The sequence below is a fragment of the Lepus europaeus genome, chromosome 7 (genome assembly GCF_033115175.1).
Source record: "Lepus europaeus isolate LE1 chromosome 7, mLepTim1.pri, whole genome shotgun sequence".
NCBI lineage: Eukaryota > Metazoa > Chordata > Mammalia > Lagomorpha > Leporidae > Lepus > Lepus europaeus.
The window spans coordinates 25,145,305-25,289,483 of record NC_084833.1 but is presented as its reverse complement, the minus strand read 5'-3'; positions in this window follow the sequence as shown (position 1 = coordinate 25,289,483).

Sequence of the window (144,179 nt, the reverse complement as noted above, 5' to 3'; positions counted from 1 at the left end):
TTTCCTTGGTACTTTGTCCTTTGCTTATAGCAAAGGGTAGGATAGTGATTACAGGAAATGAAGACTCCATTAGCTTGAGTGGTGCCCTTTGGCTGATTGGCATAATATTCTTAATCCAGAGTGCTTCACACTGCCAATCTCTACTAATGGAGAATCACTACTTGCATATCTATAGCTGTCCTAAAATATTTTTCTCTATATAAAGAATTGGACAGCAGCAGGTAGAATGAAAAATCATTCATTAAGTTCAGTGAGAAAATCATTAAGATCACAATTCTGAAGCATTAAGAAAGAAATAATGAATCTTGAAGAAGGGTAATCTTACCCGTGTACATATGTCATCAGCTTACACTTACTAGCAAAAAGAGAGAGATTAAAATGCTGCTAGTTGATACATAAAAAATGTATTCTCTGAGAAACAGTACCTTCATAAATATCTAAATAAAGTGCTTGCTGAAGTCTCTCAAACTATCTAACAACATAAAATTTCAAGACATTTCCTTTTGCCTCTCATACAAATGTATTTATCAGTTCTAGAGTTCAGAGACTGAAGGTTCAATTTTAAAAGCCAACATAATAGAAGCTGAGAGGAAAGTGAATAGAACTAGAAAAAGGATAGATAAAATATAAAAGCTATATCTGGTCTTCTCTGTTCAAATTATTCAAATTTTTCCACATTTACAAGATCAGTGAAATTTAAAGGTCCACGTGTGCTAATTGTTACATTAGCAGCAGGTCTCTACTTAAAAAAAAAAAAATCATTCTTACCTTCTTAAAGTATCAAGGAATGGATGAAGAGTTTTATAGCTAGACAGTAGTGATTCTTCGTCAATGTTTAAAATCAAGGAATCAGAAACAGAATAACAAACTATGAACCTGCTAAATGAATACTATTTTGCATCCAACTTACATCTACTAAGTTAGGTTTCAGCCAAATGATGTCTGAGTCCACATCATATTCTCTATGCCCAGCATTTTCTACATCAGGAAGACTTGAATTGATTTCTCTCAGTACCAGAAACAGCCATTGAATTTCATACTCCTTGCTCTTAGTGGACTCCACTATTGCAATTATTATTTATGGATTCAATCTCAATGATTACAGAAAATACATTTCAGTATAATATTGTGATGTGTTGTAAGAAAAACTCAGATCTGCAGACAGAATAAATCCCAAGATTCAGAAGTTTAAAATAATTTATGAGAAACCAGTAGTATTACTATGGCTGTATTTTTATTACTTTTCAAGAAAAAAGGCAAGAGAGATGACATGGAGATTCAATGTCTTGAATCTATTCTCACTCTGGATATAAAACAAAATTCTCAATGATTGACCACTTACTGCATTTTATAACAGTAACTACTACTCGTTCTCATCATTCCTTTATGATATATAGCCAGTTATATAAGATTATTTATCTTAAATTTTTAACTCAAATGGGCACATTTTTAATGACCATATTCCTATTATAGAAATTAACACTCAGAAAGTCAAAATTATTATTTTGATTTCATATAGATGATAAGTAACGTATCTAAGGGACTCAAGCTAAGGACTTAAAATGCAAACCTTTCATTTTCCATTATTCCAAAATGTAAAAATATTAATTTTGCATTTTCTTAAATCCTATAAAATTCACTGTGTTTTAATCAACTGCATTTACTCTGTGGGAAACATGGAAAAGGACAAAATGTTAGGTTTATCTTGTTGTAATAGAACATTTATGTGTTTTTAGCATATAGTTTAGGCTTAATATGCCTCCTGATAAAACAAGTTTATTCAAGTATTAGCACCAGAAAACATTCATTGGTTAGTAAGAAACTATATTAGACATTAAACATTGCTACCATTCTAAAATAAATGTATTATTAAGCAATTGAATTTTAAGGTTGGAGAATTTATTAACCTTTTAGTGCAAAAATCTGAAGAAAAAATCAGTCCCAAAGGTATAAAATGAATTTCCTAATATACAAAGTGAATTTTTGTCAGCTGGTACAATGGGTTAGAAAGATTTAAGATAATAAAAATGGATATATGGCCTGTGACATGAATATTAATATATTTACTTAAAAATAATCAGAATAATTAACATTTAATAGGGGTCATTCAAGTGACAGGATCTGTTATGTCTTCACTGTCCTGAGGGCATCATAAAATGTAATATCTAACTTAGAGATAATATGAAAGACTTAAAATAATTAATGACTTGCCCATGATAAAAAAAATTAGGGATTCTGACATTCTTACAGTCTGCTGTAGTGAAACAGTCTTTTTCTCCAACATCCATCCAAAACCCCTTCATCAAGTACTTAACCACTCCAAATAAAGACCACATTTCCTAGCTTCCCAGGAACTTGTATTTAGTCATGAGACTAAGATTTGGCCAGTGAAATGATTGGAAAAGCTATATGCAATCTATGCTTAAGACCCTGAAAAAGGAAAGGCATGCTCTTTCCATCACCTTTTCCCTCTTCAGCAGGCAGAAATGCAGACATGTTGAAAGCAATGTTGGACCATGAGGATAAGACAACAATTTACTGATGGCTCAGTCATAAAACAGAGGATTTTAGTTTTCCCTTATAGAATGCCCCAACTTGTATCTGGAATTCTTACCTTAAGCATGTGTCTTGAAAATAATATATCTCATCCCTGATTACACCATTATTGTTTGGAGTCTCTGTTAGAGCAATTACACTAAGTTATAAACAACAAAATTCCTGTTTGGCATTCAATGAAACAACATGTAGTTCTTTGAAATAAGTTTATTAAGTGAACTAAGGTAAGCATACAACTACAGTCAACACATTATAGCACCACAAATCTGATACTTTGGGTCATACTTTTTTGGTACTAAAGAACATAACTCAGACACATTATGTGACCCATTCTACTTTAACACCTACATATTTCCTTATTTCTTTTAAAAAAAATCTGGATAATTAATTAGCAGTATTTTTATTAAAAAAAAAATAGTCATCCATGTCTTTTTTCCTTGATTGTGATTTTCAGCCCAATGCCTGTTTAGATAAATCCTCTGTGGGAGTAGAGTCTTTTGTTACACCAAAAACAAAAACTTTTTTTTTATTTTTTTTTTGTTTTTAGTTTATTTTTATGTATTGTTGTCCCCTTGCCTCTGTAAGCTCCTTGAGGGAAAAATTATCTTATACTCATTTTTTGATTCTGACTTCATTGTAACGTGGACAATTTGTAAGTGTTGGAAGTACTTAATTCATGTATGGAATAGCTTTTAATATTTATGCAGAGAACTATCACCACACAAAGAAATGTAATGGGTATTGTAGATGAGATTAAGCTAAACAATTATCTAGAAACATTGACTCAAATTATGCTATTCAGCTTGAAAATATTATTTTCATCAGCAGTACAGGAATTAAAAGGGTTAGAATATTCTTTTCCTGTTGTGGATTGCTTTTCAATGTTATATTTTATCAGGAAACCAGGGAAACTGGTGTAAGAAAAGTATCCGCCTAGAAGGATACTGGAAATACAGAAGCTTTGATCAGAAGCCAGATGGTACATCAAGGCTTATAAGGTCCTGTAGGATCCAGAAACACCTCATTCTAATGTCACCTCATTCATGTGTTCTCTGGCCACACTGACCTGCTTTCTGCTCTTTGAACACACCAATCTCCTTGGCACATCAGGACCTTTGCTCTTGCTATGGTCTCTTCCAGTGATTTTCTTTTCTCAATATTTTTGTAGCCAACTGCTTTTCATTTTTCAGGTTTTAGCTCATTCATTAGAAATGTCTTTCTGGCCAACTATTTAAAGTTTTACCTTCTATCTTGCTAACCAAAGTTATATTAATGGAATACCATTTATTTATTTAACTGTACATCTGTGTGTGCATGTGTGTTTGTGTGCAGTATATTTACAATTCAAACAAGTCTGTTTCTTTCTTCATTACTTTATTTCATTTTTTAAAAGATTTATTTATTTATTTGAAAGGCAGGGCGAGAGAAGGAAAGAAAAAGTCTACCATCTACTGGTTCACTCCCCAAATGGCTACCACCATGGCCATCCAAATCCAAAGCCAGGAGCCAGGAGCCTCTAAGGGGTCTCCCACACAGGTACAGGTGCCCAAGGACTTTTGCTACCTTTTACTACTTTCCCAGGCCATAGCAATGAGCTGGATCAGAAGTAGAGGAGTCAGGACCTGAACCATTGCCCATATAGGAAGCTGGCACTGCAGGTGATGGCTTTATCTACTACACCACAGTGCTGGCCCTCATTCCTTTAGTTTTGGCCTCCTCCTCTAATAACTAGAAATTCTTACCAATAGGAACATTATTTGACTTGCTTATTATTGTATTCTCATTATCTAGAACATAATTTCACAGATAAAATGTACTGAATGAATTACTGAGATATGTTAAAACCAAACTGTGGGGCTTAATGTGGCTTTATAATTGCCCCCGTACTAGTGAGTAGTATTTAAAGAATGAGGAAAGCAGTGCACCCAGGAGCTACTGAAACTTAATTTGAAGAAAAAAAGACTGTAGTTAATGCTGAAAATCAAGAGAAGTAATATTGAAATATTTGAATACTGTTGCTGTTATGGGCTGATTTGTGTCAGTCCAAAATTCATGTTGATGTTCTAACCTCCAGTATGTCAGAATATGACTATCTGTGGATAGAATCAAAGAAATAATTAAATTTAAATTAGGCCATTAAGCTGAACTATAAAACAATATGTCTGGTGTCCCTATATGAAGAAGAACTAGTCTCCTGTCATGCTTGAAGGGGGTCCATGCAAGTTCACAGGGAAGAGACTATGCATTGGCCAATGAGGAGGGCCTCAGGGTGAATTTAAAACCCAAGGAGAAAGGCCTCTGAGAAAACCAATCCTGCTGACAATTTGATCTCAAATTTCCAGCTTCCAAAACTGTGAGACAATTAGTATATCTTCTTTAAAACAAGAGTCTGAGGCTCTTTGTTATGTCAGCTCTAGCAAAAGAACACATTTTCTGACTTGGGTAATCATCAAAGACAATATTCAAGGAGCCACCATAAATATAAAAACACAACATAAGCTATTTGAAACCAAGAACCATATCTGAAACCTTGTTATTTCTTATTGACATAGTGGTAGTGACTTAGAGGGAGAAGCCAGGAGGTGATTGCAAAAATCAAAGGGTTCAAAGGCAAGGGAACGTGGTAGAGGTTATATAGTAAGGTGATTCAAGCTGAAGGAAAAGTTGGGTTGCAAGTCAGATGACACAATGAGAACCAGTGCTTCCACACTGGATTTTCAGTATCAACTGTACTACCATTTCCATTAAGTATAAAATGAATGGTAGTAGTGTATTAGAATTATTTTTGTAGTTCTTAATGATATCAGACACTTCCAAGCAACTGAAAAGCAGGAGAGACATTTGAAATATTTATTTTTAATCAAATGTTGCTTACATACTTGGGTTGCAAATTTTCTAGAGTCTAAATCACAATAAATAGCAAACACTGAACACCATGGAATTTTAACTATCTCATCTAACAATGTAAACACAATACTTGCAGGGCTTTGTGAAAGGCGGAAGTATTTTCTTTTGAAATCTTTAACCAGATGTGAGATTACTGTTCTTTGTTTCAACGACAATGATGATGGAAAAGAAGAAATTAATTGCAATTTTGATGAATGGAATGGCTGACAAAATAATAGTTTTTAGCAGATCATTGTTTTCACTCTTTAATTTCTATCCAGCAAAGTTTTATTTCAATGCTACATCATCATAATTACCATTTTTATAAACATCAAACTGTGCAGGTGCTTTTGAAAATTCACCCTCTGCAGCAAAAACAAAGAAATAAAGAAATTTCGAACAGATTATAAAATTACAGAATTTCTTTGAACATATGGTGATATGCAGAATATCTGCCCTAAAAAAAGTCTGGCTGTTTCAATCTGGTAAGAAACCATATGCAAAAGACTACTAAGGTTTCAATATTTAAAGATTTAATAGTTCATTTCTAATGCCTTTCCCCAGATTTTGACTTCTTGTGCCATATGTGTTTTACTTTAATATTAGGTTTAGTGTGTTCATATCTTATAAATACACATCATCATTAATTTCTCAGGAGCAACATGTGAAATATGAGTTCAAGTTGGGTTGGTACCTTTAAACATGTTTTGGGATGCTGTGGCAACACTGGTAGTACAAACGTCCATACCGTGAAATGTGATTAAACATTAAAATAAGTTTCATGTTCTCTATGAGTGTATCTGAGTTCATTTACTCCAGGTACTGGCTATGAACCTGGACGTATCCTCAATGTAGAAATATTATCTTTATTAAAAATTTGTAAGGAAGTATCCTTTTCAGACCAGTTGCAGCCTAAGTGGAAGGAACCCTACCAAGTGCTACTGAGCACGTCTACCTCAGTGAAATTACAGGCCATCCAAAACTGGGTACATTTGTCAAGGATTAAACTTCCACCTCTTGAGTCTTCGTAGGTGAACTTGAAAGATAAGTGCCTACTCCTGTGAGCCAATCGAAGATCTTAAATACATCTTCAAAAAGATAAGTAAAGCTTTTATTTTGTCACATCAAAACTGCTACACTTTAAGGCATACATGTTGTAGCTACATCTTCTTTGGATTCTTTCTGGAAGCTATTATTGGTGGAAAAACTCCTTAGCGGGTTCTCCTATTATAATACAAGAAGATCCTAGTGTGCCACAAGAAGCAGATTTTTAAAAACCTGACCATTGCTTTAGGAAGTCTGGCTTACACTTCAGGTCAACTTTTACAGCAAATACTTACTTCTGTGGATACCCTGTCTAAGGTAGTTATGGACAATACACAGGTCTTAGAATATATAGTGATTGAACAAGGAGGAACACTTGCAGTGATTACTGGGATCTTCCACCTCTACTCGAACAGTAGTACGTTTACTGAAAGAGACATTAAAAATCTCTACACTCAGGCTAAATAGTTTATAATCTCACAAGGATAGCCTATCAACACCCTCTATCTGGGAATCTGTAAAATATATTCTTTCCAGTTTAAAAGGCACTCCACTTACAATGTGTTTTGTTTCAGTTTTGCTCATACAGAATGATAAACCTGTGTGTTTCAGAATTCAATAACTTCTGAGAGTAATGATGACCACACAGGGAACCGAGCTATTGGAGGTGCCTGAGAATACTTCAGCTTATGAAACAGATTCAGTAAGTGATATAGGTAGAGATTTCCAACCCAAGACAGGCAGGGCCTGTATCCATGATCAGCAGGAAGTAGCTACAGAAGTTGTGAGGAGTCTACATCCTTCAGAATCCCCTTAAGATTAAGGATCAGGAATCTGAGTGGGGGAATGAGGTGAGAAAAGTCAAGGAGATGGTTGGTTTATGAGCTGGAGACCACACCTCTCCCACCCTCATGTAATCCCACCTGTATCAATCTATGTATCATTCAGACCATATAACCACTCCCCTTTAGGAAGTGAATAGGAAGCCTGGGTAAACGGAGAGGGCTCTCTCTTTCTCTTGCTCACTCTTGCTCTCCCCTTGTGGACCCAGGGGGACACTGATAAGGAAACCCCGCTTTACACTTCCTGGAAACTTCCTTACTAAAGCCCTTATGTTCCTGTGTATTCTTCTCATTTTCTAAATGAACCATATCACGCTGCAAAAAAATGTTATCTTTAGGCATTAGGACTCAATTTTTAAAGATGTATTTATTTATTTTGAAAGGCAAAGCAACACAGGGAAAAATTATAAGAGCAGAGAGAGAAAGAGAGAAGCAGAGGGAGAGAGAGAGAGAGTTTCCATCTGCTGACTCGCTCCCCAAATGGCCACAGCAGTCAAGTCTGAGGCTGAATCCAAGAGAAAGTCCATCCTACTATATCTTTATACAAAAGAAAAAAAAAAAAAAAACAAACTATGACCCGAATGAATAAACAACACACAAAGCACAAAAATCACTTTTTCTGTACTCATATCTTAGCCAATCACCACAACAATACTGTTTGGTCATATTCCAATTGACATTTTATAATTATAATGCATTGTAATCTTAATAGTCTATTTATATGTTCAGATCTATGATGTATTTATCATCCCAATTATTTCTCTCCACAGTAGGTATGTTATACCTTCTACATAGCATCCTTTTCACCTGTCACTTTTCTTTGGGACATCCCTTACTCTATATTTCATGAAGTTCTACTTAATTTCCAACCAGAGTTTTCAAATCCTCTGAAACAAGAGTGGACATTTGTATCAGAAAAAGAAAATTAAGTTTACTATTGGGCATTGCCTAAAATCTCCATTACAATATGGCACCTGGCAGATGTTCGAGGGGTGTGTCTGCAGCTGCTGTGGTTAAGCTACATAAGGTCAGACCACCAGCAGGGATAGGTCTGCTTTGGTTTTGGACATGTGGACAGTGCATGATCCCTATGCTTTGCTTAAGATGCCCCTGTGCGTGGTCTACCCATGCCTGCATGACCTTTTCGCTGATTGGCTCCCCTACTGTGCATGTCTTTTGTAAGCTTTATAAGTGTGTACTTCCTCAATAAAGTAGTTCCTGTTTCTACAGAACTCATGGATGCTTGCTGTGTGTTTGACTCCTCGACCTTACCTCTCCCATTCGCCTTGTTGGGGAGTGCCTGTACTGTCCCCTGGTGGTCAAGGGCAAGCTTCAGGCTTAAGACCCCTAGCCCACATTCAATGTTAAAGATTTTATGGGTAAACAGATGGAGAGATCATTCGTTTTCCTCTAGTCTTTCTAAATGGGAAATACGCATGTTTCAACTCTCTGGGTTTATGACTTATGACTTCACCAACACTTCTAGATCCCCAAAAAGTTGAGGATACTCAAAATATCATAGTACTGCCAAAGTATGTAATGGTAAGGAACAGATCATACACATTGCAATAAACTCTAAGGACTTCCGTTTGTATTCTATTTTCTTATTTTTCTTGTTGTAGATATACGGGGTACTTCCAAGGAGTATAATAAAAATATTAATTTGTTATAGATTCAATATATAATGTTAAATACAACACTTCTGTTTAATTTAACCAACTCTATTCCTCATAAGAAATGCAAAGATAAATTTGACAGCAGCTAAAATACCATCTACCTGTGCAGAACACATTACTTCTTTCCTCAGGGTTCTGTATTTCAAGAGATCACAAGAACAAATAGCAAGAAAAAAAAAGTAAAGGATATCCAGAAATACAAGTGGAGAGACACAGAACTATAACTTAATATACTTGTGTTTTTCTTCAAGATAGTGCCATTCCTGATTGCATAGTCTGTTTAAAACTCCCTTAACTAAATCTAGTTGAATTGAGTTCCTGTTATGTAAAACTTAAAACTCACAACTAAAAAACACAATTGGACACAGCAAATCCCTTCAAGCAGTTTCAATACATCATCTGAAATGCTAACATGTATCCAATGAATTGAAAATGCAGGTAATCTGTCCTGTGTAGTGGGGTAGCATGTTGAGCCACCATCTGTGACTCCTGCATCCCATATGGGTACCAGTGCAAGCCCCAGCTGTTCCACTTCCAATCCCTGCTACCATACTGGGAAAGCAGTAAAAGATCACCCATGTCTTTGGAACTGTGTGTTCACGTGGGAGACCTGGATGAGGCTCCTAGCTCCTGGCTTCGCCTGGCCCAGCCCTGGCTGTTGCAACCAGCAGATGAAAGATCTTTCTCAATATCTCCCCTTCTGTCTGTAAATCTGACTTCCAAATTAATAAATAATACTTTTAAAAATAAAATGATAAGTAATAACATAATCTTATTAGTTTAGAATCCATTAAAGAAGAATTTTTCTTCATTCTTTACAGAAGTTGACAAACACTATCAATTAAGAGAGAGTCCAAACATAGACAAAACAAATCCATGGTTTGATCCTGACTTACATTGTATAATCCATATTTAAATTTCATGGGGTTAACATTACAAGGATTTCTTTGTAGTAGGTGTTTTATTTTTCTCTTTGCACTTGTTTAGTCATGAAATATAGAGCTCTAGGAAAAGAAAAAATTTGGTCTATATGCCTGGTTGATACTTCAGCTGCTTCAAATTTATCTTTGCATTTCTTATGAGGAACAAAAGTATAAGATACCAAGTAAATTAAGTATCATATATTGAGTTTATATCAAAGTAAAGTTTATGCTTCTTAGAAGTAGCATCCATATCTACACTAAGAAAATAGAATATAAACAGAAATCTGCACAGTCTAAAGTGCTTCTTGTATTGTTGACAGGTCATTCTAATCTGCTCCTTACAAATGAAGGATTTTCAAAAACCTCATGGGAAATGTGTACTATGAAAAAAAATGAAGAATGGATTTCACAAACTGTACCAAAATATATTATCTTCCATTTTGCATGAACTTTTTTGAAATACCTTGTGTGTATCCATATGGTGATGTTAGGCTTTTGGCAACTTCACGTTAATTTAAAACACTTGATAATTTCTTATTAAAGTCAACCAACACTTTGTTAATGCATGTAGTGACCTGTTTAAACGTTGTTGATTGGAAAATGGAAAAAAAACCAAGTTTTTCAAAATATACCAGCAGTATAAACTGCTAAGTTTAAGTAAATATAAAAGGGAGAAATGTAAATAAGAAATATGTCATATAGAAAACGAGGGAAATAAAACATTAAAATTCTTTATGATTTTGCTCCTCACTGATATTGAATTTTTTTTGTCTTTAGTTTGAAGGTGAAAATAAAGTGATATATGAGCACCTGGAAGCAATTTATAGATAAATTCAATCATTTGGGGATACATTCTTGCATCATTTGCCTTTTTCAAAGGACAAAGAAAGACAAAAAAAAATAAAATAAAAATTGAAGGAAGGATGCCAGAAGAGAGTTTCTGAGATACCTAGATGTTAAAATCATATCTACTGGAAACACACTGTGTGTGGAAGTCCTCTTGAATTCTTGTGATATCAGCATGCAATTTTGGAAATTTGATCATTACAGATATAATGAATTAAGAGGAGAAGATACTGAAGTAAGGACAACCTTAATGCAATATGACTGGTATTCCTTATAATAAGAAAAAATACAAAAAGACACAGGCATGGGAGACCAACATGTGACAATACAGTCAAAGATAGGCAGCTGCAAGGCCTGGATTGCTGGCAAATCACCAAAGAAGCAGGGCAGGATTTTCTGTTACAGATTTTAGAGGGAGCTACAACCTTGATTTTTTTATTTCTAGAAACCAGAAGTGTGAGACAATATTTTTCAAGCCACCGAGTTTGTAAAATTGTTGTTAGCTTCAAGAAACTAACGCAAGTGTGTGTTTGCATATGTGTGTGTGTTTGCATATGTGTGTTTGTATATGTGTGTGTGTTTGCATATGTGTGTTTGTATATGTGTGTATGTGTGTGTGTGTGTGTTTGTATTCTATGCCATCCTTTACGTATTTATGCAACAAAGAGAACCTGAAACTACTAGTGGAATACACTTCTGAAATGTGTCAAATATATACTCCAAAGCTATGTTTTGATGCTATCATCAAATACAGGTGTGATCTGTTACAACACTTCAAAGAGTGACCCAGGAACTTTCTTCTGGGAAACTGCCAGACTCAGAAACTGAGTCCTTTGCTTTCATGAAACAGGGGGGCTGCTCAAAGGTCTGGCTGTGAAGTGAATTTTAGCTTATAGCGCACCTTCATTTTGGAGACACAGAACAAACTTCTCCAAGTAGTTTACAGAATACGCTCAGGCCTTTGTTCAGAGTCTGATAATAATCCCATGACACATTTTCTTCCAATCCTGTGTTTTCAAATGTAGGCAAAACAGATAGTGAAAATGTAGTTTTTGGGTGGTTTGCAAATTTATAAGCCTCTATATAGAATTCTGGAAAAAAATCAATTGAGAATTATGGGTTAAATCAGGAAGGATAAGCAGAAAGTTTTGGACTGTGACTTCATCAAGATGGTAGAATATGAGGTTTATTGGAACTCCTCTTCAGAAACAATTATTTTTCAGCCATCTATGGACAAAATTGCCTTTATTGGAGTTTTTGTATCCAGGTAGAAGGTTATGCAATGCTGGTGGATCCCATGATCTGGGAGGACAGTTTTGAGAGAGCAGACTTGGACCCTTGAGCCCTTGAGCCCTTGATCCCGGGTGGTTTGACCATTGATTCTGGTTTTGGCTCCAGACCCAAAAATCCACTCCTGGATACTGGGAAACACTAGTTTATCTCGATCCAATAAAAGATCCTGAAACTTCACCATTACTCAGTTCCTCCAGTTGTATGCTTAAAGTAGTTGACATGCCACACATACCACTGCAATAGACTGGAACACTTCAGTCCCATATCAGATCCTTAAACAGTCAGGAAACCCAATGTTAAGTTCAGTCAGCTAGGATCTGAGAGATTTGAGATTTCTAAAATAAAGAGAGAGAGAGAAAGGATTTGGAATCCTTACTCAAAGAATTACTGGTTGAAAACTTCTAAATCACGGGAGGGATTGAGGAAATTCAAAAGACTCAGACATGGCCGGCGCCACGGCTCACTAGGCTAATCCTCCACCTTGCGGCGCGGGTACACCAGGTTCTAGTCCCAGTCGGGGCGCCGGATTCTATCCCGGTTGCCCCTCTTCCAGGCCAGCTCTCTGCTGTGGCCAGGGAGTACAGTGGAGGATGGCCTAAGTCCTTGGGCCCTGCACCCCATGGGAGACCAGGAGAAGCACCTGGCTCCTGCCATCGGATCAGCGCGGTGCGCCGGTCGCAGCGCGCCAGCCACGGCGGCCATTGGAGAGTGAACCAACGGCAAAGGAATACTTTTCTCTCTGTCTCTCTCTCTCTCACTGTCCACTCTGCCTGTTAAAAAAAAAGACTCAGACATGACCAATTGAGGAAAAATAATAAAACATACATAATGGAACTGTCAGAAATCATTGTGTGCACTGTGGTGCATCTCACTCTTGGGATGTATAAATCTCATACCAGAATAACAAGATTCAGGCTGCAGCATTGCTTCTGGCCTAGCTCCCTGCTAATGTGCATGTGATGGCTTAAGTATGTGGGTCCCTGCCACACATGCAGGAGACTCAGATGGAGTTCCTGGCTCAAGGTGTCAGCCTGGTCCATCCTCAAATATTGTGGGCATTGAAAAGATAATCAATCCATGGGAAATATTTCTCCCTCCTTTACTCTGCCTTTCAAATAAGAAAAAAGAAAAAAAAACTTTGAAAAATTCTCTACAGTTAAAGACAAAGAGAAAATCTTCCAATCAATAAGGAAAAAGGAAACTAATCATTTATAACGGAACATCCATGACCCTATTATGAGATTTTTCAACAGAAATCTTTCGAGCCAGGGTAGAATGAGATGATGTGTTTCAAGTGCTAAATGGAAAAACATGAATCACCACCCCCCAACAAAGCAGGTAAAGCTGTTCTGTTCTCCATACGTGTAGGAAAGATAAAGATTCTCCTAAAAATACAAAAACTGAAAGAGTTCACCACCAAAAGATATTCTTTATAAAAATGTTAAAAGGAATTCTTTGAGTTGAAGTGAAAAGATACAAAGAAACAACATGTAGACATGCAAAAGTCTCTACTAACAGTAAATAAATAGACAAATGTAGAATACTACAATAGTATAAGAATTGTATATTAATCATGTTTAACACTAAATGAAAGTTAACAGAGTATCAAAAATTTTGTTAATGAATGCATAATTAAAATTAAATTTGTAATGTCCAGAGCATAAGATGTCTGTGAGAGGCAGAAATAAAAACATAGAATTTTTTATGTAATTTAAGTAAATTGTTATCACCTTAAAACAAAAAGTCATAACTATAATTAATTTAAGTCTCACAGTAATTTCTATTAAATACACAAAAGATAGACAAAACGAATCAAAGTATACCCCTACTGAAAAATCAAGAGATCACAAAGAAAGATGGCAAAAGAGGAACTACAAAACAGAAAATCACAGGCTATAGTGAATCTTTGCATACTAATAATTACTTTAACTGTAAATTGATTAAATTTCAAATGAAAAGTGGCCCAAAAGTTTAGTGTACTTTGGGCATCTGCATCCTGCATCAGAATTCATAGTATCAGGTCCCTGCTGTTCTAATTCTGACCCAACTTCCTGCCAATGTGCCTGGTAAGCAGCAGATGATAGTTCAAGTACGTAAGTCCATGCTAACTATGTGGTAGTTGTGGAATCCTAGATTCAGCCTGGCGTAGCCCTGGTTATTGCAGGTACTGACGAGTGAACCAGCAGATGGACACCCTCTCTGTATCTCCCTCTTTTCTCCTCTCTCTCTCTCTTTTTCAAAGAAATAAATATCTCTTTTTTTGAAAGACACTTAATGTCTGAATGGGTTAAAAAAATACAAAGGCCAACACTTAATGCCTAAGACTCATTGTACTAGAAAGGACATATATAGACTGAAAATGAAGGGATGAAAACAATTATTCTACACAGATTCCTACTTAAACATTTTGTTATTATTCAGATTGCCTTAAAATTACCTAGTTGAATCAATTACTTATACACATCCACTGCCAAGAATATTCCACTTATCATAAAAATATTTTAACTTTTTTTTTCATTTTCATTAAATGTTTTGGATTTATTTTTAAAAATTTTTGACTTCAATATAACACTTTCAAAAGTTCTTCCAGACAGAAAACCAACAAAAAAGAGCATATATCATAACCACTGTAGACCAAATGAACTAGAAATACTCCATCCAATGGTAGTAGAATTCATATTATTCTCAAATATGAACAGGGCATTCCCCAAGATAATCAAATTCTATGCCATTAAGAAGTAAAAAATTAAAGAATAAAATCATGTTAAGAATTGCTTCTGAGAACAGTACACAATTAGAAAAGAAGGACCTTTGAAAAATTTATAAATATGTCGAAATTAACACACTCTTGAAGACTCAATAGATCAAATAAGGAATCAGAAAGAAACTTAAAAAGTGTATTAGGAACAGCATAAATGAAAACACAACATATCAAAATCTAAAATATAGCTAAAGCAACTCTAAAAGAGAAAATGGTAGTGACAAAAGATTATATTAAGAAAAAAATATTTCAAATGAAAGCCTAAATTCATCTCTGGGACTAGAAAAAGCAAAGCAAAGCAAGTTCAGATTAGGAAAAAGGAAGGAAAAAAAGGACTAGAAGAATATAAATGAAATACCAACTAGAAAGATAATGCAAAAGAGCAATAAAACTAATAATTTTTCAAAAAGATAAACAAAATTGACAAACCTTTAGCTAGACTAGTAAAAAAACACTCAAAATTGCAAATGAAAAAGCAGGTACACATATACAACAACAAATTTCATAAACTAGAATAAATAGATGACTTTCTAGAAACATTCAGTCTGCCAAGACAAAATCACAAAGGAATAGAAGATATGAGCAGACCAATAATAATAAAGGAGATTAAATCAGTAGTTAAAAACCTTGCAATACATAAATAAATAAAGCAAGCAAGCCAAAGACCAGCTGTCTTCACAAGTAATTTATAACATGCATACAAAGGACCTTTCATGCCAGCCTTCTAAATCTTTCCCAAGAATTTGAAAATGAAACAGTTCTATACTCATTTTGTATGGCCAACATTACTCTCAGACCAAAGCTAATTATGAACACAGAAGAAAAATAAATATAGTCCAATATCCCTGATCAACACAGTTGTTAAACTCTTTTAAAAAATAGTACAAAATTAAATTTAACAGTACATTCAAAGGTTCATTCAGCATGATTTGGAGAGATTTATCCCAAGGAAGAAAGAATGAATCAACATCCACAAATCAATAAATGCTATATGCCATGTTAACAGATTATCATAGTAAGTGTAGAGAAAGTATTTGATAAAATACAACAACATCCTTCCATGATAAAACCTCAACAGGTATAGAAGGAAAATATTTCAACATAATAAAATCCATAAATGACAAGCACACAGTTAACATCATAGCTGAAGATGGAAGTAGGAAACATCTCGTCAATGATCAGGAACAAGACAAATGTCCCCACTCACTCCTTTGTATTGAACATTACTGAAAGTCCTAACTTGAAAAAAAAATCAGAAAAAAAATATAAATCATCTGAGTTGGAAATAAAGAACTAATCCGTGTTTGTAGATGGCATGATCTTACATATAAAACATCACAAATATGCCATCAAAAAGCAAAACTGAACCGATAAATTGAATCAGTAAAGTTGTAAGTTATATAAACAATATATAAAAATTAATTATATTTTATATCCTAACAATGAATTATCTGAGAACTTATGAAAGAATTCTATTTATAATGACATGCAAATGTAAAAACACTTAGAAATAAATTTATACCAGGAGGTTAAATATCTGTACACTGAAACATAAAATAAAAATAAATAGAAGGAATTGTTCATAGAGGTAAGAAATACTATTTTCAACTTGTCCACATTTTCTAAAACAAACTATAAAGGCAATCCCTATCAAAAGTCTAAAAGCATTTTATTTAGTTATTTAGTTATTTAGTTTATTTTCCTAAGTATCTCCTGAAATTCACATAGAACTGCAAAAAAAAAAAAAATAGCCACAACAACCATGAAGAATAAAGCTAGAAGCATCACACTCAAAATATACTACAACATTATTATACCAAAAACAGCATAGTATTGGCATTCACTGGGGTGAATACTTTGTGCAGCAATTAATCTGCCAATGTGATTCACATAACCAATGTAGGAGTGCATAGGTTCAAGTCCTGGCTCCAACTCTGATTCCAGTTTCTTGATATTGTATACCCTGGGAGGCAGCAGGTGAGGGTTCATATACTTGTGTCCCTGCCACCTGCCTGGGAGATGGATTGAGTTCCAGACTACTGGCTTTGCTTGGGCCCAACTCTGATTGTTTCAGGCATTTGGAAAATGAATCAGTAAATGGAAGATCATTCTCTGTTAGTCTGTCTCTGACTATTTGCCGACTGAATAAAATTGAAAAAGCAAAAATTTTTAAAAATATGCATAGACCAATGAAACAGAATGTGGAGCCCAGAAATAAAACCAAGCATATATAATCAATTGATCCTTAGCAATAGTGCCAAGAATATATAGTGGCAAATTTGTAATATTTTCAACAAATGCTGGGAAAGTTGAATACCAATATACACACAGGAAAATAAGTTATATCCTTGTCATTCTACATATAAAAGTTAACTCAAGGGCCGGCGCCGCGGCTCAATAGGCTAATCCTCCGCCTAGCGGCACCGGCACACCGGGTTCTAGTCCCGGTCGGGGCACCAATCCTGTCCCGGTTGCCCCTCTTCCAGGCCAGCTCTCTGCTGTAGCCAGGGAGTGCAGTGGAGGATGGCCCAAGCCCTTGGGCCCTGCACCCCATGGGAGACCAGGATAAACACCTGGTTCCTGCCATCGGATCAGCGCGGTGCGCCGGCCGCAGCGCGCTACCGCGGCGGCCATTGGAGGGTGAACCAACGGCAAAAGGAAGACCTTTCTCTCTGTCTCTCTCTATCACTGTCCACTCTGCCTGTCAAAAAAAAAAAAAAAAGTTAACTCAAAATGTATTAATGATTTAAATGTAAGGTCTGAAATTGTTAAAATGATAGAAGAAAATATGGAGGAAAACTTCACACTGGTCTTGGCAATTAATCTTTGGCTATGAAAATGTGTAGGCAATAAAAGCAAAAATAATCAAATGAGACTACCTAACATTAAAGAAAATATTTCCAATGCATGTATCATGGTAAAAATTTGGTATCCAAAATGTCTAAGCATTTCACACAACTCAATAGCACCAAATAAATATCCAAAATACAAATCAACACTGCAGTTAGGTATCACATCACACCAGTTGTTAAGCTGATTATTTTTGAAATCATAGCAGATATCAAAGTATTGTCAGGGTGAGGAGAAAAGACAATCCTCCAAACTGTTCATGGAAATGTAAATTTGCATGGTTATTACACAAAACAGTATGGAACTCCCTCAAAAAATTAAAAATAGAGCTACTATAACCATACAACTTTCCTAATTCTGAATATCTATCCAAAGAAAATGAAATTATGTGTTTAAGAAATATACAAAACCGGGGCCGGCACGGTGGCTCACTTGGTTAATCCTCTGCCTGCGGCACCGGCATCCCATATGGGTGCCGGGTTCTAGTCCTGGTCGCTCCTCTTCCAGTCCAACTCTCTGCTGTGGCCCAGGAAGGCAGTGGAGGATGGTCCAAGTGCTTAGGCACCTGCACCCACGTGGGAGACCAGGAATAAGCACCTGGCTCCTGGCTTCAGATCGGCATAGTTCCGGCCATAGCGGACATTTGGGGGTGAACCAGTGGAAGGAAGACCTTTCTCTCTGTTTCTCTCTCTTTCTTTCACTGTCTAACTATATCTGTGAAATAAAAAAAAAATAAATAAATATATACAACCCTGCAGATATTGCTGCAGCATTTATCACAATACCCAAAATAATGTTAAAATCCATTTCTATTGGATGAATGGATAAGAAAAATGTGATACACGCACACATAAAATTTTGTAAATAATGCAATCCTGCCTTATAAGACAACATGGGATGAATCTTGAAGACAATGTGCTAAGTGAAATAAGTCATATAAGTATTTCATGATATTCCTTGAATGGATATTCTGAAGAAGTTGAACTCAAAGAAATAAGAGTAGAATTGTGGCTACCTTGATTGTGGATGAGGAAAATAAGGAGCTATTGGTCAAAGTTTATAGGCTGTTGTAGGATTAACTAGTTCTGTGTATCATGTTGACTGTAGTTAAAAATACTGTAGTATTTATTTACAATATTACCATAATGAATATTGTTAATAATATTCTATTATTTACTTATAGTTTGATAAGAAAGAGATTATAAGAGTTTACACTTCCCTGCTAAACACACATAGAGAGACACACAAAATGCTAAAATATGGATAAAGAATGCATGTGTTAATTAATTTGTGGCCAAGCTTCAGGATTCCAATGTGGTAGAACAGGGAAAAGGCTGCTTTAGGTTAGGGAAAAACATTAAAAAAATTTGGAGGAAGTACTTCCTCAGGGGAGAGTTGGAGAGAAAACTGCAATGGAAATTCTACGGAAGGAAGAGGGACACCATGGAATAGTATGGAAGGTGTACACATGCAGCAATGAGCATGGACACAACACACGAACCCAGCTGCTGAGAGCTGGAGGAAGTGCCAGTATTGGGGAACGAGGTGATATCAAAACACAGCAGCCCATGCCACTGCTAATAAAGCCAGAGGCAGAGCCTGGCTGATTACACTGACATTGAGACCAACCTGGAGCCCCAAGGAGAACAGGGCACCTGCTAATCAAATGGTCAAAAGGAGCACATTTCTCTCTACCTATCCACCTAACAATGGTGCCCAGCAAATGGTTGAGAAAGGGTGGGCACCATTTTGGAAAGAAGTAACAACTGCAGAAGTCTTGTGCATGCACCCAGCAACTGGAGTGGACAAGAAGTAGCAGTGACAGTGGTTGAGTATGCAAACCCAGAAATGGGCAGGGAGAAGGAGTCATTTAGAAATCAGGACCAGCTGCAGAGGCTCTTGTGTGTCACACACCTGGCAGGGAGAAGGTGCCATTGTGAAATGAGTAGGGTCTGTGCTAGAGAGCTCTTGAACGTGTGTGTGATCCAGGGATTTTACCAAAGGGAAAAATCCTAGTTTCCCTTTGACTTTGAGTCTGGCTGAGAGAATAAGCAGGGGACTGGCACCCACATAGGACCATGAGGTGTCCCCAGCCTCTCAACCTATCACAGGCTTCTTGGCTCAAACCACCTAGGCAGAGCACCCACAGGCAGTTGGATCTGGGAAAATCTTTGCATCTCCAAGGAGAGGAAAGGCTAGAAGGGTGGAGTAGATCCTCTGCACTCTGTGACTGTGGGAGACTTGCGTGCTGAGGCTGTGGGAACACTGTGACTGCACAAGAAGTTGTAGCGTGTAGCTGGATCACACACACTCAGAGCTCCCTGATTGCCTGAGGTAGGCCATTAAAGTGGTATCTGTGCTCCTACCAAAGACTGAACAGGTTGTGCAGTTCATGTGGCAGAGCAGATGAGTACTGCACCCATGTGGGCTAAAAACTTGGCAATGATCACCTTGGAACAGAGGAGGTGAGGATGTCATTATGCCAACACAAGTGAGCTTACCCTCCTTCCTGTTAACAAGAGAACTCCAACACCCAACTTTAGTGTCACCCTGGATACTCACCTCACCCAGGAGCACTGACCAGCATTGTTGAAAATGTTTAATTTGGTCCGGCACTGTGGCTCATTTGGTTAATCCTCTGCCTGTGGCGCCGGCATCCCATATGGGCGCCGGGTTCTAGTCCCGGTTGTTCCTCTTCCAGTCCAGCTCTCTGCTGTGGCCCTCGGGGGAGGGGGGGGGAGGATGGCCCAAGTGCTTAGGCCTCTGCACCCGCATGGGAGACCAGGAAGAAACACCTGGCTCCTGGCTTCGGATCAGCGCAGTGCCGGCCATAGCGGCCATTTGGGGAGTGAACCAGCGGAAGGAAGATCTTTCTCTCTGTCTCTCTCTCTCTCTCTTACTGTCTATAACTCTACCTGTCAAATAAGAAAAAAAGAAACATATGTAATTTTTATTTCTCAAATATTTTAAAATTTGAAAGAGAAAAAATTGACCATTAGTTTCCCAATTTTCATAATTCTTGGGACTTCTCAAGACTCTAATATCATCAGATACACATTCTAATCTAAAGTGCACATCCATGCCTGGTTGAAGACTGCAGTTATATTTTCCAGGCTTCCATCCTGGATGTGCATCCATTAAGAGTTTCAAGGAGGAGTATTACACCTGGACATTAATCGTAACACCATGGAGCTCTTAGCCAATAGCAAATTGTCACCCATTAATAGCCTGGAAATGTGCCAATAAAATATGAACACTATAAGGCAAATGCAGGACAGTCTAGAAGAGAAATTATTAGTTCTTTACTGAAGAACTGACTGTCAATTCTCAGGTTCTTGATGTTAACAAGGAAGGATTCAGCTGCAAAATAGTTTCAAATTAGGTGATAAAATAGAGTATGAAAAATGTCTCTGTGTTGTTTCTGTGTGTGTATGCTACGTTATTTCTTTTATTAAATTCAAATAGGTACATTAGGAAAAGCATCTATATTAATTTATTTTATACAAACAAGGTTGTAAATAGTAGAGCCGTTTTTAAAACTCCAATATTTTATTGACTTTTCAAGTGGAATGTGTGGTTTCTATTTGCCATTTTTTCAAGCTGAAAAATTTGATAAATGTAGGAAGGTTTCTCTACCTAATTGCCACCATTCCACAATGGAGCTAATTTGTCACATGATGACTGCTATTATAGGTATTAATCTGAATAACCTGTTCTATGCAAATCTTAGTTTTGAAGTCATCCGTGATTCTTTTGTGGAATAGATTCTTTCCATTTTGCTTTAAGATTTTATTGTTAAACTGAGATGTTCATAGAGATATAGGTCTAACATGAAAGAAATTTTTTGTCTCAGAAACTCTCTTAGAATTTTAGAATATCCTCCTGCATTTCAAACCTTCAGGCCTTACAGATAAAGCCCCTGACTCTAGCCAAGAACTTTGGCAGTTAGAAGGAAAATGCATAGATTGTCTATAAGTGACATATTTTGGCATTCAATCAATATTTTGTTGGCCTCTCAGTAATTGATTACTTATTATTATTATTATTATTATTATTGGCTGTACCATTTTCCTGTTTCATATCTTCCTCCACATCCTAATCACTTGAAAACTGTAATTCTGCCCTTACCCTCATTCCCTATGCCTGCTTCTCTATTTTTTTGAGGTTAATTTGGCAAATCCCATATTTTATCTCACACCAATTGCCCTGAAGCAGCTCATTTGGTACTATTGTCCAGTACTAGCCCTCATTGCTTCCATCTGAATAGATTTCTTTGAAAAATCTTTAACTGATAATTACTCAATCACCTCTCTGACCCCAAAAGTTTTGCTTAAATTCTGAAACTGTTCTAGTTATACATTCTGTCCTGTAACTTGGTGGTATAAAACAGCAACCATTTTTCTTAATTTCATATCTTGCAGGTCAGGAATTTGAACAAGACACAATCCATATGTCTTGACTCTGTTAGACATTGTCAAGATAAACTTCTTTGGAGGATTACACATTCACTCATCTGGCACATGGGCTTCAAAAGCTTCAAGGCTGAGCTTATCTGAACTGTAAGTGCTCATTCTTACAGCACAGCTGCCTTGTAGTAGTTGAAATTCTACAGTAGCACAGGGCTCCATGAGATAGAACAGAAGCTGTGTGACTTTGAGTCTGTGGGCACAGAAGTCACACAGAGCCCATTTTGATGCATTGTGTTGGTTGAAGCAGTAATAAGTTTACACACCTTAAAAAGGAAAGGACAGGGGCCGGCGCTGTTGCGCAGCGAGTTAAAGCCCTGGCCTGATGGACCTGGCCCATATGGGCACCGGTCCTTGTCCCCACCACTCCTCTTCCAATCCAGCTCTCTGATATACCCTAGGAAAGCAGTAGAAGATGGTCCAAGTTCTTGGGCCCCTGCACCCACATCGGAGACCTGGAAGAAGCTCTTGGCTCCTGGTTTCAGATTGGCGCAGCTCCAGCTGTTGACACCATTTAGGGAGTGAACCAGTGGAAGGAAGACCTTTCTCTCTGTCTCTTCCTCTCATTGTCTGTAACTCTACCTCTCAAATAAAATCTTAAAAAAAAGAAAGGACGAAAACTGTATATGTCTATGAGAAAATTAACAAAATTTTCAACTATGTTTTAAAATCATCTCAGGGTTCAAAAGCTTAATAAACGTATAATTAATTAATTCTTTCTGCTCATTCTTTAAACTCAAAAGGGGCACTTTTTATAATACATGAAGAAGGGACATACTCCTGATTTGGTAAAAGTTGTGAGTCCTTTTTTTATATGCCAAAGGACAACTGCTATCACAAGGCATACTATATATTCATATTACTCAAAAACAATAGGTAGACTTGGAAACCATACTAATACTTAACCTACTCTATTTTTTATCTAACCTTCACAATTATTTTATGAGGTTAGTGTGATATTCCTATCACAAGGACAAAAACAAAATCAACAAGGTTATATAAATTGCTCACACAGCTAAATTTTTATAGCAAATGTCTTTATTTAAATTTGACTGACACCTAAGAATTCTGACTCCAGAAACTTGGTTTTGGTATGAACTGATAAATTCACTTGCCCTAAAAGAAGTAAGAGGAAGGTTTACCCTAAAGCGAATAGAGTTAAAAGTAAGATTGAAAAAATAGCACTCTGTGTAGTTTACATGTTGTGCTATGTGGACAGACATTGCTAGATCTTAAAACTGCTGTTTTAGAAACTTTTTATTAAAAATAATCAGCATATTAAAATTGTACATATATATCTAATGTTTCATTACATATATATAGTGTAATAAATAAATAGTAAGTATTTTATACTTTGAAGCATTTAATAATTCTTCCAAATTGAAATATCCTATCTTCTAGTTTTTGAAAAGAGAAATATATAATAATTTAAATAAATTAAGGTTAAATAAATTAATCTTATCTATCTTCATCTTACTGTTCAATGGAACAATTAATTCTCTTTATCTTTAACTTAGCACTTGTCAACCAACCTTTCCTGAAACCCCTTCTCCATTTTCTTCCCTAGTTTCTGGTAGCCACATTTATATTTTCAATTTCTATGAGATCAACTCTTTGTAAGACTCCACATACGAGTGAAATAATGTAATATTTGTCTTCCTGTGCTTGGTTTATTTTACCTAACATAGCGATCTCCACCTCTATCCATCTGGTTGTAAATGACATTTTTTTCCTTTTATGGTTGCAAGATATTCCATTATGTATATTTACTACATTTTCTTTAGCCATTTATAAGTTGATAAACAGTTAGATTGTTTCCATTTTCTGGCTATTATGAACAGTGCTTCAATAAACGTGATACTGCAGATGTCTCTTCAACAGATGCATTCGATTTTTCGTAGATGTATATCTAGATATAGAGTTACTGTATTATATAGCAGTGCTATTTTTTTGTTATTTTAGGAGACTCCATACTGTTTTCCACAACAGCTTACCAGTTTGCATTTCCATCAACAATGTGAAAAGAAGTTTTCCTGTTCTCCAGATCCTCACCAACATTTGCTTTTTTGTTGTTGTTCTTTTGATAATAGCCAATCTTAGTGGATTGAAATGTTGACTCACTGCGGTTTTCACTTGCATTTCTCTGATGATCAGGGGTGTTGAGCATTTTTTCATGCATCTTTGGCCATTAATATGCTTTCTTTCAAGATATGTCTATTTAGAGCAAATGCCTATGCTTTAATTGGATTGTGTGACTCATGCTGTTGGGTTGATTGAATTCTTTATACGTTCTAGATATTAACTCCTTGGTAGACCTATGGTTTTCTTTTTTTTTTTTTTTTTGACAGGCAGAGTGGATAGTGAGAGAGAGAGACAGAGAGAAAGGTCTTCCTTTGCCGTTGGTTCACCCTCCAATGGCCGCCGCAGCTGGCGCGCTGCGGCAGGTGCACCGCGCTGATCTGATGGCAGGAGCCAGGTGCTTCTCCTGGTCTCCCATGGGGTGCAGGGCCCAAGCACTTGGACCATCCTCCACTGCACTCCCAGTCCACAGCAGAGAGCTGGCCTGGAAGAGGGGCAACCGGGACAGAATCCAGTGCCCCGACCGGGACTAGAACCCGGTGTGCCGGCGCTGCAAGGCGGAGGATTAGCCTAGTGAGCCGCGGCGCCGGCTAGACCTATGGTTTTCAATCATGTTCCCCTATTCTGTAGGTTGTCTTTTCACTCTGTTGATTGTTTTGTTTGCTGTGCAAAAGCTTTTTAGTTTGCTAAAATCCCATTTTTTTTTTTTTACTTTTGCTTTATTTCCTTTTCAATTTTGGTCCAGAAAATTGCTTCCTATTCTAATGCCATATTTTCATCTAGTGGTCTCAAAGTTTCAGGTCTTACATTCAGGTTTTTAATCCATTTTGAGTTAATTTTTGCAAATTCTGAGAGATTTTTTTTTTTAAGATTTATTTATTTGAAAGTCACAGTTACACAGAGAGAAGGAGAGGCAGAGAAAGAAAGAGAGAGGTCTTCCATCCACTGGTTCACTCCCCAGATGGCCGCAATGGCTGGAGCTACGCAGCTCCGAAGCCAGGAGTGAGGAGCTTCTTCCCGGTCTCCCATGTGGGTGCCAGGGCCCAAGGACTTGGGCCATCTTCTACTGCTTTCCCAGGCCACAGCAGAGAGCTGGATCAGAAGAGGAGCAGCCAGAAACTCGAACTGGCACCCAAATGGGATGCCAGTGCTGCAAGCTGTGAGTTTAACCCGCTGTGCCACACCACTGTTTATTAAAAAGATGATCCTTTTTCCAATATATATTATCTCTCTAAAGTCTTTTGACTGTTAAGTGGGTGTTTATTTCTAGGATCTCTATTCTATTCCATTTTCTATGGATCTGTTTTTATGCCAATCCATGTTATTTTAATTACTGCAACTTTGTAATATATTTTAAAGTCAAGTAACATGATGCTTTCTGCTTTATCTTTTTGCTTCAGTTCCCTTTAGCTTTTCAGGGTCTTTTGTAGCTACATACAAATTTTAGCGGTATTTTCTTTTTTAGTTCTATGAAAGCTGTCACAGAATTTTCATGGGGATTGTCTTGTATCTATAAGTCACTGGAAGTAGTATGCATATTTTAAGAATACTATTTCTCCCAATACATATGTTTTCATTTATCCAATCTGATTTAAGTTAAAGGCTCTAAACAAATATGCTTTTAAAATTCTGTAACATTTTGGATTAATTTCTAATTTCTTAGAGTTTTCTAAACAAGTGCCATTGAAAAACTCCCAAGTCATGCAACTAAGGAAACAGGGAATTTTGAGATTGCCAAATGTATACCAGGAAATGTGGGGAGCTCACACGCCAAACATCAGCAGGTTGGAAGGCGAAAGCAGTAGTCACATCAGATCAAGAGCAAGAAGCCTGACAGCTTATACAGAGACAGGACAGTAATAATGTGAGAGCAGAAGAGTCACAATTGCTGTGATTGTAATTATTCCTGCCTAACACATTCTTTACACTCACACTGAGCTACAGCTCTGACATTTATGTTTTGCCCATTCCATCTCTGAGAAACTAGGACTAACCCTACTTAATTAACAAAGAAACCTAAGAAAGCACAGGATTTTATTTATCCTAAATGGAAAGGGGATGCCATAGCTAACTGTTTTGTCATCAAGACAAGATCAAATTGCTGACCCTCTAATTATATTGGGCAAAATAACAACGGATATTCCTGATGGCCTTCCTAATTCTGGTGCTCAGAAATCAAATTAAAATGGGAGATATTATGCGTACGGACTAATTCACCCAGAGTTCATTATATTGGAGGCTTACAAGAGAGCTTTGTGACTAATTACTTTGCAACGTCTACTTCCTCTATATTAAAGCTGATATCATCTATCTAAATACAATCAAATCAGATCAATGTCAATTCAATGAACTGACAGAACCAAGAATGAATTTAATAGACAAGCCTGAATAAGTTTAAACATGTGTGTACTTCTAAAGTGTGTGTAGGATATGTAGCATTAAATCATCCGGCACCGCTGCTCACTAGGCTAATCCTCCGCTTGCGGCACCAGCACACTGGGTTCTAGTCCCGGTTGGGGCACTGGATTCTGTCCCGGTTGCCCCTCTTCCAGGCCAGCTCTCTGCTGTGGCCAGGGAGTGCAGTGGAGGATGGCCCAAGTGCTTGGGCCCTGCACCCCATTGGAGACCAGGAGAAGCACCTGGCTCCTGGCTTTGGATCGGTGCAGTGCGCCGGCCACAGCGCATCATCAGAGCGGCCATTGAGGGGTGAACCAACGGCAAAAAGGAAGACCTTTCTCTCTGTCTCTTTCTCTCGCTGTCCACTCTGCCTGTAAAAAAAACCAAAAAAACCAAAAACAAACAAACAAAAACACAAAATGAGATGTCTAGATGAATTGATTTTGTGGTTATGGACAGGACACTCAGGTTTGCTAATCTTATTTTTAATCATATAATCGTATATATATATATATATACATATATATATATATATATATATATATATATATATATATATGTATGTATCTCCTGCATCCCATGCCACCTCTGGGTAAGAAGAGTAGTTGACATAAATTATGAGAAGGTCAAATCTAGTTGTTTTGGCTTGATTTCATAATTTGAGCTATACTTTTAGATTCACTTCTATGAAGATCCAGTTTTTATTTTTTTAAGATTTATTTATGTATTTGAAAGTCAGAGTTACACAGACAGAGAAGGAGAGGCAGAGAGAGGGAGAGAGGTCTTCCATCCGCTAGTTCACTCCCCAGTTGGCCACATTGGCCTGAACTGTGCCGATCTGAAGGCAGGAGCCAGGAGCCAGGAGCTTCTTCCTGGTCTCCGATGCAAGTGCCAGGGCCCAAGGACTTTGGCCATCTTCCATTGCTTTCCCAGTCCATAGCAGAGAGCTGGATCAGAAGAGGAGCAACCAGGGCTCGAATCGTCTCCCATATGAAATGCCAGCACTACAGGTGGCGGTTTTACCCACTACACCACAGTGCCAGCCCCCTGATCCATTGTTATTTTACCAAATATAATTAGAGGGTCATCAATTTGGTCTTGCATTAATGACAAAACAATTATCTTTCTCATTTGGAGAAAATAAAAGCCTGTGCTTAGATAGGTTTCTTTTCCAAAAGACTTATTTCAGATTAGTGTCTTTGGGTTAAATATTCATTCTTGAAGATCCCCTCCTTTGCCTCTTCTCAACTTTCAAAGTCTGCTTGTGTAAAAGTGCTCACTACAGATGTGCACTCATTTGAAGAAGCATGAAAACTGCCTTAGCTGTGTTTTTCTTTGTGTGTACACATGATTCCTAAATTGTGACTGGCCTACCCCTGGGTACTCTTTAGTACACTATTGTCACTTGTGGTTTTGTTTCTATTACCTGGATAAGAGTAGGTCTCTGGCTGATTTAGTTCCACATATATTCTGACTGTTGCTTTTTCTTGGTCCTAGGAATGGCAGCAAAGGCATAGCTCTGATCCAGGCCTCCTACTGTTCAGACCTATGACCCTCTTGTGATCCCCTTGGGATTCCACTTTTGGTGCAAGTCTTAAAACAGACATTTACCTAACTTCCATGTCACCATTACTCATAGAAGAAAAAAGACAAATCCACATTATATGGGGATGGTAGAGAGAAACTAAACTCTCACTTTTGACTTAAGAATCTTGAGTTACTGAGTTTATATTAAGAAACAGACCTGGGGCCGGCGCTGTGGCTTAACAGGCTAATCCTCCGCCTTGCAGCGCCGGCACACTGGGTTCTAGTCCCGGTCGGGGCACCGGATTCTATCCCGGTTGCCCCTCTTCCAGGCCAGCTCTCTGCTATGGCCCCAGAAGGCAGTGGAGGATGGCCCAAGTCCTTGGGCCCTGCACCCGCATGGGAGACCAGGAGAAGCGCCTGGCTCCTGGCTTCAGATCAGCACGATGCGCTGGCCGCAGTGGCCATTGGAGGGTGAACCAACGGCAAAAAGGAAGACCTTTCTCTCTGTCTCCCTCTCTCACTATCCACTCTGCCTGTCAAAAAAAAAAAAAAAAAGAAAGAAAGAAAGAAAAAAAAAAAAAAGAAACAGCCTTGGGCTGGTACTGTGGCATCCCATATGGGCACCGGTTCAAGTCCTGGCTGCTCTACTTCTGATCCGGCTCTCTACTATGGCCTGGAAAGGCAATGTAGGATTGCCCGAGTCCTTGAGCTCCTGCACCTGCATGGGAAGACCTGGAGGAAGCTCCTGGCTCCTGGCTTCAGATCAGTGCAGCTCTGGCCATTGTGACCAGTTTGAGAATGAAAGAGTACATGAAAGACCTCTCTCTCTCTGCCTCTCCTTCTCTCGCTGTGTAACTGTGACTTTCAAATAGAAAAAAAAAAAATCTTGAAAGAAAAAAAAGAAGAAAGAAAGAAAGAAACAGCCCAAACCACTAGCCCCTTCAATGCAGCAACCTTAGAGTTTTTGATTAACAGATTAAATAAAGAGAAGAATCTGTCCTCAGTGTTCTTTGCACCAAGCCAGCACACATCACTTTGACTAGGTTCAGAAACTTTTACAGAGTGAGCTTCATGGCCTAGTCATAGGCAGAAGGAAGCTTTTCTCTGTATTTTGACCTGAGTCAGAATTGGTTAAATATGTTTATTAAAGTTAGAAAGGCGTCTAACTCTACTTAAGTCCTGAATTTCAAATGTTTCTTTCTTACTGCAAAATAATTTTTGTGAAATCCGACTCCTGAGTAGCAGCCCTCTATTACACTTTGCTTTTTACCAGCTACAATTCTGTACATTCCTTACTGCCTTCCTACCCAAGTCACTCCTGTTGGAAGATGGTTTGCACAATGTACAAAGAAGAAGCCATGGAATGTTTAAACTAAGAACACGTCAGGCAGAAGGAAAGGAAAGAGATATGAGAGCCCTGAGGCAAGAGTATCCTTCGCAGGCTCCGATAACAGTAATAAGACAGTGTTCCTACTGTAGAGTAGTCAAGGGACAAAATATCAGTGCATTTACAGTGAACACAGCAAAGCGCCTGCTTCTAACATCCATTCAATGTTAATGGAGAATACATTTAGTAAAATTTGATGATCTATGAACGGTTACATGAGAGAGAAGAGTACATTGTGATCACAAGGATTTCCTTGGAGTTGCTTACACGTCTTGCACATGTTCAAAGCCTCAAGAGCCAACCATGTTTTCCACACTTCCATTGCAAAAGGGACAAAAAGTTATAGTCTGCTACCACAGGAGTACATTGATCTCACAACAAACTAGAAAAACAACGGAATATAAATCTCTCTAAGATTCTCCAGTCTACGACATTTCCCAATGAAAATTTAGAAACTCAATAGTTCCAAAGCTAATTTCTAATCTCATCAAGGGTCTTGGAGCTTTCTGTGTTTTCAATCTGCCACCCTTAATATACCATCATTGAGGAACGTATTATATATATATACATGTATATATATATATCTTTACTTCTCCTTAATTCATAATTGTGAGCTTTGTGCAGTACGGTATTCTGGGTTGACAGCTTTTTTATTTTTTTCTTTTAAGACTTGGACTATATCTTGCCTTCCCTTCTATCGTGTAGGGTTTCTGATGAGACGTCAGCTGTAAGTCTAATTGGCATAACTCTGAAAGTGATTTGTCATTTCTCTCATGCCCGTTTTAGAATTTTTTTCTTATGTTTTACTGTAGAAAGTTTGACTACAGTGTGTTGTGGTGAGAGTCTTTTCTGGTCATGTCTTTTCTGGTCATGAGTTGCACGTGCTTCTTCTATTTGAACATCCCATTCTTTCTCTGAATTTGGGAAACTTTCTATAATTATTTCACTGAATGTGCTTTCTATTCCCTTCTATTTTTCCACTCCTTCAGGAACTCCTAAGAACCATAACTTGGCTCATTTGGTAGTATCCCATAGATCTCCAACACTGTTTTTTTAAGTTTTCTGTATTTTTTTGCTTGCTTTTTTGACTGTAAGATTTCCAAGGATTTGTCGTCTAGTTCAGATATTTTTTCTTCTGCCTCATCAAGTCTGCTGTTAAGACTTTCCACTGCATTTTTTATTTGATCCATTGAATTGTTCATTTCTAAAATTTCATTTTGATTTCTTCTTATATCCTCAATTTCTTGGGGAAATTTTTCATTCATGTCATGCATGGTTTTCTTTAGATTGTGTATTTGCTTATGCTATTTTTTTGAGTAATCCTATGATTAATTTCCTGAATTCTATTTCTGTTTTTTTTTTTTTTTTTTTTTTCATTTTCATGGCCACCTTCCCCCTGAACTCTGGGGCAGTGGGGAATGTGGGATGTTCCCTTGGTTGGTAGCTCTGCATCATGTGTGCACATTAAAGTGCACACATGGTTTAATGCCTGCCTGTCACTGCTGGCAGCACTACATTATTGTGGTCTGTCTCAGTGATCTACTATGTATGCGCTTGCAGGCTTCTGAGTTGTAGCACTGATTTAAAATTGTGCCTGCTGGGTCAAGGGTTTTGTTTTCAGGAGATTTGTTTGAATGATTGTCTACTTTCACTTTCATTAGGACCCCAGGCAACCTCTGGGCAACCACAGGCTGCAGTTTGTACTTTTTGGCTCTATCCCCATAAATTGGTGCAGACCAACCTCCTCCCACTGTCTCAATAATGCTGCCACCTTAGGCTGTCTCTGGCCATGGCTCTCTGTGTGCGCATTAGCACTCATCATGCAGTTTCCAGCCATATCCCGGTCTCCTGTGGGGCTTCCCAGGCGGTTTCCTCTGCTCTTCTCCACTGAGCCTATACCTCCTACTTTATTCTTTGCAATTTTTCTTTCCAGCCCTCATAATATGCTGCTCCCTAATTCTCCACTTCTCCTCCTCGATCTTATCATGCTTTTATCCTATCCTATAATAATAGTGTTTCTCATCTTTTTAAATTATTTCTTAAAGAAATTGGTTTATTTATTCTATACAATCACACATATTTTGTGTTTGTGTTTTCATTATATTTTTGGCATGTTCTTTCATCCCTTCAATTTCTGGCATATTGCAGTTAGATCAAGAAGACTAGTAACACTCAGGTTGTAAGTTTTAAACCAGGATAATTTGCATGTGGCCATATGTATCTCTTTTACGTAACTTCATGCAGCAACATGAGATATGTTGTTCATATCCATTTTAGATCCAGAGATTGAATTGGGTTCAGGAGGTGTCATCATGTCCTCACTCCACAGCCTTACATTTTATGTGAGGTCTCAATTCCATAATGCATAATCAGTATGGCCAACAAATCTTCTATGGTCTTAAATCCTGATTCTGACAATTTGCACGAATGATTTCAATATGCCCAGTTTGGAATACATATAGTGTCCTATCAACTTTCCTAGGATTTTTTTGGCACTATATAAAAAGCACTGATAAAGTGACAGGAACATGGGAAGTCTTCATGGATATTTACCTTTTTCATGTTAAGGAGTTTTTAAGAGGCCATCTTTTAATAATGAATGTCATAATCTTCTCCAACTCCATTTTAAGCCTAACTTTGTTTAAGTCTGTCAAAATATCTTCTGAGATCTTGGAAAACCAAGGAAATAGGAACTAGTTGAACACTCTGAAATGGGTGACTGCAGAAATGGATCACCATTCACAGGAAACAAGTACAGAATGCCTATCAGTAATTCTGTAGAAATAAGACAGGAGAGCTAGCAATAATTAGATGATATCTAAGATCTCATTAGTCTCTGAAAATGTTGGAAATGCTATACTCCTCCTCCCACAAAGGTCGATAATTTCAGTGATTATAATTAAATAATAAACCAGAAAAGGCAAGATGAGCCTAGCATTCTAGAGAAGCTTATAGAAAAATTAATATACATAAGATGAGAGATATAGGTCCTTCGATTTTTTCAGTTGGGCCCAAACTGGAAAAACCAAAGTCCAGAATTTACTGGAAATTTTAGAGTCCAGCTTGTTTGAAACTTTGATTTTTTGAATGCCTGTCAAGAATGCCAAGAAGGCTCAAAATCCAAAATATCTGGTTGAAATAAGATTCCTTAAAATCATGACATAACATAGACCAAATTTGATCATTGTTACAAGGTAATTATTCAAATCTTTGAAAATAAGCACATATTTAAATAACCCATAGCTCTTAATAAAAATTCAGCTGTTTTTGAACAATTAGAATTTAACAGACATCAAGAGAACATAATAGATTACTTTAACACATTGCTTTAACAGAGCATCAGAGTTTAATTCTATGTCAAAGAGAAATTGAGCTTCCTGTGATCTTTTGCTGTGAGGTTTCCTTCCTTTACCTTCTTTCATATTGGTGACCATGTTTCTGTGTTTCTGTGTGTAACACATCTTTAAGCATCTTTTGCAGGGCAGGATGAGTGGCAACAAATTCTTTCAGTTTCTGTTTGCTATGAAAAGTCTTAATGTCACCTTCATTCACAAATGAGAGCTTTGCAGGATATAATATCCTGGGCTGGCAGTTTTTCTCTCTTAGTACCTGGGCTATGTCTCGCCATTCCCTTCTAGCTTGTAGGGTTTCTGATGAGAAGTCTGCTGTGAGTCTAATTGGAGATCCTCTAAGAGTAATCTGACGTTTCTCTCTTGCACCTTTTAGAATATTTTCTTTATGTTTTACTGTGGTGAGTTTGATTACAACGTGTCGTGGTGATGATCTCTTTTGGTCATGTTTATTAGGGGTTCCATAAGCTTCCTGTACTAAGATGCTTCTAATCAGGCTATTTGGATTATATTAGAAGTACTGTCAAGATGTGGTGTGGTACCAAATTTTAAGTTTCTATAATGGAAAATGCTATTAATACAAATGTTTGAGAATTAAAAAGTCTAATGATCTTGTGTTACTAGACATGATAGTTATCTTAATGAGAAAGCCCCAGAGGCCTAAAGGGTTAAATACATGTAAAATCCTACAGGTGCTTTCAAAAATACTGTGAAGTAAGCAAGTGCCTCTTGTTGATTGATGAGTTTATAATTTTAAACATGGCGACTTAAAGTCTTTTGTCATCCACAGTTGTATATGATTTGCTGCTCATAAAACTAAAGCGTTGTTGGTTCTGTGTTTAGCTGTCCTCCTATAGGTTCCTATGGACTTTTTCCAGCCACTTCTATTGTATTCAGTGCTTTGGGATGGCTCTGTAAACAGGTGAAGCCAATAATGTATTAACAGTACCAACTGAGAGAAAGTATGGTTAACTGAGGTTACTCAAAACAAAAAGCAATTCAAATCAATTGGCAATCTACAAAAAGAGTTAAAGATTTTAAAAGCTATTATTAAAATTGCTATATTGGTCTATTATGCTATGTTATATGTGTGTACATATTGTATGTCCACATGGGGAAATTTTATTAAGAGTTTTATTTTAAATGGTTTATAGATAAGATTGTCCATAAATTTAAGCTGCTAAAATCAATCAAAGATACATTTTAATTTGTGTGACCTGAATCTGTGTATCATATGTTTTAAACTTGTTGGTAGAAAGAAACTAAAAACATTTTAGATGGTTGTGCTTAAGTTTACTGGTTAAACAAACTACACCATGTTAGATATTTAAGAGGTGTTTTCAAATACATGATTCTTAAAATTTATAGAAGGCATTGGACCTTCCGGTAAATGTTTTCTTAAGTTGTTATCTAATGGTTGAAACGGTTTGCTAAGTATTCATGTGATATTGCTATTGTCAGCAAGCGATCTAGGACTTGCTCCCTCATTTCTCTATTCTAAGCCCAACTTGTTCTTTCATTTCTCTATTATCTTCAAGGTAGGAAACTAATTCTATTATGAAGGAATCTGTAGGACGCACAATTTAATCTTTAGACCTTATAAAAGAGATGGCTAACATTTTTCTGTAATAGCATAGCCAAAATAAGAACTTAAATAATAATCTCATAGCTAGATTCACTTCGCCATCAGCGAAGTATACAGTAAGTAGAAAAAACCTCCCTTTCAGACCAAAGGGAAAGACAGTTTTAAAGTGAGAATATAATTTTCCTCATGGGCATTGTCTACCTTAGAAAAACTACTACAGAACATGCCTGTGACTATAGACTTGTAGTTCAGGCCACCAAAGATTAGAGATGGGACATGGGCACTCCCTTGACTTGCATCCTCTGGTCTGCTTTAACACAAACCATGAGGAAAAGAAAGCTAGGCATCAGAAGCAATGGGTGGCAGGCCTATTAATGGCTGATCTGCACAGTGATCTGCCCTCAAGGAGACCCAACAGGCCAGTCCACTGCAGTGGCTTTCAAAGTGGTAAACCTGGGCTTTAGCAGAAGTCAGCTTGTGAAGAGCCCTGGCAGCTCTGCCAAGAGTTGGATCACTGCAAATGGACCTGCCCTGGAGTTGAAGGATGCCCAGGTCAGAGCCACAGATCTTATTGGCTCTAAGCTGAAAAGCCCTTCACTCAGCCCAACTTCCAAAGTGACCACTGTAGCTGAGGGGACGGCCAAGTAGGGTCAGCAACATTGCAGGCAGAACTGTAAATTTCTTGTTAGAGATGCCCCCTGCCTTTACCTGGCCAGCTCTCCTCCCAGGCCAGCCAAGTAATGAAAGTCAACAGAGTGCCTTCCCCTAGGAGGTTCACACATCCCTTAGGATATACCCCATGTGAAGAGATAGATAGGTCTGGGCCTCTTAACTTACAAGGCCTAAATCCCACCAGATTATTATCAAGCCCCTTCTATCAGGTTCTATTTGCCTCTCAATCAGAAAACTTAATTGTAGCTTAGACAGCACCTTTCTTAGCTCCTCTAATAAAGACTCTGTCTTTTGTTCTAGACCCTGACTAGCGCACTTGGGCCTCATTCCTTTGTAATCATAACCTCTACTCTACCACCAATGGCTCTACTCCCAACCTGTGTGTACTGATGGTCCTCTTCCCCACTTAATGCTGTATAATTGTTCAAACCTGGTAAATGCCACTCTTAGGATCATTGGTTACTATCCTCACTCTGTCTTTTATGACCTTGTCTAAATATGATCAGAGTCAGCAAACTTGGAAGGCTTCCATAGCCTTGGCAACTCATGACGAGAGCCTAGGGTGGTTACTGGCGCCATAAACTAGAGTGTCAATTTGTTGGGTCAACAACAGGAGCCACTGTGCACTTGCTCCTCATGTGGGATCTCTGTCCTTAATGTACTGTACATTTTGATTTAATGCTATAACTAGTACTCAAACAGTATGTTTCACTTTGTGTTTCTATGTGGGTGCAAACTTGAAATCTTTACACTAAATTGATCTTCTGTATATAAAGAGAATTGAAAATGAATCTTGACGTGAATGGAAGGGGAGATGGAGCGGGTTAGGGGAGGGATGCAGGTGGGAGGGAAGTTATGGCAGGGGGAAGCCATTGTAATCCATAAGCTGTACAATGGAAATTTATATTCATTAAATAAAAGTTAAAAAAACAAACTAGAAAATCAAAAAAAAAGGAAAATTAATATACACCATTGCTATCCAGAAACCAGCTTGAATCCATGTAATTTTTTAGACTGACAAAGTTAATTTTTAAATTTAAAATTATTTAGTATTTTTAGTGAAAAAAGATTAGATTATTGAAAGCAAACAACAGTGCAAGTGAAAAATGCACAAAATGAAGTACTCATGATTCTAGGAGTTATCAGTTTTGCAAGAGGAAGAAAAAGCTGTAGCATATGTTCAGGGTTTCTTCTTCAGTAATGATTCTCAGAAAGATAAATATGTTACTGATCTCTTTAAACATCAAAAGATTTTACAGAAGTAAACACTGGTAAGAGTTTGTTACAATACTGAAGAGTAAGTGTGGTTTATCAATGAAAATATTCAAGTTCCTACAAAGTTTCAAGTACATTTACATTCATCACTTCACTAACTCTTCAGGAAAATACTTTGGTGCTAACAGAAGAAGTAATTGTACTCAATGAAAGTAAAAGCTAGCCACAGTCTTACTACACGGTCTTGTTACCACAGAGTTGATTTCAAGCAAAAATTCCTAATTTCATTTCTAGTAATTCACTTTCATTTCCAGAGCATCACTTTCATTGAACTTGAAAATAATGACAGATGGCCGGCGCCGTGGCTTAACAGGCTAATCCTCCGCCTTGCAGCGCCGGCACACCGGGTTCTAGTCCCGGTTGGGGCGCCGGATTCTATCCCGGTTGCCCCTCTTCCAGGCCAGCTCTCTGCTATGGCCCGGGAAGGCAGTGGAGGATGGCCCAAGTGCTTGGGCCCTGAACCCGCATGGGAGACCAGAGAAGCACCTGGCTCCTGGCTTCAGATCAGCACGATGCACTGGCCGCAGGGGCCATTGGAGGGTGAACCAATGGCAAAAAGGAAGACCTTTCTCTGTCTCTCTCTCTCACTATCCACTCTACCTGTCAAAAGAAAAAAAAAAGAAAAGAATGACAGATGAATTATCAGAAGAAGCAGAAAGTGTACATAATATAAAATAGGAAAGAAGAGATTAAGGCATGAACAATTAAAAGGTGTATCAAAACAATTACTTTAAAAATGTTTCTCACAAGAAGCAAACTAGTATTCATAACCTTTATATATATTAAATAAACAAGTCTGACATCATCAACTTACTTCAATATTTTTAATGAAATTTTTAAAACAGTTACAATTATGTACCATATATTTATAATGCATAAAATGTAATAAGATATTTGTATCTGTTTACATTGTTATATATTTAACTTTTTAATATTTCTAGTAATCTTGTATGACAGAACAATGTTCTCCATTATATTTGTGGCTTTCAGTATTTCCAGAAATGTTCACTTTTCTTTGTGTAACTCTTTCATGCTCTGAAGGAGTATCTGTCAATTGAAATCTTACTTAAAGAAGTTGGAGTGCATGCTTTCTCATTGATTTGACATATTACAAGAAGGCAGACTGAGTTGCACTTAAGCAATAATTTGAAACTAGGCCATAAGCAAAAACTTTTTTTGGTGTTAGGTTATGATTTTTCAAAAAATCATATAAAACAGTCTAACAGGGTCGAGTAATAAAATCAATTTTCTGGCTTCTGAATTTCAGAGAATTAGTAGGAACTCTTTAGCAATTTATCAGTAATTTTTCTTTTTTTTTCTTTTTTTCTTTTTTAATTTATTTATTTATTTTTTTTATCAGTAATTTTTCTACATGTCCCATTGTGTCTTTGGGTCTGTGGGAAGTTTTAAAACCATAATACAGAATTCCTACATTAAAACTTTATAAGGGAAAACACAGGTGTTTAAGCATAGACTTTTATATACTTAGTAAATACAATGTGAATTAAATAACAGCTCTCATAATGCACATCATCACAATTTGCTCAGTGAATGAAAATAATAAATTATATGAGCAGAGAAATTCCTAAGTATATAAAGCATCTTTTATGAAGTCTTACATTTCTTCTGCCCCTGAAAGAAAAATTATTTATCTGCATAAAATTTAAAAATCATTTTCTCATGCCTATTATGGTGACTTTCACTTAGAAAGCTTTTTGACATTTGGTAAATACCTTAATACTCAAATAGATAACTATAGAACAATGTGCAACCTGTGCATGAAGGAATTAAGCTGTTCCTGCCTGAAAGCTCGAGGCTGGGCTATGTGCAGGGCTTCCATGACAGCACCAAGTCTTAATAGCCTTTCTGAAATGTGTGTTATTAACTCTAGTTCTTGGATGGAGTATTAAGAAGTGCAAAAGCTTTGTTGTTCCTTCAAGTTCACTCAGACAACAAGCCAGAACAAGAAATTCTGATAAATCAGACTTGAATGTTTATGCTTTTATTAACTGTCAGTGTTGTTGTTACTGAGTCTTTTGACTTAAATATTTAAAAAATTAATTAAAATATTTCAATAAGTTTTCAGAAGCTTTGATAACACCCATAACAAATGTCTCTTTCAGACTTAGCCACGTAGCCCTTGATAGGCACCCTATAAAGAGAAAGAGGCCCAGATTAACAGCCTACTTGTTTGTAAAATGATAATGGATAGAGTCAACACTCTGGCTTAGTAGGCTAAGACTATCTGTGGCACCAGCATCCGATATGGGCAATGGTTTGAGTCCCGACTGCTCCTCTCCCGATCCAGCTCTCTGATATAGCATGGGAAAGCAATAGAAGATGTCTTAAATGCTTGGGTCCCTGTACCCAAGTGGGAGACCCAGAAGAAGCTCCTAGGTCTTGGCTTTGGATCAGCCCAGCTATGGCTATAAAAGGCCAGTTAGGGTGTGAACCACCAGATGGAAGATTTTCCTCTCTGTCTCTCTTTCTGTCTGTATAACTCTCATTCTCAAATAAATAAATAAAAGAAATCTTTAAAAAATAATAAAAAAGATAATGGGTAAACTGTCAAACTTACAGAGCTTTTTTTCTTTGGGACCAATCTGTGTTTCTATGCCATATTAGAGAAAATGCAGAAAATGAGATGCAACTGCAATTTTAATGTTTTCTCTTAATAACATCATTAAGAGAAGCATAGGAAAATCTAGTGCTGTCATCCATTAACTTAATTAGAGAGATGGCTTACTGTGGTCAAAATCTTTGCCCATTGCCTATGTCCTACATTATGAAGTAACCTAAGGTTCTGAATGTCAACACAGATTGCATTTTCTTTCCTTTCTTCTGCATGCCTGCATGCCTATAATTTTACCTTTTCTCTCTTCCTTCTTTCCATCTAATGTGCATTTTATTTCCCTCAGAGTTAGAGAGAGAGAGATAAAACAGAGGGAGAGAGATCTTCTATCTGCCAGTTCACCCCCAAAATGGGCTGATCTGAAGTCAGGAGCCAGGAGCTTCCTCCAAGTCTCCCATGTGGGTGCAGGGGGCCCCTTCTGTTGCTTTCCCAGGTGCATTATCAAGGACCTGGGTCAAAAGTGGAGCAGTCAAGAAGGACTCAAATAGGTGCCCATATGTGACACCGGTACCACAGGCAGTGGCTTTACCCATTATAACACAGTGCCAGTCCCACTTCTCTCCTTTTCTATCTCCTTTACCCCTTTCCCATTTCTTTGTCTTCTTCTTTATTCCCCCTTTGAAGTGAAAGCATCTCTCTTTCTAAAATTCTATGCAGTGAACACATTATTTTTCACAATATTTTGCTTCTTTGCTATTCTTATTTCTAGCTTGTGTCACCTTAAATGTGCCAGAGTGGTTAATGGACACACTTGTATTCAATAGTAAAACTTCTGACAAGACAGTTATGAAAAAATAAATCTGATTTACATCAATAATTTTCTCAACTCTGGTTAACCCAAAATTTGTTTTGTGTTGCTAATTATTTTGTGGTAAAACTGCTATTGATGAACAACACTTTCCATTCTTAGCATATTCAGAAACTACACAAATAAAATGAGGAGACAAGAATATTTCAGTGTGCTTGAGTATATCTCTATGCAATGGCCGCAGTACTCCTATTTGTCTCTTCAGACTGTCAGTATCTGAGGCTTCCAGTGGAGATACCAGATTAAAAAGGCAAATGAATCATAAATAAGGACACTCATTCTCTCTGCAGATGACTCCCTAGCTTTTTACATTAGCTTTATTTGAAGTATACATGTCAGGTAGAAGTTAATACAGGACTTGGAAGAGATAATGAATAGGGAAAGCATCACAATGGTAAGAGAGACTAAATATTGAGGCTTTTTAAATTGAATTTGAGATCTAAGATATAGAATTCTATATTTGGAGTTAGAGCTGTCAAAATACCCATGAAAACGGCATGTAGAAATATGCAGACTTGAAATATGAATGTATTCTTCAAGTCAAGGAGTAAATATTTCTTGTGTTGGCACCAAATTTTATATGTTGTAAATAAATGTATATTTTTGATACTAGCTTAATCTTGCCAAACATACATCATTAAATAGATACTTAAACAAATATGGTGAAGACCTATTGCCTGGCACACAATGTAGATTGCTGACCCAGCTACCATACTTCTCTAATATGTTTTTTCTTTTTAAAGTATGTGCACATATTTCCCAAGATTCTGCAGCTTTCTTGCAATCATATATATATATATATATATATATATATATATATGGGATCCAAAAGATCCTACTAAGAGACTCATTCAAGAGTTTGGTAAAGCCGGCGCCGTGGCTCAACAGGCTAATCCTCCGCCTTGCGGCGCCGGCACACCGGGTTCTAGTCCCGGTCGGGGCACCGATCCTGTCCCGGTTGCCCCTCTTCCAGGCCAGCTCTCTGCTGTGGCCAGGGAGTGCAGTGGAGGATGGCCCAAGTGTTTGGGCTCTGCACCCCATGGGAGACCAGGATAAGCACCTGGCTCCTGCCATCGGAACAGCGCGGTGTGCCGGCCACAGCGCGCTACCGCGGCGGCCATTGGAGGGTGAACCAACGGCAAAAGGAAGACCTTTCTCTCTGTCTCTCTCTCTCTCACTGTCCACTCTGCCTGTCAAAAATAAAAAAAAAAAAAAAGAGTTTGGTAAAGTAGAAGCATATAAAATTAACAGCTTTGTATACATAATGCCACAGCTGAGAAAGATCTAAGATCAATCTGATTCACAATAGCTACAAAAATTAAAATACTTTATAACAAATTTAACCAAGGATGTCAAAGATATCTATGATGTGAATTATAAACCATTAAAGAAAGAAGATGCAAAAAAATAAAAAATATCCCTTGCTCATGGATTGGTAGAATCAATACAATCAAAATGTCCAGACTTCCAAAAGCAATTTACACATTCAATTTGATAACAATCAAAATATCATGGACATTCTTCTCTGATATAGAAAAAATAATACTAAAAATTAATATGGAAACACGAGAGACCACAAATAGCTAAAGCAATCTTATACAACAAAAACAAAGTTGGAGGCATCACAATATCAGATTTCCCGAAAACATACTGCAGGGCAGATGTAATGAAAGCAGTTTGATGCTAGTACAAAAACAGATGGATAGACAAATGTAACAGAATAAAAATTTCAGAAGTCAACCCAAGCATCTACAAAAGAGCTAAATCAATCCCTGGAGCAAGGACAGTCTCTTCAACAAATGATGCTGGGAAAACTGGATCACCACATGCAAGAGTATGAAGCAAGACCCCTACCTTACACCTTACACAAAAATCCTCTCAGAATGTATTAAATACCTAAATCTATGACCAGATACAATCAAATTATTAGAGAACGTTGAGAAACCCTGCAAGACTTTGGCATAGGAAAAGAGTTATTGGAAAGGACCTTGCAGGCACAGGCAATCAAGGCCAAAATAGACAAATGGGATTACATCAAATTGAGAAGCATCTGTACTGCAAGAAAATACAGGAAAGTGAAGAGGCAAGTGACAGAATGGGAGAAATTATTTGCAAAGTGTGCAACTGATAAAGGATTAATAACCAGAATGTATAAAGAGATCACGAAACTCAACAGCAATGAAACAAACAACCCAGTTAAGAAATGGGCAAAGGACTTAGACATTTTTCAAATGTGGAAATCCAAATTGCCAGCAGACACTAGCCATCAGGGAAATGCAAATCAAAACCACAATGAGGTTTCACCTCATCCCTGTTAGAATGGCTTTCATACAGAAATCAACAAGCAAGAAATGCTGGTGAGGATGTGGGGAAAAGGGTACCCTAATCCACTATTGGTGGGAATGTAAACTGGTAAAGCCACTATAGAAGACAGTGTGGAGTTACCTCAGAAATCTGAATATAGGGGCTGGCACTGTGGAATAGAAGGTAAGCCATCATCTGCAGTGCAGTCATCCCATATGTGCACCAGTTCAAGTCCTGGCTGCTCCACTTCCAATCCAACCCTCTGCTATGGGCTGGGAAAGCAGTAGAAGATGGCCCACGTCATTGGGCCCCTGAGCCCACATAGGAGACCCAGAAGAAGCTCCTGGCTCCTGGATTCTGATCAGCCCATCTTTGATCATTGTTGCTACCATTTGGGGAGTGAACCAGTGAATGGAAGACCTCTCTCTGTGTCTCTGCCTCTGCTTCTGTCTCTCTGAAACTCTGACTTTCAAGTAAACAAATAAGAAATAGTTTTTGGAAAGGAGGGACGCATGAAAAAGATCTGCAAGTAGATGATATTTGTTGAAGATAAAGTACAGAGTGTTTCATTATTATTTCTGCTTTTTTCTCTTTTGGATAATTTCATTCATAACAAGTTTTTTATAAATGTCCTTAAAGAGATCACACACAAAACTGCTAATAGTATAAATTTATGTAACCTATGGTAAAAATTGTTACTCCGCCAATATTTTATATGAGTTAGCTGTCTCAATCTAATATCAAACTAAATCATGTAATTTACATATCAGCAGTCCTTTGTACTTAACCATAATATTTATAGAAACTGCCTAAGCAAGTAAATAGAAAATCACTCTTGTGGTGCTGCTCTGAAAATTCATGTATATTGAACCTTGGGTTAATTTATAATATGTACTGTAATTATAAGTGGCACCAAATTATATAGTTAGAAAAAGTATAGATGTTGATAAAAATTTGAACATATGTAATGTACATGTTACCAATGTTTAATTATATGCAAATCTATTGAAAATTTATTTTTAGAGAGTCATGATATGTATTAAATACTGTAAATAATTTTTCAACAAAAAATTTAACTCTGTACATCATCTCAAACTTTTATATTTATTAGATATGGGACACATATTTTCATAGCAAATCCTACATTCAAATATATTTCAAGAGGTTCATGGAAATATATTAAAGATAAGTTTATTTTTATGTGAAATTGTTTTAAATCTATGTATAGTTATTTTATAATATACATTTTCATGAACTTTTTGAATTTTTGATTTTGCATACATATATACACACATGCACACAAATGCACTATGTATACAGAGAGAGATTAACATATGTTGAACACATGTATTCTTTGGAATTTTAACTCAACACATCACCTCATTTAAGGCAGCAAATTAGTCTTAACTACAGATTCTATTTAGCTTATGTTGAGGTTATTTCCTTATTAACACATTTTTCAACTGAAGATATCGAAAGTCAAAAATGCATTTAATACACCTAATCTATCAAACACCATACCTTAGCAACACAGAATATTGTAGAGTGTTGGCCATGTACCCAGTTGATTGTTTGGGTCACTAGCAGCTACCCAACATGGTGAAAGAATATTTTATGATAACCGGGGAAATTATCAAATTCAATGTCCAGGTTTCTACTAAATAATAAATTCAAAATGTCCTAAGTCCAACTAACAGAACTGCACAGTATAAGTAGGTATGTCAATTTAAGTACCTTGTCAAATTACTAATGCATTCCTAAAAATAAAATATAAAAATATGACAAGAAAGTACATACTGTCTCATAATAAGGTTTTGTATTGTATCATATTTGTAATGATAAGATTCATTGATTTTGACAATTACCTCTTATTCCCACTTGATGGGCAAAGAATTTAAATAAATCTGCAATTTCAACATGGTACATTTAGAAATGAGTAATAAATACATATAAGCAGAATAACAATATGAATAAAGTAGTTAAATGGTGTCTAGTCAATAAAGATGACATAAATCAGGCAAGCAAAAATTGAGTACAGATAAAAGAAAGGAGAGATCACTGGAAAGTCTGTGAATAAAAGTAATTCCAGGCCCTAGTAATAAGATGAAAGTGGATACAAAACATAATAAAAATTGAATTAGTGACACTGTGTAGAAATGTTACTTAGAGAAAAATATGCTCCAAAGATTCCTGTGATATTTGAATTGAAATGAAAATAAATAGTGAAATTCTCAGAGATCTGATAAATTTTCACAAAATTTATTAAGCATCAGGGCTCTGAAACATGCTAACTTTTTTTCTTAGGCAAAATATTTATACTTTCTAAAACTGAACATCTTATGTTTAAAACCATCATCTATCACAGAGTATAGTCAAGGCTGAGTGGAATGAAGTATGTTCCTTGAGTGCCCTGAACATACAAACACTGTAATGTCATTGGATGTTATTGTCCTAAATACTATTATTTACCATCTATGTGTTTTTTTCACTAAAAACACACAGATAACCATAGCCTTTAAGTCCTGTTGAATACCCAGTAGAATAAGGACTGCATTAATGTGAAACACTTAGAGAAACCTACTGAAGTTTTTCCTGATTTCTCACACAGGTATGCAGTTTTCAACAAAACTGAGAGTCTCTCTTCCCATTTTCCTGTCTGTAATCTCAAAGCACAATCCTTTGGAAATGCGGACAGAGTAAATGAAAACTTCTCAAGCTATATGTGTTTATGATAGATATTAGTGTAAGGGAAGCTCCTGGACAATGACATGAATAGCTGGGGCCCCAGTTTTCAATTATTTGAATCATCCTCCCCAGCAAAGTCACTGGTCTACACTGGGTGTAAAAGTTTATGGAGCAAAATGATGAAAAATAAATCCCATTGTTATTGCAAACTAATTGGAGACAAAGTGCTGTCATTAAAACTGACTTTTTTTTAACTCATAATTTTTCAGTGTTATTCAGGTTAGAACCAAAATTTCATTTGAATTGTTTCCTACTCATTTAATTGAAGGTCCCTTGTCAGTCTCCATTCTAAGGTGCTGTGAAAATGTGTGACAGGATATGCTAGCTTAGCTTCAATCATTAATTTATTTTTATTGAAGTAGGCCACTCAGACAAATAATTCTTCCTCCTTTTTTATGACAGTATTTTACCTAAGAACATATCAAGATTAAATCATGTTTATACACACATATATGTACCCACTTAAACATAAATATGCTAGCCCAAACTGAAGCTGGAAACCAGGAATTAAATTAGGGTCTTTCAAAAGAATGACAGCAAACAAACAACTTGAGGCATCAATGCTACAGCCCACAGGGTCCACATTAGTAACAAACTGGAATCAAACCTTGGGCCAGGAATCAAACCCAGGTGTTCTGATAAGGGACATTGGCATCCTAGATGGCAAGTCAAATCGATCATATTGTTCCTCTCTTTAAAATCCTTCTACACACACACACACACACACTGCTATGGAATATTCATCTACCAAAGTTTTCAAGAATAACAAGGAGTCTAACGCAGACCTTCATATCTGTAAACAGCCATTGTTTATAGTAAATTACTTATATATTTTACCATACTCATTCAAAAGTGCTCCACTCCAACTTTTCCAAATTCAAATTCGGGTGTCTTAACTATGCTGTATCTTTAGTGTCAGGCATGTGATAACTTTCTATAAACACATTTACAAAAGCAGTTAAAATATAATAGAGAGTTGAATTTGAGCAATTTTATTTTCAAAATAAATTTGCATTCTAATAGGAAAGTAAAGAAAACCATCTGGATCATTCACTCACCACCTATTCATTTCAGGGACCGTATACATTCTCCTTTCTTTCTTTTTTTTTTTTTCTTTTTTTTTTCATTTATTAAACTTTTATTTAATGAATACAAATTTCCAAGCTACAGCTTATAGGTTACAATGGCTTCCCCGCTCCCATAACTTCCCTCCCAGCCGCAACCCTCCCCTTTCCCGCTCCCTCTCACCTTCCATTCACATCAAGATTCATTTTCAGTTCTCTTTATATACAGAAGATCAGTTTAGTATATATTAGGTAAAGATTTCAACAGTTTGCCCCCACATAGCAACACAAAATGAAAAAAAAATACTGTTGGAGTACTAGTTATAGCATTAAATAAGAGTGTACAGCACATTAAAGACAGAGATCCTACATAATATTTTTTTTAAAAATTAATTAATTTTCTATGCCATTTCCAATTTAACACCAGTTTTTTTTTTCATTTCCAATTATCTTTATATACAGAAGATCGATTCAGTATATAATTAGTAAAGATCTCATCAGTTTGTACCCACACAGAGACCCAAAGTGTAAAAATATTGTTTCAACACTAGTTATAACATCACTGCACATTAGCCAACACATTAAGGACAGATCCCACATGGGGTGTAAGTACACAGTGACTCCTGTTGCTGACTTAACAATTTGACACTCCTGTTCATGGCGTCAGTAATCTCCCTAGGCTCTAGTCATGAGTTTCCAGGGCTATTGGAAGCCTTTAGAGTTCGCTGACTTTGGTCTTATTCTGATAGGGTCATAGTCAAAGTGGAAGTTCTCTCCTCCCTTCAGAGAAAGGTACCTCCTTCTTTGATGGCCCCATTCTTTCCACTGGGATCTCACTCACAGAGATCTTTCATTTAGGTCTTCTTCTTTTTTTTTTCTTTTCCATGGTATCTTGGCTTTCCATGCCTACAATACTCTCATGGGCTCTTCACCAGATCCGAATGCCTTACGGGCTGATTCTGAGGCCAGAGTGTTGTTTAGGACATCTGCCATTCTATGAGTCTGCTGTGTATCCCGCTTCCCATGCTGGATCCTTCTCTCCCTTTTTGATTCTATCAGTTAGTATTAGCAGACACTTCTCTTGTTTGTGTGATCCCTTTGACTCTCAGACCTATCAGAGTGATCAATTGTGAACTGAAATTGATCACTTGGACTAGTGGGATGGCATTGGTATATGCCACCTTGATGGGATTGTACTGGAATCCCCTGGCACATTTCTAACTCCACCATTTGGGGCAAGTCCGATTGAGCATGTCAAAAATTGTACATCTCCTCCCTCTCTTTTTCCACTCTTAAATTTAACAGGGATCGCTTCTCAGTTAAAATTTAAACATCTAAGAATAATTGTGTGTTAATTACAGAGTTCAATGTTGTTGTTGTTGTAGTTGTTGTTCTATTACTAGTGGTTGAACTCTGTAATTAACACACAATTATTCTTAGTTGTTGTTCTCCTTTCTTTCTTATCACTGATCACTATGCATTTTTACTCCTGAGAATCAATACTGCCTGTCCTTTTGCATCCTTGATTATATTGAGTATTTAGAGCTACAAATTTAATTCAAATGTTTGTTAAACTCTTTCTGGAGGAAGAAGATCAAATTATTTTAGTAAAACTGGACCTTTATTAGTATACCAGTATCCATGTAATGCTTATTACAGCTCGGAAATTTCTACAAATACCTTTTAAGTGAACTTATTTTGTAGCTGCTCCCCAGCAATTTTGTTAAATTCAATGATAATTAACAAGAAGGTACCTAGATGAACTTTGATGAGCATTAGTGAATGATGGGTGCACTCACTGTGTAGAAATACTGACAATGAGGTAAGAAAATGTGTGAGTTGTCTTAGAACAATGTCGCTGACTTTCAGCAGTCTCATAGATTTAAATCTGTACATGTGCCAATAACTTCCACATTTACATTACACTAAGATTGATCCTTTGTGTTTCAAACTACTTGCAGTATCCTTGTAATTTCTTTTTGAAAGAAGAATCCTTTATTTATTCAAACTGTGGAGTCACAGAGGCAGAGGCAGAGAGAAAGAGAGTTTTCCATCTGCTATTTCACTCCCCATATAGCCACAACAGCCAGAGCTGGACACATCCAAAGTCAGGAAGCAGGAGCTTTTTCCTGGTCTCCCACGTAGGTGCAGGGACCCAAGGACTTGTGCCATCTTCTACCACTTTCCCAGGTCATAGCAGAGACCTAGATTGGAAGTGGAGCAGCCAGGACTCAAATCAGCATATATATGGGATGCAGACACAGCAGGTGCTTGCTTTACCCACTACGCCACAGTGCCAGCTCCCTTCTGTAATGTCTTATAAGTACACCAAGCTTTATGAACAAGAAATAATTCTTAAATATTTCCTTAGAAGCATTCTTACTCCCGGTCTCTCATTGCTACATAAATAACTAAATAAGTAAACAAGAAGGCAAATACCCATCAAACTAATTGATTAAGTGGATATTTTTTAATCTGGGAGTCCTCAGAAAGGATCACTCTCATAAGAAATATACACACAAATGCTATTGACTTAACCTTGAAAGGACACCTTGAAAATAGTAGACTAAGGCGGTTCATTTTTGCACTTACTACCTTACAAATTAATTCTAAAATATAATGCAGAATAATCTTTGTAAGAAACGTTGGAGGACATTAACTCTTAGTATATTGTGTAATCTTATCAGACTTGGAATCAAACTCAAATTCTCATCTTGAGCCTATAAGACTTTTTAAGAGTTGGGTCCAAGCAAACTTTTGCTCTATCCATTAAGCTGCTAATTAAGACACTGCATACCACATTGGAATACTGAGGTTGAACTCCTTGCCTTACTCTTGAGTCCAGCTTTCTGCTAATGTACACACTGGGAGGCACCAAGTGATGACTGGTGTCATTGGGTCCCTGCCAACCATTTGGGAGACCAGCTTCCAACTTTAACCAAGATCAACCATGGCCTTGTGGGTAGGGAGCCAGCTGATCCAAGCTCACTTGCTTGCTCACGGTCTCACTTAGTTCCTTTCAAAAAATAAAAAAAGAAATGAATAAATAATTATAAGACGCTGGATCATATGATACATACCACTATCCATACAATTGTTCCTCAGACTCTAGCTCCCTGTCCTTGCTTCTGAGCCTCATACACAAGCCTTTTTTTATGTTGTGGCTGTTGTACTGGCTTTTTCCTCTTCTGGAATATTCTTTATCCAGATTATTTCATGGATGACACTTCATGTTTTTCAGATGTTAACTATACCTTGTGAAATATTTACTCAATACTCTATAAAAAGTACCTTCTAAGCCATTCTCTTTCACATCTTCCTCTGACTAATCATCTTTACTCTATGGGTAATTGCTTTTTCCTTTGTTCTTTCATTTATTACCATGTTTCTCTCATCCTATTAAATGAAAACAGGTTCTGCTTTTTTCATATCAGCAAGCACTTTTCAAACTTGCTGCCTTACCTCCTTAGCATCTTCATTATCTATAATAAAGACAATTAATACTTTTAAATTTATTAAGTATTATTTCAAAATTTCCTTCAGTTCCATGACTCATAAGTTGAACTTGAAAAGTGGTCATCCTTTCTCAGGCTATGATAAGTAATTGAATGTACATTCCTCTTCATGTAAGTTTTCATTTTATGTGAAGATACATTTCACGTTGTGTAATCATCTCTTCATCCTACAGGAATGCACCCTACCTTCTTTATATTACTTTTATTCTATTCAACCTCAGTTATTCCATTTCCTCCCAGATGTGCTCCTCTGCTATTTGACCTTCAGGCAGTTTTCGGCACAGCCCTCTTTCCTGGAGGATCCTTCTTCTCATGCCCACATATTGATATTTTCAACTTTCAAAAATAATTCCAATGCCTTCTAAATAGACTTTTTGATCCGGATAAACTCACATAAATTATTTCAGTTGCCTCATCTTTGAATTAAGAGATTGAATACTATTGGCATTTAATCATTTCTGTATATGGTGTGTGAACTATTACAAACTAGGGTCTAGGTGTTATAAAAGGCTGCAGTACACAGGTCATTGTACAATAATTTTTGAAGGCAACTGTTATTGAACACCACAATTGTATGGAACATATAATTAGAAATTTACATTTAAATCTTTTTTATGCGAAATTTCCTCCAAACTAAAAAATAAACATTGGAAAGTTTAATAAACTAACATTAGACCTAACATTAGACATTAAAGAAGACTTTTATCAAAGTACATTAACTCTAGTTTGAATATATTTATAAATTACCCTAGAGAGAGGAAACATTTTTTTTAATTGTTAAAAATTTTTTGAAAATTTTATTTATTTATTTGTCAGGTAGAATTACAGACAGTGAGAGAGAGAGAGAGAGAGAGAAACAGAGAGAAAGGTCTTCCATCCAATGGTTCATCCCCCAAATGGCAGCAATGGCCAAAGCTACACTGATCCGAAGCCAGGAGCCAGGTGCTTCTTCCTGGTCTCCTATGCAGGCGCAGGGGCCCAAGCACTTGGGCCATAGCAAAGCACTGACATGTTATTTTTTTGAAATTCTTTCAGCTTTGTTGTATATAAAATAATTATCCCTAAGCCACATATTTTCTAAGGCATATCACTATTTTCCTAAAATATAACATTATTTAAGAATAATTATTGAATGTTACTATTTCCACAAAAGGAACTTTCAGTGATCTTAGGCATTACTTGAGGAAATCATTGTGCTAGCTCTTATAGTATAGTTCTATCTAGTAAAATACAGGAGCTAAACTATTCCACATATTTATTTTTTGTTTGGGTGGTTATAACATGAAACAAACCTCAGAAAAGAAATGATTTCACACTGTATACTAAAAACAAATACAAAGCAAAATATAAAAATGTGTACCATTTGCAGTAGCACAAAATGTCATAAACCTGGAAATAAATTTAACAAATGATTTGAAAGGTTTCCATGTAGAAATATATAAAACTGTCAGCAGTATAAATTGGGAGATTTATCAGATTTATTGGTTGGAAGACAATATTTTGAAGGCTGTACTTTTCTCCAAATTTAGTTCAATTTGATTCAAAATCCAATAGGAATTTTGGGGAAGTTGAAAAAATGAACCTAAGATTTATTTTTGAATGAAAATGGCCAAGAGGTGAACTATTTCAAAGAAGAAGGATAGAATAGGAATACTTTCTTTACTAAATGTTGACAGTGATCACAAAGTTACAATACATATGACAATGCAGCATTTTATAAATATAGCATTGGTATAAGCTGCAAAAATTGTACAAAATAAAGAGTGGGAATATGAGGCTACATGTATTTGCAGGGAAATCATGATAGGCAACCAATGGCCTTCTCAATAAAGATGCCAGGAAAATTGCTCATATAGGAAGAAATAAAACTGATATTACATAAGATCAATTTGGATTTCCATTTATGTACAAAATAACAATAAAAGAAAATTAGACATATTTTGTGCAATTATTTAGTAAAATATATGATTTACCTCAGGATATTCAAAGGCATTATTTTCAACAAGATACAAAGAAAATCTAACTCTACAGGGAAAAGATAATGCACTGGACTACATCAAAATTAGGAATATGAATTAATCAAAAAATCCATTTCCACAAAAATAAATGTGCAAACTACAGAGTGGGAGAAATTATTTACAGCAAATATAGACTTTAAAATATAGATAAATTTTAAGCTGATCTTTCATAAAAATGTACAATGGTGTTTATATCTTTCAAAACAATAACAATTAGGAATGCCCCAACTAGAAATAACAAATTGTTGATTAGCAACAGAATGAGTTACAGTAATATACACATGTAGATACAATATATCAGCATAAAAGAGTGCACTATACTAGATCAAATATATAGAGAACTCTAAGAAGCATAATATGAGTAAAAACTCAACCAATTTTGAAGTTAAAAATAGGCAAAACCAAGAAATAAGTTATTTGGTTATAGACATAAACTGGTATGCTGGTAAATTGACTCTTCAAAGGATAAAACAGCATGATTTTTGCTTTCTGCCAATTCCTATAACATAAATATGCCCGCCAAAGCTGCTTTCTAGCTACTGAAATGTCAGATCTGAATATGAAATGGGGACAAGATACAGGTAATCAAGTTTTCAAAGTCATTATTGCTGAATTAATTTTTACAAGGCAAGGGTAAATTCACATTTTAGAAAAGTGCTCAGTCTATTCCAGAAAGTTTAAAATGTGATATTTTTAAGTAGAATGAAAACACAACAAAGATTTTATTCAGTTCATTACTCAGAAGATAACTGGTTCAGATGAGAATTACAGAAAGAATGATTATTAGTGCATTATGGAAGAGATTCTAAAATAGCTTACATAGTTAGAAACAAAACCAAGTGGTTGCATTCAGGACAATATATAACGTATGGATTTATTTTTCTCCTAAACAAATATTACATGCATTATCTATTATAATATATGTATATATATTCTATTGGATAATATCTACACATTAGTGTGTGATTGATAGTTAAGAGTTTTTACTTAACAGCAACATTAAACAGATTCAATTCTCTAGATCATTAGGAATGTTTCAATATATATTTGAAGACTATAGAGCCTAAATTGTATTTATTTTCCAAGAGAGCTGTAAATAATTTTTCTTATTGATCCCACCAACTTGATAATCAATCATCTCCAGGGATTGTCCTTAACCAAAAATAATGACAAATTCAATATATTTTGGTTTATTTATCTATATAGCTTCTACAAGGAGAGTTAATTAATCATACAAACTTCCTTGAGAATGATGTATTGAGTATATTCTAAAGCAAAAATGTTAGCTTTTATCTCAAACTTTCATTAAGGAATCTGATTTGATAGTGTAAAACCTTCTATTATATACGCCATCCTGAGGCAAAACAAGTAATGAAAGTCACCCCACTAGATTTCTCCTTTCCGTGCTTTTCAACTTTGGTGAATTCCTCTCTTCTGTTCTCAGCTACAGTTGTTGTGATCTGATTTGGTCAAGGATTCTCTTTTGTAATGTAAGCTGGGAATATTGTAAGAAAGGGCTCCTGAGCAAGTAGTTTATGAGATTTTCTCTCCCTCCTTCTCTTTCTCACTCTGAAAAACCGACCACAGCAGTTCTCTGACTTCAGTACCAACAACTTTTTACATTCCTAAAATCTGAGAAAAATTTGCTTTCATGGCAGAAGAAGGTTATCTCTCAGCATTTAATTAATTAGACACTTCAAATAAACCTTTAAAATATTCATACATTCTCTTTTTAAAAAAAATTCATACATTCACTTAAAAATAAAAAATCAATAACATAAAAGTATATAAAATGTTATAAAAATGAACTGTACTTTCCCAAATAAAATACTGAGAAAACCATATCTTTCTATATTTTTGTAAGTCTGCCTCTGCATTCAGATTATGGATTGAAGCTTATGTAGAACATCTGGCCTGAACAGATATGTAATTAGAAAAACAAAGTGTATTTGAATAACCTTTTCATATCATTGTAGATCTTTTTCTTTGATACAACAACAGAAACATGACAAGTGTTATTTCTTAAAGGTTATTTGCATTGTGGCATTTTAAACTGTATTAGTAAACTTTACATATTCTGTGTCTTGAAAATCCATTTATGTATCTTATACTTTGAATAACATATTTTATTCATGCATGCTTCTCTATGATATTTCATTGATTGCTTGGAAAATATTGCTTCATTGAAACATAGTTCTTCCAAATATAAAAAATTAATGATAAAATATTTAAAAATATATTAGCATTATTCTGAAATTCCAATTAGCTTTAAATGGGACCCTAGTGAATTCATTTTTGGAAGAATAGACTCCATTTTCTTATTCTTCATTGTTCTTTCAATAAAGTACATTCTTTGAAGCTGTGAATTTATAGTCCCTCATGATGAGTTGGACTAAAGTGCTTCAAAGGAGGAAGAATTTCATGAATTCTCCAAAAGAATCTCTAGCCTAGAAAATGTAAAAATTCACACACCACAGTTTGTCCTTTGAGGAATTTTTACAAATAACTGTTTACATAGAAAGCATTTAATGTATAAGTCCTACTGAAGATATTGCATTTTAAATGGTACAATGCTAGATCACATAGGAATCTTTGATATCAAAACTAAACATGAAAACTAGGGACCAACACTGTGGTGTAGTGGGTTAAAGCCCTGGCCTGCAGAACCAGCATCCCATCGAATCCTGACTGCTCTACTTCCTAGCCTGCTCCCTGCTGATGTGCTTAGGAAAGCAGTGCAGGAGGGCCCAAACCCTTGAGCCACTACACCCATGTGGGAGACTCAGAAGAAGCTCCTGGCTCCAGATCGGCTCAGTTCCAGCTGTTGCAGCCATTTGGGGAGTGAACCAGCAGATGGAAGATCTCTCTCTGTCCCTACCTCTCTCTGTAACTATGTCTTTCAAGTAAATAAAAAATAAATGTTAAATATATATATATATATATATATATATATATTAGTTAACACAACCAGCAGTCATCAGAAATTACTTTTTACAGTTGGAAATTTCTTAAGATCATGCTGAAGGACACTTACTTTTTTTTTTTAAATTTTTGACAGGCAGAGTGGACAGTGAGAGAGAGAGACAGAGAGAAAGGTCTTCCTTTTGCCGTTGGTTCACCCTCCAATGGCCACCGCAGTAGGCGCACTGCGGCCGGCGCACCGCGCTGATCCGATGGCAGGAGCCAGGCGCTTCTCCTGGTCTCCCATGGGGTGCAGGGCCCAGGCACTTGGGCCATCCTCCACTGCACTCCCTGGCCACAGCAGAGAGCTGGCCTGGAAGAGGGGCAACTGGGACTGAATCCGGCTCCCCGACCGGGACTAGAACCTGGTGTGCCGGCACCGCAAGGTGGAGGATTAGCCTAGTGAGCTGCAGCGCTGGCACTTACTTTTTTAAAGTTGCTTTTCATTTATTTGTTTGAAAGGCAGAGTTACAGAGAGGCAGAGGCAGAGAGAGGGAGGGAGAGATTGGTCTTCCATCCACTGATTCACTCCCTAAATGGCCACAATGGCCGGTGGAGCTGTGCTGATCTTGAGATCGGAGCAAGGAGCTTCTCCCAGGTCTCCCACATCGGTGCAGGGGCCCAAGGACTTGGGCCCTCTTCTACTGCTTTCCCAGGTCATAGCAGAGAGCTGCATCAGAAGTGGAGCAGCAGAAATCAAACTAGCGCCCATATGGGATGCAGGCACTGCAGGTGGTAGCTTTACCCCCAAGCCATAGTACCGGCTCTGAAGCTTAAATTTTGTTAATGGCAACAAATTGTCAGTCTTTCCTTGATTTATCCAGACTCAATTATTCACTTTAAAGAAAATTTTTGCTGGGGCCATGGCTGTGGCATAGTGGGTAAAGCCACCGCCTGCATTGCCAGCATCCTATATGGGCAATGGTTCAAGTCTTAGATGCTCCACTTCGATCCAGCTCTCTGCTATGGCCTGGGAAAACAGTAGAAGATGGCCCAAGTGCTTGGGCCCCTGCACCACATGGGAGACCAGGAAGAAGCTCTTAGCTCCTAGCTTTGGATCAGTGCAGCGCCAACTGTTGCAACCATCTAGGGAGTGAACCAGCAGATGGAAGATGTCTCTGTCTCTTTCTCTCTCTGCCTCTGCCTCTCTGTAATTCTGGCTTTCATGTAAATAAATAAAATATTTTTAAAAAGTATTTTTGCTCTATATTCAAGCTTGAACAACCATGGTTTGCCCACTTGTCATCCTATCAAGTAAAAATGGACAATAATACTTATTACATATATGGTAGCAGGATATCTAGTAAGAGCATAAAGGTACTACTAAGAGCACACTGATTTAAGTTCTGAAAATATACATATTTACTCACAAAATCTATAATCTTAAAAGTCTTACAAACTATCAGAAAATGTACTGTTAGTTCTCTAAAAAGTATAGTCACCTTATAAGTCCCTTCTAAACAAATCCACCAAATTGTCTTAGTCTGTGTTCTGTTGCTATAACAGAATACTACAGACTGGGTTATGTACAAAGAACTTTATCTCTTAAGGATTGGAGCCTGGAAAGTCCAAGATGAAGCACTGCATCTGCTGAAAGGACTTCCTAACCATGAGCTTCTCTGCAGTCCCGAGGTGCTGCAGGGCAGCACCTGGTGAGATGCTATAGAAGAAAGCTCACTTTTATAACACAGCCACTCCTACAGCAGCCCATTAATCCATCAATCCATGAATCAGTCAGTCTACTCATGAGGACACGGATTTCATGAGCCTAAACTCCTCTTAAGTCCTACATCTTAATTCCTAACCACAGGAATTAAATTTCAACATCAGTTTGGCGAGAATTTTCAGAGCACAGCAATATTCCTAAAAGAATGAGAATGAAAAAACCCTATCAGTTCTTACCATTATTGTGTAAGTGCTTGGGCCCTTATACCCACATGGGAGACCTGGATGAGGCTCCTGGCTCCTGACTTCAGATCTGCACAGTTCCAGTCGGTGCAGCCATCTGGGGAGTGAACCAGGAGATGGAAGATCTCTTTCTCTCTCTCTGACTCTGCCTCTCTGTAACTCTGCCTTTCAAATAAATAAATGACTCTTTAAAAAAAAAAAGCATATAAAGGCCAAATGTCACAAGTCCAAATCTCAAAGAGCTATTCATACCATGTAGAACTAAGTATGAGAACTACCATCAGTACTGTAGGCAGGTGAATAAAACAGACAGAAGTACAATAGACTAATGTCTTTTATCATGTATTTAAAATCATATGAAAGCTCAAAAAGTCATCTGAACTAGTGGTACTGATGCTTCGTACAGCAGTTAAGACACACTTGGGATGCCTATATTCCATGTTACAGTGCCTGGATTTGACTGCTGGCTTTCAATCAACTCCACTTTTCTGCTAGTGTGCACACTGGGAGGCTGCAGGTGATGACTCAAGTAATTGCATCCCTGCCACCCATGGGGGAGACCTAGATTGTGTTGAGACTCAAGGCTTCTTGTTGATTCAGCCATCACTGTTGCAAGCATTTGGGAAGTGGCCCAGTGTATGGAGATATCTCTCTGTGTCTGTTTCTCTTTCTGTTTCCTTCAGTCTTTCAAATGTAAAATTAATCATTGGAACTATAGATTTAAGAATTTACAACTCACGATACAACTGAATGAATAAGTAAAACAGTACAGTAAAAGATACATTCAACTATATTTTTGGAGTGGAAAATGATTTATTATGAATGGTGAGTGTCCTTGTTTTCTTTTATGATTGGTTTAAATCCAGGCAATAAAAATGTTAGTTATTGACATAAGAAGAAAATGAAGTGATTCCATTCCAGTACTATAAATGCAATTAGTGTTGGCTTTAGTCTGCTTTGAAGCTAAAATAAAAGCACATCAGAGAGCTCCATCTATTATCTTGATACTCAATTTTCCACAATCAAACTTTTAGTGTTTTGCTACTAATCGTAATCAATAAAACGTTTGACCAGTAATTTCTAACATAAAATCTAAAGTGTGAACAGCCGACTTGGAGGCTGGTCCCTTTTCTCAAATTCCTTATCTCAACTTATTCTAAGTTTTAAGACAAAAAAAATTCACTTTATAGCTCCTTTATAGCTGTTAACTTTTATTCTTAAAATGAAGCATCAGGGAAGCAATCATTCCACAGTTGTTAATTACCCTTAAGTCAAATTAAATAAAGCAATTGTATTTTCCAAACTATATAGATTATTAGGAGATAAACTAAAGAAAATTCTTTCTAGAATTAGTACGCAAATGCTAGCACTCCCATGTGGACACAGATTTGTGTCCTAGCTGCTCCACTTCTAATCCAGCTCCCTGATAGTGGCCTGGGATAAGCAGTGAGAGACCCAGATGTAGCTGCTGGATCCTGACTTTGGCCTGGCCCAGCCCTAGCCATTGCAGCCATCTGGAGACTAGACAAGCAGATGGAAGATCTCACTGTCACTGACTCTCCCTCTATCTGTGTAATTCTTTCAAAATAAATAAATAATTCTTTAAAAAATTTTTCATCAACTGAGCAGTGTCTACTTCAAGTGCTATAAATGGTGAGTGTTCTAATATACATTTCCCCTTTGATCAATAGTATCCAATATTGAACCCTTATTGCTTATGTCTTTCTAAATTTCTTAATCTGGGGCCGGTGCTGTGGCACTGCAGGTTAAAGCCCGGGCCTGAAGCACCAGCATCCCATATGGGCGCCGGTTCTAGTAATGGCTGCTCCTCTGCTATGGCCTGGGAAAACAGTGGAGGATGGCCAAAGTCCTTGGGCCTCTATACCCGCATGGGAGACCTGGAAGAATCACTTGACTCCCGGCTTTGGATCAGCACAGCTCCAGCCATTGTGGCCATCTAAGGAGTGAACCAGCAGATAGAAGACCTTTCTCTCTGTCTCTACCTCTCTCTGTAACTCTGTCTTTCAAATAAATAAAATAAATCTTTAAAAAAATAGATAGTTAAATTTCTTAATCTACATTTAAAAGAACATTTAAGTTTATGTTCATGGATTGAAAGACTCAAAATTCTAAAACTGAAATCAATTTTTGTTTATTAGCTCCATGGCTTTAAATCAGCCACTGTCAACATTAAAGTACGTATTGTGTGTAAGTAAATTGAAAGGTTGATTCTAAATGCTATCTAAAATTCTTATAGAAATCATCATGGGTAACAATAGCAAAATTAATGTTAAAGAACAAAGCTAAGTACTGCTAAGGGGCAACCTCTATTATGGAGCTGTAATTATCACGATGGTATGGGAATATAATTAGAACACACAAGCTGACCATGGAACTACATAAACACGCAGGCGTGACAAAAGTACACTGCAGCAAAATAGGGAAATGACAAATTATGTTTGTAAATTGGATGTATAAAAAGAAAATGGGGAATCTATCTTTTTTCACATTGAAACCAAGCCCTCTATAATGTAAAGGCATGGCCCAGTCTCACATCTATCTCCCTCAGCCTAAGGTGTCCTTGCCTGTCGTTTACAAAAAGAAATTCACTAAGTGGAGGGCTGGACACAACTGCCCCTGCAAGGCTCTAGTCACAGGACTCAAGGAATCATTTGCTTCTCCCATACATAAGAAGTTTTTTTTTTTTTTTTTTTTTTGTCAGGCAGAGTGGACAGTGAGAGAGAGAGAGGCAGAGAGAAAGGTCTTCCTTTTCCGTTGGTTCACCCCTCAATGGCTGCTGCAGCTGTAGCGTTGCGGCCAGCACACCAAGCTGATCCGAAGCCAGGAGCCAGGTGCTTCTCCTGGTCTCCCATGCGGGTGCAGGGCCCTAGCACTTGGGCCATCCTCCACTGCAGAGAGCTGGACAGGAAGAGGAACAACCAGGACAGAATCCCAGAATCCGGCACTCCAACCGGGACTAGAACGCAGGGTGCCAGCGCTGCAGGCGGAGGATTAGCCTATTGAGCCCCGGCGCTGGCCCATACATAAGAACTTTGATGACCAGTGTTATATAGGGAGTTCATCTAGGGGAATTCCAGGTCTGTAACCCCCAGACCAAGTGGAGTCTACCTGGCCATCATAAATCCCCCAAAGAGCACAACATCACTAACCAATCAAAGGAAGTTCATAAGCACCCATAACCAACCAGGAAGTTGGATGTGCATTGATCAGGTACCTCTCAGACCCAATTTCCATCTATAAGAAACTTTACACCAAACTCCTGATATTGTGAAAGGTAATGAATACATACTTGTAAGGAAATAAGAACAGGGCAAACAGGAGGCAAGAGACAAATTCACATCCAGAGCAAGTTTACACACAAGGGAATAAATCTGAGAGGGGCTAACTGCTCGCATGGACATAGGGCGAACACATGGCAGAGAGCAAAAATTCAGTGGCAAGCTGGATTTATGTAGCATAAACCACCGAGGGCCACGAGGGGGACAGCGCTGCTGAGCTGGTTTGTGAGGCTGTTTCTCTTTAGGGTCAATGGTGGGGCGTGGGTTGAGCTGGGTGGGAGTAAAGGTGGGAGTGGGGTGAGTTGAAGGTTTAGAATAAGAGGCAGAAGGATATCTCGGTGAGTGGGGGCTGAGGAATGCTTCTTCAGTCACATAAGCTGGAGTCTGAGGAAATAGCAGAAGAGCCTCTCCATGAGGGCAGAGATCTAGAGGTCAAAACAGATCTAAGGCTTTTGTCCCTGGCTCCAACACATACTTTGTTTTTATTTGAGAAGCAGAGAAGCACAAAGTGAGCGAGAAGACAGAAATCTCTTCTGGTGGTTCATGCCACAAATGCCCATAGCAGTCCCAGCACAGGCCAAAGACTGCAGCCAGGAATCCATCCAGATCTCTCACATATTCTGAGATGAGTGTTTCAAAATGCGTTTTCTATAAATAGCACTTTAAAAATTAAGAAACAGAAAAAAGCTATATCCAGAATCTGCTTAGATCTTCAACTGAAGGGTCACCTGATTGCCATGATTTGTGTACTTTCAGAGAGCTTTCCAAACAAGTAAATTTCGTGTTGCACATGAACTCAGAAAGACCTGCACAAACTCTGTGGATACACTGAGCTGGACTGACAACCCTGAACTGTCATATTCTACCTATATGACCTTAAGCCTAAGTTTCATAATGGTCCCTTTGTCAGGAAAGACCTTTGTCCAACTTTCTTCTTAGTGAACATCTCATTTTTTATGAAACACTTCTCACATGAGCCACCTTTGGTTCAGATATAAATACTTCTTCCTCTGAGCTAAACAAAGATTTTCTTTATTGTGTTTCTTAGTATATTTCAATTATTCTTCTCCAATGTTTTCTATTTCGTTTCTTCTCATTACTTTACATTGAATTTCTGCTTCTTTCTAGTCTTTCTTTTTTTAAGATTTATTCGTTTATTTGAAAGGTAGAGTTTCAGAGAAGCAGAAGGAGAAAGAGAGTGAGAATCTTTCATCTGCTGGTTCACTCCCCTAATGGCCGCAATAACCAGAGCTGGGCAGATCTGAAACCAGGAGCCAGGAGCTTCTTCCAGGTCTCCCATGTGGGTACAGGGGCCCAAGCTCCTGGGTCATCCTCCACTGCTTTCCCTGGCCATAGTAGAGATCTGGATCAAAAGCAGAGCATCCAGGACTTGAACCAGCTTCCATGCAGGATGCTGGCACTGCAGGTCGGATTTACCCACTATGCCATAGCACCAGGCCCTTTTTCTACAGTGTTAAGATGGGAAATAAGGTTATTGTTTGAGGTCTTCTGCTGTTATTATTATTATAGGTATTCCCACCTATAAATATCTCTTTCCTTGTGGTACTTCCTGAAAGGCACTGTGCTTTGACGGAGCACCAAATAAAGGTATTGAAAAGCAAAACAAAACAGAAACTTCAGAAATTTATCGTCTCCTAGAAAATTATGGAGCAAAATCTTTTTTTTTCACAAAATTAGAAATAACTGTGAACAAAAATGGTAAACAGATCCTTGTGGGTGTGAAGTTGATAGAATACTTTAGTTCAGTTTGTAGATCTAAGTAAGTTGCTATATAAATGGAATAGATAGTTTAAAAATAATTTTGAAACTATATAAAAAACTTTGCATTTTATTTTTACATACAGAAATTTAAAAAATCAAAGAATGTAAATTCCACAGTAATTTTAAAGTAAATTTTCATTTGAAATGGTAAACACACAACAGATTACCAGAAAAAAAAAAAAAGCACCAGATGAGTGGAAACTTGTAATAAAATAAAAGAAAAAATGAGAGGATAAGAGGAACTATGTGAAGGTAAATTAATCATGGTGCAGCCAGCCTGAGAAAGACCAAGTTAGAATGCAGGCTTTTGTTTGACAGGGGCCCTTTGTCTTGCTGAAGAGTGGCCTGTAGAAGCCCATGGAGGTTTAAGAGATCATCTGAAGATGAGAAGCACATTTTATCCCTTATTACTTATTTTACCTTCACTCCTCGCCTCACTTGCACATGTATTAGCAGGAGTGTGATGACACTTTGCAAGGTTTGTAGCACCATGTACCTTTGGTAGGCAGACACAGAAGGATTATTGAAGGCCAATCACTAAATTCATATCATTTTCTGTATTAGAAGAGCCTAAACTGGAAAAGGTTCATTAAAATTTACTAAGATTTTTGTTATGGTCACATCTAAAAAAATACATGTGCACACAGTGTTTGAAACCCTGCATTACTAAAAATGAGCCTGGTAATCACAGAGAACTTGAATTTACCCTGTACTGTGGATTGAATGCTTGTGTGACTCTAAAATTCACGTGCTGAATCTAATTCTCAAGGTGCTGGAATTTAGAGTGGGATGATGCCTTCAGATATGGGGTAAGGGCACTAATAAGAAGAGACACAACAGAGATGAATTTTAAAAAATCTTTTAAAAATGAGAGATGAATTGTCTACCAAAAATGTGAAAATATGGCAACAAAGTTGATATCTGCAAACCAGGTATAGTCCTCACCAGAATCAAATCAACCAGCGCCTTTGTTTTGGATCTCAGATCTAGCCTTTAGCACTGTGAAAAGTAAATTTCTGTTGTGTAAGTCACCCTACCAGTGGTATTTGTACAGCTGTCCAAGGTGACAAGGGTATATGATGTCACAACATGGTAAGGAGGTAATTACAGACTGTTATTCACTGGGCTGGTTACATGTGTATAGCATGTGAGTAGATCCAAATATATGGATTTCCTCATTTAAAATAACCTCATTTGGTGATAAACTGGAGAGTAGAACACGTTGGTTAAAAACCCATATATTCAAGACAGAAAACAAAATTGAGTATTCTGGGACGAGGACCAATTCTTATTCATTTAGCAGGAAGTAAATAACCAGAAAAAATATGGACACTGAGGAATTCAGTTTTAATACTTATTCATATAACAAATATCACATTTCCACTATGGAAAACTTTCTAAGTATGGGAGAGAAGAGAAGAGATATTAATATAAGGAAATAATATTCTGTTGATGAGGATAATTTTTGTTCAATGAATAAATGTATAAATCTGGGTAAATTCAAAGAAAGAAGAAGAAAATCAGTGTTGACTAAAAGATTTGGAAATATCTGATTGTTCATTGTCAACAACATTCATAACATCAGCAGTTTTGGTGAACAAAAAATTTCTATTATTATTTTAGATATGGACTAGTATATCACAACCAAACTCCTGGAAGATCTTTTTTTAAAGCTTTTATTTAATGAATGCATATTTCATAGGTACAACTTTAGGAATATTGTGGTTCTTTCCCCCATACCAGCTCTCCCACCCCTACTCCTGTTCTACCCCTCTTCCCTTTTCCATCCCATTACTCATTATGTTTCATTTTTAGTTTAACTATTGTGGTTCTTTCCCCCATACCAGCTCTCCCACCCCTGCTCCTGTCCTACCTCTCTTCCCTTTTCCATCCCATTACTCATTATGTTTCATTTTTAGTTTAACTTAGCATACTGAGGACCAACTCTATGCTAAGTAAAGATTTCAATAGTTTGCACACACACACACAACATATAAAGTACAGTTTGAGAACAAGTTTTGCAGTTAATTCTCATAATACAACTCACCAAAGACAGAAGTCCTACATGGGGAGTAAGTGCACAGTGACTCCTGTTGTTCATTTAACAATTAACACTGTTATGTATACATCAGTCATGAGCTGCCAAGGGTATGGAAGCCTTTTGTGACCATAGCCTCCATCAGTATTTGGACAAGGCCATAAACAGAGTGTAAGGTCTCTCCTTCCTTCAGAGAAAAGTACCTCCTTCTTTGATGGCCTCTTCTTTCCACTGGGGTCTCACTAACAGAGATCCTCAGTAAGGTCTTAAAATATCCATTTTGGGAGTGGGAGAGGGAGCAGGAGATGGGAGGCTTGCAGATGGGAGGGAAGTTATGGGGGGGGGGAGCCATTGTAATCCATAAACTGCACTTTGGAAATTTCTGTTTATTAAATAAAAGTTAAAAAAAGAGAATAGAAAACAAAACAAAACAAAATATCCATTTCTGGGCTGGTATTGTTGCATAGCAGATAAAGTCACTACTAACAAGCTGACATCCCAAACAGGTGCCTGTTTCTGTCCCAGCTGCTCCACTTCCAATTCAGCTCCCTGCTGGAGACCTAGGAAAGGCATCAGAGGATTGACTAGGTGTTCGGGCCCCTGTCACTCATGTGGGAGACCCACATGAATCTACCCTCTGCAACCTAGCTCCTGGCCATCTGGGGAGTGAACCAGCAGGTGGAAGCGCTCTGTGTGTGTGTGTGTCCGTCCGTCCCTCTCTCTATTTAACTATTTCAAATAAATAAATATTTAAACACATATCCATTTTATACATGAGTACAGGATCAATGTAGATAATTGCTGGCCCATAAGGCCAGTGGAATCTGGAAACCGGGTTTTGGTATTTTTCCTTTTGGTTCTTCACTGTGAAAAACATTCTGTCTTCTCTACTACTTAGGTGGGACCTGACTGGGCTTCATCTCTATTGTGTCCAAGGAAACCAAACCAATGAAAAGAACACTGTACTTGGATCTGAAAGATCTTGGACTTTATTTGCACATGCTACTGTCTAGCACCATGCCTGTGGTCTCGCATGTTAATATTCAATTTTCTAATTTCTGAAAAAGTTCCTTCATCTTCCAAACCACTCTGTCCAGGGTCAATCTTCTAGCACAACAAAATCAAAAATAGATTTCACTTTCATTTCTTCGTGAATTATCTATTTTTCAGTGCTGATTGAGCTGTCCTGCTTATTACCTACTGTTTCCAAAGTCTTTAATTGGGTCATCTTTCTGGAACATCTGGTCACTACTTCCTGGATAGGGATTCAGAACTCTTCTACACAAGGCTATTAAAGAGCTTATGATAAACGAGAGAATATTTAACTTTACTGTCATAGATCTTTGTTTTCCATAGCACTATTACATAAAATATATAGGTATGTAAGAATTAAAGGCTTAAATAAATGAAAAGTAATTCTAGTGTAGGTGGAAAACACTTAGAGATGCATGCCACATATTTTTTTTTTTTTGGCAGATTATAATGGAATGTACTCAAGAGGTTAACCTTTAAGATGCAAATGGGAGAAAAGATCATTTATAGAGAAAGGTTGTTGAAAACTTAACTGCTTTCAATCCGATTTTTCCTATATTCAAACACTTACTCTAACCTACTATTTTACTAACTCTCTATGCTCTCCAAATTTTGCCCCATGTCAAGGTCCACATTTCTCCCTACTACTGGAGTATTTCAAATGAGGTAAGCCCACTATGAGTGTGTAAGGAGATGTAGCTCTGTGGACTTGTGATTTCCCATCTCACCTGATCTGCTGGGGGCTGGTGCCAGCCTCCCTGGTCTTCATCTCTGTTGTGCCTCTACTGCTTCTCTTTCTTATTTTCTCTTTCAACGTGAACCTGCCCAGTCTCTGTTGGTCTCCTGAGCTTCTCATAGCAAATTTCCACGGCTCTATCTCTGGCATATATCTTCAATCCTTTTTTATATCTATTTTGATCCATGTGATTCGGATCATCCTGTTACTATACTGCCATCTTGGGATTTTCTCAATTCATATCTTTCAAACATGACAAGTCTCCTCATTTTGATTTTCTGCAGAGATTCTCCAAGATATTTCTATCGAGGGTCTTGTTTCACTGCCACCCTAATCCTCTATCAAAAGTTTTCTGCTCAGGTGCCAGCACTGTGGCGCAGTGGGTTAACACCCTGGCCTGAAGCGCTGGCATTCCCTATGGCCACTGGTTCTATTCCCTACTGCTCCACTTCCCATCCAGCTCTCTGCTATGGCCTGAGAAAGCAATAGTAGATGGCCCAAGTCCTTGGGCCCCTACACCCACTTGGGAGACCCGGAAGAAGTTCCTGGCATTGGATCGGCACAGCTCCACCCATTGCGGCTATTTGCGGAGTGAACCATCAGATGGAGGACCTCTCTCTCTCTGCCTCTCCTCTCTCTGTGTAACTCTGACTTTCAAATAAATAAATAAATAAATAAATAAATATTTAAAAGCAAGTTTTCTGCTCATCGGCCTTTGAGATGCAGCAAATTCATAACCATAACACTTGATGTAGGTCACATTGTCACTACTGCTTGAATTTCCACACTTAACCCTTGAGGACAAGAACTCTACCACATTTATTTGGATTCTGCTCATCTTTTATCATCCCAATCTCTCTCTTAAGCTTGAGAAGCAGGGACTGAGTCACACTGTCTGATAGCTTCATTTTGTACAATGATCAGTGGTCCTTTGTTATCTGATTTAAAAAAATGTATCCAAAAATATGTAAATAAGTCACAAAGATTAAAAATTCTGCTCTCCACTGATGGATCTCTATTTCAGGATTTTCTGGTTCATGGTTATGTGAATTTATTAATTCTGTCATTCTGACCTCTAATAGTATCACTTCCATAGATAATTCTGCTTTTAGAGAACCTTACAAATACACATTCACTCCACCTAGGCATTCAAGATATCCTAATATAATTCCAAGATTTCTGTCACACTAATACTGGATTTCAGCAAATTATAGAAGTACAAAAAGAATAGCAATTTAAAACTTCATAGATATATAAAAAATAATTTTGAATTTTGTGAAGCTCATATGATGTGTTCTTAAATTTTAAGTCTAATCACACCTAGCAAACACAGAGTAAGTTGTGTCCAGCTCAATGCATTTTCATTGAAGAGTTCCTTGAGATAGACAGTTTGCTAAAAGTTCCCGACATCAATGGAATTTGTAGTTTTCTGGAATTGTTACTTTTGGAGCCCAGAGCCATTAGGAACAGTGTTTAGCCAGATTTGCACTATAGGTACAGCACATTTAAAGGTTTATTTTATGATCTAAGATTACATACTTATTGGTTGTTATGCAAATAAGCATTCAGTTCAAGATTTTATATCAAGAAAAGCAAAAATAAGTACACACCAGAAACTAATTTCTTTTGATTGCTACATCTGGAGTTCTAAGTCCTTTCTCCAGTAACATATGGATCATGGTTACTGTGATTTTTCTCATGTTTAAATAAGAAAAAATTATATAATATGCTGAGTCTCTGCAATAGTGTCAAGAATCTCTGATGTCTGAAAGTGAAAAAGTGACTGATTTGTTAACATCAGTGAAGCCCAATGTGACCTTTCTGAGATTCTTGCTAAAGACCATTATCCTGCACCCATGAACTGCCTTACTTCCCAGTCCTATGTTGGAGAGATCCCCTTCCTGCCCCTCAGAACAAGATGGAAACAGTTGATGGAGGCTGCATGGACTCACATCTTTTAATAAATATTTCTTGCCTTTTTTTTCCAATTTCACAAATTACACTAAACTTATATTTATAATAATAATATAATTTTTAAAAATAAATTTTAATGAAAAACAGTAAATAGAAGGTTAGGTTATGCATTGCTAACACAAAGGTTGAAATTCAAATGTATTTACAAAGTAATCTTTTGGCTTTATGAAAATCAAAGATTGAAAATCTACAAAAGGGGTAACTCTATTTTAGTACTTTAAGGTACTCCTCCAGTTGAGCTCCTAGAGCATTCAGTAAATAATCTAGTGAGAGGAGACTATACTCTAGCTCTGGGATTAAACCTATCATGGGTCAAATGCCTTTCTTTCTTTCTTACTTTCTTTCTTTCTTTCTTTCTTTCTTTCTTTCTTTCTTTCTTTCTTTCTTTCTATATTCCTTTTAACTATTTTGAAAGTCAGAGTTAACACAGAGAGCAGGAGAGACAGAGAGAGATAAATCTTCCATCTGCTTGTTCACTCCCCAGATGGCCACAATGGCAGTGCTGGGCCAAGTAAAGCCAGGATCCAGGAACTTCTTCTTTTTTTTTTTTTATTTTTGACAGGCAGAGTGGACAGTGAGAGAGAGACAGAGAGAAAGGTCTTCCTTTTGCCGTTGGTTCACCCTCCAATGGCCGCCGCGGTAGTGCGCTGCGGCCGGCGCACCGCGCTGTTCCAATGGCAGGAGCCAGGTGCTTATCCTGGTCTCCCCTGGGGTGCAGAGCCCAAACACTTGGGCCATCCTCCACTGCACTCCCTGGCCACAGCAGAGAGCTGGCCTGGAAGAGGGGCAACCGGGACAGGATCGGTGCTCCGACCGGGACTAGAACCCGGTGTGCCGGCGCCGCAAGGCGGAGGATTAGCCTGTTGAGCCACGGCGCCGGCCCAGGAACTTCTTCTGGGTCTTCCACATGGGTGGCATGGGCCCAAATGCTTGGACCATCTTCTGCTGCTATCTGAGGCACATTATCAGAGAGCTGGATGAGAAGTAGAGCAGCCAGGTTGCAAATCAGTGCCCATATGGAATACAGGCATTGAAGGCAGAGACTTTACCCACTATGCCACAACACTAGCCCCTAAATACAATCTTTCTTTAAGGAGACCTTGACCTCAGGGTCTTCATTTGTAAAATAGAAATATTTTACAAATATAATATATACATAATATTATAGTATAATACAAATATAATATATACATAACATTATAATCTAATATAAATATAATATAAAACCTAATAATCTCATTAGGTTATTTATGAATTAAATGGAATTGTGCATATAAATTGAAAAGCACACAGGTGCTGTTTATTCATTATCCTTGACACCCCGTAGAATAAGGATAACAGCTGTTTCTATTTTTGTAACGACCTATAAACTAGAAGTAGGTCGTAAATGTTTACATCCCAATTATGTTTTGTAAATTTCTAGCAAAATAAGGAAATGTCAGATACTAAATCTCTATATTACTGTGACTCAGAAAAATAAAACTGTATCAATAGCAAACAAAAAAAAAGTGAAAATCATCAACTGAGATACCATTGAGCACACATATTGGAGCCAGTAAACTGCCATGGCAGAGAGTGGAACCCCACATAGTGTCTAAGGCATGTATTCTTGGTTCTAATAGTGAAATCCCAGGGTCAATAGAAATTAAACATTTCTGGATTTTACCTTTTCCTTCTGATTTTACAATTTTGTTTTCATTTCTAGTTTGTGCACAGAGGAGATGTAATTCCATTTTGGTAGTAATAAAAATTGGATATTTGATTCTATGGTCTAAATATTTGAGTCTTTGTCAGATAGACTACAAACATCTTTTCTTTGGTGATCGAAAGAGTGAAAGACAGATGCTTTGTTTAGTTGTTCGTGTTTTTTTTTTTTTTTAACTTGTTCATTTGTCAGTTAAGAATCGCACACTCTGATGTTTTGGGTTGTACATTTTGTTAAAAAAAATTAAAGAATTTATAAGTTGGCTTGGAAAAGTTTAACTTTATTTTTAATGTGTTAATTATTTGGAATAAATGCATTAATCTCAAAAAAAAAAAGAATGGCACACTCATTTAGATGGAAAATAGCTCTTTAGAATCAGACCAAATGATTTTTTTTTCTCAATTTTATGTTTATTTCTTACTGATGGATTAAGACATAAGCTGTCTATATGTTTATAGTTGAGTAAGATTTTGATTTTTCATTTTAAGTGTAAAATATTTCCCTATTTCTAGAGTGTATAGATTATCATAATATTTTATCATAATATTTCTTAAATTACTCATTCTCTGATTATTTTATAGACATAAATATGTCTGAAAATTTGAACAACTACAAATTTCACAAAAAATGAATAAAAATGAATCCATAACATTCTAAAAGTACTAAGATAAATCTTTATGAATTACTCTGCTATCTTAGAAGTATGGTGAGAATACAAGGTTATATATTTAAGGTGAATTTTTTTTTTTTTGACAGGCAGAGTGGACAGTGAGAGAGAGAGACAGAGAGAAAGGTCTTCCTTTTGCCGTTGGTTCACCCTCCAATGGCCGCCGCGGTAGGTGCGCTGCGGCTGGCGCACCGCGCTGATCTGATGGCAGGAGCCAGGTGCTTACCCTGGTCTCCCATGGGGTGCAGGGCCCAAGGACTTGGGCCATCCTCCACTGCACTCCCTGGCCACAGCAGAGAGCTGGCCTGGAAGAGGGGCAACCGGGACAGGATCGGTGCCCCGACCGGGACTAGAACCTGGTGTGCCGGCGCTGCAAGGCGGAGGATTAGCCAAGTGAGCCACGGTGCAGGCAATTTTAAGGTGAATTTTGCTAATTATATTGTTAATCATTTTCTATTCTATAAACAAATGATAGCTGTATGTTGCTACTTGAATTTCAAAGCAGGAAAATACTCACCTTTCCCTACTGAGGTAAAAGAAAAAAGAAACAAGTAAGACAGATATTTCAAAAATTATATACTTAATTGGAGGATCCTAGGGATTTTCCAATTCCTTTACTATCTTTAATTATTATTACATATAGAAGAAATACTGACCAAACTCATGAAATAGCTAGATACTGTACCCCAGTGGAGAACTTATGTTCCTCCTTTCTGATATTCTAGGTCACCCTAATCATGTAACAGGTTTTTGCTTGCTCCTGATGCTTGACAGAAAATCTTTCTATAAACTATAGGTTAGAATTTAAATCTTGACCTCAAAAAAGGCAGTCACAATATCCATGGAATGAACTGCACCTGATACTCTAAATTATTGGTATTTCAATGAAAAGATGCTTAAAAGACAGCTTCCAGGATGACAATGCTTACGGAATACTCTTACACAGTCAGCTGACTCAATCTTTTCCATACGCTTTCTGTCTGGAAGCAGAACTATTTTTTTTTTTTTCTGACAGGCAGAGTGGATAGTGAGAGAGAGAGACAGAGAGAAAGGTCTTCCTTTTTGCCGTTGGTTCACCCTCCAATGGCCGCTGCGGCCAGCACATCTCACTGATCTGAAGCCAGGAGCCTGGTGCTTCTCCTGGTCTCCCATGCAGGTGCAGGGCCCAAGGACTTGGGCCATCCTCCACTGCCTTCCCGGGCCATAGCAGAGAGCTGGCCTGGAAGAGGGGCAACCGGGATAGAATCCAGCGCCCCAACCGGGACTAGAACCTGGTGTGCTGGCACTGCAAGGCGGAGGATTAGCCTGTTAAGCCACGGTGCCGGCCTGGAAGCAGAACTATTTTATAAAGGCAGACTGTTTATACAAGATCCATAGTTGCAAAAATTTCTTATGACTGAATGAAATGGTGAGGAAAATTTAATTGTGGTGCTTTGCTTGAAATCTTGTTGGCAGCATTTTATTATTCTATTTTTTCATATATACAAGAAAATAATTTTAACCCTTAAACTTGTAAGCTATGATTTTCCAAACTAAAATTAACCATTTTTCATGAATTCTGCTTTTGTTAGAGTTGGGTTAAAGTTATTTTACTGAATCTCCTGGGATTTTCATGGCAATATAGTTATTTATATAATTCCATGTAAAATTATCCTGCTTTTTACAAAAAAAAAGTATAATTAGACAAACTGTGTGAGAATTTGACCAGCTGATGTGTAACCAACATCATAAGTTGTAGTGTTATATTTGAGAATAATTCTCATTTAACAACTTATCACAATCTTTTAAGTCAACCAAATGCAGAAATACACACAAAATTTACTCTTTGGTCTAAAGAAAACAAGAAAATTCCCAAAAGCTGTATGAAGAAATTGTTGACAAAACACTGGACATCAGGAAATCATGTTGTAAATTTATATTCAATACAAGATTATCTATTGCTAATTTTTTATCCTCTGCTCATTTTCTAGCTTCTAATTGCTTGTGATACTACTATGTCTTAGTATAGAACTTATTTTTTAATCTTTTTGCTTATTAAAATTATTATTAATAATTGTATATATGTGTTGGATACATTGTGACATTTCAATGAGTGTGCAAAATATGTAATTAACATTACTCCTGTTTTGTCAGTACTTTATGATTGAAGCCTTGGAGTTCTCTCTTTGACCAGAAATTATAAAACAGGGTGTTTTGCACAATAGTCATTCCACTACACTGTGTAACGCTAGGAACACACACTTCCTGGCCAACTCTGATTTGCTATCTGCTATCCACTTGCTCTCTAATCTACCCACAATCTGTCCCAGCTCCCAGTAATTAGTGTTCTATGTTCAAATTGAGTTCTTTTAGCTACCATATATGAGGTAGAACGTGAGATGTTTATCTTTTTATGTCTAGTTTATTTCACCCAGCATAATTTTCTCCAGTTCCATTCACTTGGCTGCAAATTACAGCATTTCATTTTTATGTCTGAATAATATTCCTTTGTATATATTATCATATTTTACACATCCAGGCATGGGTGGAAACCCTGGTTGATTCCATGTCTTGGTTATTGTGACTAGTACTACAATAAATATGATGGTGCAGTTATCTCTTTGATGTAATGATTTCACTTTTGATTCCTGGATCATAACGCAGGTCTATGTCTAGCTTTTTGAGAAATATCAACACTGCTTTCCATAGTGGCTATAGAGTTCCCCTTTCTCCACAACCTCACTAGCATTTGCTATTAAAAAGAATTTTTATAAGAGCTATTATTACTCAGTGAGCTAATATTCTCATTGCAGCTTTTATTTGTGTTTTCCTGATGACTAGTTATATTGTATTCTTTTCATAGATTTGTTGCCCATTTGTGTTTCTTCTTTTGAGAAATATATATCCAGGACATTTGTCCATTTCTTAATTTGCTTGGCTATTTTTTGTTGTTGAATATTTTTATGCATTGATATATTTTAGATATTAATCATTTGCTGGATATAAATACTTGCAAGTAGTTCCTCCCATTCTACCAATTTTCTTTGCTGTACAAGAGTTTTTTAATTTTATATAATCCCATTTATCTAGTTTTGCTTTTGTTGCCTGAACTATTCAGGACTTACATAAAAAGTTATTGTGTATACTGATGTTTTAAAGATTTCCTATATGTTTTCTTTCAGTAATTTCATAAGTATAGTTCTTATATTTAGTAGACCTTATTTCTAGCTATTAAATCAAACATCTGAATATTCAACCTACACCTTAAATACTTATACTTAGTAAAGTAACAGTGGTCAAACTTGGTTATAACCCAGTGAATTATATTCAAATACTGTACCATTGGGACTGGCGCTGTGGTGCAGTGGGTTAAAGCCCTGGCCTGAAGCTCTGGCATCCCTTATGGGCACTGGTTCTAGTCCTGGCTGCTCCTCTTCCCATCCAGCTCTCTACTATGGCCAAGGATAGTAGTAGAATATGGCCCAAGTCCTTAAGCCCCTGCACCTACATGGGAGACCTGGAAGAAGCTCCTGGCTCCTGGCTTTGGATCAGCACAGCTCTGGTCCTTGCAGCCATCTGGGGAGTGAACCAGTGGATGGAAGACCTCTCTCTCTGTCTCTACCTCTCTCTGTAACTCTATCTTTCAAATAAATAAAATCAATCTTTAAAAAAAGAAAACAAACATTCAGTGGGGTACACAATCACAAAAATAATTGGAATCCCACACTGGAGTGCTTGTTGGACTCCTGACTCCATCACTTCTGTTCCACCTCCCTACAAATGTGCCTAGAAAAATAGCAGAAGGCAGCCCAAGTACTTTGTCTACCACCACTCAAGTTAGAGACAAGGATTCCAAGCTCCTGACTTCCACCTTGATCTCCCCTGGCCATTTCTGCCATTTGGGAAGTGAATCAGTGGATGGAAGATCTCTCTCTCCTTATCTTTGTCTCTCTGTGACTCAGCCTTTCAAATAAATGAAATAAATCTTTGAAAAATAATCAAAAAATAAAACAAAATTATTATATGGTGTTAGATAAATTAAAAATAAAAACTTATAGGGAAATTTTGTGTTATATAGTTTTCCAAGGCAGAGATATGCAGCAGAACAAGGGTCTCCACTCACTTCCAGTTCTTCCTATTGTGTTTATTATCTATATTGATAGTTAAAATGTAATGTATATATCAAATAGCAACTTTAGCGTGTCTGAATTATTTTTTGAATTATATACTAAGCTCTTGAAGAGCCAGTTTCTTTAGTATGTTTTATAAGATTTTATTGTGTTCCCATACCAAAGTAACTTTGGACAAGGAGGGTGCATAATGAATAGTTGTTGACTGACTATAGCCAAAAAGAGCCCATTTATTCAAGAAGCCAAAAAAATGATATCTGAAAAGTGTCATAGCTTGACATGAATTAGCATCTTTTCTGATATTTCTGATGAGAAGGGCAAAGTGTGAATGAGTCAGAGGGTAATGGCTATCTTTCATTTACAGCAAATGCTAATTTGGAGTTGGATCTTAGATGCTGATTATAAGAGAGTACACAGTCATATTTAAGAATTGTGTTCTCTTAGGCAAACAAATGTCTATTTCAGATTATTTTCCTCTTCTCGCCAATAAAATATTGCCCTAATACAAGCTTTTTAGTTTAATTTAGTACTAGTTAATGGATAAAGATTAAAAGATTTTTTCAATCTACAATTGATTAAAAAACTGTATCAGAAGTTAAAATTCTTATATAAAATTTATTATTCAGTAATCTGAAAATTCTAATAATGATAAAGGAGGAGCAAATACTGTAGAGATAAAGACAATAAAATTGAGTATATGTAGCAATGTATTTTTTATCACTACCTCATCCTCATATCTCCATACAATTTGCATTAAAGTTCCAAAAATGTATGACTTAGATCCCAGATAAAATGCATATCTTTGAATGAATTTTAATAGAAAGGTGACAGTGTTTCATCACTAATCATTTCAGACACTGTTACAATTATTGACAGTGTAAAGGCATATAATCTAGATCTGTGATGTGGTTATTATTTTTTAATTGTCCTGTTTTTACTGGTAGAACTCTGGAAGATTTGAGATACTCTACTCCTTTGTTCTTTGCACCGTTGTCTTAAAATTAAAATTTTATATAAAATATGCAAATGCTTGTGTTACCTGAGCTTTCGTCAGAGTGAGGTTCAGATCTTGCTTTATTAAATGTCTAGCTTACTCTCTAAATCAAACAGCATGAAGAATTTAGTCCTTTTGGAAGTAGTTCTAGGCAAAATGCTGCTGCTTCAAAACTTGGTACTTCTCAATTGAGTATACACTTTCATTTAAGAAAATCATTGTTGATAACTAAAAGAAAATTAAACTGAATTATATATTTCCTCAAATGCTGTATATCTATTTACCTAGATATATGTTACATGACAAAGTGTTGATATACCAGAAAACGATTATTTTGATAGCATTCTAGAAATCAAAGATGGGTAAAATAAACAATCTAAAAGAGAAGTGAAACTATCTCTATTTTGGCCACTACTAGTTGCTGGTTAAAGTGCATATTTCCTGATCTAGTTAATCCCCATAACATTCCAAGGTGGTAGCTATCATGAAAAATGAGAATAGTGAATTAAACTATGATTTTGGCTAAGATCACAAAACCAAGCAGAAAATTAATAAGATGTGTTTGCTACATTTATAGTCATTATACTGAAGCCCATTACCTGTTGTCCTGTGTTTGTAAGGTTAGAAAAGACCAATTCCAAAGGCTGGTGCCCATTTCTGGACAGAGGCATTTAACAGCTGCCCTTGCTCTTGTGCTTGCACTCAGCAATTATTGGGGTTGCCCTCCACCCAGTCAGCAGGTGCAATCAGCAGTTCAAGAGCAACAGAGGGAGACAGTCTCCACCCTGCCAGATGTACCCTGCCAGCAATGGGAGGAGAAAGGGAGCCATCCATATAGAAGGGAAATACCTCCAGCGGGACTCCCCTACATGTCCAGCACAATTGTGAAACGAATGGGGCTGGGGCTGGTGATATTTTACACTCCTGTGAACCCCAGATGTTACCAGAGAGAAAAACCTGTGTTCGCCACTGACATCGAATCTAGTTGGGGGTCCAGACTCCAATCAGCAGGCTGAAACACACAAGGCCAGCAACTCTGGGAACACCTTAGTTTCCTTGCAGACAGGATGAGCTGGAAGGGTGGAGTGGTCCCACTGGCACATCTTGACCCTAAGAGGCCTAGGATTTGAGACTGAGAAAACACTGTGACTGCATGAAAGAAGTCAGGGTGTATCTGGATTCTGAGCAATCACAGATGCTTCTTCAAAATCTCAGAGCTCCTTGGTTTCCTAGAGCAACTCATAGCAAGGGACAAGAAGGACTCTGCAGATCATATGTGCAGTTCATATGGTGGTACAATGAGTTTTGAACACAATGGAGACTAACACCTGGGGACTCCTCAGCTGAGAGGAGAAGGGATAGTCATACCAATGGAGGTAACCATTCCTCTCCATCCAGTTGACCAGAGGCAAGCTACCACTCCCTACCTGAGTGTTACTTGGATACTCACCCCTCCTAGAGCACTGAACAGAGCTTCCTGGCAACATCCAGTACACACTTTTTGGTATTCACTGAAGGTGTAGATATTCCACTAAGCCACAGAGGCATATCAAAGATAAAAAACATCAGATGAAGAAAAATTCTACAATTGCCTAAAAATAAATGCAGAAATTTAAGAAACATGACTAAGGAAGACACTTTGAGTCACCCAAAGGAAAATTACAATATCTCGATATTAAAATGTGAAGATGAAGAGATTAAGGAAATGATAGAAATGGAATTCAAAAAATTAATCATAGGGTTATTCACAAGTGAACAGAAACAAATCAATGAAATAAAGTAAACAATATATAATATAAATGAAAAATGTTCCATGAAATTGAGATCTTTAGGAGAAATCAAAAAGAAATGCAAGAAATGAAGAATCCAATAGATCAAATAAAAAATGCAGTGGAAAGATTTAACAAGAGTTGGTAAGGCAGAAGGAAGAATATGTGAGCTAGAAGATAAACCTCTGGAAATTATATTGTGAGACCAAAAATAAGTAGAAATTAGAAAACTTGAAGGCCGGCGCCATGGCTCACTAGGCTAATCCTCAGCCTGCGGTCAGGACCCCGGGTTCTAGTCCCGGTCAGGGCGGTGGATTCTGTCCTGGTTGCTCCTCTTCCAGTTCAGTTCTCTGCTGTGGCCTGGGAAAGCAGTGGAGGGTGGCCCAGGTCCTTGGGCCCTGCACCCACATGGGAGACCAGGAGGAAGCACCTGGCTCCTGGCTTCGGATCAGCCCAATGCGCCAGCCACAATGGCCACTTGGGCAGTGAACCAACAGAAAAGGAAGAACTTTCTCTCTGTCTCTCTCTCTCTCACTGTGTAACTCTGCCTGTCAAAAAAAAAAAAAATAGTGTTGAAGATGTATGGGTTGCTACCAAATGACCCAACATATGGGTCTCAGGAGTGCCTGAAGATGTGGAAAGAGAGAAGGGACTAAAATGCTTACTTAGTGAAATTACAGAAAACTTCCCTAATTTGGAGAAAGAAAGAAATGTCCAAGAACAAAAAGTGCATAGAAACCCTAACAGATATGACCAGAAAAGATTTTCACCATGACACATTGTAATCAAACTTTCCACAGTAAAGCAAGAAGAAATGATTCTAAAATGTGTACGACACAAATGCCAGAATACTTTCAGAGGATCTCCAACTTGACTCAAAACTGACTTCTCATCAGAAACCCTACAGGCAAGTAGGTAACCCAGTGGCAAGATACAGTCCAAATCTTAAAACATAATGATAGGATGAAGGCCATAAAACAAGGCAAATTCAAATAAACAAAATCATACCATATCATCTCTGATCATAGTGGATTGAAGATTGAAACCAACAACTTAAGAATCTCAATAACATATGCAAGCACATGGAGACTGAACAATATGCTCCTAAATGAACAATTGGCCATAAAAGGAAACAAAAAAGAAATTTAAAATTTGCTTGGAACAAATGAAGATGACAAAACCTCATATCAAAACTTATGGGATACAACAAAAGCAGTGCTAAGTGGGAATTTTATAACAATTATTGCCTACATCAAGAAACTGGGAAGTTATCAAATAAATGAGGTGTCAGTACATCTCAAGGACCTAAAAATAGAACAGCAAACCAAACCCCAAATTAGTAGGAGGAAATAAATAATTAAAATTAAGAAAGAAATAAACAAAATTGAAATTAAAAAAAAGCTGCAGTTTCACTGCTGTGCCAAACTCCTTCAGTAAGGGACTTCATTTTTAATGAAAGCCACGCTTTACTAAATTATTATTGCAATTCTTTCTAACTATCCTATGGAGAAATTTTAGGCTAAAAAGTTGAAATTGAAATGAAAATACCTCATATGGTCAGAGAAGCCTTTTGTTTGTTTATTTCTTCTTTCAAAACCACTTACAGATCTCACATTGTCATGTTTATCCCTTTCATAAAGACAAGGAAAAAAGCAAATTAGAGTGCTGGACATTCATGTTCCTCACATGGGTCACTTTATAGACCTGAAAAGATCATAAGCATATGCTTGCATTTGGGTGATTCCATTTATTTGAGAGAGGACACTACCCTGTCCATTGTGCTTATTCCCATAATGACTATTTTTTATCTTTGACTGAATGGAAGAGTATCACATGGAGCTAAACATTTACTTTCCTCTTCAAAATCTTCAAGATTTCAAGTCTCTCCTTTTTTCTTATATGACCTACAACTGTTTCTGTAAACGAGCTTTTGTGTTCCTTAGCACAGTTATGAGCCAGTAGGATGCTATTTCTCAAATGATGGAGGGAAGTATATTATTAGCTGGAAAGCTCTTCCACTCAAGTGATGGACTGAGGTACTTCAACCACTGTTGCACTGACTCTGATGCTTCAAGTGGGAGCTTGGCTCAGTTCCTATTAAGAGAGACATATAAAGATGCCATTGTCCCATACTCAGCCAGTAATGGAGAAAACGGTAATTAAATTAAGTTGGCTGTTCAGGAGAAAATTTGCTTCATAACAGAACACAACAGCACTAAAATTCAGGTTCCCATAATCCTTCTCAACCAGTGACTGCAGCAGCTCAGAATCGCAGTACTTTTATTGTCTTCCAAGCCACCATCTTGTAAAAGTAGTCTCTAATTGCTAAAATCTTTGCTAGGAAGAAACGGGCTGATAAAGAACTTTAAAATGGATTATAAAAATAACTTCTTAGAACTGCTTAAAATGAGTGAGCTCTGAAAAGAATAGCAAGAGGGACTGTCAAAGACTAAATCACCAGTCAATTTCTTTAGCTTTGCTTAGAATTATTCTCACACCAAAAGATCCTGGGCTATCCAGCTTGAGCCTGACAAGTAGATCTGTGTAACAGTTTCAGTGTTTAGATCCAGGTTTGTTCAGACAAAGGATAAGACCAGCTCACAAGGTCACATTTGGAAATCATATGAAGAGCCTGAAAATAATACTATGGCTAGAGATTCAGATGTAGTTGTTCTTGTGGGCAGCCTTTGAATTGGGACTTTAAAGAGTTCCTTAGGTGATTTTCATATGCAGGGAAACTAACAAAACTGCACTGAATAATAAAATATATTGATGGATCTTTCTTTGTAATGGCTATATTGTCTACTTCTCAGACACAGTATCTGTAAACTTTAGATGTAGGAGCTTAATGATGAAGGAACTTCAAAGATGCATACAGAGATGCTACATCAAGTTTTTCTTAGAGTGTTTGATTTCTGGTCTTTTTTTTATTTATGTCAAAGGCAAACTGACTGAGAGAGAGAGAGAGAGAGACAGAGACAGAGAAAGATATTCCATCCACTGGTTCACACCTCAAATTCTCACTATAACATGGCTAGGCAGCTTGAAGCCAAGAGATAAAATTTTGTTCATGACTCCCACATGAATGGCTGGGAACCAAGTACTTCAGCTATCACTGACAGCTTCCCAGGATGCCCACAATCAGGAAGACAGAATGGAAGTAAAGTGCAACTTGATCCCAGACACTCTTATATGGGATGCAGTTATCTCAAGCAGCAACATAACCTCTGTGCCACAATACCCATAACAGGTTCCTAGACTTTTGAGTAGAGCCAAGGGGAGTCATCCTTATGTCCTCTGTCTTCAACTTAGAGTTAGTGGACCTTGTACAATAGAAAGCCCTTTAATGATGTGTCAGTTTCATTGTTTTGAGTCATTCTCTAAGATTGAAATGGAGTTGCTGTGCTCATCAACAAAGAGAAATCAGACAATTGTGAGTTGAAAATGGAGAACTTTTTTAATCTTGTACATGGTTCTCAGCTATAGATTACACTAGCTACAAATATAAGAGTCACAAATGATTCATTTCAAGAAAATGAAAGATGTGTTCTATTAAAGATGTAAGAATAAACACATATTTCTCTACCCAAGATTCTTCCTAAATCATCACATAATTGAGAGTAAATTTATTTCTAAAGGAATATCATATAAGGACAAATAAAGTGGAAATAAAAAAATATGGAAATGTAACACAGATGGGTAGTGCTAACAAATTTAGCAGACCAGAGAAAGCTGAAACTTAAGATAGTCGTACAGAAAGACAGAGAACCACCTGCTTGGCATTGGATTATCCTAAAATGTTCAAGATATTGCTGAACTTCAGACCTCTATAAACGCACATAGAGGGAGCTAAAAATAATAAGAAAGTTATAGTGTATGTTTAAGAAGTTATTGCATACTTTAATCCAATACCACACTTCTTCCACTCACCGCCAATTGACTCAGACTGGCAATGACCCTTTTCCTGTTCTATTACAAAGATTATAGATTTAACATTGAGAAACAGTTCACAATATATACATGGAACTGGTAGAACATTAGGCACAGCCAAATAATTTCATCAAGAAGAAAAGAAAAGCAGTGTGGGAGTTTATACTTAAACTTAGGTAAGAAACCTGGCATATCATATTTAGAAGTATAGTCCTTGAGTTGAAATCTCATCTTTGGATCTAACAAACCCCATAACTTTAGATACATTAGTTTCCTTCTCTGTGCCTCAATTTCATCTGAAAAAAAAAGTATAATTGTGGTTATCGGATTTATGTAAAATTTAAAAGATAACTGAATATATGTAAAGCACACATTCCAGTTTTAGTAAACAATAAGCAATATAAAGATATTGATTATTAATACCCTCCTACTTAGGGCTCAGAATAATGAAAATGAAGTTTATAATCTATGGGTAGAAAATGGAAGATTCTTCCCCAAAAAGGGGAATATATATATGCAAATTTGTGTGTGTATATATATATATATATATATACACATATGTATGCATGTTGACACACATTCATATGTAATTCCTGACCATTTGGATCTTGGAATGAACTATCCCAACCAGATCAATATACACTGAAACCCAACAGGAAACCCCTCTAGATAACGGAGATAACATCAATTTCTTTAGCTTGCCTTCTGAATTATATGCAATAGCCAAATTTCAATAGATGCTGCAGAAAACATTCTATCAGAGTAAAGAGAAAACAAAATGAATTCAAAAGGATTTTGGAATAAGAAGAAACAATATAAGGAAAGTAAAAATGCATAAAAGAGCTATAATTAATTTCTGCTGAGAGAAGAAAGAACACATTGTACATATGAAATAACAGCATGCTATGAAAAGCAACATTTAGAGAGCAGAACCAGGCCTTGAAAATTTAAAATAAAAAGTAGAAGAAATTAAAACTTTAAGGGTGGCAAAATAAAATTGCTTATAGTATCCTGATTAGTATTATGATGATAACAATGATGATGATGATAGATTGAAAGTAGGGACATAAAAGAAAATTAGAGGTTCAGTGTAAGTGGACCAATACCTGAATAAAATGCGCACCTACAAGGAAATCAGAACATAATGAAATATAGAAAATTGTTAAAGAATTAATTCAAGAAAGTAATCTATATGGAATAAATTACACAAGATTTTTATCCACAAAATATTTACGATGGCTCCTGCACTAGAAATGAAAAACAATCCACATAAGGGAAATTATCATGATTTTAAAAGCAGTGAGAGACTTGAAAGGTTAGTGAGATAAATTAATCCAATTAAATAACCAGTTTTAATACTCTAGTCAATCTATGGGTTCTGTTTGCTAATCTATAGGTTCTACATCTTTGGGTAAAATCAAATCACATATTGAAAATATTAAAAAATATTGCCTGGTATGAGATGCCATAAGCAATCTAGAATTGATTACCTAGATATATTAGACAAGTTTCTCTAGAGTTACAAAATTGATAGGATAACAATACATGTATATGGAGGACTCACATGATTGTAGTAGGACAGAAGTCTACCCAGCTGTGGGTTGGAGTCCCTGTGTTGCTGGTGGTGTGGCTCAGAATTAAAACCAATGTAAATATGACTGCCACATGATTAGTGTGGCAAAAAGAAATGAGAATATGAAATACACAAAGCCAGATGCGAAAATCTGATGGTACAGCAGTTATTGAAGCAGATATATACATTATTGTACATAACACTTTGTATAAAATTATGGTCAACTATAAAAGGCTATTTTGAGACTCAAGAAGATATCGTCATTCCATGTAGAATCTGTAAGAGGAGAATGGGGAGGGGGAGGAGGAAGATTGAATCAGTGTTAACAAGCATCATTCAGGGTTGTTATCTCTAAACAATAAAATCCACTCAGTTATTTTAAGCTTCCTTAACACTTCAAAGGGATATTAGGTCTCGCAGCACTATGAAGCCCTGTCAGAGACTGATGATGCTATTAAAACACCTAAAAACGTACTAGGAAGTCACCACTGCCACTTTCGTTCCACATCTACCATGCTAGGCTTGAAGGACAGAAGACCAACCATTGTCCTCTCTGAGGAAGCAAATGCACCAGATTATAACATTTAAATTTGTGTATAAGAGCTATAGTTATACTGTAATTCTATGCTGCTTAAAGAGAAGTCTTCTACAAATAGAAGACAATATATAAAATCGTAATCACAGGAAAAAAGAAATGCCAGATTTTCTGTTTCGTTTTGGAAATTAAAGCTTTTCTGTTTCATTTTGGAAAGCTATTGTAACATTTATCTATTGCTGCAAAAATGCTGGGTGGAAACATCCTCCAAAAATCTGTGGCATTCAATATATCTTTGACTTTAAACACACTGGTGTATGAATTGATTGTAGCTTTTCTGAGTTCAGTTAAACCTGGCTCCAGGTTTGATTGGTTAGTTTTTAAATTATCATGCATGTCAAAGTAATTTGTAGAAGCTCTTCTGTTCTTCCAAAATATACATTTATTTTTACCATTTGATGTCATGTGCTGTTTCAAGAGAAAATATGATCTAGTTTTCTTATGCAGAACTCTTATGGTCATTAAAAACAAACAAAAATCTGAAAAATAATTGATTCACATTGAAAGTTGATACTAATCTGTTTTTTCTTGTGAAAATATAGTTTGTTTCAGAGTTCCAGCATCATTGGAAGAAAATTTCCTTTCAATAAAAATCATATTTAAATGTAATCCTTAATAATTGGTATTCATATTTGCATAACTAAAGATAATATTCTCTAATGTATTAGCCTTTAAGTGATTCATAAATGGTATGAGATAATTTAGTACAGTGGTTAGATCGCTAAATATGCTAAAATAACTGCAAAATATGCTAAAATAACACCCCAAACTTTGAACTACTTCAGCAGATCTAGTTCTTTAATCTTCTTTCCTTCTGGAAACTTTCTTTCTGGTAAATGAATGTGAATTTGGGAGTCCAACAGTAAATGTCTAAAGAGTTAATGTCTATTAGTGTCTTGTTTCCTTTATCTGTGAATATGTCAAGTTGGTTTCATAGTCTTCTTGGTTACCTTAACATTTTCCCAAGAATAGACGCAAAAGTTCCCCCTGGGACAAATTAGTGTCACTAGGTGACTGGTAATATTATAGAATCAGAGTGCCAGCATCTGGAGCCTGTAACAGCTTCATAGGGACCTCCACTCTCAAAATAAGAACACATCTCTTCCTGGGTTACTGAGGACAACCTATGGTTCACCTGGGAAGAAGAAAAAATGAATTGGTTCCTCATTGACCTTGACCCCTTCATGTCTCCTTTGGTGTTGACACAAACCCAAGACAAAGAAAAGTGGAAAAAACTGGACCCTTGGTAACGTTTGAGAGAACTATTCCCATAACCAGCACACCTAGGACCTCATACCAGCACTTACAATTTTTTTCCTATTTCAGTCACTTGGAAGACTGAAGGATGATAAATTAGGAAACACAGGCAGCCCTCTAGACTGCATGCCACATGACTGAGCAACATTCAGTTATAAGGCCATTAAGAAGAAAAAGGATATTATTTTGCAATATTTTTGGCCACTGTATTCCCTGAATTCAGGAGAACAATGGCCAGAAAACTATTCCCTGAAGTATAATGGTACCTTATAGTTAGATCTGTATTACAAAAGGGAATAAAAGATGTATTAAATACCATATGTACAATATTTTTCAAATATTTTTTTTTAAATCAGAGTTAACAGGGAGGGAGAGGGAGAGAGATAGAAAGATTTTACATCCACTAGTTCACTCTCCAAATGGCCCCTACAGCCAAGGCTGAGCAGGGCCAAATCCAGGAACCAGGAGCTTCATTCAGGTCCCCGACATGGGGTGGCATGGGCCAAGTATTTGGGCCATCTTCCACTGCTATCCTCGGCTGTTAACAGGGAGCTAGATCTTTTTTTTTTTTTTTAACTTTTATTTAATGAATATAAATTTCCAGTGTACAGCTTATGGATTACAGTGGCTTCCCCCTCCCATAACTTCCCTCCCACCCGCAACCCTCCCCTCTCCCGCTCCCTCTCCCCTTCCATTTGCATCAAGATTCATTTTCAATTCTCTTTATATACAGAAGATCAATTTAGTATAAAGGTTTCAACAGTTTGCACCCACATAGACACACAAAGTGAAACATACTGTTTGAGTACTAGTTATAGCATCAAATCAAAATGTACAGCACATTAAGGACAGAGATCCCACATGAGGAGCAACTGCACAGTGGCTCCTGTTGTTGATCCAACAAATTGACACTCTAGTTTATGGCGCCAGTAACCACCCTAGGCTGTCGTCATGAGTTGCCAAGGCTATGGAAGCCTTCCAAGTTTGCCGACTCTGATCATATTTAGACAAGGTCATAAAAGACAGAGTGAGGATAGTAACCAATGATCCTAAGAGTGGCATTAACCAGGTTTGAACAATTATACAGCATTAAGTGGGGAAGAGGACCATCAGTACACACAGGTTGGGAGTAGAGCCATTGGTGGTAGAGTAGAGGTTATGATTACAAAGGAATGAGGCCCAAGTACGCTAGACAGGGTCTAGAACAAAGGACAGAGTCATTATTAGAGGAGCTAAGAAAGGTGCTGTCTAAGCTACAATTAAGTTTTCTGATTGAGAGGCAAATAGAACCTGATAGAAGGGGCTTGATAATAATCTGGTGGGCTTTAGATCTTGTAAGTTAAGAGGCCCAGACCTATCTATCTCTTCACATGGGGTATATCCTAAGGGAGGTGTGAACCTCCTAGGGGAAGGCACTCTGTTGACTTTCATTACTTGGCTGGCCTGGGAGGAGAGCTGGCCAGGTAAAGGCAGGGGGCATCTCTAACAGGAAATTTACAGTTCTGCCTGCAATGTTGCTGACCCTACTTGACCACACCTTCAGCTGCAGTGGTCACTTTGGAAGTTGGGCTGAGTGAAGGGCTTTTCAGCTTAGAGCCAATAAGATCTGTGGCTCTGACCTGGGCATCCTTCGACTCCAGGGCAGGTCCATTTCCAGTGATCCAACTCTTGGCAAAGCTGCCAGGGCTCTTCACAAGCTGATTTCTGCTGAAGCCCAGGCTTACCACATTGAAAGCCACTGCAGTGGACTGGCCTGTTGGGTCTCCTTGAGGGCAGATCACTGTACAGATCAGCCATTAATAGGCCTGCCACCCATTGCTACAGGGAGCTAGATCTTAAGTAGAGCAGCTGGACTTTAACAGGTGCCCATATAGGATGTCGGTGTCGCAGGTAGCAGCTGTACCCCCTCCACCACAATGCTGGCCCCCAGATGAACAATCTTTTATGTTACTGCACCAGAATAAGTTGATTTAAATAAAATGTAAGATATGAGTTCAAAGGAAGAGTACTCAGAAAAAGTCTGTTTTCCTTCAATCTGGACTTGAAAAATATTATTCATTGTTGAGCAATTAAATATCCCAACTGTTTCCTCAATCCGTGTGGAATGTGTAAAGCCTGACTCAACCTGAAGGCCCCCAGAACACTCAGATCCTACTCAGCAGACACCTCCAGATTCAGGGGTGCTGTCTCCCACTGCATACCCAGTTTGGAAGCATTGTCCAACAACATTGCTATTTTGCTTTAGTCTTTGGATAATCCCATTGAAAATCAAACAATTCCTGAGAATATGGACTCATAGGTATACAAGAAAAAAACCTTCAGATAAAAAAACCTCCTGTTAAAGTAATGAGCAGAGTGCACAGAAATGGTACTACTGGATGAATGTCCTTCACAGCCTTATTGATATCCATAAGATCCTGCACCAGCCAGTATTCTCTTGTCTCTTGTTTCTTCACTGGCATAAATGGGCTATTTTATGAAGAATGACAGGGCAACTGTGTTGGTATTTTTTTAAGGAAAAGGGTTTATTGGGGAACACCCTACAGACCGGAGTGAAGGGGTGGCGAAGGAAAAAGAGAAGGAGACTGTAAGAGAGAAAGACAGAGAGGAGGGAGAAGATAGATGAGAGAAGCCAAGAGAGGCCAAGAGAGCAGGGAACAGAGCCAAGAGAAAAGAACCAAGAGGGCACTTGTTCAGGACCAGGCCCTTTTACAACTTTGCCTGAGGGTGGGCAGGGAAGCAGGAGCAGGGAATCCCATTAGGATGGGGGTGGAGCCTGGCTCAGGTAGCTGGGCCATGCAGCCACCTGGCCAAAACTGAAAAACCAATTATTAGTGGGTAGATGGTTCTTTTGGGCTGTTTCCTTGGAGGGATATTATTTAAAAGTTGGACTTTAATCAATAGGGTGGAACTTATTTTCCCTGCTAATTCTACTTTTCTCTCCTTGACTTGCCTACAAATCTACCCCCATCCACTGTAAAATCTCTTCAGGGACATCTGCTTGCTAATTCTTTGTGTTTGTGCTGAAGTAGTACTGTTTGAAACAGGCAGGCATTTTCAGGTGTTACCCCAACTTTACCTTTCTTGGGTGAGAAAGTAACTTGGGCATTAAATTTAGTAAAAAATATCACCCTAAACAAAGTATTCAGCAATTGGGTATGTATAGGAAGCTATACTTAAGGAAGGTTTTTCCCAACTGGCATTCAAATGGTTGGAGAAATATTTTTGGAAGAGGTTCCCCTGATATTCAGATTAATAGTTATATTTTTCTGATCGTGTAGTCACTCTGGTATTCAGTAGTGAGTAGATGATGCCTGTGTTCACCAAAAAGTCCCGTGATTAAATGTCTTCTGCCATGATTACCCAGTGCTTCAAGTAGGAAATCTTAATAGAACTGGGAGATTTGATGTGAGTTCCACTATTCCTTGTCACTTTCAATGACTGCAACAGTTTACAAGATCATGAATTGTCTCCTTTCAGTTTCTTAGAGACAGTCATTCCTTCTTCCAATGGCCCTGTGCTTGTGATAGGCGTAGTGATGTTGTCCCATTGCTGAATATTCCTTAGAGCTGGGATTCAGGGGACCTGGCCAAGTTACTTTTGGTTGGGTTTCACTTTGCAGTGAACTTTGACAAGGTTTGGGTCTTTCTTGATTCCATGTCACTGCATGCAGAATAGCCATTTGTTTCATCTCCATTTCTCCTTTTTATCTAAGATCTGGTCTCAGATCTTAGATTACCTTGAAAATAATCTTCACCAACTGGGACATGCACATCTCCAAAGCTCCTTATACTTTCTGTAACTTCTCTGTATGTCAGAGGTCATCTGGCTTGTAAAAGTCATTTGTATCATTTTTGGGTTTCTGGGGCCTCAGGCTTTACGTCATATACTACTAATAGTCCTTAAAATTCAGCTCCTGATACTCTAAGAGGTCCATCTTAGGTTTTTAAGCAGTTGGGCCATTTAATTGGTCAATATTGAATAATGTTCTCAACTCTAGATTAAAATAAAACAGGGTTTTCTAAGTATCTTCCTTTCGAACTCATACCCCACATTTTATTTAAATCAACTTCTTCTGGTGCAGTAGCATAAACGATTGTACGTATGATATTTAATCCTACTTTTCTTCCATTTTACAAAGGAGATATAATTATAAGATAGCAGTACACTTTAGGAGATCATTTTCTAGCCATTGTTCTGAATTTAGGGAGTACACTGGCCAGACAGAACTACAAAAGCATACATTCCTTTTCTTTTTAATAATCTTATAACTGGATGTTGCCCACTTTTGTGAAATGAAGTCTAAAGAGCTGCCAGTGTTTTCCAGTTTATAATCCTTCAATCTTCCTGTTGACTTAAATAGGAAAAACTTACAAGTGCTGTATGAAGTCCAAGGTGTGCTCATCCTAGGAATAGCTTCCTCAAACAGTAGCAAGTGGCCAGTTTTTCCCTAGGTCAGTGGGGAACCAATTCATTTCCTCTGTCCTCCTGGATAAACCATATGTTCTTCTATCTAATCCAGGAATGAAGTATGTGTTTCTTTTGCGAGTGGGAGCCCCTAAGAGGTTGATTCATGTTCTATATGGTGGCTCCCTAGTGTATCTACAAGATCACCAATCACCTGGTGACAGCCTTTTGTTCCAGAGGGAAATTTTGCATCTATTCTTGTGAGTCAGAGACCCTCACGCATTTCTTTGGGAAATGTTGTTAAAGTCACCGGAAAGATTAAGATACCACCTTGATGGCCAGCTCCATGGCTCAATAGGCTAATCCTCTGCCTGCGGTGCTGGCACACCGGGTTCTAGTCCCGATTGGGGCACCGGATTCTGTCCTAGTTGCTCCTCTTCCAGTCCAGCTCTCTGCTGTGGCCCAGGAGTACAGTGGAGGATGGCCCAAGTGCTTGGGCCCTGCACCCGCATGGGAGACCAGGAGAGGCACCTGGCTCCTGGCTTCGGATCAGCTCGGTGCACTGCCAGAGCGGCCACTGAGGGGTAAACCAATGGAAAAGGACGACCTTTCTCTCTGTCTCTCTCTCTCACTGTCCACTCTGCCTGTCAAAAACAAAACAAAACAAAAAAAAAAAACAAAACAACAACAACAACAACAAAAAACACACCACCTTGACTTATATTCACAGATAAAGGAAACAAGACACTATTTAGACATTAACCATTTAACAGTTTACCATTGGACTCTTAAACTCACATTCATTTACCAGAAACACGAAGTTTACATCAACTTACGAGAACCTCAGAGTGCAGTTCCTCTACTAATCTGCCTTCTACCAAAAGGGATAAAATCCCTTAACAAAACAGGGTAAAAGACCTCTCCTTTTGAGTAGACAAGGAAAAAGGGAGGTTTCAGAGATGAATTACTTTGCACTAAGGTTTCTTATTGAAAGATATCTTGAAGCCTGAAGTTTCTCTGCTAAAAAGTTAACCCAACAGCACTGAATTAAAAAAAAAAAAAAAAAGAAATGGGGAAAAGGAAATAGGAGACAAACATCAAGCCAAACAATTGGGCAGCTACTCAAACCAACAAGCAGAATTCCATTCTCTGACGTGGGACTGGTGAACCATGGGCGAAAGTTTTAAGATTTATTTATTTATTTGAAAGGCAGAGTTACAGAGAGCAGAGGCAGAGAGAGAGAGAGAGAGAGAGAGAGAGAGAGAGAGAAAGAGAGAGGAGAGAGAGAGAGTATCTTCCATCTTCTGGTATACTCCCCAGATAGCCGCATGGCCAGAGCTGCACTAATCTGAAGCCAGGAGCCAGGAGCTTCTTCGGGGTCTCCCACATGGGTGCAGGGACCCAAGGACTCAGGCCATCCTCAACTGCTTTCCCAGGCAATAACAGAGAGCTGTATCGAAAGTGGAGCAGCTGGGACTCGAACTAGCTTCCATATGGGATAACGGCACTGCACGTGATGGCTATACCAGCTAGGCCACAGCACCAGCCCCTAAAAAGGCTTTCTAATTCCATCTGGATTGCCAATGTGATTACTACACCAATATTACTCAGCTGCTCATCTGCATTGCTTGTCAGACACTGAAGCCACAATCTTTTTACTACAAGGCTACCAGGTAAATTGCCAGCAGCTATACTCAAAACTGATGCCCTAACCAGCTTTGCAAGTGACCTTTATCAGGATCAGAGATCAGGCAGAAGAGTTGATAGTCATACAAAGAGGGGAGATTTTGGTTTTCTGTGCATGCACAGCTCAGCTACTTGCCTCTTCATATATTTTGTATTCAAAAAAAAATGAGACTATTAGCATGTTTGGAGGGTAGGGATTTTGACCAATAAGATTATATGTATAGGGGATGACAATGTGGTGCAGTAGTTTAAAGCCCTGGCGTGCCATGCTGACGTCTCATATGGACACCAGTTCAAGTCCAGGCTGCTCCGGCTCCTGGCCTTCGACTGGCTCAGCTCCAGCCCTTGCAGCCATTTGCAAAGTGAACCAGCAGATGGAGGACTTCTCTCTCTCTTTCTCTCTCTCTCACTCTGCAACTCTGTCTTTCAAATAAATTAATCTTTAAAAAAAAAAAAAAAGATTGCATGTTCAGTTGGTTGTCAACAGCACCATTTACTCTACATGATCCTGAAAAGTTTTAGCTATCTTGATGAATTTTCAACGGTTTCTAGTTTTTCTGCAAGGTAAGCTAAACAAGTTTCAGAAAAATTTTCACTTATTTAACCCTGTAGAGTATGACTTAACAAGTGCTTTGTAGACTTTATGACAAGGTTTCCATATAATTCAATTGTGCCTGATATATCAAAAATAACTCTGGAACAAAGAACTTTGACTCATGTTATTCACTCAATATTTTTTCTTTTCAACTTTTATTAAATAAATATAAATTTCCAAAGTACAACTTTTTAATTATAGCAGCTTTTCCCCCCATAACTTCCCTCCCATCCGCAACCATCCCATCTCCCACTCCCTCTCCCATCCCATTCTTCATCATGATTAATTTTCAATTATCTTTATATACAGAAGATCAACTTAGTATATACTAAATAAAGATTTCAACAGTTTTCACCCACACAGACACACAAAGTATAGAGTACTATTTGAGTAGTAGTTTTACTGTTAATTTGCATAGTACAACAAATTAAGGGCAGAGGTCCTACATGGGGAGTAGGTGCACAATGACTCCTGTTGTTGATTTAACAATGGACACTCTTATTTATGACATCAGTAATCACCCAAGACTCTTGTCGTGAGCTGCCAAGGCTATGGAAGCCTCTTGAGTTCGCCAACTCCAATCTTATTTAGACAAGACCATATCCAAAGTAGAAGTTCTCTCCTCCCTTCAGAGAAAGGTACTACCTTCTTTGATGGCCCATTCTTCCCACTGGGATCTTACTCACAGAGATCTTTCATTTAGGACATTTTTTTTTTTTGCTATATGTCTTGGCTTTCCATGCCTATGAAACTCTCATGGGCTTTTTAACCAGATTCACTCAATATTTAAAAAAAAAAAAACATTGCTGGTATATAAAATATATTCTAAAAGCCCCCTGAGATGCTGCTTTTAATATATATATATATATATATATATATATATATATATATATTTGAAATGCAGAGTTTCAGAGAGGCAAAGACAGAGAGAGAGAGAAAAAGAGAGAGAGAGAGAGACAGAGAGGTTTTCCATCCACTGGTTCACTTCCCCAAATGGCCACAGTGGCCAGAGCTGAGCCGATCTGAAGCCTGGAGCAGGAGCTTCTTGCAGGTCTCCCACGTGGGTGCAGGGGCCCTAGGACTTGGGCCATGTTCTACTGCTTTTCCAGTCCATAGCAGAAAGTGGGATCTGAAGTGGAGCAGCCACAACTCAAACAGGTGCCCATATGGGATGCTGGCTCTGAACTTGGTGGCTTTACCCACTACACCACAGCACTGAACCTGAGATGCTGTTTTAAAATAATCCAGCAGTGGTGTCGGCATCCTGGCTAAGCTTCCACTCAGGACACTTTCATCTTATATCAGAGTATCAGAGTGCCTAGGATCACATCTCACCTCCGTTTCCAGTCTAGTTTCCTGGTGGACAACAGATGATGACTCAAGTACTTTTTTCTAAAATCCACATGGGAGACTTGGAGGGAATTCCTGACTCCTGGCTTCAGCCTGTCCCAGCAGTGGCTATTGCTATTTGGGGAATGAACCAGTGGATGGAGGATCCTCACCCCCCTTCTGTGTGTGTATATGTGTGTGTTTATGTGTGTGTGTGTGCATGTGTTTGTCTTGTTGTCTTGTTAAGGCTGCTAGATAGATATTGGCCTATGTGTGTAAGAGGGGATAAGGAAATGAGAAGTTTACACACACACACACATATGTTTCCATTGCATATGAATATATATTCATATATATATTCATATATTCATATATATTCATATGCAATAGAAACAAATCCAAAAAGACTGACCCATACTCTTGTCTGTCTCTCTTAGTTCCTTTACCAAAAGGAATTCAGTGAATTGAGGGAGTGATACACCTGACCCTACTGGACTGAAAACATATTTTCTTCTTCAATATACAAGAATCCTGATGGCCAGTACTGTCCAGAGAGTTTGTTTAGGGGAATTCCACATCCAAAAATCCTCCACAGAGACTTTCCCAGAAGATGGAGGAGGGGGAAAGAAATGGTGGACCCATCCTCATGTCCATAAAACCCCCATCTGAATGCATACTGGGATCTCAATCCTTTATTGAGATGCCTGCCTGATCGATCAGGTGTAGGAATTCATGTCTCTTCACTGTTTCCAATAAATACACTAAAATTGCCTTGTAGTCTGCTTGTTCATCAACCACATTCTTCATTGTTAATAGAACAAATTCCAGGAGTTCAAATCAACAACAACAATTTCTCTCTCTTTCTGTGACTTTCTCAAATAAGTACAAATACATAAAATTTTAATAAAATAAAATAAATAAGCAGAACCACAATGTGGAATATTAATTATCTGCACTGCCCAAGTGATCAATTTCTGTTCACAATTGATCATAACGATAGGAATAAGAGACAAAGGGATCACATAAACAAGACTAGTGTCTGAAAATACTAACTGATAGAATAAAAATGGGTGAGAATGATCCAACATGGGAAGCGGAATACACAGCAGACTCATAGAATGGCAGATGTCCTAAATAGCACTCTGGCTTCAGAATCAGCCCTTAAGGCATTCAGATCTGGCTAAAAAGTCCATGAGAGTATTTCAGGCATGGAAAGCCAAGACGCTATGGAAAAAAAAAAAAATGAAATGACCTAAATGAAAAATCTCTGCGAGTGAGATCCCGGTGGAAAGAACAGGTCATCAAAGAAAGACGCACCTTTCTCTGCAGGGAGGAGAGAACATCCACTTTGATTATGACCTTGTCTAAATAAGATCAGAGTTGGTGAACTCAAGAGGCCTTCATAGCCTTGGCAACTCATGACAAGAGCCTAGGGTGATTACTGATGCCATAAACAAGAGTGTCAATTTGTTAAGTCAACAACAGGAGTCACAGTGCACTTACTCCTCATGTAGGATCTCTGTCCTAAATGTGCTGTACATTGTGATTTAATGCTATAACTAGTACTCAAACAGTGTTTTACACTTTGTGTTTCTATGTGGGTGCAAACTGTTGAAATCTTTACTTAATATATACTAAACTGATCTTCTCTATATAAAGAGAAATGAAAATTAATCTTGATATGAATGGAAGGGGAGAGGGAATGGGAAAGGGGAGGGTTGCAGGTGGGAGGGAAGTTATGGGGGGAAAAAGCCATTGTAATCCATAAGCTGTACTTTGGAAATTTATATTCATTAAATAAAAGTTAAAAAACAATTATCTGCACTCCCTACTTTTTAGTTCAATTTTCCTTCTTTCAAATAATTCTTTAGGTTTTATATTATGTCTTTATATTTTATTTACAAGTACACTTTGAATTTTTTAATTAGCCGGCATATCTTGAAATGCAAAATGGTATTATTAGCATTCGCCAAATATGACTTTGGGGCCAGTGCTGTGGTGTAGTGGGTAAGGCCATCACCTGCAGTGATGGCATCCCATATGGGCACCAGTTTGAGTCCCGGCAGCTCCACTTCCAATCCAGCTTTCTGCTATGGCCTGGGAAAGTGGTAGAAAAAGGCCCAAGTCCTTGGGCCCTACACCTGTGTGGAAGACCCAGAAGAAGCTCCTAGCTCCTGGCTTCAGATTGGCACAGCTGTAGCCATTGGGGCCATCTAAGGAATAAACCAGAAGATGGAAGACCTCGCCCTTTCTTTCTTTCTCTGTCTCTCTCTGCCTCTACTCTCTGTAAATCTGCCTTTCAAATAACAACAACAAAACATATTTTTGCAAAATTACATGCAATATGTTAGCTAAACTAGTAAAGTCCTTTTGGTCTTTATGTGGAATAACATTTATCATCATTGTTTGTTTTCTTACTACTGTCTTTTCAGAAAAAAAATTGAACTTTTAAAAGATATTTATTTTGAAAGGCAGCGTTATGGAGGAGAGGGAGGGAGAGACAGAGACAGGTCTTCCATCTGCTAGTTTACTCCTCAAATGGCCTTAAGACCAGGGCTGGACAAGCCTGAAGCCAGGATCCAGGAGCTTCTTCCATGTCTCCTACATGGATGCAAGGGCCCAAAGACTTGGGCCATCATCTGCTGCTCTCCCAGGTGCATTATCAGGAAACTGCATTGGAAGTGGAGCAGCCAGTCCTTGAACCGGTTACCATAAGGAACTCTGGAGCTGTAGGCAGAGGCTTAACCAGCTACTACGCCACAGTGCTGGCCCCCAAAATGGGATTTTCTTAAGCAAATATTTCAGTGAAACTTTTTTTTTGTCATTGGCGATTAAAAATCAAAATATAGCAATTGCTTTTAAAATAAGGAATCAGATTATTATATTCAGAAAAGTTTCTCAGGAAATACTCAATAGGAAACAGTCCTATCCACTATAGGAAGAAATAAACTTAAATTCCAAGGCTGCTGGATTCTTAAGTACTACTTCAACTCCGCTTGACTTAACCTCTTATTCATACCACTGCTGCAGTATCCAGTTCCACAGTGGCATCAACCCACTTCATACAACTTCATGTTGGTATTGCCTTGTCTCAGGAAATTGGACACTCTTGATTTCCCACTTAACCACAGGCAATGCGGAAATTGGAGGAGGTAGATGGACTCAGTTAGGTCTGGCTGACAGAATGAGGGAAGAGAAAGTCTTTTTAAGAGAGTACAGGATGCATGCTTTTCCCCCAGAAACTGCCTTTAGCAATATGAGAGTGCCAATCCCACTGCTTTGAGTTCCCAGCTTTATCATGAGAATAGCAAAGCAGTGATTCCACTATTCTGAGTTTTTAGTTAATCCTGAGAAAAGAAAGATGCTTTTTGTTTTGTTTTGTTTTTCATGAGCAAACTAGAAAAGATTACTGTTCTGACTTTTTGATGGGTTTTGTCCCTATCTTCTGATTGTTAGCTGTTGCTCTGTTTTCCCCAAATCATGCTTAAAAGACTCCACTTACATAGTTTCTAAGGTCGTCCTCTCTTGGAGCCTGTCTCCTGGCTATTGCAGCAGGCTTCTGACTTACATGAATATTGCTTTGTTCATTGCCTCAGTCACATGGAAATGTTTATATGAGGCAGAAACGGAGGTCCTCCTCTTCATTGATGTTTCCCTAGTAAGAGACATGCAGAAAACTTATCACAGACATTAGCCAACAAGTATTGAGAAATTAGGGATGATTGTATCACTCTTGCTTACTAGGTAGAAAGTCCTGCAGTATGTCTCCAATAAGACGTTTCTAAAGGTCTCATGAACTAGAGTAGAAAGTCTCATGGAAAGTTACTACATCAGTAGCACTCACTTTTACTTCCTCCTTCCTGTTTCTTCACCCAGCTGTTCATTCCTGCTCACCAAGATTCTATCCTAAATGAATTATTTGTGCACAAACCTTTGTTTCATGCTGTTATTAAGCAATCCAGCCTATGAAAGCTTATTTAGGAATACAAGCATGTAGATTCTCTTTATTGCTCTTTGTATATTTGTGCTGTTTTCATTATTTTAAGAGAATGCAAAGACAAGATTGAACTCAACTGCACATGTTTGAAAATATCATTCTCACAGTTTCCATGAAGTAAAATTTTCCATTCCATAAAAAAGACACTGTAGCAAATGAAAATATGTTTTAATTCTTCTGCAGGCTTATATTGAATAAAGGTATTCTTGGTTTTCTCACCTATTATCATTAGATTTCCCACATTTCTTGTACGTATATTTTATGATTTGGCAGTCTAAAGGAGATGTCAGGTGATAACTTCCTAAAGATGTTACAGGTGAAATGGCAGTGTAAAAGATATTACTATATCTGTTCTTTGCCTCAAATGAAAGAAGAAATTCCAAGCAGACAAGCAGAGAGATTCAAAAGTAAGATTTATTAGAATTGAAGACCTCCAGCAAGAGCAGCATTTGGGGAGGGGCTCCAAAGGAGGAAAAACCCAAAGGGGCTGGTGGTAGTGGGGTTTTTAAGCACAATTTTGGAGGAAAAAACTTGAGGATCAGGTTGACATTCAGTTACAAGGTGTGGACAGGACCAATCAGAAGAACTGATTTGCAATCTTTTACCCTGTCTGGTTTGCTTATGGTAAAACAAAAGAGTCATCAAAGGGTGGAATAACTAATTTATTTTACAGTAAACTGTGAGCTCAAAAGGGTGAAATCACCACTCTCTAGCTATTCTGATGACTCCCAAGGAGTGGACAGGGAATCACTTTTGACCTTGCTAAAAGATAATCCTTGGGGGAAAACAAGCACTCTGTACCCCAATTTCCTCTAACCTCCCATTAGCCCATTTGACCCCTCACAAAGAGACTACTAAACAAATAGTTAAATCATTGATGCTACTGCAATATCCTTTTGCAATTTACCTGTATTTTATTGACTTTTAATGTTGGCTAACATGCTCTGCAGTTGAATTAAATAATCTCAGCTAATACCTACAAGTCAAGAAGGCATCTGACAGCAAAGAAACTAAAAACTTGTATATCCTATACAAATGGTATTAAACTCAAGAGCATTTCAGTCAGTTTTTGATAAAGAATGTCATTAACCCTTAATTAGTCCATTTTCAGAAATTATAAATTTAAGTTATAGAATTAATAGATAGGTGGGAAATCTCTAAAGGAATTAAATATATCAACTTGGGCAAATAGGCAAGGATTCATGCTCAATTCCTAGATAGTTACATAGTCCAGGTGTGATTTAAGAATGCAAGGAAAAAACTTCATATTTCATCCTGCTTATTTGAAACAGGAATTTCAAAAATTCAATAATGAGAAAAAAAAAAAGATATAGCACTGTAAGCTCCCCACAGAAATTTTTGACAAAATAGATCAATTTGAAAAACTAAGTGAGCAACTATTGTGTCCTCCAAAAAAAAGGTTGGAGACAGGATGCCTTTTAAAAAATCTTATGAAAAATATGCAATAAGATAAAACACATAATCCAGCGTCTGACATAAAAGAACTACATGTGATATTGCCTAGCCTTATTAATACTTTCAGATATTAATAATTTGGTGGATTCCTGCCATCTATTTGGATAAGAATTCTGAATATTGGCTCAAAATAAGCAATGTTAAATGGCAACATTTTAACATTTATTCAGTGAAAGAAATGCACAGGAAAGTGAGGGCTTTATTTAGGGCAAAAAGAAGTCTAGAAACACAAGCTGGGTCCATACAAGGCAGAGAGCAGGCCAGGAGCCACATGGAGCAAAGTGTGCAGTTAGGAGCAGCCAGAAGTAGCTTATTATAGCCAGGAAAGCAAAGGCTGAGAGAGAGCCAAAAGGCCACAGACCCGAAGGTCAGAACAACAAGGGAGGGGCACACCTTGCCATAGCCCTTTTATTCACTTCCAAAGGGGAGTGGTTACATAGTATGATTGGCAGGTGGGCATACAGATGAGACCAGGCAGGGGCATGAGATCACACAGGAAGTGAGGTGAAGGCATGGTCTCCAGTTCACAAATCTAATTGATTTAATCCTATCTATCTACCTATAACATATAGACAAAACAGTAAACGAATTATATTCAAATGCTTAACAATTCAGAGTTTGCATTTTTGTAAAGAACATCAACATCCATGACTTGTAGTTATTTGTAATGAAAATATTATATTTTCTACATCTCAGAGCAGTTAAGTATGAATAAAACAATGCATGTCAGGCATGGTTTTGAATTGCACATGTAGTTTTTCTAACCTAAGCAGGAAGAATCAAGAAGTAGGTAGGAGTCAGGGGACCACCCAGTATTTGCATCTCAATAAAGAGCCACTTAGAAACTCTCCTCAATGTCAAGGGTCTATTGTCCTTCTACTCACAAATAGTAATGTTGTCAGTAGAACCATCTCTTCACAGGAACAATAAATAGCTATTCAGAGCTGAAGAATTCAAAACTGCCAGTATTCTCAATTAACAAACTAACACCTTGAAAAGGTCATTCATGTAGCATTTTTCACCAGATTTGGAGCTACTGAGATTTCCTCTTTGAAACTTGGCCACAATAAATGATGGATTCTGATTGCAAAGCCTGTCACTTATCCCAGGGTGGGAAAAATATAGTTTTTATTTATGTGCTTCTTCACTGTTACCTATTGGTCATATCTTGCCTGCTTTCCAATCTTTCCAATTAGAAAGTAAAGTGTATAGCATCTGATATCCCCAGAGTATTTATTTGCATAATATGTATATATTTTTAATTTTCACAGACATACAGCTAGTAGATGGAAGTGAAATAATTATTCCAAATAATGCTAACCCAACAATTTCTTGTCCCCATGGAGAGCACTTGTGCCAATTAATAAGAAAATTTCATCATAAGAGAAAATGATGATGATCCCAGTGCCAAATGTAGGTCAAGTGTAGGCAGAAACCATCCCTTGAGTATGAACAGTCTGAGTAATAGCCTCATGCATTTTTCTCTGTTGGTCTCACAGAATGAGCTGCTTTAAGGAGTAGGTATTGTGGTAGAAGAAGGAAAAGAGGTCTGCTGAGAATGGCCCTACTAATTACAGGGACCAATTTAATTGTGCCAATGTGTAGTTAGAATTAGACAGTCTGGATCCCGCTCTAATATAGTTGCCTCTTAGAGAGACATTTGTGTTAAAAATGTTTTGAGCCAAATTTCAAGATAATTTCTGTTGAACTTGTCAAGAAGGAGTATATTCTCTTATACTTCTGGCCAAGGTGTAAACTAAAATTGAAACCAAGTAGCTTACTTGGTCTGAAGGACCCTAATCCCCGCTGGGCCCTTTAGATTGCGACCCCAGACTCAAAAATCCTCAGACCAGACGATGCAAATGCAAGAGGTGGCTTTATTTCACGAGCGCTCGCGGACGCCGTCTCCAGACCCAACTCAACGGGAGGCAGGAGAGAGGCGTGCGTAGTAGTGTCTGGGGAGCGCTTATATACCTGGGAGATAGCAGAAGCGGGTGATACAGAAGCAGAAAAAAGCATGGTTACAGGGTTTCAATAAGACAATGGGGTGGGGGCATGCAGAAAATACCTTGCATACTTTTGCCGGGTGCGGTTGGGTGCTTCCCATGCCTTTATCTGGCGCCATTATCTCAAACCACCGCAGCTGCCTGCCCTTGACTTAAGGTTTCGGCCCAATTTCCAGGGAATGTTTTACTAGAGTTCCCTAAGATGGTGCTGGGGTAGTTAAAATGGCGTGACCATTGTCAGGGTTGTTCAGGTCATCATTGTTACCGGAGAACTGCAGGGTCCTTGTCTTCACACAAGAAAGAATTCATGTATGAGACAGAGAGTAAGTGGAAAGCAAATAGCAAGGTTTATTAGGGCAGGGACATCCATAAGAACGGATGGGCATCTATCCAGACAGAATCTGAGAGAGAGTACCCAGTCGCTCAGACTGGGGGAGAGCAAGGTTACATGGTTGAGTGGAAAGAGTACACCTGGGCAGGCTAGGCAGGTGGCTCAGCAGAGAGGCAAAGGGCTGAGCGCAGTCTGGTTGAGGCGGGGGGGGGGGGGGGGGGGATTAAGGGGATGGGCCTGGCCTCCCCACCTTTGTTCCTCCTGGAACAAAGGACTTTTTGGATGTAAATATGAAAAATTCCTATCTGAGTTTTCCCCCTGAAGTTATCAGACAGGAGGAAGCCTGGCTGGCATCGCCCCAGTTAGAGAAAGGATGGTTATCAGGTAGAAGGGACAGGGCATTTGAAGTGCAAGATACAGGGCTGCCCGTGGAAGATTACTGGGATGACTTTGAGATGCATATGCTGGACATAGATGTCTCCTTAGGCCTTTGTCACACACACATAAGCTCATATCTGACTTCCTACCTAACAATCATCCCTTCCATGCCCCTCATCCATCAGTTTTGGCTGTTGGAACTACAGAAGAAATATCAGAGTGATATATCCTTGTCATTACGATTATTTTATAATGATCAACATTGCAATCTCTTTTCATAATAAGAAATAAAGTTTTTCAACATTGGCTGAGGTAGTACATGTGATCAATGACTATAGATTAACTTGGACCTCACTTTCACACCCAAGTTTACTTCGTGCTACACCTGTAAGGTCCCAGGTTTCAGCACCAATGTAAGGCCGCCATGAAACACACCAGACACCAGAGTAAGGGAAAGGGTTTATTGGGAGAAACTTGACAGACTGGAGGGAAGGGGCGCAGAAGGAAAAGAGGGAGAAGGAGAGCATAAGAAAGATAGAGGTCAGGAGATGGAGAGAAATAAAGAGATAGAGGAGACAGGAGGAGAGCAGAGAGCAGAGAGCAGCAGCATGAGAGAGAGCACGAGTGTGAGAAGAGAGGACGAGAGGGGCCAGAGAGGGAGCGCCAAGTGTTCAGGAACAGGTCCTTTTAAAACTTTGCCAGGGGGCAGGCAGGGAAGTAAGCGCAGTGAATCCCATTAGGATGGGGGTGGAGCTTGACACTGGTGGTTGGTCCATGTGGCCACCTGGCTTCCAGCAATGGCAGTGGAGGCTAGAGCCTAGGATGGTGCCAGGGTGTAGATTGCACCATAGATAAGACTGTGCCATTTTCCTAACAACACCTAATAAGGCATTCACTTCTGAATCATTGCCCTCAGTACTTTACCAAAGTAAAGACAAAGAAATCAAAGAAATATGGCATACACAAACATTTATTTGTTGAGGACTCCAATTACAGACTCAGAAATTCAATTTCCTTTTCTACTTTTACTCTTAAAAATCTAAAAGGCATCCCAGCCTCAAAATATTCCAAGTTGTTTCTAATGTAACAATGCACCCTTCATTTCAGCTCCTTCCACGGTCTCTCCAATTTCAGTAAAGGGTATCTCAGTGGTATTTTTAGGCAAACACATTAAGTGAATATTTGATTAAAATTTTCCCTTTATGTCAGAGTCATTGAAAAATCCTATCTTTCTTTGGTCAAAAAATATCTAAATCTGATTTCTTCTTACAACCCCTAGTATCACACTTTTGTGAGTCATACTCACCTGTTTATAGGGACTCTAGTGCCCTTGGAAAGGAAAGGAAAAAACATAAACAGTGTAACCCCTCAGGCAACAAAAGAGACAGGAGAAATACATGCAATGTAATCTTCAGATGTTGTATTTGCTGAACATATTGTCCATCATGGACCTGAATGAGCCTCTGTGAGCTTTCTCTATGCAAAATAGAATACATTGATGTCAGTCCCCCAATTGGCTCACAATTTATTACTTTTTTGCATATGTACAGGCCAATCAGACAAACCTCCTTATTTACAAATGCATAAAAACCTCTAAACACAGCCCTTTACTTGCATCTTTTTGGGGTTCCTTCCTAGTTGCTTTACATTTTGTTTAACAAATTTCCTTTGCTTTGGACATTCTTCCTTGCCTGTGTGCCTCAGCCTTAATGGTCTTGAGACAAAGAATTCAGTGAGGAGGGAAAAAAAAAAAAAACTGTAATATAAAGAGCTGAAACATTTCTCTTTCTAAAATATGTATTTATTTTTGTCTTATTTTTTATTTGAAAGTCAGAGTTACAGAGAGAAGAGACAGAGAGAGAATCTTCCATCTGCTTGTTCACTCCCCAAATGGCTACAATGGTCAGGGCTATGCCAGAATGAAGCTAAGAGCCAGATATCTCGTCCAGGTCTCCCAAATAGGTGCAGGGTCCCAAACACTTGGGCCATCCTTCCCTGCTTTCCCAGGTGCATTTTCAAGGAGCTGGATTGGAAATGGAGCAGTCAGAACTCAAAACTAAGTTCATATGAGATGCTGGAATCGCAGGCTGCAGCTTTACCAATATACCACAACTCCTGTCGCAACAGCTATAACATTAACACGTCTAAAAAAAAAAAACTGACAGAAAGAAAATCTACCTGCAACATTTTGGGAATTCATCCAAGATGGTTAGAAGGGTAAATAAAACAGACTGCTCTCACTTTTTTCTTTGGGGATTCTGGACTCCACTGTAGTCCTTTTCAAATGGAAGTACAGGTCTCTGTTAGACAAATGAAAGTAACTAGCATGGCTATCTATATTAAGACTCAGAAGATATGCTTGCTCAGGCAGACTCAACGAGTAGAGTACCCTCTCCACCTTTTGGTGCTGGGAACATTTTTGCTATCATGCTTCAGTTTCCTTTTATGGAGATATCTCTGATATATGAGCCTGGAATGAGGTCTTAGGACATCTGAACGTTTCCAGCTGGGGTGACTTCCCAGAGTCACCTGAATCTCCCTAACTGGATGCTGAGCTTTGCTTATTTCAACCTTTCCTATATAAGGGTGTCCAGTTAGATAATTTGTCCTGCTACCCAGATTGATTTCTAATTAAACATCCTAAAATAGTTATTAAGTGAGGATTTATTTCTCTTATTATTAAGTTGGATGGGATTAGAAGGAAATTATTTTAAAATTAGCTCTTCTGTGGCTTAGCCAGTAAAACCACTGTCTGCAGTGCCAGCGTCCCATATGGGCACTGGTTCAAGTCCTAACTGCTTCTCTTCTGATCTAGCTGTCTGCTATGGCTTGGGAAAGCAGAACATGGCCAAAGTGCTTGAGGCCTTGCACCTGCATGGGTGATCCAGAGAAGCGCTTGGAACCTGGTTTCAGATTGGCCCAGCTCTGGCCATTGCAGCCATATAGGTAGTGAAGCAGTGGAAGGAAGACTTTTCTGTCTGTTTCCTGTCTGAAAATCTGCCTCCCAAAAATTAATTAATTAATTAAAAAATAATAAGCTCTTTTGTCTTAGAAGTTTAGATAGCAGGGTTACCTGATTCTCTTTCTTTATTCCATGATGGGTTCATATGCTGATGTCATATGCTAATCCCTTCAATCAAGGTTCTTCTATGATTTTGTAATTGACCTAAGTAATGAAAATTTGATGTGTCTTGGGAGTTTCTCATGTTTGCTGTTGTCATTGGTTCTTGATTTTCTTGTGAAAATTGAGTCGCAAAGAAGTTAAAGTTGTCAGTGTGTTTTAAATGTTGAATGATTACTTTAATTCTGATTAGATCTGGCCCACAACTTTGGTTGAAATGCTCAAATTAAATTGATTATTACTTTTAGTTTAACCAAATACTTTAAACCTCTGACAATTCTTTAAAGTTTTAGAGCATCCAAGATGGCAGTGGAGAGAGCACAGGCTCAAAAAAGAGTTAGGGAGAAAATGGCAGAGTAAACTCCACACAAATTAGAGACACTGTATACATATGTGGAGGGTCTGGACATGCACAACTCAGGACTCCAGCAGTGGAGAACCTCTGTGCCAGCTTTGGAGTGAAGTGAGACCAGTCTGCAGCAACCCAAGCCACTGACAATAAAGCAGTGGGAACAGCCTGGTGGGAATCTGGCTTGGAGTTCTGTAGGAGATGGTGTACTTGCCAAACCAGAGAAGAATAAAATGGGGGTACATTTCTCTCCCCCCAACCACCCTGCACTGGTGTCCTGTAACAAGCCAAGAGAGGGCTGGTACCATTTTGGATATAAGTAATAGCTGTGCCACTCATGTCCACGTGCCTAGCAACTAGCTGAGCAGAGATGCCTGAGTCCAGCTAGGAGAACTGACAGGGGTCTGGGTGCTCCTGACTGTGAGAGACTTGTGTGCCAGGACTGTGAAAATACTGTGGCTGAATGGGAGAGTTCAGGGTGTGGCTGGGATTTCGGACAGTCACTGTGGGAGGCTCCACATGCTCAGGACTCCCTGATTCCCTGGTGAGGGTCACTGCCACCGAATCTGTGCTTACACTGAGGACTGCACAGATCCTTTGTGTTGTTCTTGTGGCAGCACGGATGAATATAATACCTACTGGGGTTTTCACTTAGGCCTTGGCCTCTTTAAAGGAGAGGAGGTGATCTTGAGACTACACCAACAGAGCAGAACAACCCTCTGCTCTGTTGAAAAAGAAAAAAAAAATAAAAAGAGGAGATTTACCACACGCAACCTGGATGTCACTTTGGACACCCTCTTCACCCTGGAGCACTGAACAAAGTTCCCTGGCCACATCTCATACATGTCAGTGGACAGTACACTAAGCCATAGAGGCATAGTCCAAAGACAAAAGACATCACAGGGAAAAAACAAAACAAAAAAGAAACCAATGACTATTTCCACAAATGCTGAAGAATAAATGAAATAATTCAAGAAAGAAGAATAAGGAAGGCAACATGCTGTCCCCAAAAGAACACCACACTTCAATATTAGAATGTGAAGATGAAGAGATTGAAGAAATGGATTACCTAGAAGGGATCAGAAGCAAATGCATGAAATAAAGAAACACATACATGACATGAAAGAAAATTTCATTTGCAACAAGATGGAGGAATCTGGAAAACATTATGCTGAGGGAATTAAGCCAGTCCCAAAGGGACAAATATCATATGTTCTCCCTGATCGGCAACAACTAACTGAGCACCAAAGGGGAAATCTGTAGAAGTGAAATGGACACTATGAGAAACAGTGACTTGATCAGCCCTTGTCCTGACTGTTGATGTACAATGTAATACATTATCCCTTTTAGTATTTTTTTTTGTTCTATAATTATTGGTTGAACTCTGTAATTAACACATAATTATTTTTAGGTGTTTAAATCTTAACTGAAAAGTGATCCCTGTTAAATATAAGAGAAGGAATAAGAGAGGGAGGAGATGTACAATTTGGGACATGCTCAATCTGACTTGCCCCAAATGGTGGAGTTAGAAATGTGCCAGGGGATTCCAACACAATCCCATCAAGGTGGCATGTACCAATGCCATCTCACTAGTCCAAGTGATAAATTTCAGTTCACAATTGATCACACTGATAGGTCTAAGAGTCAAAGGGATCACACAAACAAGACTAGTGTCTGCTAATACTAACTAATAAAAAGGGAGAGAACGATCCAACATGGGAAGTGGGATACACAGCAGACTCATAGAATGGCAGATGTCCTAAATAGCACTCTGGCCTCAGAATCAGCCCTTAAGGCATTCGGATCTGCCTGAAGAGCCCATGAGAGTATTGTAGACATGGAAAGCCAAGACACTCTGGGAAAAAAAAAAGAAGACCTAAATGAAAGATCTCTGTGAGTAAAATCCCAGTGGAAAGAATGGGGCCATCAAAGAAGGAGGTACCTTTCTCTGAAGGGAGGAGAGAACTTTCACTTTGACTATGACCCTATCGGGTCAAAGTTGGCGAACTCAAAAGGCTTCCATAGCCTTGGCAACTCATGACTAGAGCCTAGGGAGATTACTGACGCCATAAACAAGAGTGCCAAATTGTTAAGTCAGCAACAGGAGTCACTGTGTACTTACTTCTCATGTGGGATCTGTCCTTAATGTGTTGTCCAATGTGCAGTGATGCTATAACTAGTACTGAAACAGTATTTTACACTTTGTGTTTCTGTGTGGGTGCAAACTGATGAAATCTTTACTTAATATATACTAAATTGATCTTCTGTATATGAAGATAATCGAAAATGAATCTTGATGTGAATGGAATAGGAGAGGGAGTGGGAAATGGGGTGCTGCGAGTGGGAGGGAAATTATGAGTGGGGGAAGCCATTGTAATCCATAAACTCTAATTTGGAAATTTATATTTTCTAAATAAATGTTAAAAACAAAAGAAAATTTCTCCCATGAAATTGATATCCTAAAGAGAATTCAAAGTGGAACCTTGGAAATGAAGAATTCAATAGAATGAATAAAAATGTGGAAACCCTTAACAGCAGACTCGGTAAAGCAGAAGAAAGAATATATGAATTAGAAGGCAAATTGCTGGAAATTTTTAAGTTAGACCAAAAAAAGAGATTAGAAAACTAAAGATCACTTTTGGAGATCTATGAGATACTATAAAAAAATCCAACACATAGGTCCTACGAGTTTCTTGAGGTGTGAAAATTGAAGATGGATTTGAAGGCATTTTAGTGAAATAATTATATAAAACAGAAAGGTAATTCCTGGGGGCATTAACAGAGGCCAGGGGACAACCTCAGCAACCCACTTCCCTAGTTTGGAGAAAAAAAGAGACATCCAACTACAGGAAACACAAAGAACTCCTAATACATATGGCCAGAAAAGGCCTTCAGCATGACACATTGTAGTCAAACTCCCCACAATAAAATATTAAAATAAATTCCTAAAATATGCATGAGAGAAACTCTAGATTACTTTCAGAGGATCTCTAATTAGACTCACAACAGACTTCTCATTAGAAACCCCACAGGCTAGGAGAGAGTGGCAAGTTATATTCCAAGTTTAAAAGAAAAAACTGTCAACCCAGAATACTGTACCCCACAAAGCTCTCATTTATGAATGAAGATGAAATAAAGATTTTTCATAAGAAACAAGAATTGTAGGAATTTGTCACCACATGTCCAGCCTTACAAATGCTGATGGAAATGCTACACACAGAAACACAGAAATGTAGTCATCACTACAAAAGAAGGTGAGGGCAGAAAGTCTCCCAGTAAGAGTACACAAGAAATCCAAAGTAAAGAAGAGGAATATTTATGGAAAGGTAGCAGGGCTAAGAGGTTACTTATCAATAGTCACTTTGAATGTAAATGGCCTCAACTCTCCAGTTAAAAGACACAGACTGGCTGAATAGATTAAAAAACAAAACCCATCTATTTGCTGACTACAAGAAACACATTTCACCAACAAAGATACCCCCAGACTGAAAGTGAAAGAATGGAAAAAATTATTCCATGCTAGCAGAAACTAAAAAATAACTGGTGTAGCCATCTTAATATTAGACAAAATAGACTTTAACACAAAAACTGTTAAGAGAGACAAAGAAGGGAACTATGTCATAATTATGTGATCAATTCAACAGGAAGATGTGATTATAATAAACATATACACAACTACTTATAGGGCACCTGGCTATTTAAAAGAAAGGTTAATGGGACTAAAGGGAGACACATATACCAACACAATAGTAATGGGATACTTCAATACCCACTTTCAGCAATGGACATACCAGACAGAAAATCAGCAAGAAAACAACAGAGGTAATCAATACTATAGGCCAAATAGACCTAACAGATATCTTCAGAACTTTTTATCCTACAGGTGCAATGTACACATTCTTCTCACTAGAGCATGGAACTTTCTCTAGCATAAACCACCTTCTAGGTCATAAAGCAAGTCTCAGCAAATTCAAAAAATTCTAAACCATACCAGGCATCTTCTCTGACCACAGTGAAGTGATGTTGAAAATCAAGAACTCAGGAATCTCTAGAACATATGCAAACAAATGGAGACTGAACAATATGTTCCTGAATGAACAGTGTATCATTGAAGAAATCAGAAGAGATATCAAAAGGTATCTGGAAAAGAATGAAGATAACAATACAATATATCAAAACTTATGGGATACAGCAAAATCAGTGTTAAGAGGAAAGTTTACAGCAATTGGTGCCTACACAGAGAAATTGGAAAGGCACCAAAAAATGAGCTAACAATCTCAAGGACCTAGAACAGCAAACCAAAAACAGTACCAAAGATCAGCAAAATGAAAACATGTTTTTTTGAAATATATCGAGAAAATTTACACACTATTGACCCAACTAACCAAAAAAAAAAAAAAAAGGAAGATGACCCAAATGAATGAAATTAGAGATGAAAAAGGAAATGTAGCAACAGACCCCACAGAAATAAAAAGAATCATCAGAAATGACTACAAAGAACTGTATGCCAACAAACCAGGAAACCTAGAAGAAATGGTAGATTCCTGCATACATAGAACCTACCTAATTTGACCCATGAGGACAGAACACCTAAAAAGGCCAATAAGCAAGACTGAAATTGAATCATGGCTCCAGGACAGATTCTGTGTCCTGGATGAGATAGAAATTAATTGCATCCTTATAGAAAACAGAAAGATAATTCCTGGGGGCATTAACAGAGGACAGGGGACAACCTCAACAACCCACAGAATATTTGAGTGAAGAACTTGACCTGGTGGACAAGGGATAGCCAGCTTGTCTTTGAGAGGCAGCTGCCATGGCCATTTTGATCCCAGATTCTACAAAACTGACCTTAGGAAATCTCCATAATGTGACAGCATTACTAGCCTCAAAGGGGACCTCTGGTTAACAGTCATCTCTTAAAATACCAGGCATTACTGCTGCATAACCTTGTAATTCATCTCAAGACCTGCTCCTCTCTGAAGAGAAGGAGGGTGGTAATTAGAGGATGGTAATGAGACCACAGAAGGGCTCAATTTACTATTCAAAAGAAAGCATACACCATGTACAGATAAGAAACTATTCATTTCTCAAGCCCTGCCTCTTCAGTCCATAGGTCATTGCTTCATTACTATTGTGCCAACTTATTTGGAATAAGCTTTATATTTGCCTTATTGTTTACCTTGCCCTCTTACTCTTCTGTTTTCCTGACCTAACCCTGTGGTGTCACTCTAATCTAATTTCCTTCTGGAAAAAGGAGCAAAGCCATTACCTGGGCTCAGCTAATAGCTATGTCATTCAATTTAACTGATTGTTGGATATGTGGGAAGAACTCCCTGGGGACAGTTGTTCCTGCCAACTACAGTGACTGGCAGAATGTCAGCTTTAATACCTTGGTACTAACACAGTGTAAGAGGTCATATATATGGTTATTAATACAAGGCCACAGAAGATGTCTTTCTAGGGTCCCAAAAGGAAGATGTTGCTTCAAAATTTTCTGACCTCCCTAACACCAGCAATGTCCCAATGATAACTGAGTCCTGAAAACTGCAAATATCTAACCGAACTAAATTTCTTGTATGCTTTGCAAACTTTTCTTATATCCCAGGAAGTAGGGAAGTGGGAAGGCTTAGCAAAACCTGATGCCAGTTCATCTTCCAAGTTATTTATTCTTTAGTGGAAGATCCCTTGAATTCAAGCAAATAGACCTAACATAGGTTGTATATAGACCTTGAAAAAGTATTGTATTTTCCTAAGGACTACATTCCTCCCAAAGAAAACATCCCCTTTCTGTACCAAAACCAATGGTACCTATAAGGAAAGATGGGAATCTGTGACTTGTAGTAAACATCAAATTCCTATACCCAAAGGGCTTTCAGGGGTTCTTTTTAAAGTCTTACCCTGGGGAAAGAATGGCCACATCCACATCTGAAATATTTTCTTTGTATGGGAATATCTACAACAGATTTAAGGGAAAACATACTAGCACCTCTAAAACATTTTTTATCTACTAGTTTCAGCTGTTTTAGACCCTGAACAAGAACATTTTTATATTCATAACTTAGGCCTGCCTGTATTTCCTACCCATCCCCTACAGCTGCACCTGCAACCACTGCCAGAAGGACCAATGCTCCTTTGCATTTGTAGTTCCCACTGAGGATTATGCTCCTGGAGACACCTCTATGTCATGAGTTCTCAAGTACTCTTATCCTCAAACTCGGAGAGTAGTGTTAGCACTGGTATTTATTCCTTTCATGATGGACTTAGTGTAGTGAGGGTGACTACAGGGAGCACTTCAGCCCACCTCTCAATTCAGTTGGCGAAAGCCTTAAAAGGAACTACAGAAGGAATAAGAAAGTTCAACGAACAGATTCCCTGGCTGGACTAGTATTCCAAAACTGAAGAGCCGTTGATCTCTTGACAACACAAGCTGGAGGGACCTGTGTCTACATAATGGCTGAGTGCTGTTTTTACATAAAAAACACACAGCTGCTGGTCACATACCTGGATGGGGCTGAGTACATCATCACTCTGATAGACAACTTCTCTGAAAGGTAGAACTCAATAAAAAGCCAGCTTCTTAAATAGTTATTGCTCTTAGTGGCCCTTCTCTGTTCTTGATAACACTGATTCTTGGTCCTTGCACCTTGAATCCAGTGCTATTCATATCCTCTCTAGAGTCAATGGAGTAGCAAATGAAACTTTGCCTGGAAACTGCTTACTACTCAGGACTCCAGGATAGTTCTCTGGGAGGGCATTGACTGTCACCCCTCTACAACATCCATTCCCAATCTGAAGCAGCCAGAGTAGTCTTCATCCTTTTGCCTAAGGGCAGTGAGAGAAAATATTTGCAAATTATCCATCTGATAATGGATTAATATAGAGGATATATAAAGAGCTCAAGAAACTCAGCAACAACAAAGAATCCAGTTATGAAATGGGCAAAGGATATTAATGGGCATTTTTCAAAGAATGAAATACAGGTAGCCAACATACAGATTCTGTCCCAGTTGCTCCTCTTCCAGTCCAGCTCTCTGCTGTGCCCTAGGAGGGCAGTGGAGGATGGCCCAGGTCCTTGGGCCCTGCACCCTCATGGGAGACCAGGAGGAAGCACCTGGCTTCGGATTGGTGCAGCACGCAAGCTGTAGCGGCCATTTTGGGGGTGAACCAATGGAAAGGAAGAACTTTCTCTCTGTCTCTCTCTCTCTCTCTCTCACTGTCTAACTCTGCCTGTCAAAAAAGAAAAATGCTCAGGATCACCAGCCATCTGGAAAATACAAATAAAAACACAACAAGGTATAATCTTATCCCAGTTAGAATGGCTGTAATCCAAAAATCAAGAAATAATTAAAGCTGATGAGGATGCAAAGTAAAAGGTACTCTAATACACTGCTGGGAATTTTAACTAGTGCAACCATTATGGAAGACGGTATGGAGATTTCTCAGCTGAAAATAGATCTACTTATGACTCCTGGGAATTGACCCAAAGGAAATTTAATCAGCATATCAAAGAGTTATTAGTACCCCTGTGTCTAGAGCATTTCAATTCACAATAGCTAAGATACAGAATTAACCCAAATTTCCATCAACTAATGACTGGATAAAGAAATTTTGTATATATATAGTATGTAATACTATTCACCCCTAAAAAGAATATTATCCTGTCCTTTGCAACAAAATGAAAGCAACTAGAGATCATTAGGCTTAGTGAAATATGTTAATCCCCAAAAGTCAAATGTCATGCTTTCTCTGATATGTGATAGTTAATATAGAATACAAAAATCATCCACATTTTACAACAATTAAACTCACATGTTGTGATTTGATGTTTTATAGTCCTTGTCTATATTCTTGTGGGACACTGGTATTTCTACTTTTTACTTATTGAGCATTATGGTTAGTAGTATATCAAGCCTGTGATTTTAAAGTAAATTCAAATTATGTTATTGCAAAAATTAAATTTAAAAAAGAAAGGAAAGAATGATGGGTTATTGAAAGAGAGGGCAGAGAGGAAGGGAAATATGGTTATCTTCTTAGAACTTATTTATGAAATACATGGAATCTGTTTTGTTTATATTGATAAAAATTTTAAAACCCTGTGTTTGTGAAATACAAGAAATCTGTTCTCATTATATAAATAAATAAAAATGTATTAAATAAAGGAAAAGTGAACTGAAGTAAGTTTAAAGGTATCTATTCATTCCAAACAATGACATGCTTCAAATTCTTATTTCTATCATTATTTATTACTTTTTAAAAACTCTGTTCCCTACTTTCTGAAGTACTTTTTCAATATGTGATGACCACCTAAACATATGCTCATGAAAGTATACATACATAATCAAAGGTGTTTCATTTGCACCAAAATGCTTGCAAATGGAGGACATCATGTTGACCGAAATAAACCGGACACACAAAGACAAATTCCACATGTCCTCAGTTATGTGGGAGAAAAAAATTCCAAAATTTGAAAAACAAAAACGAAAAGATAGAAATGCCTGTGCACATCAGTCTTGCTGCAAATACAGTGCTTTGTCAAACTTTGTTTTAAATATTTGTTGCACAAATTGTTAGGAGCTATATTTGACTGGAGTTTTGATCTTCTGAGTTTATCTTGAAGTTTCCTATATATTAATGATCATTGACATCTTTAATTTCATTTTTTTTATTTGACATATAGGGTTATAGACAGTGAGAGAGAGAAAGAGAGAAAGGTCTTCCTTCCATTGGTTCACACCCCAAATGGCCGCTATGGCCAGCGCTGTGCTGATCTGAAGCCAGGAGCCAGGAGCTTCTTCCTGATCTCCCATGTGGGTGCAGGGTCCTGAGCACTTGGGCCATCCTCCACTGCCCTCCCAGGCCACAGCAGAGAGCTGGACTGGAAGAGGAGCAACTTGGACTAGAACCTGGTGCCCATATGGGATGCAGGCGCCACAGCGGGAAAATTAACTAAGTGAGCCACGGTGCTGGCCCTTCATTGCTGTTTCTGGCAGTTTTTGACTGTTTTCCTGCTGAACTATTGTCTTTTTTATTTTAGTTTAATGAACTATGTAGTAGAGCATTAAGCCTTGGACTATAACGTAAATCCTTTATTTTGGTATAGAATACAGAAAGTAAAAATATCTACTTTTTTCTCAGAATGAAAATGTTCAATCACTTGTCTATTTCCATCTCTCTAGTGAACAATACTATGAATTTTATTTCTAAAACTGAAGCACTATAAAAAATTCTTCACTTTGTTGATGTTCTAATTAAGTCAATGTTTCTTTCTAAGGTAGATACTGAAAATATTAGCTTCATTTTAATGGAATCATATGATTTAATTAATTTTATAAGAACACAGAATAATCACACTTTTTATTCCATGCATATGTTAAATGAATCAAAGTTCATTATATCAGAAATGTAATTGCAACTGGGTTTAGAACATAGCCCCTTCCTTCCTTCATTCCCTCATTTCTTCCTTTCTCTTTCCTTCCTTCCTTTCTCTCTCTTTCTTTCTTTCTTTCTTTCTTTCTTTCTTTCTTTCTTTCTTTCTTTCTTTCTTTCCTTCCTTCTTTCCTTCCTCCCTCCCTCCCTTCCTTCCTTCCTTCCTTCCTTCCTTCCTTCCTTCCTTCCTTCCTTGAGAGATAGAGACAGAGAGAGAGAGAAAGATACAGAAATACTGAGAGAGAAAGAGAGCTCTTTTTCACTGGTTCATTCCCCAAACACCCACAATCATCAGGGCTGAGCCAGACCAAAGCTGAGAGCTGAGAACTCAATCAAGTTCTTCCACACGGGTGTCTAGAGGCTAATTTCTTGCATCATTACGGTTTTCTCCCAAGGTCTAGATAAGCAGCAAACTAGAATTAGGAACTAGAGCCAGTAACAGAACCCAGGTACACAGACTTCTTAACCAGAGTCAGAAATATTAAGCTAAATTCACACCCCCATATTTTTTGTCAAAATAAATTTTATTAAATAATTTATTAAAATATAACTATGTTTCCATGGAAATAATTGTGTACTTAAATTGTATCAAATTTAAGTAGTTATTTATTCATGCATCTCTGCAGAGTAGGTACAAAGTTGCCAGAGCTGTTCAGATATATTTGAGTTATTTCATAAAACTAATTTTTATTTTTGGTTTTGACATGATCCAATTAGGTTTCTGTATGATTGAAAATTATTTCCAACATTTTTTATTTTTTCTATAAGTTTTAGAAAGAAGTTTTATTTCTTGATTAAGCCATTAAAATGTAATAAATCACATGTCTAAATAACAGAAATATCTGAAAGTGGCAAATTTAAATGAGTAGAAAGAAATGCTAAATAAAGTGTTATCCATACTAACTGGCCATTCATTGGATATTCCAGCATCTAACTGTTATAACTGTCTGACTCCAGGAGTTTATGACCGTGGAAGACAATCAAACACAGCTTCATGTTAAGAGATAACATGCTCAGTTTTATTGTCAGAGCACCAGGTCTAGCTAAAATTATAAGTGCCTTCCTTTGCCTTTGGTGATTGTACAATATGGCTCATTACACAATAAAGATTTTCTCAGGAGAGGCATCAAGTATTTCAATTTAATCACCAAAGTATACAGTTATGTTGGGTAAGCCATTTAAAGTAAAGTTTGCTTGTAGAAGTGTGGATTGTTTTTAATGGCATCATCTGTCAACATGTTCTATATCTTCTGCTTCAATTTCTTTTTTTTTTTCAAAGAAACATTTTATTTAAGGAATGCAAACTCCATGCATTTCATAAATACAACTTTAGGAACACAGTGATGTTTCCCACCTTGCCAGCCTTCCCGACCACATTCCCATACTTCCTCCTCCTCCCTTTCCTATTCCCATTCTTATGTTTTACTAAACTCTATTTTCAGTTAACTTTATACATGTATGATTAACTCTATGCTAAGTAAAGCATTCAACAAATTTGTGAAAAGAAATATTCCTCAACAGTCAAGGCAAGTTCTGGCAATTCTATAGATTACCCTTTAGGTGCTCTATTAGTTATCATAGACCAGTGAGAACATATGGTATTTATGTTTTCGGGATTGACTTATTTCACTAAGTATGATATTTTCCAGCTTCATGCATTTTGTTGCAAACAATGGGATTTCATTTTTTTTTTTACCTCGGTGCAATATTACATGGTGTGCATATCCCATAATTACCTTTTTTGAAATATTTATTTATTTGAAAGTCAGAGTTACACAGAGAAAGAATGAGAGGCAGTGTGAGAGAGAGAGGTCTTCCATCCACTGGTTCACTCCCCAGTTGGCTGCAATGGCCAGACTGTGCCAGTCAGAAGCCAGGAGCCAGGAGCCTCTTCTGGGTCTCCCACATGGGTGCAGGGGCCCAAGGACTTGGGCCATCCTTTACTGCTTTCCAAGGCCACAGCAGAGAGCTGGATCAGAAGTGGTGCTGCTGAGACTCAAACCGGCGCTCATATGGGATGCCGGCACTGCAGGTGGCAACTTTACCCTCTATGTCACAGCGCCGCCCCCTTCCCCCCATAATTTCATTATTCAATCTTTAGTTGACAGGCATTTGGGTTGATTCTATATCTTAGCTGCCTCAATTTCAATACACTATATTTAATGCTTGAAGTTCTCTAGTCATTACAAAAATATAGCTTCAGATATTTAGCTATATGCACTAGTCAGGTTCAAGCTTTTAAAACCAAATAAGCATTTTTTTTCTGGCAAAGCTAAAAATGAAGTGTTATATTATAAAAAAATTTGAAGAATATCTTAATATCTAAACCTACCACGTCTCTTCAAGAAAATGAACACTATTTTTCAACTGTAATAGAAATTGTTTTTTTTACTCCTGAATGCTTGGATCATTGTTTAGAAAAGAAATTTCTTTCTTTTTGATATTTGTGAAACACCGCATATATTTCATTTCACAATGCTTTCCCTTGCCTCTTGCAGTATTTGAAAGCAAGAAAAAATTTGAATTATTAGAAATTTTCTGTCCTCTTCTACCCTAAAGCTCACATGTACAAACAGTCCTGCATGATAAGTTCTGCTGAGTAAGCCAGGATTCTATCTTCAGTTGAGAAAATCAAACTGAGCTATCAAACAGAGGTTAAGAAAAAAATAACAGGAAAGAATCAGTGATCTATATGGTAATATAAAATGCTTTTTTCCTATGTGCTATGTTTTGAATATATGTCCCAAAATTTGGTGTGTTGGAAACAATTCCCAAATGCATATGTTAATAGTATTTGATAATAAGGCCTTGGAAGGTAATCAGGATTAGATGATGTCAGGAGCGTAGTCCCTGCCACCATCACGGCATTGCTAGCTTTATAAGAGAAAGACTCAAGTGGACACATTTGCTCTGTCTTTTCATGTGATGTCATCAGCCATGCTACAATGCAGTGAAAAGGAAGGCCCTCACCAGATGCTGAGCAGATGCTGGAATCACAAACCTGGACTTCCCAATTCTTCCAGAACTATGAGCTAAATAAACTTATTTTCTTTATAAATTACCTGGTCTTAGCTATTTTGTTATTGCAATAGAAAACAGGCTATGTTACTGTTATGCGCATTTCTGACAGTCTGCTCTGCTCCTACACTCCTTCATCTCACACAGACACTCATGCATACACACATACACACACAGTCCAGAAGCAAAGAGATTGGGTCACTGATCAGGAAGCTCAAAGATGGATGTAATAGTAAAAATGAGGAACTGGTGTTGTGCTATAGCAGGTTAAGCTGCTGATTATAATGTTGGCATCTCATATCTGATTGCCGATTTGGATCCTGGTTGTTCTGCTTTTGATGAGGCTTCTTGCTAAGGCAACTGGGAAGGCAGCAAAAGAAGGCCCAAGTGCTTGGCCTCAGCTTCCCATGTGAGAAATCAGGAAGGAAGCTCCTGGCTCCTGGCCTCTGCCTATCCCAGGTCTGGCTGTTGTGGCCATCTGGAAAGCGAATCTCTCTCTCTTTCCCTCTCTCTCTCTCTCTATGTGTTTGTGTGTGTGTGTATGTTCTTCTTTGTGCTGCTCTATTTCAAATAAATAAATAAGTAAAGTTTAAAAATTAAAATGAGTTGCCCTATATACCTGAATATAATATAAATCTCAATATAATCCAATATTCCCTCACAAACATAATTAGAATATTTGTTTAATGTTTTCTTGCTAGACATGTTTGTACAATATTTTTGAAAAAATCAGAGGACAAAATTACATATTTAAAGATGTTTAGCTTGCTAAGTGAAATTATGCATAATATAAAGTCTTATAGTGATTTACAAATATTTCTTTTTTAACTATTTCATAAAAATTTCTTTGAAACTCTCCTTGTGCCTCTTCTACGTTAATGCATAAGTTCTTACTGAGTCTAGTTTTTGAGTTGCTTAGGTTTTTAAAACAAGTAATTTTTGCTTTCATATAACTTGTGTTCAAATTTGCCTGATATGTTTCCCATCACTGGAACATGTGTAACAAACCACAGGTACAATATGGGGCAAACTTATCTTTACTTATCTTGTAAGGTTATACGTGTAAGGTTTACAATGCAACTCTTTATCCTATTACATTTATAAGGAGATCTTTAAAATACTTATTTAAAATTACTGATTCGCTTGAAATTTTCAGATAAATCCCCTGGAATTCTCACTAAATGTAATTTAAATTTAATCCCCCACATTTTGCTTCCTTGTTGCATTGTTTGTGTTAGATGCCATTTATAAGCACCTTCAACAAGCATTGAATGAGAGATTAGTTCCCACAGATATGCTTTCCAAACATATATTTGCTATTTGATTCATATTAAAGAAAATGATGCAATCTTAAAATGGGCACAATAAAATTAATATGTCTATTAAATTAGTTCTCAATGGACAGTTCTCAAAAGATGAGATACAATGACCAGCAGGCCATCACTAACTACCAGGGAAATGTAAATCAAAACCACAATCAGATATCATCTCCCATCAGTTAGAATGGCTGTTATCAAAAGACAAATTACAAAAAATACTGTTGACAATATGGAGAAGGAATGTTTATACACTGTTATTGTGAATGTAAATAAGTACAGCTATGTGGAAAATTATATGGGGATTCCTCAAAGAGCTAAAAAATAGAATTAACATAAGGTTCTGCTATCCAACTACTGTGTATAGGAATTGTTTTCAAAATATTCATGGAAAAATGCTTATTATGAAAACAAATGCATGAATTTCATTTTTGTACAAGCACAAACATTCTTTAATTTCATTTTCCCACTGCACTAGTCAAATATACTGTCACAAGAACAAATATTTTCAATTAATTACCTAGGAAGAAAGTTTAGCTAATTCTTGAAACTTCACATTCCAAAATCAGGCTACCCCATCAGTCTGGCACCTGATGAGGGTTGTAGTACAAGGGCGGAGGGAGGATCTAGGTGGAAAGTAGAGATATAAGGTATATTTTTTCATTGAATTATATGTGCTCTCTTCTTATAAAACCATCATTATTCAATCATAGAGATTCCACACCCGAACCAATCTAATTGCTTTCAAGGCCCCTACCATAAGATACCTTAATTGGATTAAGTTCTATCCTTAATCAATTAACCTAAGGTTATGGGTTTCAAAACATTATCACATGGGTCTCTTGAGGACACCCAAATTATTATCCAAACCTCAATATCCACAAAGATTTTGAAGTACTTATGTGTATCTTTAAATAAAAGCATAGGGAAAATAGTATGTTAATTCTATTGGCAAGCTTGCCGTAGCTCTATTCATACTAGTTAAGATGATGAATCAACATGTGTATCCACAGGTTAAAAATTGATATTAATATGAAATGGAATATTAAACAACCGTAAAAGCTATAAAATTCTATCATCTATGGCAACATGGGTGAACTTTTAGGACATAATTTAAGTCAAATAAGCCAGGCCTAGAAAGACAAATACTACATATTTCAATCATGTATGGAATCTCATTAAGTTGATTTAAAAGTAGAGAGTTGAAGAGTGCCACCAGAAAATGAGAAGTAGAAACTAATCTTATATCAGAAGAAAGTATAACAGTGGTTCTCAACAAAAGGAAATAAGAAATATCTAAGATGTTGAATAAGCAGATTACTCTGATTTGATCATTATATATTGTTTGCATGTAATGAAACATCACACTACACCCTAATAATGTGTGCAATTATTATATAACAATTAAACATAGGTTTATAAAGAAACTGGGGGTTGGTATTGTTGATGCATGGATTGAGTCATGGCCCTCAATGCCAGCATCCCATTTGGGCAATGGTTAGAGTCCTGGCTGCTCTATTTCTGATCCAGCTCCTGCTAATATACCTGAGAAAGCACAGAAGATTGCCCAGGTCCTTGAGACCCTGTATCCATGTGGGAGATCCACTCAGAGGGAGTTCCAGGCTCTCGGCTTCTACTTGATCTAGCCCTGACCATTGTAGCCATTTGGGGAGATGAAAGATTCTCTCTCTCTCTCTCTCTCTCTCTCTCTCTTTCTCTCTGTGTGTATGTGTGTGTGTGTGTGTGTCTCAGCCTTTCAAATAACTAAAGCAAAAAAAAAAAAAGCCAATGAGATATCAATGGATAATATGAGAAAGGTATGAACCATCAGTGGAGGTGAAAATAAGGCAGATGTGGGCAAGAAAATATTGTAATATGGCCAAATGATACTCTATTGAAATATCAGAACCTTCTAAGTATCAGAACCTCTACTGATATCACAAAGTAAACTATAACACTGTCTTAAAAAGAAAGTTGGACAGTAGAGAAAACATTCTAAGAAAAAACAATTTGAGAAGGAATTGAATTCACAGATACCTAGTATATTGTCTCTTTCCCCTCCTTCTGCGTTCTTTCTCCATTGGAAAGCTCAGACTTGCCTTTCTCAATAAACCTTGGGGAGTCATCAAGTGAAGGTAACTGAATACAGTACATGGAGTAAAAGGCATGTAGGAAAGATCTTCAGTAGCTCCATAATTTCATAAAAGGTTAGGAGTTGGCCACCATATGTCCTCTGATAACTGGTAATACCTTATACCACAGCAAAATCAAGATGGGAATCAGTAGTGAAAAAGTAACGGTATTTTTATGCTGAGTCAAGTAAACTTTCTCAGCTTTGCAGGTCCTGATAAGACAAGATGTGTTATTGCAAACTCCTTTTTCCTATATAATCTGCATTGTTAATTTATTCTACCAAAGTTTTTTCATCTGTCAGGTACTATGATGAATTACCCATGTATGGCGCCTTCTTTATTAAAGTTGCTCACTGCTGCCATGAATAATTTAATAGTAAAAATAATAGTTACAAAATAGTCATATTTGATGGACTCTTACTATGTGTCATATATTCTGTTAATTAGTTTACAGGAACAAATTAATTTTCTTTACTATTTCAACACTGCATATAGATGTTATATTACGCAGAAAGCAAGATTAAATCTTGGAGAGATTTAAACATTTTGGCCAAAAAGGCACAACCAGTAATCAATGGAGACAAAATTATAACTCACCTACACTGATATTAGAACCCAGTTCCTTAATAAACCTCTAGTTTATTAAGTTGTGTCTAATGAAACACTTCTGAGTCATCTTGGTAAATCCTGATTTTTATTTGTTCTGTTTTTTAACAATTTAGAGAACCAATTTAGAGAACTGAAGTGGAATTTTACCTCTTTATTTATTCCAATGTGCCTCTACCTATTGCCAGGAAGGATGGTGAGTTTCTGTCACATTATCTTTCAGAGCCTCTAAAACAATCTGAGTTTACATTTAGCTAACAAAAAAATCTGGCTTAATTTATCTTTTGCCTTTAACACACAAACCAATTAAGTTCAACCTTGCACATTAGCACTGAGAAAATAAAAGCAAGCTCAACAAATTTGAATCGATAGTATGAATGCTTACTAATTTTATGTGCTTGTCTTAACTTTAAGTGGCAATGTTAATCAAAAAGATTTTCTCAGCATTTCCTAACTACAGGCAAACGTGCCTTCTTATTTCTCATTATTTTTATTATTATCATTATTATTATCATTATTACTTTTATGATATAAAAATGAAAGTATGCATGAAAGCATTTGAGGCATGAATATGGGTATACACAGCCAAAAACCCAATGGAATGTGATAAGGAAAATAAACAAAACCAAACAAAAACTTACCCAGTGTTTCTGATTTGAAAAGGCTTCAAAAAACACAGCTCTCAATGGAAAGTGATTGCAGAAAAGTATTTGTGCTTACCAAAATGTGAACTGCCTGGAAAAAGCAGAAATCACTGTTTCTGTTCCTCTTATTTCATACCCTTATTGATCAGAATGCTGTAATTTTCATGGCACTAGAAGAAAATAGGAGTAAGTAACAGCATAATTATTCAGAATGGAGATTTGGGAGCAATTTTTACAATCAATAACCTAACCTTAGAAGGAATAGAAAGTAATATTTAAAATTTTGTGCACAGGAGATATAGTAATATTGATTTGATTCTTGTTTGAATCCATTTCCTAAATTGCTATTCTCATTGAATCTTTTTGGTATAATTACTTTGTACTTTTAAAACTTCCTTGCATGGGTTAGGGAGTAAAACCTCCCATACCCTCAAACAATAGCTGATACTTCCTTCATTTTAGAACATGTCAGTTTTAGATTTTACATCGAGAGGTATAAAGGGCTTTTTTTTTTTTCTTTCAGTCTTTGATTCTGTGCTAAAGGAGGGCAAATGATTAAAAGTAGATGGCCCTTAACAAATTCCAAGCAGATACATTTTATAAATTTAAAAGCTTTGTCTTCTCCTATCTTCCTTTTATCTTCTAGGTGTTGTTGATACAAAAGAGATATATAGAAATAATGTTTTTTTATTCTTGTTATAGTATCCAATAAATGATGTCTCAGGCATAGAGGTAATTGTTCCCATTCTAGGATGCCTTTTTGAGTGTAATTGTTAGTTTTCTCTTGTAAAAATGCTGGCATATAGAGAACAAACTTGAATAACACTGAAAGTCATTTCATTTTAATCACAATTACCAAACTCCAAAATGAAAAGAGCTGCTGTCAATCTCCTGTTCTCTTTTTATTGAGATTCTGTCTCTTCTTTCCCATTTGTATGGATTTTTCCCTTGGATTTGTTTTATAAATTACACATTACTTAATTTTACTTCCTGATTTTCAAATATTCTGAATTACCAGAAGGATCATTCATTAGATCACTAATAACTTTGTGTTAATTTACATAATAAAATGATGTTTTTCTACCTTGGGCAGCAAGAAAGTCCCAAACTAGGGGACAGAAGTAAAGATGCAAACATAGAAATTAAAATGGTTGAATTCTTATGAAAAAGCTATTTTCCATTTTTCTAAAGCATTTTAAGATTCTTCTCCAGTGTAAGGAATGTGTGAGCATTTCTTTTGCTCTAAGAAGTCTTTATGAATTTCTATACCATTCCTTGCTCAAAATAAATCTCCTCAAAGTGAGATGTGGAAGAGACAGTAAAACATGACAGCAGGAGCCGCAGCTCACCAGGCTAATTCTCCGCTTGCGGCGCTGGCACTCCAGGTTCTAGTCCTGGTTGCTCCTCTTCCAGTCCAGCTCTCTGCTGCTGCCTGGGAAGGCAGTGGAGGATGGCCCAAGTGCTTGGGCCCTGCACACACATGGGAGACCAGGAGGAAGCACCTAGCTCCAGTGCAGTGCGCCGGCGGTAGCGGCCATTTAGGGGGTGAACCAACGGAAGGAAGACCTTTCTCTCTGTCTCTCTCTCACTGTCTAACTCTGCCTGTTAAAAAAACAAAACAAAACAAAAAACCCATGACAGCCATTCTCCTAAGGAGAAATTAAATATCACACTTTTGAAAAAAAAATATGAAATCTGGTTCTGAAATTTGGTGAAATGAGCCAAGCCATAAATGTCCAGTGATGTGAATTTGAGTTTAAGCTGCACCCTTATGAACTCTATGACTTGAGAGTTCATCTTCTCAAGTGTGACCTGAGCGAAAGTCCCAAAAACCAACCAACCAACCAAAAGTGAAACATGGTACTGTTATCAAAGACTTTGGGCTAATGTTCAGGCATTTTAACAATGAAAAGTAACACAGGAGACAGCGCTGCGGCGCAGTGGATAAAGCCACCATCTGCAGTGCTAGCATCCCATATGGGTGCCGGTTCGAGTTCCAGCTACTCCACTTCTGATTCCGCTCTGTGTATGGCCTGGGAAAGCAGTACAGGATGGCCCAAGTCGTTGGGCTCCTGAACCTGTGTGGGACACCCAGAAGAAGTTCCTGGCTCCTGGCTTCCAATCAGCTCATTTCTGGCTGTTGCGTCCATCTGGGCAGTGAACCAGAGGATGGAAGACTTTCTCTCTCTCTCTCCCACTCCTGGCCTCTTTGTAATTCTGCCTTTCAAATAAATGGATAAATCTAAAAAAAAATAATGAAAAGTAACGGAAAAGTAACGTTGTATTCTGAATATCGATACTATTCTCTGAAATGTGTGTTTGGAGGCAAAACAAAACTACTGGCTTCTCTAGCAGATTACCTGTTGTATACCTAAATTATTTCTATTTTTTCTCAAAGGAGATTAGTTGATTCTTACACTTTTATAGGCCAAAGGGTGTTAAATAAGCAGAATGATAACCTCTACTTTGAATAATTTTTTTCATAATAATCTCTCAGAAGATATCTTTTTCTTTACATTGTACATTATAAAATTTTATTTAAGCATTCAACTAGCAATCATTAGTTTGGTTAAATTTTTAAATGGGCAGAATTATGTAAATAATAAGAATTACAGTATATTGAAAATGCCCAAGGATCAAATGTCAGAATTATGAAAATATATTATCAACCTCAGACACTAAGGAAAGACCTTGCTCACATAGTGAGAAGGAGACTGTATGTAGAAAGAGAAAGAGAGCCTTCACCATGAATCAGATTGGCCAGAGTGTTTATCTTGGACTTTTAACCACCAACCATGTAATATATATGATATATTTCTTTAGGCACCCAACTGGAGATATTTTGTTATGGCAAGCTGGAGCAGACTAATACACAGGATAGAGAGGACCTTTGGGACGATCGTGCCAATTTCAAAGTAGGTATCCATGAAGTAGTGAATTTAAACCAAAACAGGAAAGACAATTTAATTAACTTTTGAGAATGTCAGGTAGAAAGGCATTCCCAGTGGACAGAAGAGCAAATGTTAAAGCCCTAAGGAGCAAGTGTCTCTGGACAAATTGAGGGAAATGATTAAAAGCAGGAAGACTAAAGAGGACAGGAATAAGGGCTAACAGTCAAGAGGATGCCATGGGTCACAGTGGATAAAACTATGTAGGGCAGAAACAAGACTGGATGGCCATCGCCCAGCTCACTAGGCTAATCCTCCACCTGCGGCGCTGGCGCACCGGGTTCTAGTCCCGGTCGGGGTGCCGGATTCTGTCCCAGTTGCCCCTCTTCCAGGCCAGCTCTCTGTTGTGGCCCAGGAGTGCAGTGGAGGATGGCCCAAGTGCTTGGGCCCTGCACCTGCATGGGAGACCAGGAGAAGCACCTGGCTCCTGGCTTTGGATCGGCGTGGTGCGCCGGCCGCATCGCGCCGGCTACGGTGGCCATTGGAGGATGAACCAACGGTAAAAAGGAAAGGAAGACCTTTCTCTCTGTCTTTCTCTCTCACTGTCCACTCTGCCTGTCAAAAAAAAAGAAAAAAAGAAAAAAAAAAAAACAGGACTGGATTTCATTTGGAATGAGACAAAAGCAATTAGCAGATACATTTAAATTAAAACACACAGGTAACTCTGTTGAAACTTGATTTAGGGAAGGGTAACAGAAGAGTGGAAGTGTCAGTATTGTTTTAGAGGCCACTAGAATTACTCAATTGTAAAACAATGGAGTCTTCTAATATGGTCATAGCAGAGAGGTAATGAGTAATAATGTTTTAGATATCCTGTATTTTGAAAATGAAATAATACCATCAACTCACTTTAATAAAGTGTGAAAGAGAAGAGGTTAGGAAACAACCATGAATTATGATACGGATAAGCCATAGAATGAAGACAGGATTAAGATAACACAAGAAATGAGAGAATGGCATCATACCATTAATAGCAAGAAAACAAAAACAATTAAAATTGAGGTGCCAATAATTATTTGAAATTTTCACAAAAGAAAAAAAAAGTTCTATAATTTTGACACTAGAAAAATTAAGTAGGAAGAATAGGAAGTGGCTGTCTGTACCTACGATTTTGAAAGATGACCCTCCTGGCTATATCATAGTCTAGGATTGAGTATGGAATGGGCAATTAAAGTAATATGGAAGAAAGATCATTAGAAATTAGAAATTTGAGCCATTAAGAGGAAGTGTTAGATAGAAAATGAACATAAATATGCTAAGTGCATTCAATTCATTGAAGAGAGGCCTAGAATATTCATACAATTTCCTGGTAGCCAAAGGTTAAATTTTATAACAAATGAGTAGCAGTGATTAGGGATTCTGTAGATGTTAACTTCCAAATAAGTGATACAAGATTTTCACAAAATTCAATTGCTTTTTAGAAGGGTGGAGGTGGTGAAGAAATGATTAAGAAGTAGACTGAACTGAAAGTTTATATCCTCCCAGCGTTCCTCTGTTGAAATCCTAACTCTCAGTATGATGGTCATAGGATGTGGAGTCTTGGGTAGGTAATTAGGCTGTGAGAGTACAACCTCATACATGGGATCAACATCTTTCAGAGGGGACCCTGGAGAGATCTTGCTCTCTTTCCAGTGTGTGAGGACATAATGAGAAGACCACAATCCAGAAGTGGTCCTAACCATAGTACAACCATGATGACACACAACCTCCACCACTCTGAGAAATATATTTTTGTTTATTAGACAGTCAGTCCTTGGAATCTAGCTATAATAGTCATGTAATGACTAAGCAGGGAACTTCAGTAATGAATGAGGGGATAATTGCCACAAATCTTTTTGGCTAAATTTGAGGGAAGGAGAATCTTACACACTGAGAGGTTTCAGGGAAGATGATGTGTTTGGTAGACAAGATGATGTGTTTGGTAGACAGGTTTCAGATAAGAGACAGAGTTAAAGAAAACCTAGAGAAAAGGAACTCAAAAATTTCAAAATGGGGCCAGCCTTGTGGCTTAACAAATTAAGCTGTTGCCTGCGATGTCGGCATCCCATATGGGCACTGGTTCTGGTCCAAGCTGCCCCACTTACTATCCAGCTCCCTGCTAATGTACCTGGGAAAGCAGTGGAATATGGCTCAAGTGTTTCATACCCAGCATGCATGTGAGAGACCTGGATGAAGTTTCTGGCTCCTGGTTTCTGCCTGGCCCAGCACCAGCTATTGCAGCCACTTGGGCTTGAACCAGAAAGAGGGAAGATCCTTCAGTATCTATCTCTTTCTCTCTGTAACTCTGTCTTTCAAATAAATAAAATAAATATTAAAAAAAGGAAAATGAAAAAAATGATAAGACTGGTGCCTCTTATTTAAAAAAAAAATTCCAATGATCAAAATAAAATATATGGAGGAATTACTACAGCAGAGAAGCATGTATGTGGGGCACAGAATGAAATAGAATATGGCTGCGCAGAGCGGTAGGAATGTGAAAAGCTGCATGATATATAGGATTGATATATAGTGATCTAAGGCAGGAAAATCTTACAGTTGATGATTATTTTAAGCAACAGATTAACCTTTTAGGCCTCTGGGGCTTTCTCATTAAGATAACTATCATGTCTAGTATCACAAGATCATTAGACTTTTTAATTCTCAAACATTTGTATTAATAGCATTTTCCATTATAGGAACTTAAAGTTTGGTACCACATCACATCTTGACAGTACTTCTAATATAATCCAAATAGCCTGATTAGTTGGTGTCTCTATAAGATGAGAGACATAGGTCCTTCGATTTTTTCAGTTGGGCCCAAACTGGAAAAACCAAAGTCCAGGATTTACTGGAAATTTTAGAGACCAGATTGTTTGAAACTTTGATTTTTTGAATGCCTGTCAAGAATGCCAAGAAGGCTCAAAATCCAAAATATCTGGTTGAAATAAGATTCCTTAAAATCATGACATAACATAGACCAAATTTGATCTTGTTACAAGGTGATTATTCAAATCTTTGAAAATAAGCACATATTTACATAACCCATAGCTCTTAATAAAAATTCAGCTGTTTTTGAACAATTAGAATTTAACAGACATCAAGAGAACATAATAGATTACTTTAGCACATTGCTTTAAGAGAGCATCAGAGTTTAATTCTATGTCAAAGAGAAATTGAGCTTCCTGTGATCTTTTGCTGTGAGGTTTCCTTCCTTTACCTTCTTTCATATTGGTGACCATGTTTCTGTGTTTCTGTGTGTAACACATCTTTAAGCATCTTTTGCAGGGCAGGATGAGTGGCAACAAATTCTTTCAGTTTCTGTTTGCTATGAAAAGTCTTAAATTCACCTTCATTCACAAATGAGAGCTTTGCAGGATAAAGAGATTAGAATATTTAAGTCTAGTGGCATGGCAGTTTATGATTCTAAGCAGGAGTATTGGAGAAGAAATTTAAATACAGTAACAGCAGATTATAACATTTGGTGAATGACTGCATAGGCTATGGTGGTCCTGTAAGATTATTTTTTAAGCCTTTATTTAATGAATATAAATTTCCAAAGTACAGCTTATGGATTACAATGCCTTCCCCCCCCACCATAATTTCCCTCCGACCTGCAACCCACCCTTTTCCCGCTCTCTCTCCCCTTCCATTCACATCAAGATTCATTTTCAATTCTCTTTATATACAGAAGATCAGTTTAGTATATATTAAGTAAAGATTTCAACAGTTTGCCCTCACATAGCAACACAAAGTGAAAAATACTGTTTAAGTACTAGTTATAGCATTAAATCACAGTGTACAGTACAATAATGACAGAGATCCTAAATGATTTTTTTTAAATTGATTAATTTTCTATGTTATTTCCAATTTAACACCAATTTTTTTTTTCATTTTCAATTATCTTTATATACAGGAGATCAATTCAGTATATACTAAGTAAAGATTTCATCAGTTTGCACCCACACAGAAACACAAAGTGTAAAAATACTTTTGCTGTTGCAGTATTAGTTATAGCATTACTTCACATTGGACAACCCATTAAGGACCGATCCCTCATGGAACGTAAGTACACAGTGACTCTTGATGTTGATTTAACTATTTGACACTCTTGTTTATGGCGTCAGTAATCTCCCTAGGCTCTAGTCATGAGTTGCCGAGGCTATGGAAGCCGTTAGTTTTCGCCGACTTCGATCTTATTCCAACAGGGTCATAGTCAAAGTGGAAGTTCTCTCCTCCCTTCAGAGAAAGGTACCTCCTTCTTTGATGACCCCGTTCTTTCCACTGGGATCTCACTCGCTGAGATCTTTCATTTAGGTCTTCTTTTTTTTTTTTTTTTCCCCGAGTGTCTTTGCTTTCCATGTCTAAAATACTCTCATAGGCTCTTCAACCAGATCCAAATGCCTTAAGGGCTGATTCTGAGGCCAGAGTGCTATTTAGGACATCTGCCATTCTATGAGTCTGCTGTGTATCCCGCTTCCCATGTTGGATCCTTCTCTCCCTTTTTGATTCTATCAGGTAGTATTAGCAGACACTAATCTTGTTTGCGTGATCCCTTTGACTCTTAGACCTATCAGTGTGATCAATTGTGAACTGAAATTGATCACATGGCCTAGTGAGATGGCAGTGGTACATGCTACCTTGATGGGATTGTATTGGAATCCCCTGGCATGTTTCTAACTCCACCATTTGGGGCAAGTCTGATTGAGCATGTCCCAAATTGTACATATCCTCCCTCTACTCTTTTTATTATTTATTAAACTTTTATTTAATGAATATAAATTTCCAATGTACAGCTTATGGATTACAATGGCTTCCCCTCTCCCTTAATTCCCTCCCATCCGCAACCCTCACCTTTTCCACTCCCTCACCCCTTCCATTCACATCAAGATTCATTTTCAATTATCTTTATATACAGAAGATCTGTTTAGTATATATTAAGTAAAGATTTCAACAGTTTGCCCCCATATAGCAACACAAAGTGAAAAAAATACTGTTGGAATACTAGTTATAGCATTAAATAACAGTGTACAGCACATTAAAGACAGAGATCCTACATAATATTTTTTTAAAAATTAATTAATTTTCTATGCCATTTCCAATTTAACACCAGGTTTTTTTTTCATTTCCAATTATCTATATATATATATAGAAGATCGATTCTGTATATAATTAGTAAAGATTTCAACAGTTTGCACCCTCACAGAAACACAAAGTGTAAAAATACTGTTTCAGTACTAGTTATAGCATCACTGCACATTAGACAACACATTAAGGACAGATCCCATATGAGATGTAAGTACACAGTGACTTTTGTTGCTGACTTAACAATTTGGCACTCTTGTTTATGGCGTCAGTAATCTCCCTAGGCTCTAGTCATGAGTTGCCAAGGCTATGGAAGCCTTTAGAGTTCGCTGACTTTGATCTTATTCTGATAGGGTCATAGTCAAAGTGGAAGTTCTCTCCTCCCTTCAGAGAAAGGTACCTCCATCTTTGATGGCCCCGTTCTTTCCACTGGGATCTCACTCTCAGAGAGCTTTCATTTAGGGGTTGAACTCTGTAATTAATACACATTTATTCTTATGTGTTTAAATTTTAACTGAAAAGTGATCCCTATTAAATATAAGAGTGGAAAAAGAGAGGGAGGAGATGTACAATTTGCGACATGCTCAATCGGACTTGCCCCAAATGGTGGAGTTAGAAATGTTCCAGGAGATTCCAATACAATCCCATCAAGGTGGCATGTACCAATGCCATCTCACTTGTCCAAGTGATCAATTTCAGTTCACAATTGATGGCTCTGTTAGGTCTAAGAGTCAAAGGGATCACACAAACAAGACAAGTGTCTGCTAATACTAACTGATAGAATAAATAAAGGGAGAGAAGGATCCAACATGGGAAGCAGGATACACAGCAGACTCATAGAATGGCAGATTCTGGCCTCAGAATCAGCCCTTAAGGCATTTGGATCTGGCTGAAGAGCCCATGAGAGTATTGTAGGCATGGAAAGCCAAGATACCATGCAAAAGAAAAAAAAAAAAAAGAAGAAGACCATCTCCTCCCTCTCTTATTCCCACTCTTATATTTAACAGGGATCACTTTTCAGTTAAGATTTAAACACCCAAGAAAAATTGTGTGTTAATTACAGAGTTCAACCAATAGTACTAGAACAAAAAAAATACTAAAATGGATAAAATATTACATTGTACATCAACAGTCAGGACAAGAGCTGTTCAAGTCACTGTTTCTTATAGTGTCCATTTCACTTCTACAGATTTCCCATTTGGTGCTCAGTTAGTTGTCGCCGATCAGGGAAAACAAATGATATTTTCTCTTTGGGACTGGCTTAATTCACTAAGTATGATGTATCCCAGATTCCTCCATCTTGTTGCAAATGACCGGTTTTCATTGTTTTTGACTGCTGTATAGTATTCTATAGAGTACATGTCCCATAATTTCTTTATCCAGTCTACTGTTGATGGGCATTTGGGTTGGTTCCAGGTCTTAGCTATTGTGAATTGAGCTGCAATAAACATTAAGGTGCAGATGGCTTTTTTGTTTTCCAATTTAATTTCCTTTTGGTAAATTCCAAGGAGTGGGATTGCTGGGTTGTATGGTAGTGTTATATTCAGGTTTCTGAGGAATCTCCAGACTGACTTCCATAGTGGCTTAACCAACAGTGGGTTAGTGTCCCTTTTTTCCCCACATCCTCTCCAGCATCTGTTGTTGGTAGATTTCTGAATGTGAGCCATTCTCACCGGGGTGAGGTGAAACCTCATTGTGGTTTTGATTTGCACTTCCTGATTGCTAGTGATCTTGAACATTTTTTCATGTGTCTGTTGGCCATTTGGATTTCCTCTTTGGAGAGATGTCTATTGAGGTCTTTGGCCCATCTCTTAAGTGGGTTGTTTGTTTTGATGTCGTGGAGTTTCTTGATTTCTTTGTAGATTCTGGTTATCAACCCTTTATCTGTTGCATAGTTTGCAAATATTTTTTTCCCATTCTGTCGGTTTCCTATTCACTTTCCTGACTGTTTCTCTTGAAGTACAGAAACTTCTCAATTTGATGTAATCCCAATAGTTAATTTTGGCTTTCACTGCCTGGGTTCCTGGGGTGTTTTCCAAGAAGTCTTTGCAAGCACCTAAATCTTGCATGGTTTCTCCAATGGTCTCTAATAATTTGATGGTGTCCAGTCATAGATTTATGTCTTTAATCCATTTTGAGTGAATTTTTGTGTAAGGTGAAAGGTAGGGATCTTACTTCATGATTCTGCACGTGGAAATCCAGTTTTCCCAGCACCATTTATTGAATACACTGTCCTTACTCCAGGGATTGGTTTTGGATCCTTGATCAAATATGAGTTGGCTGTAGATGTTTGGAATGATTTATGGTCTTTCTATTCTGTTGCATTGGTCTATCCATCTGTTTCTGTACCAGTACCATACTGTTTTGATAACTATTGCCCTATAGTATGTTCTGAAATCTGGTATTGTGATGCCTCTGGCTTTGTTTTTGTTGTACAAGATTGCTTCAACTATTGGAGGTCTCCTGTGTCTCCATATGAATTTCAGCATCATTTTTTCCAGATCTGAGAAGAATGTCTTTGGTATTTTGGTTGGTATTGCATTGAATCTGTAAATTGCTTTTGGGAGAATGAACATTTTGATGATATTGATTCTTCCAATCCATGAGCATTGAAGATTTCTCCATTTTTTGGTATCCTCTTCTATTTCTTTCTTTAACGTTTTGTAATTTTCATTGTAGAGATCATTAATGTCCTTGGTTAAGTTTATTCCAAGGTATTCGATTGTTTTTGTAGCTATTGTGAATGGGATTGATCTTAGAAGTTCTTCCTCAGCCATGGCATTGCCTGTGTATAGAAAAGCTGTTGATTTTTGTGCATTGATTTTGCATCCTGCTGCTTTGCCAAACTCTTCGATGAGTTCCAGTAGTCTCTTAGTAGAGTTCTTTGGGTCCCATAAATAAAGAATCACATCGTCTGCAAAGAGGGATAGTTTGAGTTCTTCCTTCCCAATTTGTATCCCTTTAATTTCTTTTTCTTGCCTAATAGCTCTGGCTAAGACTTCCAGAACTATATTGAATAGCAGTGGTGAGAATGGGCATCCCTGTCTGGTACCAGATCTCAGTGGAAATGCTTCTAACTTTTCCCCATTCAATAAGATACTGGCCATAGGTGTTTCATAAATTGTTTTGATTTTATTGAGAAATGTTCCTTCTATCCCCAGTTTGCTTAGAGTTTTCATTATGAAAGTGTGTTGTATTTTATCAAATTCTTTCTCTACATCTATTGAGAGAATCATATGGTTTTTCTTCTGCAGTCTGTTAATGTGGTGTATCACATTGATTGTTTTGCGAACATTGAATCATCCCTACATACTAGGGATAAATCCCACTTGGTCTGGGTGGATGATCTTTCTGATGTGATGTTGCATTCTATTGGCCAGAATTTTATTGAGGATTTTTGCATATGTTCATCAGGGTTATTGGTCTGTAATTCTCTTTCAATGCTGCATCTTTTTCCGGCTTAGGAAATAATGTGATGCTGGCTTCATAGAAAGAATTTGGGAGGATTCCCTCTTTTTTGATTGTTCTGAATAGTTTGAGAAGAATTGGAGTTAATTCTTCTTTAAATGTCTGGTAGAATTCAGCAGTGAATCCATCTGGTCCTGGGCTTTTCTTTTTTGGGAGGGCCTTTATTACTGTTTCAATTTCTGTCTCAGTTATGGATCTGTTTAGGTTTTCTATGTCTTCCTGCTTCAATTTAAGTAAGTTGTATGTGTCCAGGAATCTATCCATTTCTGATAGATTTCCCTGTTTTTTGGCATACAAGTCCTTGTAGTAATTTCTGATGATTCTTGTTATTTCTGTGGTGTCTGTTGTTACATGTCCTTTTTCATCTCTGATCCTATTGATTTGGATCTTTTCTCTTCTTTTTTTTTAGTTAGTTGGGCCAATGGGGTGTCAATTTTGTTTATTTTTTCAAAAAAACCAGCTCCTCATTTGGCTGATTTTTTGTAATGCTTTTTGGATTCAATCCTGTTGATTTCTTCTCTGATTTTAATTATTTCTCTTCTCCTACTAGCTTTGGTTCTGGTTTGCTGCTGATTTTCTAGGTCCTTGAGATGAATTGAAAGCTCATCTATTTGGTGCCTTTCCAATTTCATGATGTAGGCACCTATTGATATAAACTTTCCTCTTATCACTGCTTTTGCTGTATTCCATAGGTTTTGGTATGATGTGCTATTATCCTATTAACTTCCAGAAAATTTTTGATTTCTCTTTTAATTTCTTCTATTAATGAATGACCCATTGTTCATTCAGGAGCATATCATTCCGTCTCCATGTGTTTGCATGTACTCTAGGGATTCCTGAGTTGCTAATTTCCACCTTCATTCCTTTATGGTCTGAGAAGCTGCATGGTATGATTCTAATTCTTTTGAATTTGCTGAGACTTGCTTTATGGCCTAGTATGTGGTCAATCCTAGAGAAGGTTCCATGTACTGCTGAGAAGAATGTAAATGCTTCCTGTGTAGGATGAAAAGTTCTGTAGATATCTGTTAGGTCCATTTGAGCTATAGTGTCGTTTAAATCTACTGTCTCCTTGTTGATCTTCTGTCCTGTTGATCTGTCTATCTCTGAGAGTGGAGTATTGAAGTCCCCCAGTACTATTGTATTGGGGTCTAAGTCTCCCTTTAATTCCCTTATCAAGTCTTTTAAATAAACTGGTGCCCTGTAATTAGGTGCATATCCATTGATAATTGTTTTATCTTCCTGTTGAATGGATCCCTTAATCATTATATAGTGCCCCTCTTTGTCTCTCCTAATAGTTTTTGTGGTAAAATTTATGTTATCCGATATTAACATGGCTACGCCTGCTCTTTTTTCATTTCTGTTGGCATAGCGTATCTTTTTCCAGCCCTTCACTTTCAGTCTGTTTGCTTCTTTGTTGGAAAGATTTGTTTCTTGTAAGCAGCAAATAGATTGGTTTTGTTCCTTAACCCAGTCAGCCAATCGGTGTCTTTTAACTGGACTGTTCAGGCCTTTAACATTTAATGTGACTATCGATAAGTAGTAACTTTGCCCTACCATTTGCCAAAGATATTTTCTTTTTTTATTTTTTTTAACTTTTATTTAAAATTTCCAAAGTACAACATTTGGATTATAGTGGCTTCCCCCCCCCATAACCTCCCTCCCACCCGCAACCATCCCATCTCCCACCCCCTCTCCCATCCCATTCTTCATCAAGATTCATTTTCAATCATTTATATACAGAAGATCAATTTAGTATATGCTAAGTAAAGATTTCAACAGTTTGCACCTTGCGTTCCAGCGCTGGTGTGTTGAGCCTGCCGCTGGTGTCCCGAACTTGGGCTCCCACGCTCTCCACGCAGGTCCACTGTGAATCACTAGTTCCAGAAGAGTTTCCTCTGCTGTTTCTCCCCCTACTCTTCCCTGAACCTGCAGTATCTCCACTTTTATTAAACTGTCTCTTCCCGGACTATCAGTGTGTTCCCTTCCTATTCCGCCATCTTGCCACTCTCGCCAAAGATATTTTCTAATATATGCTTTGAGTTTCCTGTGATCTTTTGCTGTGAGGTTTCCTTCCTTTACTTTCTTTCATGTTGATGACTGTGTTTCTGTGTTTCTGAGTTAACACATTTTTAAGCATCTTTTGTAGGGCTGGATGAGTGGCGACAGATTCTTTCAATTTCTGTTTGCTGTGAAAGGTCTTTATTTCACCTTCATTCACAAATGAGAGCTTTGCAGGATATAATATTCTGGGCTGGCAGTTTTTCTCTCTTAGTACCTGGGCTATATCTCACCATTCCCTCCTAGCTTGTAGGGTTTCTGATGAGAAGTCAGCTGTGAGTCTAATTGGGGATCCTCTGAGAGTGATCTGACGTTTCTCTTGCACATTTTAAGATCGTTTTCTTTATGTTTCACTCTGGTGAGTTTAATTACAATGTGTCGTGGTGAGGTTCTCTTTTGGTCATGTTTATTAGGGGTTCTATGAGCTTCTTGTACTAGGATGTCTCTGTCCTTCTCAAAACCTTGGTAATTTTCTGCTAGTATCTCACTAAAAAGACCTTCTAATCTTTTCTCCATCTCCATGCCTTCAGGAACTCCTAGAACCTCAATGTTAGGTTTTTTAGTAGTATCCTGTAGATTCCCGACAATATTTTTTAGATTTCTAATTTCCTCTTCTTTTCTTTGGTTTGACTGTATACTTGCCTGTTCTCTGTCTTCTAATTCCGATATTCTCTCTTCTGTTTCACTGACTCTGTTTTTAAGGCTCTCTAATGTGTTTGTCATTTGATCTATTGAATTCTTCATTTCATTATGGTTTCTCGTCACTATCACAGTTTCTTGTTCTACTAGTTGTTTCATTTCATTTTGATTCCTCCTTAATATTTCATTTTTGTGAGAAAGATTTTCTATCTTGTCCATTAAGGATTTCTGTAGATTAAGAATTTGTTTTTGAGAACTTCTTAATGTTCTTATCAATTTTTTGAGATACACTTCTTGCATTTCTTCTATCTCATCATCTTCATAATCTTGAATTGGGGTGTCTTTTTCATTTGGGGGCATCAGAGTGTCTTCCTTGCTCTTGTTATCTTGGTTTCTATGTTTGTTTGGCATTTTGGAGGTGTTCTTTGTTTCCTTCGTTGTGGTGTTTTTTCTCATTATACTATGACTCTAGATTAAGTGGACTGTCTGCTTTTGATGGATCCTTAGAGGCTATGATGTGTGTGGCCAGAGGCTCTGTTTGGTTCTTCAGGGTTAAGGGTGTGCCTAAGGTGACTCACCCAGATTGTTCTCTGGCTCGCTTGCTCACTTTTTTTTTTTTTTTTTTTTGAATCAGTTGGGAAGTAATTCCACACAGCTGAGTGGAATTGAGGATAGTTGATGAATATGTATGAAATCTGACCTCTGTTGGTATTTGTCTGCTTAACCCTGGGGCCACACAAAGAGTTAATTCTGCCCTCAGTGTGGTTTCAAATTTCTCTGCAGTCTCTCACCGGGTTGCCTTGGTTACTGAGTTTGTTTTACATATGCAAAATGGCCCCTGCTCTTTGTTTTGTTTGGCTTTGTAAGGTGAGTGTAGAGAGAAGCTAGTGACCCTGCTGGTTCCCCCTGTTTATTCACTTTTTTTTTCTCTCCTCCAGTCAGCCTGGTGCACTTTCCCCAGTGGGACCTCAGGCCTCGTTCTGTCTTTCCCTGCCAATGTCTTGGGTTACCGAGAAGTCCCTGTCTCACCTCCACTTCCAGCGCTGGCACTCAAATTCTGTGGCTGGGCTTCTGTGGCTGGGCTCCCTCGGTTTCCCACTCTTGCGGCTCCGCTCCTGCGGTGTGGCTTGGCTTGGCGGTGGGCGACTTTGCTCTCCTGGTAGGTCCTCTGTGTCACATCCACTAGATCCAGATGAGTTTCCTCTGCAGTTTTTTTTTTTTTCCTGAGTCTCTTCCTGAGGCTACAGTAACTCCACTTTTATTAAACTATCTTTTCCTGGACTGGTGGTGTGCGCCCTCACTCTTCCACCATCTTGGCTCCGCCCCCGTCCTGTAAGATTATATTACCTACTGATGTTGTAGCCAAAGTAAATAATGTTTATACAAGGAAGAAATTGTCTAATGACACATTTTCATAATATGTTGTTGTTATGTGATTTGTGACTATATGCTTTCAAGTTAGCTATATCAAAGAATAATCCAGTACTGTTTATTTGTTAAAGAATAGGTCAGATATCTTAGAAACATTATCAGTCCCTTGTAAAAAATGTATACACACTTGTGGGAAAAGATCTTTGGATTACTTTCATGGTACAAAGAAAAAAGCAAGATTGGTAAGAAAGAAGGTAGCAAAGGGAGGGAAAAACAACATGGAAAATCTGAGAAAAGTGAATTTTGGTTGGTTTTCACTTTGCAGTAAATGAGTTGAATGGCATCTGCCAAAGATAACAACCAAGGAAGTTTCTTTGAGCAGGCTGACTAGGGGTGATGGTGCATCTATGGACACATCTCTAGTGCCTTTCCATTAGGCCATGCACAATCGTAAGACCAGATCTATATCACATTGTTAGGCAAATAATTCAGTTCCTAATTAAGAAGTTACTCTACCTGCTAACAGATTTTTGCGAGATATCTACATAACATTACAGCAGAGAACTTAAAAAAAAAAGAAAAAAAAAAACCTCAAGGCAGTTATATAACAGAAAAGAGCATGCAAATTTCCCTAAAAATGATCAAAAGTGGCTGGCATTTAAAAGCCAAGAGGACAATTTTCCTTATTTGTAGAGTTTCTAAATTGTATCCTAAAAACTTCCATAATAGTTAGCATTTGTATATTATGCTTAATTATGTAATAAAATATATAGGATTTCATTATTTATTATAGAGTATCAAATATAATTAATATTTTTCTTGAACCAAAGGAAGGATAGATAAGTTTCAAAAATATTAATTGAACAGTGAAAATCAGATTATGATTCTTAAATTTATAAAAAATTATGAACAATTTCTCTTAACAATGTTCTCTTAACAAGCCTCATTTCTATTTAGTTATGTCACATATTGTAACAGTTGGGATTTTATCATTCACATAACAGAAAAGTTAACTCACAACCATGCACTATAGATAATTCATTATCTAATAATTTCAATGGCCAGAATTAGGTTATATGTCAGGATTTTTTTTGATTCATTAAGCTAGCATTCAGTTTACCAATTTATCAACCTCTCTTCTCTTTCTTCATTCTAAGAAAAGCATCCCCTTGGGTAACAAGATGCCTTTCAAGGCTGGCATTGTTGGATATCAGGTTAAGTCTCTGTCTGTGCTTCTGGCTTCCCAGATAAGTGCTGATTAGAGACTGGGCTGCTCCATTTAAGATTCAGCTCCCTGCTAATGCACCTGGGAGAGCAGCAGAGGACAATCCAAGTGCTTCAGCCCCTGCACCCATGTAGGAGATCCAGAAGAAGCTCCTGGTTTTGGATTGGCCTAACTGGCCTTGTGGCCATTTGTAGAGTGAACCAACAGATGGAAAATATCTCTTTCTATCTCTGTCTCTCCTGCTCTCTCTGTAACTCTTTCAAATAATTAGAAAATATATCTTAAAAATTAAAAAAAACAAGATGACTATCAATAAAACCCTGATTCTTGCTCTTTCTGTAAGTCCATAGAAAGAGGGATAATTTAAAGAATGAGGGAGGTTTCTCTTCTATAAAGTTCTCCAGCAATCATCCTGCATCTTATTGATCTTATTGTGGGATACTTGTTTCACTGAAATAGCAATAGACGAGATAGTATTTCACTGATTGGCCTAGTCCTCAGCTATTTGTTCCACAGTCAATCAAAGGTGAAGTCACTTGTCTTAAAGCATAGACACTACTCAGAAAAAAATGTAGGTATCTGAAAAAAAGTTTAATAAATACCAAGGGAAGAAGTAGACACTGGGAAGGAAAACATAATGTCTACTCAACAACCAAGTATGTCAATGGCAGAAAATGCCAAATATCATTCAATTTTATAAACACTATTGTTTGGGAGACATTGGTTTTACTTATTATACTTTCATAAGACATTTCTATAAAACAACACATGATATTTATTATCATGACAAATTGACTAAATATCACCATATTCTAATAAAACACCCTTAGACTAGTTGACTCATCCAAAAATGATGTCTATGTTCAGTACTTAACTTTCCAAATGTAGACATGTCTCTCAAGCCTGAAGAATTGAAAATAAAACTGAGTGGCTTCATTTCCATAAGATTCTTACTTTCATTTATTCCACTCAAATTCAGGTTGAATGACTCCTTTAAGAGAGAGGAAAAGTTTGGACTTTAATAGCTTGTGCCACTGTGCTCAAGATCCTAGTGTAAGCTCATTCTAATACACAGGTGACTGAGGCTGGTGTGGGTCCTTTCACACAATGAATCTCCACCACTTCCTGTCTAAATAAGTATAGGTCTTAAGGCTGTCTCTTTCATATAATAGTCAGCTCTGCTAGAGTAGCTATACATAATCTCAAGTAAAAAAAAAAAAGATGTCAGTTTAATTTTTATACTGAAACAGCAGTAGCACTGGGGTCATTCAAAAGACAAATGCAAATTTAAGCTAAAGTAGTTTTAAAAGATGTTTTTGATATGAAGAAAAGAGAGAGGACAATGAGAAAAAGGACAGAGAGAGAAATAGGAAGAATGTGCAACTGTGTTTATTAAGAATTGTCAAAGTCAGCCTTAACTCTCAGACACAATGGTTTTTTTTCTCCTGTGACACCCACTGAGCCAGTGGTGTTTATAACAGAATGATGCTATTTAAGAAACCTGACACCATAAGCAAAGTCCCTAGGAAATCAACTTCTTCATGACTTACTTTGGTGTTAATATTTGACTGTGCATAGAGCATAAGATCACTTTCAGACTTAGACTGTAAGAAGATAATACTGACTTTCCTTTAATGTTGTTTTCCTTTCAACAGAAACTTGTGTCAACTATTGTCCAGGCACCAGGCTTTTGAGCTTCATAAGAATTTCATTCTAGAAATGGAGCCAACAGAGAGTATAGAAAAAAAATAGCACATTTCCTTGAATACTTCTCAACTTGCCAACCTAAATTTGAATTTCTGTTAAATGACTATAATCAAGTTAAGTTGATAGGTTTGTTTCAGCTGCTAAAAGTTAACTAATTTGAATATTGGAACCCTGAAACCTTCTTGGAGCATTGATGGTTTATATTATTTGTGCAAAGCTCAGAGTGAATTAATATGAAGTACAAAAATATTTCTTGTCTGAAGGTTGCTAATCATGGCCATTTCTTCCCCTCCTGTTGGAGGTGGGAATGGGTAAGGAGGTTTATCTGCAGCAAGGGCTATTTTTGTTATCCATACATTTGAGAGAGCTCATTTGAATCCTAGGCCTCACAGCACATGGCAGGGAGGAAAGTGATCAGGAACAGGGAGGATAAAATAGGCTTCGGGAATAGCTTGGTACACTTTTAGAAACTTCTGTTTAAGAAACCAGCTCTTTCTAGTGTAAAACCAGATTGCTGCGACACAGTTCTTCCATATAAGATCAAAGACAGATGAATTACTCAACATGGATCTAGCAGACAAGAAAAAAACATACTGAACTCAGATCAACAGCTAGCTACTTGAAAAGAGGCAGGTAACTCTTTGTGTTCATCACTCTAGTGTTTGTATTCTCGATGTAATAAAACTGGACCACATTCTTAATGCCATATTTCTATCAATGATTCTATGATTTTAATGAAGGGAGACTCAGAACTGATACAGAATTTTTGATAACAGTGTATGTTTTATCTATTTTATTAAGTATATGATCTCATCAGTTGTAATGTGTTATTATTTTATTAATCACAAAGAAAAAGTGCTGTCATATAAGTCATTATGCAAAGTATTATCACTTATAATTTTGAATACATACTTATTTTAAACTATTCTTCTACATATAACTATTGTACAAACAGAAAAAGAAAAGCACAACCAGAAAAACATTGGTTTGGCTTTCCTGAAACACCATGTAAGGTATCACTTTTCTGAATCACTTTCTTTTATTAAAATGAGATTTATTTATTATTTACTTGAGAGGATTAATTACAGACAGAGAGAGGGAGAGACAGAGAGAGAAGCCCTCCATCTGCTGATTCACTCTGCAAATGGCTGCAACTGTTGGAGGTAAGCTGATCTGAAGCTAGGAGCTAGGAGAGCTTCTTTTGGGTCTCCCAGTTAGGTTCAGGGGCCCACGCACTTGAGCCATCTTCTACTGCTTTCCCAGGCCATCAGCAGGGAGCTAGATCAGAAGTGGAGCAGCCAGGACTCAAACTAGCACCTATATGGGATCTGGCACCACAGGTGGATGCTTAACCTTCTACGCCCCAGCGCTGGTCTCCTAAATCACTTTCAACTCAGAACTATTGGTAATTGTATTCTTCAATGTAACATCCTCTTTCACTGTAAGAAGAGTTTTGATGATGTGATACTTCTTGAAAAATGCTCTGGTATTGTCTCTTAGAGTCCTCCTTAAGCCACTGATGCCCAGACTATAACTTTTGGTAAAAAAGTTTTTAACACAATATTTTGAGACAATAACTAAGGCTCATATTCCTTCTTCAAATGGTCCATCAGAGGTTTGTTCGATGAAAATTGATGTGGTTACAGTGTACTACTGTGCAGTTTGCAAGAGAAATTTTACACGGTGCTTGTCCTGACAACTATGATATGAAAGCCACCTTGCAGAAACTGCATACAAGACACCATCAATTGTAAGATACATGTTGATTTATAAAAGACCAAATGTGTAGGGGAATACATTAAAGCAATGAAATAATTCTAAATAGCAATACATATTACTCCCATATACTAACACAGATCTTCTTTTCATTAAATTTAAAAACAAGTGTTCTGTTTATGAACAAAGAAATATCTTCAGAACTACTTTTATGTGTAGGCACTGTGACTAGCTAAGGATACATTGTCAGCAGTGACAGATGGTCTTTCCTTAGCTCTTCCATAGCAGATCAGAAAACATGAAGTCAGAAGAGTAAAGATATATCCTAAGCCTGAGAAAGAGTCTAGGGGGATTAGAGAGAGTAAAAGAGGGTATAGGAGCTAGGGATGGAATGGAACATAGCAGTGAGGGTGAGAAGAGCAATGGGTAGCACTTGAAATGCTTAAAGAATAAAATAGGAATATTTCTATTTGGAAGATATAACTTTGGTTATAGTGTCTCCATTAGCTGCAATGCAAAAAGAGTGAATGGTGGAAGCACAGATAACAGTTAGGGACCTTGAAAAGCCTCATCATAATGACAGTTTGATTTGCCATGATTGCAGTAGAGCTAGAAATACATGAATCTGAAAGATAGAAACTGAAACATATTACAGGCAAGATTATGTACGAGGTGTTATGATTCAAACTTTAATAAGACATGGGTAAAACAAATTATTCTTTCAGTCCTAGAGTATGCTATTCACAAAATTCCATCTGAAAAATGCAGATATACACGTTATCATGTATGTGGCCCTCACAAGTGTCAGTCCATCTTTATTCTTCTAAACATTATATTGAAATGTAACTGTCTGGGCCGGCGCTGTGGCTCACTTGGTTAATCTTCCTCCTGCAGGTACCGGCATCCCATATGGGTGCCGGGTGCTAGTCCCGGTTGCTCCTCTTCCAGTCCAGCTCTCTGCTGTGGCCCGGGAGGGCAGTGGAGGATGGCCCAAGTGTTTGGGCCCCTGTACCCTCATGGGAGACCAGGAAGAAGCACCTGGCTCCTAGCTTTGGACTGGTGCAGCGCCGGCCATAGCGGCCATTTGAGGGGTGAACCAGCAGAAGGAAGACCTTTCTCTCTGTTTCTCTCTCTCTCTCACTGTCTATAACTCTACCTGTCAAATAAATTTTAAAAAAATGTAACTGTCTTAATCCTTAGTTTCAAAGTTGTTTTACTTTGCTATTTTTTTTTTTGACAGGCAGAGTGGACAGTGAGAGAGAGACAGAGAGAAAGGTCTTCCTTTGCCGCTGGTTCACCCTCCAATGGCCGCCGCGGCTGGCACGCTGAGGCTGGTGCACTGCGCCGATCCAATGGCAGGAGCCAGGTGCTTCTCCTGGTCTCCCATGGGGTGCAGGGCCCAAGCACTTGAGCCATCCTCCACTGCACTCCCTAGCCACAGCAGAGAGCTGGCCTGGAAGAGGGGAACCGGGAGAGAATCCGGCGCCCCGACCGGGACTAGAACCCAGTGTGCCGGCACCGCTAGGCGGAGGATTAGCCTATTGAGCCGTGGCGCCGGCCTTTACTTTGCTATTTTATACTAGAATAATTTTTATAGAAGAGTTTATAAAAATCTATTTTACATTAATGGTAGATACCATTCTGCTCCAAATTCTCTAAAAATAAGAGAAAAGCTATAAAATTCAAATATTCAGCTATTTAATTAATTCAGTTTACCATGGCTGGTAGTGTCTCTGCAGGAAAAAACAAAGAACCAAGTAATGTGTATTCTGTAGTTTGAGAAATGAAGACATTTGAGAGTTAAAGGATTGGAAAGGAGATATGAGAAGAACCTAGAAGCAGAAACAGGGGAAAGAAGATTGTATTGGACATGATCAGTTTTTCAATCAAAGATATAATTGTGATCCAAGTTTAGAATGCTTGGAGTAATTTATTTGAAGAAGAGAAATCTACAAGAGGCAGCACGCTAAATGGAAGGAATTTGAAGGTTGATGGGTGAAATGAGATGAGAAGGGACATGGGGATCTGGACATAAGGAAAACTGAGAGGCTAAAATGATGGGAGGCTTACTCTTCTAGATCTTCAATCAGTCAAAAGTGTGTGTGCCTTAGTGGAGTATCGTGAGCCAGTTTAGAGATCGCTTACAAATTATGGAGACTGAGTTCTAAAAAACAAAGGGTGAGTATAACTAGGTGTGAGTGGCAGCTGGAGGCTTCAATATTGCAGAGTGGTATGAATCTCAAAAGAGAACATTTTAGGGTATAGGACTAATAGTTGAGAAGCAGCATGGAAGACATACCGAAAAGTAGGTGACCTCTGAGGGAGAAAAGATTAAGGAAAAAAGTTTAAAGTATCTGATGGATTCATTCTCCTTGTGTTGTTCTCTCACCCAACTGCACAGCTTCATTTCCAGGCCTTCACCAACATAGACTTCTGTCTTAGTCTGCTTGTGACTGTTATAATGCCAACATCTTCAGTTGGTTCATTTATAAGCAACAGAATTTACAGTTTACAGTTCTGGAGCATGGGATCAAGATCAAGGTACAGACCAATATGGTGCCTGATGAGGGCTTGCTCTTTGGTTCATAGATTTAGTGCAATTTCACCATATCCTCATATGGATGAAGGGGAAAACAAATTCTCTTGGGCATCTATTATATGGGCACTAATCCATTCCAAACACTAAACACCTCCCCAAAGTCCCACTTCTTAATACCATCACATACCAGGTTATATTTCAACAGATTATTTGGAGGGGACACAGATAGTCAGACAACAGAAATAGCCATTATGTTGATCAGAATATCTAAGAGGCTTTCCCAAGCTTTCACTCATACAGTTATCTGTGCTGATAATGCCTATTCTGCAGTGTGCATAGTCTTGCTGAGGAATTGCATATTATTTTGAGGCCCAGATGAAAGAATTCCAGCCCATACTTCTCCATTCCTTCATCATCTGACAGCACATCTGGTCCTTCTCTTCAAGGCATTGTCATGGCTTTTGGTGTATAGTTATATTAACACACTTTTCTCATTCCATGACAGATATTTTTACTCTCCCTCTAGACAATGCACACTTCAGAGGAAAGGTTCATGCCTTATTGACCTTTGTATTTTTCCAGTATCTAGCATGGATGGATAATGGTATAGAGTCAACAATAATAAATGATGGATGAATTAAATTGAATACTTAAAGCTGTTTTGTTTCCTAAGTCACTTTCTTCTACCATGTCAAAAATTTTGAATTCTCTGTCCTTTGGCAAAGACATATTTCATATGCCCAGGAGATTTAAAAGCATACAGCATACAGTTAAAATGAGAAACTCATTATGGTACT